At 39.1% G+C, this 111,639-nt stretch overlaps 1 protein-coding gene across 11 annotated transcripts; it reads left to right on the top strand.

The window, feature by feature from the left end:
• Positions 1 to 22,849: 22,849 nt before the first annotated feature.
• ARHGAP12 (Rho GTPase activating protein 12) lies at positions 22,850 to 103,739 on the top strand. 11 transcript variants are annotated; one of them, XM_042801939.1, is made up of 20 exons: positions 22,850 to 22,994; positions 28,841 to 29,592; positions 46,787 to 46,834; positions 57,804 to 58,067; positions 65,145 to 65,285; positions 66,942 to 67,022; positions 74,466 to 74,591; positions 78,355 to 78,426; positions 81,208 to 81,269; positions 82,879 to 82,960; positions 84,930 to 85,052; positions 89,893 to 89,997; positions 90,296 to 90,394; positions 92,980 to 93,082; positions 94,078 to 94,194; positions 97,132 to 97,230; positions 99,364 to 99,441; positions 100,288 to 100,422; positions 100,706 to 100,808; positions 101,239 to 103,739. In XM_042801939.1, the coding sequence occupies exons 2-20, from the start codon at positions 28,924 to 28,926 to the stop codon at positions 101,411 to 101,413; spliced, it is 2,682 nt and encodes an 893-aa protein (XP_042657873.1). In that variant the 5' UTR covers positions 22,850 to 22,994; positions 28,841 to 28,923; the 3' UTR covers positions 101,414 to 103,739. The 11 variants fall into 11 exon arrangements, with proteins under 11 accessions (XP_042657873.1, XP_042657872.1, XP_032838516.1 ...); XM_042801938.1 differs by having other exon boundaries at positions 94,075 to 94,194; XM_032982625.2 differs by lacking the exon at positions 46,787 to 46,834 and having other exon boundaries at positions 94,075 to 94,194.
• The last annotated feature ends 7,900 nt before the right edge of the window (positions 103,740 to 111,639 follow it).

Here is a 111,639-nt window from a genome sequence, read left to right as displayed (position 1 = left end):
TCTCAGGGGCAAGAGGCGCTACCGAAACGTGCCTAAGGGCTAAGGTGAAATGATATAGACTGAAATTAGAGCTTTCTATTGGTGCACTCTGATGCCTAAAGTCCCCTGTAAGGTCGGCACCATCAAGTTGTTCTTATCAGAGATTTTCTCAGGTATGTCTACTCAGGTACAGGTCACTTCTGAACCAGAGGACCTGCAGGTAACCTGGCTTGTGTTGCGGGATGGCTCCTCCCTCTGCTTCCAGCTCCGCTGTTTGGCTCTGAGAGCATTCGGAGCAGTGTTTTTTCATCCTGCCTAATAGTGGCATCCTGCTAGCACTTGAAAATAGTGATGCTGGGACAGGCAAATGAAGCAGTGGGTGGATGCTGTTGCCTCCCTTGCTTTCCCTTGGGGCTTTCCAACAAGGCAAGTGGAGAACCGCCCTCAGCCTCCAGCCAGAGCAGAAAGTCAGATCCAGCTGTGGCTGCTTGCCTTTTTCAGGTCTGCAAGAAACTACATATGGATATAGACAGTATTTCTAAAAAATTTCTAGAGATTCAATCCTTGACATCATCTTTTCAGGAGCTGAAAAAAACAGCCCTTTGGAAGTGCTGGAAAGCACAGCCCTGAGAAAACTGCAAAGGGTGAAGGGCGGGCTCTTTCCCTGGGGCCCCACGCTGCTCCCGAGTTAGGGGCTGGAAACAGTTCTCATCATCTCCCTGGTTGATCATTAATACAAAATGCTTTGGTGGCCTTGATGTGTTCCCCCAGTTGGCTTTTGCATTCCCTAAGTCCCAATCTCAGTGTGGGAGGTCTTCCTGGGGTGTGCAGGGCTGAGGTTCTTGGCAGCACCCCACAAAGGGCCTATATTAGTATTAGTATTAGTATATTATTATTATTATTGAAATCAAGCTCATGGCTGGAGAACAAGCTGTCCAGTGGCTCTGCTGCTCTAAATATCACCTATTTGACCCTCACTTCTGTGCAGTCCTCCTCCCCACAGCCCTACCAGCAATGCAGTACCAGGCTTTCCCCGCAGATGCCCTTTCCACCCAAGAAACCCCATAGATCAACCTCTTCATCCTGCTCAAAAACCAGGGTGGGTTGGGGTTTATTTTGCAATGCCTTTCTTGGGTTGTGTTAAATCTCCACGCATCCCAGCGAATGGCTGTGGCTGGATGTAAGTGGCTGCACTTACGCCTGGCCACAGCCCTGACATTTTTATCCTGTGCAGATGATGCAGCCGCTCAAGCGTGTTAATCCCAGCGCCAGGTCACTGAGCGGGAACAAGGCGAGGATTGTTCCTCTGGAGCCTGGGGGAAAGTGGGAATGCAAGGCATGAGGAGGAGAGAGGAAAGACGCGCTGCTCCATCCCAGACAGCAGCAAAGGGTGAATTGTGTCTCCGTTTCACTCTGTGTAATACCAAGGGCTCGTTGCTGGAAGAGATGCTGAGACCTTGTTGCTGCTGAACAAAAGGGTGAGTTGGCGCAGGTTGGTGCTGACTTGGTAAAACATGTTTCCCCTTCGCTGCATCCACAGAGCACCCCGGGAAAGGAGATAACCATCAGGAAAATATGTAGCTGTGGTGCTGCCAGGGATTTGACACAGCAAAATACTTCTGCTGTTATTGGTTTCTGCTGCTTGAAGCACACCTCCCTGGCAGGGCAGGTCCCTCGCTGCTTTAATGTTTAGAAATTCTGGGAGACGAGGTGGTGGCTACGATGTCAGTGGGCAGGTCCAGTCTGCTGTGTGGTTAAGGATGAGTTCCGTGATGCTTTACTTCGAGTTCAGCCAGTCAAGTGCATCACTGTGAGAGTTTGCAATTTTGTATGGTTAGAGCAGAAATGGAAGAGTAAAGTACATCCATAAGAGTAGACAAAATCAGTGTGCCTGGAGAGAATTTCAAAGACAAAATGGTTCATATGGTTTGGGGAAAGTCAAGGGGACTTCTTCAGAGAAGTGGATGTTATGTTAGGCTGGAAAGGAATAAAGGTGTGTAGAGCTTTTATTTACTCAATTTCATTTCTTCCCCTGCTCCTACATTTCCCAAATACTATCCCAGAACAAGCCTTTCACCTTAAGCAAATATTTTACTGGATTACCATATTTTAGAGGCTCTAACAGAGCAGAACTGGAAGAGTTTGCCTGGTGCTGCTACTAGCAATGGACAGCATCATTGGCAGGATCATCAACAGAAATGTTAGTGTCCACCGGGAAGTTTTGGACCCATACAGGCCTCAGATATTTTAGAAAAGATTAACGAGACCACCTTTTATTTTAATTCCTGTTGCATCTTTACAGCAGTGCAGATTACACACCATCGCACACAGCTAAGAGAAGCTTCAGACAACACCATAACCCAACATTTAGGTGTGCTCACAGCAACCTGCCCTGACCCTCTAAGTATCTAGTTCTGTTATCTCCTGCTTTTCCACACCTTCAGTCATTGAAGTCCCTACACGGTTGTCACCTCCTAGGCCACCACAGCCAGGGAAAGGGGAAATGCCCCCAGATTAGGAAGTCTTGGTGGCAGGAAATGTGCTGCAGGGAATGTTTCAGTATTTGGTATTAAATAATTATAGGATCAAGGATGGGAAAGTGCTTTTCTAACTCTGCTGATGAATGGTGACCTCTAGGCCAGAGACTCATCCTGACTTGACCCAATAAATATTTATGGACTCTGTACAAAAAAGGGAGAGCTTCCACAGGTGGAGCTGAGAGGGCAGTGAGAGTTTGTAACTGCCCTTGGGCGGAGGTAGGGGCTGGACCAGGGTTTCCCACATCTTGGCTGACTATTTTAACCACTAAACGAGGGGGTGAAAGTAGCAGCAATGAAAACCAAATGCAGCACCTAAATGAACTAAAACAGAAAGTCATAATTCATATATAGGTCTACAGAGAGGGTTCCCTACTCCCACTTCTAATATACCTTCAAAGAGCTGAAAAATCTCCCCCTTTTTTAAAAGATGGGATTAGAAAGAATATTTGCAAAGAAGTGTTTAAGCCCTCATGGGAAGCAGGGCTGGGCTCTACCCTCCCTGATAGCTATTCCAGCAGCTGCCTGGGGCTCGCTGCACTCACTGCACTGGCTTTTTATCTTGTGGGTAGGTACGTACCTCTTCTGTGTCCCCTGTGTAATTGGGATATTATGAATGCTAGCTAAAAAGTTAAATATCACAGGGTGCTACTGCAGCCTAAATCATCCCTGTGACTCTAGTCCGTGTATGTAGCTAGGCGTGTGTGATGATTGTAGCAGGATTGTTGTCTAGGCTTGGAGCCTGAAAATGCCAGACAGATAGAGAAGGAGAGTAGGGCAATGCATTTAGCTGAAGAGTTAGGTTTATCTTCTGTATAAATTACTGATATGATCATTTGTATTTGACTCAGTCAGCGTTCATTTAATACACATGCATTAACAAATGCTCATTAAAGTCAGATAGAAGCTGACTGCTGTCTAATATGCCAAATACCTCAGGCTACTCACAGCAATACACAATGTATGCAGTATTTATTCAGGTGTGTGTGTATATATATATATATACACATATGTGTGAATGTATGCATGTATATGCACATTTGGATTTCTTATTCCTCGAAACAGTTATATTCTGCTGGCCCTCTGATACAGAGACAGCTCTCTGGTTGAAATGACCTAATTCAATTTACACTGGGAGTGTGGGGTTAGGCAGGGCCGCTCTCTGCTGTGCGGGCAGCCCCGACCCACGCAGCCTGAACTCAGCGGCAGCCCCACCAGTGCCTGGGGAGGCTGTGGCCAGAGTTCTACCCGCTCCAGGGAGCAGAGCAGCCACAGGCGAGCATCCCTCCGGCCGGCGGGAGGGGAGCAGCTACCCTGCCCCTGCAGGGCATTAGCTGCATACACCAACTCAGGGCAGATTGGGCCTGGTGCCAAGTGTCAGCAAAGCTCGCTTTTTATTTAATACGTCCGCTTCCAAAGCAGAGCCTGAGTTGGCAATGGTCCTGTGTTGTGGGCTCCCTGCTGTGAGCTTGCTGCCCACTCCACAGAGCGCAGCGAGCATTCGCTAAGGAGCACACGGTGCCCTGAAAATGCAGCATGTCATGCTAATGCTGTGGCTGGTCGTGCCCCCGTTGCTGGCAGCCGCAACGTGGCTGCTCAGGCCAGGGCAGACCAAGGGGGCAGCGGGCAATTCCGGCACCTCACTGGCAAGTGGCATCGGTGGCCACTGCCACTTCTGTGCTGGGGGGATGGTGGTAGGAAGCTCCTGGCTGCCACCTCTCTTTCTGCACAAGCATCCCCAGAGCATCAGTAAAGTGGAAGATCTCATCCTGTACTCTGATTTACTTGGAAAAAGATAGGTCGCTAAATACTGACTCACTCTGCAATGAGACTGATACTTTCCAAACAGCTGCAGATCTCTCCTACCCTCTGAAATATTCTTGTGGGGGAGTGACGTGGAATATGTTCCCCTCTAAAATATTATTTTCATTTGATGTGTGTGCTAATGCATGTGCAATACTGTTACTGAGATTACCCTAGACTGTCACATGTTGGAAACTCTGTACAGTTTGTTTCTATAATGGCACTTCTTACTGCTAAACTTCTTAAACTATTTTTTAAAAATAAAAAGTAAACAAATATTGGGAAAGTCTTGCTTGAGTCAGGAAAAACAGGTCCTGGGAGGAAAAGCATTTGTATTAATCTTATTTTATGAAACACTTCACAGAGGTTAGACTTCTGTTTAAAGATTGCACATGGGGATACAGAATGTTTTTCCGAAAGTCTCATAGTATGTTAGTAGCAGAAGTAGAATATCTATTATTAATTAGACATTAAATAATGTTATTAACTGAGATGTTGATGGAAGGGATGGAGTGGTAGGACTGTGTTCAAACTAAAGCACCTTACTCTTTGCCTGCCTCTTAAACTGCTCTGAAACAGATTTACGCAACATCTTGCTTCTGCCTGTATGATTCAGCGGTGCTAGCCGAGCTGTGTCCCGGCCCTCCCTACCGCCCCTTGTAAAGGAGGGCAAACCTTTGCCCACAGGAAAGGGAATATTGAAATTAAAAAAAAACAACCCCCAAACATCAGGAAAGGGCATTGTGCTTTGAAGGGAGCCAGCCTACTCACCCGCTCCCTGGTGACTCACGTCCTTGGTGGCTGTGAGCAGCAGCCACGGCATGAACCTGAATCAGGATGTTGATGGATGCCACGGGCAGCCATGGGCATGTTTAGACTAAACGGGATGTTCGGGTCTCGGCTGCGGCACACACGCCGTTCCCGTCATAAAACAGGCGCAGACGCTTGGGGACACTTTGTTTGCTTTGCAGGCACATTCTGAGCACTCCTGGCCCTTCGCGACAGCGTCCGAAGCGTCACCCGTGCGAGAGCCATAACAGGACTTGCTCGCTGTTCGGTAGCTCCAGCGGCGCGGGAGGCGGCGTTGGGGAGAAGGTGTTCGGCAGGGAGGAGCCCCTGGCACCCGGGTGCTACAAGGAGGGTGACTCAGCCGAGCGTGCTGCCGGCCCCGAGGCGCCCGGCCACCACCGAGCTGCCCCGGGGCCAGCGTGGGCGCGCGTCGGCCGCCACGCTCCTTCCTGGAAGGAGTCTCTGCCACCGTTCCTCTCTAAAAATGATGAAATTAGCTTCTTCGGAGCAGTATTATTCATAGCCACGTTTCATTAGATAAACCTCCAAGCTGGCTGTGATGCCAAGAAAGGTGCGAGGTTAACAAGTCAGGGCATCCAAATCTGCTCATCCTACTTGATGAAAGCATGTATGGGTTTCAGTCTCACACCATGACATGGGGATGTAACTCCAGCTGGCCCTCAGCCTTTTGCTGGTGCTACCTGTCTAAGATTCATTGCAATTTTACACTTCTTGAATGACTGGCTTGGATAGAGCAAATCTTTGATGTATGTATTCCTACCAACCCTGTGTGTGTGAACAGGAGGAAGTGTAGAAGCACTCGTCAGGACAACAGTAATTAGTTGCAACTTCTGAATTGAAATGTGCAATTAATGCTGTGTCACATACTGAGTATCAGTCATGCAATGAGGGGGTTGTGATGGCAATTAGGAATTCCAGAGTTTTAGGGCAATTGCTGTGCCAAAAATCCTGCTCAGCTTGTACAAATTGTCCTGAGCAGTATTAATCCATTGTGCAGCATTAGGCAGGAGAACTGTTTGCATCTCATAGCAACTCTCTTGCAACCTGATCTCTAAAAGAGATGTCAGTTCCTCTGTCCTGGAGCACATCTCTGCATGATAAAGCAACCCTGAGCCCAGCTGAGAGCCAGCTCTTTCCCTGCAGAAAAACAATCTGCCCACTTCCTCCTTCGCGAGCTTTTGCCCTTTCACAAAGAGTGGGGAGTGGATGTGCAACAGGCAGCCCAGGGCTCCAACCCACCGGCCCACAGAAGAGCAGGGGCACAGTGATGGCAGTGCCTGAGCAGCACTTCCCTCCACCGCATTCACAATCAGGTTATGTGAGTGTTGCTCACACAAGGCTGACGGTGACTGTCTCTCCCTGACGGCACCTGGGAAGAGACGTCCTCACCTGTCCTACAAACGTGGAGCGTGGAGAGCCCTACCGGTCCTGTGCTCTGCTGTGCTGGAGGGGCTCAATGCCTGAGAGCTTCACAAAATCGGGTTTTCTTGCTCTCGGAGGCAAACATGCCAGTTTTACAAATATCAGCAGCCCTTACCTGCCACCTACCAGTTTGGGGAACAGATCTCAGACTTGCCCATGCCATCAGAGATGTGTGGACAAAATGGATCTGTGCCTGCCTCAGTGCCTGCGGCTCAGCAATACTGAAACCACTGGTTTATGTAGCTTGTCCGTGGGCATCCTACCATCATTGTTACACATCCAAAAAAACCTGTCCTGCATCTGAGCCACCTTTGCTATGGCTAAACTCATGAGTCACCTGCCAATGACATTTGCCGTTGCAAAAGACATCCTGAAGGACAGCTCTGCCTGTCAGATGCCACCTTGTTTGTCCCCTAGTCCCATCAAAGGCTTCCAGCATCACAGAGACACTGCCAAAAATGTTTGGTTTAGGAACCCAGCCTGGGATTTCTCAGTGTTTGGGTCTTCTCAGTCACAGTGAATGTTGGGGCATTTTCCTGGTCACCTCCTTCAGGGAAAGGCTGGACTATCCGCCAATTGAACAATGGGGGGACAAATAATTGGTGTCCCCACTGAAGCTGAAATTTCAAATCACACCAGTTTTAATGTACTAAAGCATGTAGTAAAAGAGGGAGCTGGGGGCCGGTGCAGTCAGTGCAGGGCCCTGTGTCTGTCAGAGGGAGGAGAGGGAGGGGGACGGTGAGCTCCCCAGTTTCCCCATTAGCATCACTCCTGCTCGCTCTTTTTGATTTTCAATAAAGCAAACTTGTCTTTTCACCAAATGCTTCCTGACTCTATACCCCAAACTCTTCATGTTTGTTACTGTTTTTCCCAAAGCGTTTTGAACTAAATGCTGCTTTCAAACCTGTCCCCAAGCCCTGCTGCTACTGCTGGATCAGCTTTTTTAACCTTCTACCCCTTAATGGTCCTCTTAAAGTATTTATTGCTCCCACTTTGAGTAATGGGAGATTAATTTAATTCTGCATCTTTTTCACCTTGTAATTATTATTAAGCCTCTGAATCCTGATGCAGTATTATCAAGCAGCTTCTACCAGTTGCTGCAGCAGTAGGGCTGGATCCACAGGCCATGGATTTCTTTCATTTTGTGGAAGTCTTAAAAGACTCAGGAATAACCAAGGATTTTCACTGCAGACTTTCCACAGGTCACTAAACTGATGACTGCACTAAATTGACCACCCTTATTCTTAACAGGGAGGCAGCTCCATTCCAGCATTATGAACTGGTTTGAGAAAATTACTGATTTTTTTCAGTTCAGCAGCTGAACCAAAAGAAACAAAAATCAGAGTGAGCAGTGTGCAAAATTTGCAAATGTTTCTTTTAGGTTAAAAAAGCTATGTCTGTATAAACCATCCCATCTGACCCAAAGCAAAACATTTTCTTTCCATGCATTTATAAAAACAAAAATAAGGAGAGTCTTCATATGCAGATCTGTTGCTACATACCCAAATTTAACCCTCACCAGTAGTACCTCACACAGCACGTGGAAAAGATGGCAAAATAAGGGAAATTTAAACTGGCATCTGCCATTTAGGGTCAGTGGAGACTGTCCTGAAGTGAGCTGGCCTAGAGGGGTTGGGGACAGCCATATATTTGAAGGTCAAATGCCTTGGGAGAAACAATTGTTCCTCTGGCTCTTTTCCTCCCCCTCAGCAGGTTTCCAGGAAATCATGTAAATAAAAGCCTTTGTAAGGAGAAAGGAGGGATGGTCACAGAGACAAGCTGGAGAGGATGATGCCAGCCAGCACCACACTGACAAGTCCTCCCTCAGAAAGCAGCTGTGCCCCCTTTGTGCTGGGTGAATGACAAGGCTCTGCCAGGATGTCACGCTGACCTAAAACATTGCCTCTGTGTCCAGTTGACCAATAAATCATGTCTTGTTCAGGGATGCTCTCCGGAATAGCTGAGTAATCGCTGCTTGTTGGCTAAACACTCCCTAATGGGTGAGATTTCATTTGGAGTAGATGTGAGTTTCTGATGCCTAAGGGTGAGTGTTTTTCAGTGGCACAAAGTGGAAGAGTCTCCAAGTGAGAGGGACCAAGAGCATCCTGCAGCATCCCCCCTCTGTAGTGAGGAGAATTGTCACCAACAGCTCATCATTGTGTTAGGGTTTTTTTGTGATCTGTTGGTTTGGTGGTTTTTTTTTTCTTATAAATATCTATTTTGGTCAAATCTGAGAACAGTTTGGGGATGACTGAATTACTTTTGGGGGAGAATTTGCAATTCCTTCTTAGAAACTGCTGAGGTCTACCAGTTAATTACTATTAGCAGCTCTGAGGATCCTTTGGGCAGGTGGAGACCATGCAGAAGAGACAGAAGTGAGACAAAATATTTTCCAAGCAAAGATATAATTAGGGATTAGAGAGGCTGATCCTACTGCATAGTATAATTAGGAGATTATGGCGTGGCATTGGCCTGGATTAGACTTGACAGAAAAATCCCTACCCTGATATATAAAACCTTTCAGGTTTTGAAATGGAAACCCATAAACAAAAGGTCTTCACTGTCTTAAACCTGTGTCCTACATCAGTGTTGTGCTGCTAAGGCTTGCATGTTGAGGAGTGAATGGAAACTTGTGTGGTCTCCTGGGTTAGAGGTAGAGAAAACCCTGACAGGAGATGACCACCAGCTCCGTCTCCCACTTCCCCTTCCCTGCAGGGAAACCGGTCCCAGCTGTGCCTCCTCTGGTGTCCCCAGCCTTCTCTGGCCAAGCTGGTCTCTGAGTCCCTCCTCGGCATTGGCAGCATGGGGCAGTGGTCTTAAGGACCTCCTGCTCTGGCTTCCGGGCAGGTCCCTGCTGGGACCTGCCAGAGGGATTGGGAAGAGACTTGGAGTGCACCCACCAACCCTCTCCAGCCCTCCCCCCAGCCCTGGGCCTCGTATGGGAGGACAAAACCACTTCCTTATGTGGTAGGCGAGTCCAAGGAAGGCATCCCTGTGGGCTGGTGAGCAGGGCGAGAAGGAGAAACCCATCTGCACACAGCCTCAGTACTGCAGAGTTCTGCATCAGCCAAACCAGCCCCTAAATCAAATGAACACAAATAAAATTGTGAGAATTGGCTACACGGATTACATTCCCTTACCTCCTACCCTAAAGCATTTCTAAAATCAGTAACTCCAAAAAAATCATACCTCTAAATGGACAACCAGCAGGATAGGCTTGCTGTACTCTTGGTACATTAGTTGATTAATTCTTACTAAAAGTCAATAAAACACTCCAGTGAAGCATCCCCCAAATCAAGCAGTAAGACCAACGCTGCCATTCAACCACAGTATTTTTTGTGGTGCCCAGAGCCATAGATTCCTGAGGAGAAGGGGAGAGTGGTGAAGCATAGTGCCCTCCCGCAGCTCCGAACACTTTGCTGTGGGTTTCTTTGTTGTGGACTGCAGTTGCAGCAGCAAGGCTGCCCAGTTCCCACAGCATCTTCTCTCCCCATAGCACTTTTTTTGGTTTATCTAGTATTAATTCTTCAGCACAGAAGACACCTTTTTACTGTGTTCTATTTATTACTTGTTCATGGCAGTATAGACTATAAATGCAAACAGCCCTGAGTACTTCACTTCCCTTATTAAATACTCTCCAGTACACAGGTGAATAGTAAAACAATAGTCTGCATCTTATGTCCAATTAACAAGACTAAATCCATGGATGAAATGAATGTGACAAAATCCTGGTGTGAGAAGGACCTGCAGCCTCTGCAGATCCATTTTGTGTTTCTCTTTCTGATGCTCAAAAATCAATGTATAATAAAAGTTTCAACAGCATTCACATGTAAGTGCCAGATAATAAGAGATCTTGACCAAATCAAAGGTTTCTTTTACTTTGGGCATCACTGATTTTAACAAGGTCATTTGTCTTTCTCTTGCCATGCAATCACAAAATGAAAAATTGCAGAATTTACAGAAAATAGAGAGTCATCAGCACATCATCTTGTCAGACCATGATTTGTCTGGAGACGAATGACTGTCAGATTTCCTCAGCCTAGGAAACTAATCTGAACACTGTCTGTGGTCTAGTGATTTTGTTAAACATTCCAGCACTCACACCAAGACAAATATTCAGGATACTAAAATGAAGATATATAAACATATGATTTTAATTAAAAATTATTCCAGTGTAAGTGCTTGGATTCTCAGATCCATCCTCTTTTAAGGTATTATTTTGAATTACCTTGCAATTTTATCTATAATATGAACTAAATCTTTGTGATACACCATAAGCTTGTCTGGTAAGTATAATTGTGTCCCCTCTACATTGTCTTTTCCTTGGTCAAGATTGTTACCCCCTCGAGCACCTTACTTAGCCTTTTGCTATCTGACAAGCCAATTAAAAAGTTATTTGAAGTTGTAAGTAAAGAAGTAAAAGAAGATTTAGAACTATAATAAGTAATCTGTATACTTCTATAAAAGCATGTATCTGGGGGATATTAAATGACTGCAATGTAGTCAGGAATAAAAGTAACAGCAAATTGGAGCTGTCATTTCATCTCCCATTAGGACATTAATTAATTTTCCTTTGACAGTGATAGCAGTTGAGCTTCAACGTAACAACACATGATACAAAAGCATAAAGGCTTCTTTTAGAAGTGCATATTGATAATCATCTGTCTGGGATCCTGCAAAGTACCGTAGAATTTTTTTTGCCCACATTTGGCCCAGCAGGACCATTAGGTGATTTGTCAGAGACCACAGGAAGGCTCAGGAGCTCCTGAAATTGGAGTGCATCCCTATTTCCAGAGTGTTTTATTGGATTTGGAAGATGTTGAAGATCTTACTGTTCCTAAAATACCTGCTTGCCTAGGGGAATTTTAAATGTGAGTCTTCTCACTTGTGTTTGGGATTAATTAACCTTTGGGAGAAAAAAAGTCTTCTTGTATATCTAACAGAATGACTTGAAAAGGTCTGTATTTAAAAGAAAGCCTACCAACAGTTCTGCATAATGATCCTGTAGCCACTGCACTGTGATTGCTTTGGGGTTCACCCAGAGCCCCGGGGGTAACCTGTTCCCTCAACACCCCCAAAGGTGCTGCTTGTGCTGCAGCGAGCCCCAGTTTACAGCTCAGCCACCCAATTTAAGGGGCCTGACTTTACTTCCAGGAACTGGGATGAGTTGCTCTGGCAGTCCACCCTGGTTTTCCAGCAGATGGCAATAACCCATAACGGGTGAGCGGGAGGAGGTGGAGGGGGCGGGGGGCCTGCAGGCCGGTGGGGCAGGAGCCTCCCCAGCAGCCCTGCCAAATCCCGGCGGTGGGGAAAGAGAGGGAAAGCAGGGAAGAGAGAGCAAGCCAATGAATAATAGATTACTAAAATCTAGCCATCTAGAAAGTGCATACACAGGAGAGGGGAAGAGTGCATAATTCATCTATAATTGCTCGGGGGAGTGATTTTAAATAGAGAGACAGGTTGCACATCCCCTTTGTTTCTTTTTTAGGTTTTCCAGCGGTGGAAACGTGGTTTTGTTCACCCATCTTGGCCTTAGGGCTCAAAGGTGACCCAGCTACCGTCCTGCCATCTGTCAGGTGATGCGGCTGGTCACACACAGGATGCCAAGGTGTGACTGAAGCATGACCTAAAAATGACCGTTGCCTGTAATACTGCAGGCAAAAAGTGGTGAGCGTAGAGGATGCACCTTTAAAAAGACAGGGACAAAATCCTGGTACTATCTTGGCAATGGCTATTTCATAGCTCCTGAAAATACTCTGGAGGAATTTCTATCTTGGGATTCACCGTTAGTCATCCTGCTCACTTTGCAAACCATCAGATTTATGTGATGTTGGCTTTTGTCACAGCAAACGAAAACCTGTTTAACTTTCCTGTGTTTCTCCAGAATAAACAAGGGAACAGGAGAGAACAACACAGGTTGGCTAACCTGGAGTCTATAAAGGATGTTTCCTTAGGAATCGACCATGTTTGTGTCTAGAAGTGATGATTACATGTGATAATCTTACACTCTGCATTTGTCAAGATTAAATGCCTCAGAATTCTCATTAGCATTGCAGAAAGCAAATTAAATATAGACCCATGCTCTCAGCTCAGATGTCTGTTTGTGCCATCATCCCATCTCTGAAAGTTGAAAAAATCAGCCTCTTCTGGAGCAAATGAGGCAACATGCCCTCGTTTCCTATTCACTGGGGGGAGGTACAAAAGGCTGGTCTATGCTGTAAAACCTGAGCATTTATAACCATGGCTGTTCCATGGCTACCTGCGTAAAGCTCCTTTTGTTTTCTCATCTTGCTGCACTCTTGGCCTCAGTGAAAGACTTTGGCAACAAGTTCAACGTTCTAGTTTGTGTGAAAACCTTTCTCAGTTTCTACTTTGTAACATTTCAATATAACTGAATGTTCCCTTCTTTTTTCTTTTCTTTTGATGAACAAGCACACTTTAGAAACTTTTGATCTGCTTTCTCCTTACCATGATGTTATATTTTTTCTTATAGTGTTTTCTTGTACTGGTCTCTTCCAAAGATAAATCTTTTCAATCTCTCAAAAATAGGCATAATAAAGTGGGAAGAATAGGTATTGCCCACTCATAAAACATGCTGAAAAATACTCAGCTACTCTTATAAGAAAAGGCAGTTATTCTATTTTTATGTATCCCTTGCCCTCTTCCAAGAAGCAAATTAAAAGGGCCAAGGAAGATAACTGTTTTGGATGAGTATGTGATTGTGATCCTAATGATAATGTAATTGCAAGAGCAATAGTTGAAGACCTATATCTGTTAAAAATTAGTAACTGTTTATTACTTACCCACCACTGTATCAGTGGATCTGTCTTAACTTCTGCTGGCATGACAGCTTCTCAGCCTCCACAGCAACAAGCTGTTTCATGCTTATTGTTGAACTATTGTGTGTTTGGCACCTAATAAGACACTCAGTTTGTGGCATACATGCAGTATGTGGTCCAGGTTACCAGCTCTGCATTTATTTTACTATTCTGTTATGATGAAGCTGATGCAGGGAGGTGAGCATTGGCATATCTTTCAGTGCCAGATGGACTGGCACAGAGAACTGCAGTTTGAGAGACTTACTCAGAAGTTAACTGTCTTGTGCTTTATTTTCTGACCAAGAGACATGATGCCTACAGATGCTGTGTTTCTTTTAATGATGACTTGTGATTAATAATGCACTAAAACATTTCCATTAAACAAGAGTAGGAATGGATGGTATATTTCCCAGTGAATAGTAATATCACAACAAATACGGTCTCATTCATTCAAAAACTTCATAGATTTGATCTGAATTCATTTGAATGATGCTGCCTAGGGAGAGCAAAGAAAAAGCAATGTCACCGTATTCCCATCACGGAGCTGGGGGAGGGGGCTGCCTCTCTTTGAACATTCACTTTCAGAATGAAAGATGCAGGTTCAATGTCTGCTTGAGGGGATTTAAACCCCCTCCACCACCTCTTTCTTAGTCCTTCATTGCTAACTGCCACACCATTAAATATTCTGGGGTGCTTGCAATCCTGTTGCTGCTGTTCCACTTAACATTAATAATTAAATCTTCACAGGCAGAGGGACTGAGCTTCAGATATCTTCCATCCTCGAGGAGTGCTCCAGGCTGAGAAGCATTCATGTCCTTTGTTGAAATGACTGCTCATATATTTTCTACACATCAGAACTGTGCCAGCCAGAGGGACTGAAGGTGGCCCACTTTAGAGTGACTGTCTCATGGCTGGGATGCTAATCTGGGAGAGAAGTTAAGCATGATTTTAAATCCAGTTTCTGCTTCATTTGAACTAAACTACAAGGTCTTTGTTTTGCTATAGGAACTCCCACATTTAAATTTGTTTTGACCCAAGTCAGGGCCTGTTTTTAATTTGGTTATCCACCTCGCTTTTTTTGTCTCGGTAGGAAGCCTGAGAACTCTCCCTCCCTTTTCATTAATTGCAAACATAGTGATAACAAAACTCTGAGCCAGTGAACACCTCTCACTTGGCTTTGGAGTTTATTCATCCCTAAGGAATAGCTATTATTTCGTAATTGGAAGCACCTTCTAGGTACTCTTTTATCAGTAGTCTAATAGATACTTACAGCTCTGCTACTACTTCCTTGTGAACCTGACTTGGTGTTAACAGCTTTTATCTTGGCTCAGCTGTTTGGAACAGCTCTGGGGCTCCTCCCTTCCAGGACATAGTTTCATCCTGACCGAAACCAGCATCCTACACAGCGTCACTCTGTCGTTAGGGCAGACAGGTGCTGCACCATGTTTCTTCCCACTCTGCAGGAAGAGATCATGACCTGTTATGTAAAACAGCAGATGGAGCATACGTATTATGTACTGCTAAAGTCATGACCTAGTATGCACAAGGCTTCTAGACTTTCTAATTAGGGACTAAGCTAATTAGAACTGGCTAAAATATCCAGATATTGGACATGTTTTTACTTCATGGGCTTCAAAAGAAATATAAACCTCTACCCCTTCCAAAAATGTTTATATTTGCCATCAACATTTTCACTAAAATGTTTAGCATTTATTAAATTGAAACCTGACTTTTCAAATGAAGTCCGTGATTACATGAATCAATGGTTTTGATGAAAAGAGAGTTTGGAGATTGGCTTAATGACAGTGATATAGGTAAGAAGTTTTCATGGGTGCTTTAGGGAGTGTCAGCACAGTGAGTGGCTGAGCCTGGGGAAAAGGCATTAGACAAGAGCTATGGTGAAGAGGTGCAATACAGTGTCACAGCTAACATGGTCTTTCTTTTCCCCCTTTCTTTATCATGGAGCAATTGTGAAGTCAAGCTATGATCTACCCAAAACATTCCAAGGGATCCTTCATATCAGATTGGGGTGTGAACCTATGCTGGTCCAGCCAAAATACTACAGATTTCCATTCTTTCTATTGACAAATCAATTTTACTATTTAAAAAACACATACAAATAACAAAGACTCAGCCAATCCATTTTTATGAGTTTCTCCCACAGTTTGCTCTCTAGTGAAAAACCTGAATGACTCATTTCTGGCTAGAAGCAGCTGAGACAACAGAACTAACGGCAGCATTGACTGTGTCACCTAAAACAGTATTGCTAGGCCAGCCTTAGAGCAGTGAAATACTTTGTAAGGGTTTATTTTCCTTTTTCGATGGAAAACAATTGGGCAAACAGAAAGAGCAAGGAATACCAGGAGAGAAACTTCCAGGAAAGCAAATAGAAGACAAAATGTTGACTTGGATTCCTGAAGATATCTCTATTTGAAGAAGGAGCGACTGGATTGGAAAGAGTTTGGTCCCTGAACTCTGGTGACTCCTTGGGAATGGCTATGATATGCCAAAATTACTAAGAACTCTGAGCCAGCACATAGTTTCCTTCATACCAGCCCACTCAGGGACTTGAAATAACTTTTTTGTCATAAACAAAACACAGAACTGAAAGAAAGAAACAGCATGTCAAAGAAATGTCATAACCTACCTGACTTTCTGCAGTAGCTATTGGCACAGGTTTTCTCTTTTATGGAGCAGAATTAAATAGAGAAGAGTTGGTGCAGGGGCTATAATGGAACACAGGAACCATAGAGTGCCATAGAGAATTCAGAGACCTTCACATCCTTCTTCCTTTGACAAAAGCAATCAAGTCATATCTTTTCTCTAAATAAACCTAACAGCATCTTGACATGAGTTAAGATTTTTCCTGATTCCAGTGCTCTCTCTGAAGCCATTCAAAACCCCCACCCTCCTGATGGCAAGCAGCTTTAGGGAAAAAAAAAAAAAAAAAAAAAAAAAAAAAAAGCCAATTTGCATCCATTTTGCTTAGAGGGAAAAGCTTGTGTAGGTGTTCTCCCTGACATATTGATAGAGAGGAATCAAAATCCCTCTTCACCTTTGTTGTATTCAACTAAATACAAGAGTATGGAAATAGTTAGGGACCTTGCAGAAGATGGAGTGCACTGTTCACATTTCAAATAGTCTCTTCCATGCTGAGTGATAAAAAAAAGTATTTTTCACCTTTGCTACTACTGGCCATTCTTGTCCTTTTCTATTATGGATAGAAATCACGTCCTGATTTCCAACTCACATCTAGTAACAGCTCAAATAGGAGAGCCACCCTGCATATACAGTCTTTCATGCAGCAGCAGCTTGCCCAGTCACAGACAGCTCTGGACAGCTCTGTCCCTGTGCTAGTAAATAAAACAGGCTAAGTCTGTCCTCTGGCTCTGGTGAACTGGCAGCATCCATCAGCTGAACCCTTTCCCTTTCAGGACCAGAGTGGATGCATCCAAAGTGCCTAATGGGAACAGTCTCTGGTCCATGCTGATTCTCAAACTGCTTGAACACGGAGAGATTCAGTTCGGCTAAAACCATGTGCCAAAACCATGCCAGGGAGCATGCTACAACTTAATATGGTGGGTGGCCCTGTTTGTTTACCAGCACAGCCATAGCCTTAGACTGTAATTTGCAACAATATTTACTGAGTTGAATATCACAGTTATCAGATGAAATATTTTTCTGAATCACTGGGATGCAGAGAGTGAAACCTCTTCCATCAGGATTGCTCTCTAGATCTGTTTTCTTCCAGACCAACACCATGGTGACCAAGTAACATCTTTAAGGTCAAATATTATGCTTATAGAACAAAAGATTTCAGAGAAAAACTGAAATATAATACATGCATGTCTTCTGAGGATAGGTAGGATTAAATTCATGTCAGGCAGCTGAAAATCAAAATTCAAAGTCATTCATTTTTTTCCTCATTAATTTGTCTAATTCTTTTTGTATATGAGAACTTCTTGCATTAACCAATTCCAGTAGCAATGGACTCTCAACAGACTCTAGAGTGCAACTGTTGTGATCACATACAGGTGCCTACTTTAAAATTAGATTAATTATTCTCCAGATTCCTTTCACTGTAGCAAATACAACTCCACTGATTCTCAAGGGAGATTAGACATTACCTTTGATGTAGATACAAACTAATAGACACCCAAAAAACATGGGCAGGATGAACCTCTCCCCTGACTTGTAGCTATGCCTGTTAAGCTGAGATGAATCCCATCCGGTCTATCAATTTCTGCTGTTCCTCAGAAATAACATTCAGTATAAACTAGGCCATCTCATAAAACCTCACTTTGGCTGTCCACTGGGAACTCTGTTCGACCTTGAGAAGCCTCAGTGGTTGCGTGGGATTAGCAACGTGCAGTGTGAGTTTGAACTTCCAGTTTCAGAGTGCCCGGAAGCGAGCTGGCTGCTCACTGAGCCACACCGGGCCCTCGCGCTGGAGCAAATTCTGAACTTGTATGATCTGTGGAACCAGAAACTCCCTCATGTATCTTCCTGAAGCCTGAATTTTGTGCAGTATGATAAAATGATCTTCAGTATGAATAAAACATTCAACATGCAAGGTTTTATTTAATTATTTTTGCATAGCTATGACATATCTTTGTATTTATTTAAATTCTGCTTATCAGTGGTTCATAAACACAATTCCTTCCTTTACATTAGACAAAAAATAGGTTACTTTTAGAAATTAAAGACACTGGTGCAGGACTCTCAATTCTCCAAGGTATAAATGGACATTTACATTGTGCTTTTTTTAATATCAATACCTTTCATTATAGGTTTATCCCAGGAAAGAGATTTTATTATTTAAAGGATTAATTGTGCTTTTTGTATGTTTTGCCTGTTAGTTCAAATCATGGCTAGCTCAAGTCATGACTAGTTGTGCAGAGCTGACTAAGATTTAGCTTAGGCAAAGGCCTTAAGTCAAAGTAGCGCAAAGAAATGTCGTCCTTCACCCATTGTCTGCTTTAGCAATTCTATCAGAACATTATTCAATACCTTTCTCCACTTCTAATTCTGTGCTGTGACTCAGAGGTATATTTTCATGCTCAGCATAGAAGTGATACAGTTTGGAATACTATGTTCAAGCAGAGAAAAGCAATAAACAGTTTAACTTCACAGATAGGGAGTGAGCCTGGTCTTGGCAAGAGCAGAGTTAAAGGATCAGTTTGACCAAAACAAATCTCACTTTGTTCTTTAGTAATGCTGACAATCAGATAAAAATTGTTCTTTACTTGCAAACTGAGACTGCTAATGCAAACAATAGGCACATTTGAATGTTTGTCACGGCTTCCATTAGATGATCTCAGAGAGAGATACAAATACTAAACACCACAATGACCATGTGGCAAACGAACAGAGCAATGTAAAAAAATGATGCATTGACCACAGTCCATTCTGGCTAATACTATTTACAAAAATAATCTGTTGGCAAGATGGAAAAATCTTACAAATTCCTCCCCTATTTTTCACAGTAAAACAAATTATCTTCTCTGAACTGTGGATAAAAGTTCCTCCTTAAGGCAGACAACATTCCTTTGTAGTGTCATGGTGAAAGAAGTTCTTTGCTGAATGTTTGAGAAATCTGGGTTCCTTCTTCTATATTCTTTACTTTTTTTGTTCCTTTTTATATAAACAAAAATGGCTCATCTGTTAGTTGAGTCAGGAGATGGGGAGTAAATTGACAAGTTCATGCAAATAGCCCACAGTATCTGCACTTTGTTAAAAAGTGTTTTTATAGTAGTGAGAAAGAACAGAAAGAAAGAATTGATTGTATGTGTATGTGTAGGTAGCAAAAGTATTTTTATAGAGGTGAGAGGCTAGAAGCTGTCAAAAAACTGAGAGTAGGAGCAGAGTAGACAACAGATGCTCCAGGTAATGTGCTTTTTATATTAGGCAAGTTGAACCATTTTAGAAAATACACTTCTAACTAGTATTTTAAGTAAAATAACAATATTTTTGGTTTATATTAGAACTGTTTATTTAATTAAGTGCATTTCTTTGTCTAAATTCAGAATGGTTTCTCTAGGGCATATCACTACTGAGGTTATAAGACCAAACACAGAGAAAAAGGCTCTGCAAAAAAAAGGAGTGTAAACCCAAGGAAACAACAAAATGAGTAAGGTGGATATTTGCAGTATCTGCTTGTTAGATGTGAGAAAGCTTTTTGTATTTGCCTTCTCAGTCATTTCTGAAAGAACAAATCAACGTAGTTCATGATGAGATTAGTCTGTTTGGTAAGCAGGGGTGGCAAACAATGAATAAACAACCCGGATTTAATACCAATCACGTTTTAAGCAGCGTATTTCTGTTGGTTACCTAACATTAGTCCTGGCATTATGAGTAACAGGACAACAACATCCAATCTCGGATACTCATTTCAAATTAATTAAAACATGACATGCATCTAGAATTACTGTGACTGAGGCATAGAATAGTGGACAGCTGAACTTGTAGAGATTTTAAATAGAGGACTTGGAAGAAAAAAAATAGCAAAAAAGTAAAATGTGAATTTGTGCTTCAAATTTAATAGGCTCAGATTTTTATGCACATGACCCTGGTATTTCAGAACTTTGAACCTAAAGAGAAAAAACATCCTTTCTATGTTTAATTCAAATACCAGAAATGGATTTTTTCTGAGACTGAATTTTCAGAACTATGAAACTCGTTTTCTATGGATTTGTGTTTTATGATAGATACTAAGTGTTGGATCAACTTTTCTTTTCTAGTGGCATTTCTAAATGTCACTTTCTTGTGCGGCTTCTCCTGCACCTCTGTATGGCTGCCTGCTTTCACAAAACTTCTGAGATCTTAGTTACCTCTGAGACAACTCCCTTTTGGCAAACATAGTTAAATTTGGACAAAGGTTTTGAAAGTTTGGCATAAGAGGACAGACAGACACAGTTCAAACACTGACTTTGCATAACTTTACAAAGACAGAGAATGATTATCTTTGTGTATGAGTTATGATAGAAAACATTCAGAAGTCAATAGATACATGAATTAAGAGTCCTGTAGGTTCTGCCATAGCTCAAATATATTATATAAAGCAATTGTAGTTGGCAATTCTTTCAATATGTGATTCATTAGGTCACTACATGTACTGGATCTTTCCACCTAACATATATATATAGTCCTATCTGAAGTGTCAGTATGACAGCCATCCTACATTTCCAGGAAAAAAAAGTCACAGTGAGTAAAGGCTGCAAACTCTAGCTCTTTCTACTCCAGTGAAATGAGAGAAATCCTTCATAAACAGAATATGTAACAGATGCTAAAACTGGAACTTGGGCTGGACAGTTCATTTGTAATGTGGAATCTTTCACGACTGCACGTGGGCAGGGACTCAAAATTCCATATCTTCTGGCACCTTTGGCTCTATTATGCATGTTGATATTATGTAGGACCATTGGTCTAACACTGACTCAGCTGGAAGAGTGCCTCAGTCTGAATCACTAATGCCGTATCCTGCAGCATTCTAGTGGAGCATGGCAGTAAGGAAGGGTAATTACAGTGTGGTTACTATGACTGATTTTTGAGATACTTTTATGGTAAAATACAGTCAGCTGGCTCAGAAATACTCAAATGTCCTGAGTATATAATTTTCTACCACAAAACTGGGCATACAGATAGAATTTTATTAGACAAAAAACACCCAACTGAACATCATACCCTGAATTACTCCCTATCTTTTTCACATATATTTACAAAACAGTAAGTATGAATACAAAACTACTGTCCTTTTACGTATTTCTTTCATCTTTTGATGATAAATAATGGACATTTATATACAAGATGTTCTTTCCCTTACAATACAAATACTAGTCTCTAGTCTGTTTTTCCAGAGTCTGTGAGTAACTGCTGAACGAGTAGGAACGACAGTAGTATCAGCCTTCTAACATCAACAGAATTTTAATAATAATGTTTTGAGGACAGACAGCCCAAAGTCAAACGATCCTTGGTGTCAAGGGGACATTTTCACAAGTATTCAGGCTGACACACAGAAGCCCAGCTTTGAGATATTTGCAGTGTTTACTACTTGTCTTGCAGGTTGTCACATACCACCTGATAGGACACATCAAGGAAATACCGATATTGGAAATACCATTCAATACGAAAATGTGCCCACATGTTCAGTTATACCTATTGATGCTATTTTTATCTTTTTCTCAGAGAGAGTCTCTGGTTTTCTTTCTCTTGTTTGCACTCCTCAGGTTTATTCCCATTGCCTTTCTTTCCCTTGAGCAAACCTGTACTTCTCACCTCTTGAGGATTTTACTGTCTCCTTCTTTCTTCCCTGTGTTAAAATAATCAAAGAAAAAGTTAGGGCCAACATTAGTCTTGATTAGATTAATAGAGCACAGACAGTTTATACATGTCAGTGTCATTGTTTCAGGATGTTTGTGGATTCATTCAGATACCACTGTATCAGTTACAGTTGGTCCATGGTTTCAAGGTTATCTTTGCAACTACGAGGACTAGTTACCATTTTTTTAAAGATAAAGATTGCTTACAATTTGAAAATGCTGTGAAGGCCACATAAACATTCCCAAACTGGATGTTAGACAACTTTTACTAATAAGAGATACCAAGCAAGTTAACTCAGAATAACAGGACTATTTGTTCTTTCCTTTTGGTCAGACCATTTTAAAATTGTGGTTTCTTCAGTTATCCACTATTAAACACTCTGACAGACTCCTGGTTGCAGTGAGAAAGGGGTGTGGGTTTTGTTTTCCATTTTCCTTATTACTGACAGAAAGGCCTTGATATTTTACATTTACATGTGAATTAGAAAATGATCTTATCACTGTGGCAGTCACACTGGGTTACTTTAGCAGACTATAACAAAGACGCACAGCAGAACGGATGGACTAACCAGTACGCTCACCACTTTCAAATTACGAGAAACACCCTCTTTGGGGGCCAGGACCCGCAGTATTTGTCAGGCTGCAGCCCCTCGAGCGTTTCTTTCGGTGAACCAGCCCCTCGCCCCGGGCGGGCGCTGCCGAGCGCTGCCCCCTCCGCCCGCCCGCCCGGGCTGCGGCCAGGCCGCGCCGCAGGGGGGGGGGGTGCCGGGGCTCAGCCCCTCGGCCCCGCCGGCTGCTGCGAGCGGCTCCGCGGACCCCCGCGGCAAACCCTCCCGCCCCCCCGGCTCTCCCCGCCGCAGCCCCGCTCACCGCCGGGCGCAAGGCCCGCGGGCGGGCGGGGCTCGGCGCGCCCCGCAGCAGGCCCGAGGCTCAGCCCCGGGCGCGTCGCCCACCGAGACCCCGGCCCAGCGCCGCACGCCCCGCCTCGGCCGCTCCTCGGGGCGCAACCCGAGCGCCGCAGCCGCGCGGGCGGAGCGGGACCGGGCCGGAGCGGAGCGGCGGGAACCGGGGCGCGCGGCGGAACCACCCCCCCCTCCCCACTTCGTCACACTGCCCCCACCCGCGCCCGGCCCCGCCCCGCGCGCCCCGCCCCCGGCACGTGACGGGGGGCGGTGACGCCGCCGGTGCCCCGTAGCTGACACTCGGCGCGGGCGCGGGCGGGCGGAGGGGTCGCGGCCAGCGGAGCTGGGGAGCGGCCGCAACCGGAGCGGGGCCCGGGCCCGGGCCCGGCCGCGCCGCCGGGGCAGGTGAGGGGCCGCGCCGCTTGGCCCGGCGGGGTGAGGCGGAGGGAGGAGCTGCCGGGACAATCGGGCAGGACAGGGCAGGGCAGGGTAGGTGGCCCTGCGGAGGGCACGGCTGCGCTCGGGCCGACTCACGGCGGCCGCCCCAGTGCCGCCCTCCCTCAACCGGGGCGCCGCCGGGGAGCGCCTCCCGTGCCTGGCGGCCGGCGGGGGGTCTGGGCGGCGCCGCCCCCCCGCGGTGCCCCCGGCAGCTGCGGCGGCTTCGTTCTCCGGGCGCCGCCGGGAGCGGCGGGCTGGCGGCGTCGGGCGGCAGCGGCGCACCTGGGCGCTGCCGGTGGGCCCGCGGTGCCGGCGTGGCGCGGAGCCCGGGCAGGGCCGCCCGCCCCGCCGGCTGCGAGCGCCGCTCACCTGCTGGGGCCGCGGCCGGCGGGAAACAAAGGGAGGCGGCGGGCAGCGGCGCCTCGGCGGCCTCTCCCGGGCGCCCCCGCCGACCCGGGCCGGGGGGGTTCAACGCCCCTGTATGAACCTGAGTGCGGCAACTCCGGGTGGTTGGGCTGGGGCGGGCCGATGCGGGTTTGCTGCGCTATTTATTGCTCGTCGTTGGAGTCAACAACTTAATAAAAGCCCGCAACGAGGTGCGAGTGGGCTGGTGATGCACTGTAAGCTCGTTAAGGTGAGGGGTGCTCCAGCGTGGCTTGAAAAGTTGTCCTGACAGTTGTTTAAAATGCATGGCTTATTCAGTGCTCTGAGTCACAGGCAATTATTAAATGGTTACTTATTATGCCTTTAATTCTCAAGGACGTGTGAGCTCTGGGAAGCTAGTTTACTTGGAAGTGGTGCTTGTTTTTTAACCTATGTTAGTAATCTCTGAGGAAACAGCCAACGATTGTTTTCATAAGCCTTATAAATTGTCTGTGACTTGTCTATATCTGTTGTTTGCGTTTGCATCTTTCCATCTATTTTCATACAGCTTTCACGTGCTCTGTAGATGCACGCTTTGCAGATGGTGGTTTTTACAGGCACCGCTGAGGGCTAGTCTCTGTATGAAAACATTAGCTGAGGAGTTAGTTGTGCTGGATAAAGAGTGGTGCCCCGTGGGAAGAAAGGGGTGAATAGGGGTGTATTCTGACAAGATTGTTGTGGGACCAGTCTCCCAAGCAGTGTTTGTGCAGTACAGCTTGAACCCCTGAGAAAAATGCCCAGGGAGAAGCAGAAGCGTAGAATCTAGTGAGCTGTAGCCAGGGTATCTCATCTGGCCTGAACTGATAAGAATTTATCCTAATTTAGCTTCAGTAATTGAGTTTATTTCTGTATCAGCACTGTAGAAGGGTTTATTTCAGTAGTGAGTGAAGTTTGATGCTGAAAATGGAAAAAGATTATACAAGTCAGCTGCTGCTACTTTGTAGGACACCATGAACAAGGTCACACAAAGAATTTTAAGGTGATTGGTTAATATCCTCGGTGGCATTTTTAATAATTTATCATCTGTTTGTATTATAAACTAAGTAACAATTCCATAGACCTGGTGAGGAAGGTTTTTTCCAAGAGGAAGGTAAAAGAAATAGAAATAAAGTATTTTTAGTATATCTCAAGTCTCAATTACCTGGTTTTGGAAGATTGGAAGAAAATACCCTGTGGTATGAAATACCTATTGTGTACCTTCTGATGTTTATGGTGGGGTTGGTGTTTTGTGTGTGTGTGTGTGGTTTTTTTTTTAATCTTGAGTTCTAGGATAATGCTGAAGTTAGGGGTGATCATATCTAATATGATACATGATTGTATTCTACACATATCCTATGATCGTACTTACGATGCTAGGTCTGCATGTGTTAGGATCATGCTGCTTTCAAGACTGTTTACGTGTGCTTTAAGATGAATTTACTGGGCATTAGGGTTAGGGTTCTGCAGTTAAGATGGGGTGCTGTAAGGAGGTGACTGGTGTTTTGCTAGGATTTAAGTTGCCCTAGGAGAGGCTTACCTCTGAGCAAACCTAAAGCTCTCCAAAGCCCACCTGTCGAAGGTAGGCTTTAGAAAAGCACTCCTTTTCTGTGGATGTACATAAAATCTAGCTAGAGACAAATGTTTGCATGCAAACCTCCTGATGCTACGGTTGCATGCTCCCCCCGGGCCGTGGCTGTGGAGGGGTGCTGGCGGCCCCGGGTGGAGCTGGGCTCTGCAAACACCGAGGGTTGCCAGCGTTCCTCAGCTGAGTAAGAGGTGGGAACGGTTCCCATCGGAAATCGGAGCCCGAGGAGATCTATGTGCGCGTATTGAGTCAAAGAGCCTCTTGGCGCTTGCTTCCCGAGGGCTGGGCGGCCGTGACTGTAATCACGCGTGTCCTCTCTCTCAGGACAACGTGCCTGCTCTGCGGAACCGTGGGCTGGGGACCACATTAAATTAGTTACCCCCTAGCAATCGGGATTTTCTTCACCATAAGACGACTGTGGCCTGAGTCTGTTTTTTGGTATTCCTGAATAAGGGTTTTTTTAGGTCTTTGTTGTCAGTGGGGCCATTTGTTGTTACTACTCTCTTAATCAGGTATTGTGACTTTAAGGTGTTAAAGTTTACAGCTGCCCTCTGTGGGAGTAAGTAATTTTTCACACATATCTTCTAATTAGGGTTCTCCAACCTTCTTTACCAAAGTGGGTGCCATCCAGCATTACAGGTAATGGTAAAGAAAAAAAAATACAATGAGATTACAAGGTCTGATCTGCTGTATCGCTTCAGTTGTTGACTGGTAGTACAATGAAATTAGTACTCCAGATGTCAGTATTGTGCATTCACATCTGAATTATTTTAAGCCCCTTACAGTGGAGGTTTGGCCAAGCCTTTGATGGCTCTTTAACGTGAGATCTATAAGACAGATACATGGACGCTTGAAAAGTCATTACAATTAGCTGTCTCCTGGGCTGTGCATATAGGTACAGGCAGTCTACCTTCTGTGGCACAACAGCTGCATTAAAAAAAATACAGAATAAACTTTAATGCATTTGGATCTATGAAATCAAGGTCATGGTAGTTGTTTGCAGACCTACAGGGTTAATGTTGATATTTGTTAAACTTATTGAGAAAGATTTCCTGCCTACACCATAGCAAGTACCTCTTGCTTTTCTCTGTTGAGACGGAGAATTAGAGCCTTGCTTGATCCCGATTATGTGATCTGTTTATAAAAGTGTTTTAGTGTTCTGGCCAAATGCAGAACAAAGCCCATCTCTTTTTGATCATATGTTCAACATTATCAAATGTTTGCTATTGACTTGATAATTTTGCAGCTTAGATGAAAGAACAAAAAATTATGATGCTTGTTTTTTATTTTTTATTTTGGAAAAGGATGTGGCTGTAAAACTGACTTCAAAAGTGGATAGAGCTATTTTTGTAGCTACTGTATTTTATTAAACTTTTATTTCTTAAAATTCTGTGTTTTTTTAAGCATAAAATGCAGCTTATTGAACCTATCTGTCTTGAAAAAAATGTTAAGCGTTCTCAATAAATAGTTATATGAAATTGGCAAAAGAGAAATGAAAAATCCAAGCTTTTAAACACTTGGTAGCATTGTGGGAAACCATAGGCCTATGTTCTCTTCTTGGTTTCTTAGTGGAGAAGGAAAAACAGTGTGAATGGATCCTTGTCCTACATTTCAACCTCCAAGGTAACTTGGAAGCACTTGCATTTTTTCTGGTATATGACCTTGAAGCCGTGAAAGCGGTTGGTAGCAACTTTGAAGAAGTGTTGCAAGGAGTCAGATTTAATAACAAGGAAAACATAACATTTGTAAGGCAGAGCTTCCAAAACTAGGAAGAGAGTGGGAATGGTTGCAATTTGTTTGTGCTTACCTTCTGCTACAGTTGCTAAATAACTGCAGAGCTGCATTTAAAAATATCTATTTATGAAGAACAGCAGGTAAGCAGGTTGTTTTCTGTGAGGCTGTAAATAGATTATAATGCTGTGAATTTCAGTGTACCATTTTATGGTAGAGAGAGTAAACACCAGAATCCTAGCATTCTTTCCTCCTCCTTTGTGTTTCTGCTGTCAGCTTTGTTGAATGTGGTACCATCATTCCTTATGCCAAGTCCTCAATAAAATTGTAAGTCTGATCTTGTATGATTCCTTTTGGAGTCTTGTAAACAGTAGTAGCTTTCAAGCTACCTATAGGAAATGCTTTCAGGAAGTAAAAGATGGAAAGTAGGAGAGAGAAAGACAGTTTAAAGATGAGTACTTCTGTCTTGGTATTATACTTTAGCTTTTTAGCTGATTCTTTTTCTACTGAGTTACGTGGGAAATACATATTTTTTTTCAAGGCTCAGACCAAATAGCAGAAATGATGAAAGAGAACTTAAAGAGCTGTTAGAGGTTTCTGTTTCAGCTCTCCCCAGAAGTCCTTTTTTGTTGTTGTTTCTGTCCTTAGTCCCATTTAGGGTATCAGAGTTCACTCTGTGTTTCTGTGCCTGCATGGAGCTGCATTAGTTCCACTCTGTGAGGGTAAGCACTACAAATCCCATCGCGAAGTCTTAACTTGCAGAGTTGCAAGTTTCTACATAATTTTTCTAATTCATGAAACATGTATTTTGAAAAAAGATTTATTTATTAATCTTTAAGATCAAATGTGGCAGCACTTTACTTGAATTCTCCTACATTCTGTTTGAATGCTAGAGATCCTTCCCTTTACTTACATGCTTTGATTTTCAAGATGAAGAAGTCATATCTCTTATGTTAATTTACTATGTTGTGCTCAGTGTCAGTTGGCAAGACTGATGCTTATCCACTTACGAATTATGACATTGATGCTACATGATTAAATAGAGATAACTTGTAGTTCATGGGTGTGGATACAGTGGTGGTTGTCCGGATTATAAGTTGCTGAAAGTCCTTTTTAAAATTTTCATGTATTATCCTTTCATTTCTTATCCATTTTTTTTTGTTTTGGTTCATAGTCCTATTTAATTATTGATGTTTTTTGTTTATGTTTTCCATTTTAGCCCTTAAACTTTTGGTTAGATCAAGTTTTCTCAAAGGTAAATACAACAAAGTTCTCTTAAGAGCAAAGTAAATATTCAGAATTTAAACCACTGAAACCACTATCTTGGAGACTTTGAATACTTTAATACTGCCATGGTTATAGATGAAATTCTGTGTTGCAATTATACTAGCAATTTAAAGAAATAAAAAAAAAGTGATTATACCACCTGTTCTATAGACAACAGGTAGATGCAGAAGCAACATGATTTGCAGCCTCAGAGAATGTGGGTCACATAGCTCCCTGGTTATCCCTCCTCTAGTTTGGTGAAGGTTAGCAGGCTCTATAGGGCATGCAGCACATACTGGTCAAGGATTGCCCACCTGTGCTCAGCCTGATTGGGGTTGTAGTGCTGGAGGAAGATTTAAAGAATTTTGTAAGGAATATTGAGCACTCTGAAGGGACTCCTGAATAGAAAGAGGACTCAAAATAAGAAAATAATCAAACTATTCAGAGAGAAGATTATTAAAACCAGTGCAGTAATGCAGTTCCATGAACAAATTAACTGTGTATAAGGAAGAGACTGACTCAGACTTGTTGCCCCACCAAGCCCCTGATGATCAATCAACATTATTTAGGAATAGAAACAAAAGGCTTAATCAACCACTTGATAGCAGGAGGCTTGTGTGAATCGGAGAGTGAAATTGGTGACTAAGTTGTTCTACTGACTTTCTGTTGTATCACTGAGAAGGGTATCTGAACACCTTGCATTTTTCCATCAGTCTGAGGTTGACAAATTGAATAGGCAGAGTTACTTTTGAAGTGATTTTCCTCTGAAGTGCTCTTAAACAATTACTTTATTACATATATATATGTGTGTGTGTTTTTTTTCTTACAGCTCTGATTAACAGGAAAATAAGACTTCTGAAACAGAATGTGGCTTATCTGTTGCCTGAAAAGGTGAAATCTTTTCAAGTAGAAATGGCTGATAAAGGTGGGAAGATCATTCCAGGACAGTTGTACATTGAAGTGGAATATGACTATGAGTATGAAGCCAAGGACAAAAAAATTGTGATTAAGCAAGGGGAGAAATACATCTTGGTGAAAAAGACTAATGATGATTGGTGGCAAGTCAAAAGAGATGAAAATTCCAAACCCTTTTATGTGCCAGCACAGTATGTGAAGGAAATACCACGAAAAGCACTGATGCCACCTGTTAAGCAGGCAAGCATGCTGCCAAATAATGCTTTGAAGTTGACACATGGATTACAGAGATCAACAGAAAATGTGAATAAGTCACCAGAGCTTTCTAGTTTTGGAAAATCTTCTCCAGTTCAAGTGTCTTGCTTAGTTCGAGATGCCAATCAAAATCTAGGAGTGAACAATAGCCCCGGACAAACTCTTGGTTTGAGTCTGGACCTTACCCAAAACAATGGAAAACTCAACAATGAGTTGCAATCTCCCAAGGTTTCCAATCAATATAGAACTGTCTCCATGGGTCATTTCCCATGTCCAGAGTTCTTGGAAATAGAGAAGACCAGTTTTTTGCATGAACAATCTTGTGATTCAGCAGGAGAAGGCTCAGAAAAAATTCACCAAGATTCGGAGTCTGGAGATGAACTCAGTAGTAGCTCCACAGAACAAGTGCAGGTAAGCTAAAAAATCATCCCTGTATATTTGTCTGTGTTATGTTTTTTTCTTCTGTTTACTTATTGCCATAATTGCTTGCTACTGTTTTGAGATTTATTCCTAATAATTTCACATTGCTTAAGTAAAAATGTCTTATCTCAGCATGAACTGGTTATTGAAGTCTAAACAGTTGATGTATATAGCATTATTCCTTGCAGAAATACTTTGCTTTGGGGATTAATTCCATTGACATTATCCTGTGATTGAATGTTAGAGATGCTTTTGTTCTTTCTTTATTAAGATTGTTTTGAGATGACACTGAATTTGGGTTATACTTTCTTCCTGAGGAAGGGAGCCTACTGCAGTAACTCCTCACTTCTTGTCTTGTTGAAATAATAGTGCTAATTACTGTCAGCTTTTCCAGAGTATGTGTATAGATAGCATAAGAGCTGTAAGTTGATGTATTAGTGGGTTTAATAGTTTTAAAATGGTACACTTAAGATTTATATGGGGTTTAATTTATTGCTTGATTATTTTATTTGTGAACTCTTGTAATGAGTCAGCCTTGCCAATTCTGCTTCTTGCAACTTTACTCTGGATTAAAACTCAAAACATGTGAGTTTGTTAATTAGTATGGAAGAATCTCAGGAATGATGTACTCCCACTTCAGGCTAAAACTAAGCATTGATGGCCTTTTTCCTTAGTAAAGTGGTTTCTCTCACTTTTTATTTCTTTTTAACAGGCCTCCCCCACCCCCAACAAAAGATTAGCACTCTGATTTAGATAATCAGGTCACTTTTGGTACTGGTAAACAAGTTTATTAGTCTATTGTAATCCAGGTTTTTTCTTGAACCAGTGATGTATGTGTACATACACATAATTATGTATGTGTGTGTATATATATATATAATTCCCACTCCTGTCTGTCCCCCCCATCCTTCTGTACGGAGATGTTAAATTATTTTAAAATTCTAAGGTTAAAAGCTCTCTAGTCATGAACGTTCTTACTCTGTAAACTGTTGTTGCTTGGGTACAAACTGATAGTTATAGTTAATCCCATTTACCAGCATTCAGAGCACCACAGGAGCTCACTCAAGTGTGGTATTCAAATAAAAGTTGATGCTGACTTTAGAAATAAATATCTTACCGTGGAGTGCAGTGAATTTGCACTTTGCTAGTAAGACACAATTAAGACAAAGCTGCTTGGTTAATTGGTGAGTGTGGGAAGATCTTAAAGATACAAGATTGTTTGGGTGATTTAGTCTTGAACTGTATTGAAATACTCAGTAGTTTTTCAACATCCTACTCTGTTCTTGGCTTCATTCTTGAAGTTCAGAATTTCTCTAGCTATGTGACTTCATGTGTTTAATATTAGTATCCTTTATGACAATTTTATTTTAACTTCCCCCCAGCAAATAAGGAATAAATATGATTAATGAATTTAATTTCTTTTTTTTTAAGTAATTTCTCACTTATGCAATGTGAAGATCGATAAGTTTTTCTTGCACTTTCTTTACAGCAGTGTCCTAGCTCACTGTAGTTTATATGAACCACTTAGAACTTGGAAGGATAAAATAATTATTAGGTATTTATTTTAGAAATGTATGTGGTAGCCCATCTACTGCCATAGTAATTGATTCCTTAGTATTTTCATAATTTGTTTGGAAATGTTTAGAAACTATATCCTACTTTAAATAGTTTACCACACTAAAGTTCATATTGTATATTAAGACAGTTCCTTCGACTGTGTTGACTATAGTTTGATGCATTTCCTTCTCTAAAGTAGATGAAATTCATGTTACATGGGTGTCTTGTCAAACAATAAGTAGTATATGGCCTGCTGCTTGGTTTCCAATAAGCTTTGTGACTGATGTAGTGATATTTAGCCTTTTCACCTTTCTTCCCCTCCCTGCCCCCCAAATATACTTAATGCTACAACGTATTTAAGGTTGGACTTGAGTGGGACAGCTATGCACAGATTTGTAGACTTCACTGGGTTATGGAAGGACTGGAGATGGGAGTTCTCAGTGCTTAAAAACTAAAAATCCTAAAAAAGCTACATTTTAGCTGTGAAAAAAAGCATGGCAGTTTCTAACTGATGTTACTGAAGAACTTGCCATTATTGCAGTCTTGGGTGACAAGAATGCAGATGCTCACTGTGCCTTGCAGTTGTCTTATTTTAAAAATGTGAAGTAACTTAATCCCACGGTGCACAATCACAAGCTCTTTAAATACAATGAGAATGTTTGACATTTGATAGCCACAGGGATTAAAGCAATAGTAGCACTGATGTCACTGTTAGCTCAGTCTAGATATTCAGAGTGCCAGCCTTCTCACTGGAACAGCCTCGCGTTATTTTAGAAATCTTTCAATAATGAGCATTGTTAAATAGAAATCAGCTGTGCAGAAATTAATGTCTCAGAAAGCTGTTTTTATTGCTCTTAGTCTGTAGTGAGAACATCAAGTTCCCGGCTTTTACACACAAAAGCGATTTCACTTCACAAAGCTGGCTGTGGTGTTCTCTACTCTGCCTGCTGGGGAGTTCAGTTTTGTACAGTCTGCATTATAATAAACTCTAAACTACAGGTGTTTTCTCTTAAATTTGTAAGATTAGAAACTAGAATGACCTTAATAATAATTTGTGTAGGTGATTTTTTTGGGGGGATTGAGGTGATAATATTCAGCCCTAGCCCAACCTTCAGTGTGTTTTCAGTATCCTGAGTACAAATGTATGTATGAGATGCAGAGGAATGCTTCTGTTATGAGATTCTTCTAAGAGGTGGTTACATTATTTTCTGAAGATTATCCTCCTTCTCCTTTCCAGTAATGAGCTGCAGGTTCTGCAGCTTCATAGTCTTGAGCTCACAGGCTTGCTGGCTGTGGAAATACTTGAAGATCCAGAGTCTCCAAAGTACAGCATAAAGGAAGAATTTTGTAACAGCTGAAATATATGAAATGAAGGATGGAGGTAACAGTGTGAGCAGAACTTGCTGATGAAAATTGAAGCAAATGATCTGGTCACGAGAAAGATCAGGACTGGGTAGTGAATATTCTTGATGTTTTGTACAGAGAATTTTGAACTATTGAGTACAACTGCATAAAGCATTGTAAGAATCAGATGTGAGTTTATGGACTTGAACTGTAGGAAGGCTGGAGGTACTTTGATGAAGTAGGGCTTGAGAGGAAACAAGCTACAATTTAACCACATATAAATCTCTGGTGGAGACTGTAACTGCAGGTAGAATTGGAATGAAATGAAATGGTGCAGGAGTGCACAGCTGGGCGTAAGAATCACTGATATGGTGGTGGTGCTTGAAGCAATGAGAATCAATGAAATTCAATAAAATTTTAGGAAAATTGTCAGGTGTGATGTCCTGATCCCACAGGAAGGGCAGAAGATACTCCTTAGAGAGGCCAGGGATGGGGGGGAAAGAAAAATTTTGAAAGAGGAGAATTCTGTAGCAGAAGACAGACAATACTTGAAAGAAGAAGGGAGGTCCCAGCAGTATGCAGTAGAATCCTGAGTAATTGTTTTGAACAAAAACACCCCCTGCGTGTTTAAGCATGACTAAACAGGAAAGAAAAGTTGAAGCCGAAGTGGAAGATGTTAAAAGTGGTCTTGAAAAAGGAGCTTTGGGCAGTGTCTGCAGGTAAAATCTACTAACAAGTTTTGAAAGAGAAGGTATGCAGGTGGGGAAAGAGTTGGGTAAATTCGGAGATTATGTCAAGAATGGTTGGGTGTTATGCCTATGAAGATGATACTTTTGGATAAAATTGTTACAGACAGGAAATAAAATCTACTTTCAGCAACGCTAATGCATAACCTATGTGAAATAACTTTGAGTTACCTCCTCTTCTGTTATAGGAGACATAGGATATATTTAAGAGTAAAATACATGCACTGTCTTAATGTTACTTTTTATGCTTATTAAAAGTTACTGGTAGCTGCAGGCAGGTTTTAATCATTATAAATATAGACAGTGACCTATTTGCAAAGATTGTTCCATCTTTCATCCTCTTTAGTAATTGACTATTGCATAAACTGTGAAGCACTAAAGGGGATTATCACTAGGGTGGTTGTTTTGCTTTGATTAATTCTGAATAGTAAAGATCTTGCAAAAAGATCTTTCTGTATTACCTCTGCAATTTCTATGGGACTTCTGTAACTTTTTTTTTTAATTGAGAAAACAAATTTTTTTGTGCTTCGATAGAAAATGTGAGAGCACGTCTTCTGGAGATCTTGGTATTCTTGACTGTGTCACTTAGTTGAAAGACTGAAGGCAAATCATTAGACTGACTTGTTGGTCAAACATTAAGCCTCTAAAATAAATGGCTATTACTGGTTTTGTAGGGCCCAGAATTTACTTCTAAGATATTTCATGCTATTTTTGTCATTTATTTGCATGAGGAATAAATAATTTGACAGTACGAAGGAAGCATGCTGTATAAAAGAGTTTTTTTCTTAATGAAACTGAGCATGTTTGCAGATTCATGGTGGCATGTGTAATGTAATATTTTGAATTATGTTTTAAGTATCGTCTTTTTAATCTAACTCCTTAAAATCAGCATTTGTTATTCTAATGATGTTAAATGCTGAAATATGCCCAATGTAATGAGGTAAAGAATAACTTTCAATGACAAGGAACAAAACACTTTGTAATTTAAGGAATTTTGTAAAACAAAGCAAACTTTTTTTTGTAATTCCAGTAACTGCTGCTGGTACTTTGTAAGCTTTAAATGTTTTCTGAGTTACATCAGTAACTCTGAATGGTGCCTGTCCATAACCTTTAAGGAATACTTTTCCTGGCTTTTTTTTTTTTTTTTTTTCCCCTCCTATTTAGTGACAACAGGTCTGGATAGTTTCACTTTACAGTGGTGCTGTTTGATCAGCTCTGCCTCAGTATTTTTAATATGTAAGTCAGTTAGCAGGTAGTTGTACCTCTCAGTACGAGTGAGTAATTCTGGATTTGGGTGCCCTAGACAGAAGGTGCTGTGTCCCACTAACACTGCCTACAGCCTGCATACTGTTCTGAACTTCCCTGCTGCAAATCAGATTGACCTTCTTTAAAAAAAAGAACCAAAACCCACAAATATTATCTTTGTGAGGCAGTTGTTGAAAAATCATAGCCTGGGAGACAAGCGGGTTTTGACTGGCTTGTAGTAATACCTGTGTCTGAATGCTCAGCTGAGTGAGCTACAGATCTACTTGGTACATGCAGTTTTGTGTTGTGCTTTCAGAACTGAAACAAACGTCTAGAGCACTGTTAAAATTGTGCAAGTGCCAATACAGTATTCTGACTTTTCACCCTATTTACCTTAATTTCGTGCAGAAAATGGTAAAGTGGAACTTCGAAGCCATCAAAATACACTAATAAACCTGTGCCTTTCATCCTGGTAGAAGTACTTACTAGCTCAAATGAGGCTCAGGCTGGAGTGCTTAAGGAGTAACAGTCATAACATGGAATTGATTTTCTGCCTGCTGCACCCCCCCCCCCCCCCCCCCCCCCGAAAAGTGTAATTTCAAGTGTGCAGTATGAGTTTACATGCCTAGGTGCCTGCTGTCCCACCTGCCTTTTCATTTAAAGTAGTGCAAAATACCACCCTCAGCAGGGGTGATGGCAGAATCTTTATGGATGATGGAGTAAATGCTCAAACAGAAGAGCAGTCCTAGGAAAAGGAATGGGTGTTTTGTCTGACTGCTGCCTAAACTGAAAGCAGCTGGAGATACTGGGGACTTGCTTGTTCTCTGTTGGCAGTGCTTCTGTCATTTTTAAGTCGGGAACCTGTAGATATAGAACAAACTTATATTGCTTTGTAATAAACAAAAGCCCATTTGAGAATATTTGACCATATCTTGTTCTTGCATGTAACTCTGAATGTAAACAATTGCATTTGGTATGTCTGCACCTAGTTACTGTCTAGGCAGTTGTTTAATATTGCAGTGTTTGCCTATGGAATAAACATGCTGTTATTTTGTAGAATTCCAAAGAAAGTATTATTTGTTTCACAGCAGTTTGACAAAACGGTAGGGAACATATGACTCGGTAGAATAAATTGCAGAATGCTTTTTTCTCTTTTTTTTTTTGACAGTTCTCTCTGGAATAGTAGACATTTGTGCTTAAAAGAGGAAAGCAAAATCTATGTTTATCTAGTACCTAAACAGCTGAATATGTGTCTGACGTGCCTTGCAATATGTTTGATTTAAAAGCGTTAGTGAGAAATGGGGTTTGCCCTTATGTGGGATTATTTTCTATTGCTAAAGAACCATATTTTTGGGATAAAACAACCTTTCAGGATAGTAAGAATTGAAGATTTTCTAAAGACTTTTATGATGGTGAGTAATTGGGCAACTTAGTGTTAGATTACATTTATCAATGTTTAATTTAGTCTATTTTAGGATGGCTTCTGAGCTAGTTCTTGGTAAAGACAGTAAGTTTTTAGTAGGTTGTTCTATGAAAGTGCTAGGTTAATGCAGAAGAACAATCAAACAAGCATGTCAGTAGTAGGAAATGGAGCAAAACAAAACCACGGAATTCTAATTACATGGTATTTCTGTATTTTAAATAGTGTACAGTTGATGGCCTCTCATCTTGAAAAGGAGATAATATTGCTGAAAATAGCACAGAAGAGGTGAAAAGTATGAGCAGAGACATGGAATAATTTCTCTGTGAGGGCTTTGCAAAAACCTTACATGCTGGTGGACACACATTAGTATTGCATACAGAGGACTCCTGATCTTTAAGTTGATATTGTTGATATTGATGCTGAAATGGCTGAGAAATTGTTGAGAAGTAAAGCAACCATAATTTTGATAATTTTTTTCCCCCCCTTCTTTCAACAGGTTTTATCTGCTTGTCCTGTCTTTTGTAAACTCTTTTGATAGACTTTGAGCTTGTGTAGAGTGATGCTCTGAATAGTAAAGTAAGTGTTTGGAGTCTATATTTCAGCTAATTTTAGTTCTCATCAGATAAAACATTTTTGTAAATGAAAGCTAAAAGTTGGAGCTGTCTGAATGAATTGAGCTTACTGCTTATGTTGGGTTTTGATGTTACATTATCTGGCTTCAACTTCTGTTTGTAGTCAAATTCACGGTTAGAACATACTGGTTCCTATCTTACAGCCGAAATTACATATAACATTTTGAATTTAATTAACATAGTTTTAATTGTCCCCCTTTTTTAATAGTTTGCCTGAGGCTTCTGGATCATCTTCAGATCATCCAGTTAAATTAAGTAGCTCCCTTGCATTCTGTTTAAGTGCAGTGCTGAAGAGCAGAATTTTATGTATGTTTTCGGGTGGTGTCTAGCATATGCAGTTGCCATCTTTCTGTTGCCTTCATGGATTTTATCATTCAGTTGAATCACTTTGCTGTTCTAGTCACCACCTGGCTTTGCAAATATTTATTGCCAGTGCATTACTGAGATGGAGTGGTGCTGCCTTAAGTGGTATTGTGATCAAGTATGTCAATAGCCCATACATACTCCTTAATTGCAACTCAATCATAAATCATCTAGTGTGAAGTCTGCAAATCTGACAGACTGGAGGATACACTTGCCTTTTTAGTCATTGATGTGATGGGACTTATGCAACAAATGTGCTAATGTAAAGAAATATTCTAATAAAACCAAAAATACTGTAAGCAAACTTTCTGGACTCTCAACTAGTTGTTCAACGTATCAAATAGTATTGTATACGCATTTTTTTCTAGAGAGCTTGATAGATTGCCAGGATGTTGTTTAGAAATGATTCATGCTACAACAGAAATTTTATGCTGTGTTGCACATAACCATTGTTCTTTAAGGATTTAGAAGAAGCTTTATCCTGTGTTAAAGTGTTGTAACACTAAATATAAAGTTCTTGAGTGACTTTGATTTGACTGCTTTTCCTGTTGAAATTGAATAAAGGTGCTTTTCCCCTCTGACCAGTGATCTGTCAACATGCTTGGCACTATCAATACAAATTCCTGGTTATCTGCATCCAATTCAAAGGGCTAATTGATGGCTGTCATGTGTAACTGTGGTGTGCTTCAGACACGGGGGTCTATATATGTGTGAATGTATGTATATTCTATATATATATAAAGATAAAATCAGGGGCCACTGTTCTGTTTCTTGATAGCACTTTGATCTTGATTTGTACCTCATATAGTGCAACTACCAGTTCTAAACTTCTTTGCAAAAACTTAATGAGATGTATTAATTGGTATTGTCCTTCTTTTAATCCTCCAAGTAAGTCCATTTGTCCTGGCTGTGACTTTGTCCTTATCCTGCCTCCCCTGTGCCCACTCTAACTTTCAATGGCATCTTCTTGCTACCCTAAGGCCCTGTAATTTTCATACCATAATGTATGTTATGCCTTAGTGCTTCTGCCCACAAGCTATGCCAGAGGACTTCACTGCTTCTTCCCAGTCGTGCTTTTCACAGCCAGGCTCCATGGCTGCCTTGCTTTGGATGGGGAGCTGGAGCCGGAGCTCCTGGAGAAGAGGCAGCTTGGCCCTGCCAGTGGCCCGGCTGTCACGCAGCGTTGTGCTTCCAGCCCTTTGCTCATCACACCACTTGCGCTTCTGCCTGTGGCAGGTCCCAGTCGGTCATCCACCGCAGCCTTCGCAGTAACCAGCTACAGCCTTCAGCTTTACTTGCTTTCCTTCCTCTTACTTTTGCCAGCCTGAAGGGTTCTGTTCTTCATGTGACTGCCTGAGAAGAGAGGGCATCTAGGGTGAAGGAAGTAAAACTTTGGAGATATTTTTTTTCTTGCTATTATTCCATGCTCTTCTCACAAGAAGAGACCTGTCTCAGTTCATTCTCTTCCCAAGTTTGAGAGCACTTGTTGCTATAGCAGCTTGTGCAATGTGATGCACCAAGGTGTAGATTTTCCTTTAAGTTTCTTTACTTTTCAGTTAACTGTATGTGTAAAAACTGTATTGCATCCCTTCTTGCTTTTTCTGAGTTCATAAGTTGCTGTTGTAACTACCAGTTGAGCAAAACTTGGATATATGCTTCTGCTAAAATTTTTTTTTTTGTCTGTTACAGAAAACCAGAAAAACCTAAATCCCAAGTGCTTTGCTAAAAATCTATCTCTAAACTCTTATTTTTCTTTCCCTGCTTTGTAAAGCTCTAAAGCCTCAGCAGATTTTGTCCATACTTACGGTCTGGTGATACCCCATACAGCATTTTTGAGGGCTGTAAGATTGTGCTTTCTAGCAGCTGCATGTCTTCGGCATGTTGTTTATTAAAACAAATAGAACATTGTGGGTTAAGATGTTACTGACAATTTATTTATTTGCAATTGATTTTCTGAGGAAAGTTTTTGACTGTAGCTTGAAGGGCTGTATGTAAATACTGTGTCCGTAGGTGGTCTCAGGAATTCCATACTCTTATCCTGCTTTCACTTAATCATCTCATAGTGCCTCCTTACTGTCTGTCCAGAAACTGCTGCTTTGCTTCACCATGTATTATGCTAAGCTGTGATTTGATCATTGAGGACCAGGCTTCTGTGTTGTTCTTGGTATAGTTGGATCTGAGCCTGAGTGCAGTCTCAGAATTGTTGTAAAGTAAATAAAATTTCACAAATACTAAATATTTTTATATCTTCTTCACTGTCATCTGGAAAAAAATTGCTGGCTTAATACGTAATTTTATTGAAGTAAACTGGTAGTTGCAGACTTACTTTATTTTAACATCTGTTGTAATGTTGAAACACAAAATTAAGTAACAAAAGTACACTTATGTACTCTGGATACTGAATTGCAGAAATAGCTGTTCTTAAAAGTGAAAGAAATTCTTGCTAGTGTAAGGAAAATAAAAGGGAAGAAAGGGTGCAGAAATACATGGCTGAGTGTTTCATGTTTTCTGCCCTGAAACTGGGTGCCAACAAACTGTCTGCAAGTAGAGAGAAACAGACTAAGAAATACAAAGGACAAATATGTCTTTTTAGTTGTTGTAGTGGGGGGAAAAAAGATGCAACCTGCTGGAAATTCCCATGAGATTGTTATTGCTTTGCTTAGTTTTGCTGTAAGCAGTACATATAGCCTATTGTGGAATATTTCTGTGATTTTGAGATTAGTCTTTAACAGTACAATTGTGTACTTGCTTTTAGCATTTAAAAAACCCCTCAAAAGTGATCTTAGAAAAACCTGACTTCTTGAAGTCAGGCATGGTGGCTTGGATGTATTTCTAAAAATATCTGTCCTTCTATTTGGTACACTTTTGCAAAATGGAATCACGATGTTAAAATTGGAGTAACTGTAGCCTATTATAGCTCAGTTAAAAGTTGAGCATTAAAAAGTATCTTAGAAGCATGGTGGCATAATTACAGGCTTCTGTGTGGTCTTAAACAGCTACTAAAGGAAATACTACTTTTGAAATAACTCTTACATAAATGTGCTGACTACTAACACTTATTTTGTTCATCCTGTTATGTATTTTAAGGCAGAATTTTAAACTGTTATTTTAACTTCAACTGTTCTAGGCCTGTCTTGTCTGGCATGAGTCTTGGCTTTCTAAGTTATCCTTCATTATGAGAAAAAGATGTTATGCATGATGTAATAGTAGATGTTCTTTGTATTTAAGTCATTAAAATATGAGTTTGAGGGCCTTCAAGCAGCTCTAAAAATTTGAAAGTTTTGATTGTGTGCTGAAGCATATATATTGTGGAGGCAGCATCTTCTGAATTTAGAAGGACTGCTGGCGTTTTGTCTTAATTCTTCATATCTCTCCCCCCTCCAATATAAATGATGGATGCTAATATATGTGGAATTTCTATGATTTATTTGGAGACTTTAACATGCAAACTAAACGGCTCAGTAGGTATGTTTACTGGAGGTGGCAATACAAAAACAGCCAGCTTCTGGTCTTGTTAAGAGCCCCACCTGTAAAGGGAATATAACTTTAAAATGCTTTTCCAGTGGAGCTGTGAACTTCATTTCCCTAAGTGCCAAAATCAGAAGTATTTTTCATGGTCAGAGGGGTTTTAAGCACAAAACAGATCTAAAACATTGGAAAAAGAAGAAATGTATTTGTTTTACTGCCACACTTTTTTTCCCTCTTCTGTTTTTTGCCTTGAAGTTTGTTTGCTTCAAGTAGGCTGGTGAATGTCCCATTCCAAGGTACTGGGAGACAGTAAGGATGTCAGAGAAATGCAGTATCCTAAAACACTAAAGACTCATTTGAAAGTTAAATTGCAGTCTCTGCTCTGAGTTGTTGTACAGTGACTTTGTCTTGCACATTGTACAAAATCTTACTGTCTGTCATGGAACCCACTAATTATATTCAGTGTTACACAGTAAAAATGTGAGAGAATACTGGGTCTGAATGTAAATTTACTAAAGGAAAGTCCAGTACAGGAACTGGTGGTTCTTAAAGATGGGACAGCCTCATCTGTTCACTATTAGTTGAAACCTGCCAGATGAAAATGAGTTTTGATGTTAAAATAATGAAGTTGTAGATAATCTATTTTAATAATGAACTAAGTGGGAGCTTAACATCTAATTTTAATGTAACCATTTAAAAGATTACCTGTTAGTTGAAATTATGTTTATGTATGCAAAAAATTATGAATAGTGTGTGAAAATGGCTTTTGTATCATCTATAAGCTTCAGTGTGATGCTTGAGGGAAGGTTTATGTGGAGAAAGAAGCCTACAGACACAAGCTATCAAAAACATCAAAAAGCTTTTTGTTCCAAATCCTTTCCAAGTTGGAGGATCTTTCCATATTAATTTATTATGCTAAGCATTTCAATAAAGGCATGCTTCATGACAAGAGTGACTTTTCTTTCTTTTTAATTGATGCTTGTAACTTCTGACTGCTGCTAGACCCGTTCTGTTACGGTATGCCAGTTTGGCCAAAAGCTCTGTACTGCCCTGGTGAAAGGTAGCATATAAAACTTCAGTTTCTGCTCAGTATAGATGATTCTATATGCTAAAGTGTAAAGTATGCATATGTGTTCCTAACAGTTTAGCATCTTCCTGTGACTCTTGTCCTTCATTTCTCTGAGAGGAAGGATGGCTGCAGGGCTCATGGTACCTTGAGGCTTTGTTGTAGGTTTTGTGTTGATTGCTGTACTGTCACCATGCCAAATTGTTTGACCATCATCTAATCTCCCATTTCAATGGCAATCTAAAAAGCACAGCTGTTAATACTTCCAGTAAGTGTTATTCAGATATAGCTAATCACCCTATATATTCAGTTGTTGCTCTTGTGAAGACAAAAGCATTTGGAGTAATGTTAGCCTAAAGCCTATTTAGGTATTTAAGGTTTCTCAATAAGCTTTATTTTTTAATATAGCTGTTGTACTAGATATGACTAAACAGCTAAGTCTTAACAGTCATGAAGCAGAGTAAGCTTTATTTATTGACAGCAGTGTTGCAGGAAGCTCACCAGGCAGCTGGTTGATCAGCTCGCAGCACTGTTACTTTACTGACCCTTGTGGGACCTGGGACCTGGCGTGCCTACAATGTGTTTTTAGAAAAGCTCAGTGGGAATGTGTCTAGAAAACAACATAAAAATCAATGGCAAAATATTCTTGTGAAAACTCGTATACAGTAATTTTAAATACACTGAAAACCTTGTTCTTCTCTCTGCTTTATTCATGGCAAACTATTGTTCTTCTAGAAATAATAAGGCTTTAAATGCTGGTAGTTTGTGATACTCTGCATTTGTTTGATGATTTAGCTAAAGCAACAGACATCTAAAGGTGCATCATTTACTGGTGACCATAGTAGAAAAATAACATACCCTTTAGCCTAGTATATATTTTTCTTGGAGACTCCTAGAAAGTTCAGCTTCCATTCAGCCGTTGTTTTCTGCAGCTGTACAGCTGCTTTCTGTCAGCTTTCAAGAAAAACTTTGTGCTGAGCTTTGCTATATACCTTAGCGTAGATATTTTTAATGCATAGATGTCTTTAAAAGCTTTTTTTTTTTTTTTTTCCAATAGCTTGGCAGATAGTGCTGCAATACTTTATTATACTTGTAGTTTCAATGAGAATGTTCTCTAAAGGCTGGTGGCTCCAGCTGATCCACTGAATGCTGAGCACAGATTTATAATTCAGTGGCGTGGGGGAGGGCCACATTTGCCATAGTGAACGGCAGGGCACCACTTACTGCATGTTGCTTAATCAGCATGAAACTATTAGCAAAATTCTTGCCACCTCAGCTATAATATACTACTAATAGTTTGGGGTGGTGGGTTTTGTGTTTTTTTGTTTTTTTTTTTTTTTTTTTTAATTGTATAGGATAGTCAGAAAAAGCCTGGAATGTTTTAGTAATTTTAAGTAATATAACATTCCTCTCAATGAAGTTTGACAGCATTTTCTAAACTCCCTCATGCTGTATAACAAGAGTACCAGAAATGCATTCCTGTGTACTAGGTGCTGGTAATTTATTTGTGTCTTTTCCTAGTTAAAGTTTTCTTACATGAAAGCTTTTGACATAATTTTGAACTCTAATGTATTATATAAGAGATTACAGGCAACAAAAGCATCTGTATAATTAGTACATTTTAACCCATGCTCTTGATTTTGTCAAAGTTTTATATTTGTCAGAAGACTTTGTAGATCTTCAGTCAAAAGAAAAACCCCAAAACTTTTGTGAGCTTTCTGTTGATTTTTTTTTTTTGTTTGTTTGTTTTTAAATTACCTCCCACCCCCAGCATTTTAGAATGTGCTTTGTAATCTGGGGTATGCAATGCACAGGGAGTGCAGTGTGGCCTCTTTTACTGAGACCATCAGCAGGAAGTTTCAGAGAACTCTCAGGGATTTGGATATCTGAATCTGACTTTTTCTTTTCTGCCTGTTGTTTTAGAGGCAGTATTCATTTATATTTTTTCTTAACGGCAGTTTAACTTCATTTTCCTGATAAATCGGAATGGATCTCTGATACTTAGGGATTGGGACGAGTTTCATTTTTAGTTGTCAGCAGTGAAAAATGGTGTTGCATGGCAGAAATCCAATTCAATTATGTCAGTTTATTTTACTACTTTTAATAATTTGTGAATGAGAATTTGTGTCTTAAATCATGGGGGAAGTGGGAAGGGTCACTGTGTTTTGCTACTTCCCATTTTGCTACTGGACAGACTGCACGGGCAGTCTGTGTGGTGGGCAGGGACGTGGCGAAGAATGTAGGTTCTTATTTTTATTGCAGGGCCTGGTTCACTCTATGGCTGCGTTCACTTGTTTCTCTCTTCCACCTGAGTGTCTTATCTTGCTCCTGGAGCCATACTTTGAGAGAGGTTTTTACAGTCTTAATCCAGCAGTGCTGTTCATAGTCAGAATGGCTGTAATTTGATGTAGAACCGTGCATGGGAAGAACAGATGCCATCTTTATGATCAGTGCATCTTTAGCAGACCCTGTCCAGATTGATCCAACTGTGGCAGCAGGCCTTTGGGGATGGAGCGTTTACCTGAAATATCAAAATACTTGATTTCCATCCTCCTTTATTTCTGGCAGGCTATACCTTCTTGTTTCAGCTTGTCATAAGAGGTCTTTCATCCTATGAAAACTTTGTTTGAGAAGGACCTGCAAACAAGCAGGGGGATTCCTGTTAAACATTTAACTATGATTAGTTGTTGATACTTGTCTGAAGGAATGAAACCAGCACAGAAAGCCAGAATACGATTTTTTGATTTTTTTTTTTTGTTGCGATTTTTACTTTTGTGTCCTGTTACTTACACAGTTGACTTTTCCAGCACACACAGCATTTTATGTTGAACAGATAGTTCCAAGACTTTAAGTGACAAGTTTCAATCTAGGATGTCAAGTGTTAGGTAGTGGCCTAATTTTTTTTCCTTTCTTTTTCAGTTACCAAAGTAGTCAAAGGTATCAGTGATAATTGTTGTGACTGTAGTCTGATTTATACTGAGAGTTGTAGAAAGAGTTAAGTGGAATAGAGGAAATATTTCTGTCAACCATGTTAATTATCAGTCCAATCTGTAAATGTTTTCATCTCAACATACCCCCCTAAAATAGGTACTTAAAAAAAATAAAATATCCTGAACTATGTTATGGGGAACTTGGCTGACATCTTGTGCTGTTTTACCTTCCTTTGTTTTAGTTTCATATCAGTGTACAGCTGGAAGTACTAAAATGGAACCATTTTCTATTAAGTAGATCTGAGGAGTCAGAAAATAAAAAATATATTTTAAATTGATTATTGAAAGCTTGAAGAGATGCTAATTCTCAAAGCACCTAATTTCTTATTTAAAATTGGGTAGCTTTTCTATGGAACGGACCTGTAACCTCTTGATTCTCATGGACCTTGACCACTAATCCATATGGCTGTCTATTCTACTGTAGTCATGCTAGCCTGGCAGAGGGTATGCTTTCAGTGTTTTGTGTTTTTCCTTTGTCATAACTTTTAGTTGAACCTTAAAGTTTAATTTTTTTTTTTAACAGGAATTGCTCAGTAGCTCATGTAGGATATAAGGGACCATTAGAACCTGTTCTGACACCTCTTTTGTAATGCATACCGGGGAACATAATACAGTAATTATCTGTGCGAAACCTGTAGCTGTTACGTTTAAGGAAGACTGTTGGAAGAGGGTAGATACTCAGATTTAGTTTTGGCTTTTGAGAGTGGATGGCTGTACCAAGCTTCTGGGGATAGGCTTAGTCCAGTGTTGAGGAACTCATTTGTTGTTCTTTGAATATTCTGGCACACACTTTAAAAAAAAAAAAAAAAAGGGTAGGTTTCTAGGCCATGTGACACTGCCTTAGTTCCTGCACTGATTATTTGAGATATGATAGACATCCTATAGGCTGTATGCACTGATGCTATCTTGTGGTTCTGAATTACTGTAGCATGCAATTCAGATTCTTTTTTTTTTTTTTTTTTTAATCCTAATGGCCACATTGAAATTTTGAGCTGCAAAAATTACAACTAACTGCTTCTGAACAGATAAATACTGAAGTTTAGATTGCACTGCAGTTACTCAGAAGCTTAAAAAAACCAAGTAAAAGCCCCAGAGCCCCAGTTCGCTTAAATTGCATTTTGTAATACAAAATAGCAAGCTTGTTTCATCATTTGCTTATTTGCAACTTCTCTGGGAAGACAAGTGACTTGAAGTTTCCTGTCAGTGCTGCAGCTGTGAAAGCGAACCAGGGGGAAGTAGCCACAGGTCTCACTAAAACTGTCCTTCATTAAACATGTGGGGTTTGCCATCTAAATTGTAACATTTTTTTAGTATTTTTTATTTCCAAGTTGTACCTGAGAATTGACTTACTGGTTCAATTTAAGAGCTGTGAAGTGATAATTGTGTCAAAGAAGAATAATTGAAGCATAAGCATTTTCAGTTGTCCAGTCCATTTTGAGATATTGTTTCAGGTGACTTAAATTATGTGCTGGAAAGCTTTTTAGTATAGAGATGATTTCATTGCCTTTGTGACTGTCTCTGAACACAGCAGTGGGTTTGTCCTTTGTTGAACGTACCTGCTCTGGAAAAGTCTGTATTAATCTCACAAAATATAGTGTTGTATATATTTTCCTGTCTGATTTGTTTTGCATTTTACTAATTTTTTGGATTAACCACCTCGGTGAACAGGACAGAAACCACTATGGGGGTTGATGTGACTGAGTGAATGGGGGCATCTCCTTATTTTTCTGAAATCTGAGAAGCTCGATTCTCCAAAACTCACCTCTTGGATCTCTGGGAACGTCTGAAATTGGAAGCATAACTAAGCCCCGTGGAAACTTCTTGCTTTATCTATGTCAGTTGTGTTACAGGTTGAAAAAAATTGTTCTCAGCTTTTTTTTTTTTTGAGTTGGGAAGTGGGAAATGCTGCCTTTCCTTACTGGTATGTTTCTGAATGTTTTATAACTCTTCTGGGTTGTAACTTATTTTAAGTATTGATATACCCAGGAGGTTTGCAGAGATACAGCATCTTTTCTTGCTTAAATTAAGATATTCCCACCATACTTGACCCAGGTTTTTCCACTAAAAATTAATACTATTAATGTTGGCTTTTTTAATTTTGCAAGAGTGACTATAAGTACTCTGAACAATATACTGTTCCTATTTTTCTTAAAGAAAAATAGAATAAAAATTGCTAGACATAGCAATCCAGCATAGCTAAGATTATATGTTAGCCATTTGCCTCACTACACTTCCCATTCCCTCTCATTTGATGACAACTGTGGCAAAAGTAACCCTTTTCTTTCTAGTTAAGTAAGGTAATATACTAGATGCAGAGTGATGGGCGGCTTTTTTTGTGCTTGTCCACACAGACTGGCAGAAGACCTTCAGCATTGCCAGAGCTGGTGAATGCCTTACTGGTAAGTGGGCAGCTCACGCCCTAGTCTGTACAACGGCCAAGTTCCCAAAGTGCTTATTTTGCAGTTACCTTGGTTTACCTGTTGCCCGAGATAGTCATAAGGAGTAAAGCATAGCAAGTTTTATCTTCTGGGTGCAGCAGCCATCAGTATAATACCCTTTTTCCTGTGGCTGGAAGGGTTTGGGTGGCTGTGAGGAAAATGTTTTATTTTATGTTGCATATATAAAGTATTGCATTTGTTACATTTTATGTTAAAATATTTTCTGAAAATACTAACAAAAACACTTTATTCAGAGATATTTTTTTTTGTCTCCAAGCGGAGGACTTCAGCTAGTGAGAAAAGTTGTATTTCTTCACTCCTGTCATTCATACTACTACTGTGATCTGTACTCTGAAGTGACAGGAAGAGTTGTCCTTATTCCGCTTAAAAATCTTTGTTATTTTGTGTCTGAACTACTTGAGGTACTTCTTTCTTCCTTTGGCATGAGGCCTTTTATACTTAAGGTATGTTCTTTAATGCTCTGATCACTATGGTACTATATTGCTTGTTCTTACAGGCTGTTGATTTTTTTCTTTTTAATGACAAAGCAAGGACTGAAGCCCAGCATTCCAGTTGTGCATACTTGTATAATAAAACAGCTTCTTATTGTACATTTTTAATAGCTTGCTCCATTTGTTTCTAACCTTAGAATTGAATGTGCTGCTATTCAAGATGAGGGTTACAAATTTGTGAAGCTATATAAAACCATGTGAGTGATTAAAAATAGGGAACAGCATGGTTCTTTCTCACTGCACAGGGACAGAAGCAAGAATACCAAGTGCTATTGAAAATTGTTCACTAACCTGCACTTAAATCTTCAAGGAAAGTTCCCTATTTTCCTGATCAGGTTGTTGCAAGGTTTCATTCCTTGTACCTTGCTTCACTCCATATATAAATAACTTTTTTTTTTAATTTAGCCATTTCCCCTCCCCTCCCCGCCAGAAACAGACAACTCTTTACTTAATATTGTCTCTATAACTGATTCTGTTTTAGTGGTTTGAAGATAATTCCTTCTCCCAGACACCTTTGGGGTTTAATGATGCAGCTGAACCTCCTTAAGAGCTAACAGGTTCTGAAAGAGAAGGTCCTGTGCTCCTGGTTCCTAACTCAGAGACTTCAAAGACATCTCTGACCTTGCAGTGACTTGCAAACACCTAGAGGGTGTAAATGTGGGGTGATTGTGTTTGCTTTTGTTTTTAAAGTTTCAATGGGCTTAATTTACTGCCATTCTAGCTTCTTCCATCAGCTTGCTTCAGGGTCACATCAGCATCACAGGGGCAGAGGGGAAAGGAGATGGGCTTGCTCCACTTGGTAGCAGGTGGCCAGTAGACCAGCTTCACTATGTCTTAAAACTATTAGTAGTCTTCTATTCTCTGAAATAAATTTGTGTTTTTTCTTGTTTTCTAAACATTGAGTTGTTGGCTGAGTCCTTTGAACTGTGTGCTTTATTAATTTGGTGACATGAACTGAATTAGCAAAAGCATTTGCTGAACTTTTGGTAGAAGCAGAAGTGTCAGTGTGGCTTCTGCCTTTCTGCACAGAGGAAATTCTTTGTTTGTGTGCATGGGGAGTTAGGGTAACTAACTCATTTCAGTTGGCAAATTACTTTTCTCTTGATTACCTTTCTGTTAAGATGAGCAAACCAGTTTTTCCAAAAGGAAAAAAGCAAAAGGATTTTTTTTTTTCCAATAGTAGACATTCTGATGTGTTAAAAAGGATAGCTGTTAAAAAATTTGACTGTAATTACAAGTACAGAAACATCAGAACTTTGTGTGCACAGACTTAAGAACAATTACGAGATTTGTATTTCCCTAACCTAGGTCTGTTTTGTGTTAAGAGTATGAATAAATTACTTGACGAACATGTTTTGTCATAGTTTTTCTAGACTTTAGGTGTATGATTTGCTTTTTGGTTTGTAGGGGTATAGAGCTAGCATGCCAATATGTAAAATGTGGTTCTTCAAATAATGTATTTTGAAATTATATAGCTAGTCAGGATCCCTACAACATACTTTTCAGGTGTTGCTCTTAGTTTATAAATTGGGCAATATTGAAACTTGTTTCTCAGGTTTTAATATAATGTTTATGGAAGTTAATGTAAATAGCTACATTGGCTGTTTTCTGAAGGGGTTGCCTGTTTATTCCCAACTGGGACATTCTAGTCAAGGCAACTGCCCACTGGAGATTTGGGCATATGAGTAGTGCAGTACCTTGGGAATAGTTGTTGCAAGTAATAAAAAGGAAAGCTCTGAGAAGCAGGTATGGAGGGTAGCAGTTGCCTATTAAACTGAGTGAAGTACAGCTGCCTGGGTGTTCAGGAAAGGATAGAGCCTACCAATTACGTGACATAATATTGCTGTTAATACATTAGTAATGCAAGCCAACAGATATTATTCTAGTATCTGATTTCACAGTATATCATGGTTACTTCCTAAGTGTTAGCTGTGCTATTCACTGGGGCTTGCTGCCTTAGTTTATTCCTGTAACATATTTCCAGTATACCAGTAAGTGTGTTGATATGTTAGCATTATGCATACTATCTGAATACTGGTGATCTGCAGCTGCATGTTCTTAAAAACTTATAAGCATTGCAGTTCATAGCTCAAGAAGATATGAAGATATTTTGAAATTATTCTAACACCTAACAAAGACATACTAGCATAACAAATGCTTGCAGAATTTGCTGCCACAAGCAACATTTAGTGAAGCAGAGTTTCACACAAGTGAAATCTGCTTTTACAGCAGAGTAAAAGGACAACAGCTGTAAATTGTGTGGGAGTTCTGCATTTTCTTGTCAAGTGTTTGGAATTAAATACCCTTTCTGACAGAACACAGATTTGATGACTGCTGTGTTTTAGAGCTGTCTCTTGCAAATTGTTCTTTTCTCTATTTTTTAGAAAAAAAATATTTGTAAAGTGATCCTTTAACATATATATATATTTAAAATTCTTAATGACTCTGTTTTTTTTCCTTCTCTTTCAAATAGTAGAATACTACAGTTTTTGTTCTATTGAGTCATGGGTTTTTGGTGACTTGCATGGTGGTAGTTAGATCTCATTCTGTTTGATTAAATAGTACTCAGGCTATCTTTTAGGCTTTTGAGCTTTCCCAGTAATACAACTTCAGTAACTGTAGTAACTTTGGAATTTTATCAGAGGTGTTTACTTTCCCATCTGCATTTTCCATGGGTACCTGGCTTTACGCTGCCTTGTATAAGCACTGGACCCTCAAAAGTACACTTAAATGCTACAGGATCTGTACCTTTGAAGAGGCAAAGTGTAGAAAATATTGCTATTCAGTTAAACAGACTTAAACTAATGTAAACTTTTTCTTGCCTTTAAGCTATTATGACTTTAACATCATTTTAACCCCCTCTTCCCCCCCCCCCCCCCCCCCCTCCACCCCCCGTTATATTTCATAGGAGCTAACTTTTTAGATGTGCTATGGTACTGTAATAGTGACAGCATAGAAGTGTTCCATGAAGATGTTAATAATCTGTCTTAAAAAATACTTTGACCTCTCTGAGGCATGTGAGATGTACAGCTATACATTGTCAATTAAAACAGTAAATGGCTTGTTAAGTGAGAGCTTTCTGGTACTCCTGAAACTTTAAGAGATTATACTGCTGTGACATTTATAAAACAACTAAAGAATTTGTGCTCTTGTGATACTGCCCTCCTGAAAAGCAGTAGCTGTTGGCATATTACTGGACAGTTTTCCACTGGAGACAGAAAGTTACTCTTTTTAGGTGTTTTATTAGTGTACTTAGTTTTTATAGAAAATAATCCTTGAGAGACATAACAAATGATTCCCAACAGCTTTATTCTTCACAAATCTTCATTCAGGCATGTACTGCAGGTTCCCCAGAGGTCAAGGACTGACAGCAGTTAAACCGAAATGCAGAATAAACTTCGTATTTCTATTAGTATTGTTGAAACATCCTTATTACAGAACCAACTTGATACCACTTCCATGAAGGTGGAGGAAAAATAAACGTGTAATTTTACTACTGCATGGCATGTCCAGGTGGTTCAAGATGCTGGCTGAATTTTTGGAATAGGTTGCAGGTACTACATTATGTCTGTTGACAATATCAGTGTTTCATATGGTGAAGTGGACAGGGTGAAAAAGGAGTGAAGGAAATTTACTGGCAGACTTTTTTCAACATTGTTAAATTAGGCCACTCCTAATTGGGGTAGGGTTGCTGTGTAAGCATGTATGAAGTAGTGTTTCATATGGTATTTAAATTTTCTACTACAGGAAAAGTAGCTTTGTCTATATCCTTGGACAAAAGCTTTTTTTATGGAAGGAAGAAGCTAGATTGTGCAAGTGGCAAAGTACAAGTATGGTAAACACTGTCATCTTTGTGCATGTTTTACAAAGGATCCCATTGTAAGATCTTATTTCCGTTTTTAAAAATATTTGACATCACTACTGCAATCCTTTGATCAACTATATACTTTCTTTTATTGCTATAAACTTCTGAGTTCATATGTAATAGTTTTGCTCACCGAGATGGTCATGAGCACTACAGAAATGTGAATAGGAAATCTGTAGATTGTACAGGAAAAATAGGTTTTCCACCAATTTTCTTTGATCAGTCACTTACGATGGATGATCTGTGAGTGTTGGCTTTGCTACTTGGAGACACAGCCAAGGGCTCCCCTCTGTAGCAGGCCACTGTGTACTGGAGAGCCTGCCTGCTGCATCTGCTTTCCACTTCTGTTCGTAGGTGCTTGTGAATGTGTCAGAAGCAGCCACCTCTTGGCTTTCCGTGCTACCAGATTTTTGTGGTACAATTTAATGAATCATTGTCTTGATGAGTATCTTTGGGCTACTGAGAAAAGGGATTTAGTATTTAGCTTTAGAGGCTTTTTGCTACACTTCTAGATTATTTTCTTTTTTAATTGATAAGGCATTAAAATATCACCATATAAAGATTTATATTTTCATCAACTGTGGGAATTTTTTTTGATGTGTAATGGGAGAACTAAAGCAGAAGGGAATTTGAATGGCTGAAATAACATGAATGCATTCTTGCAGAACACTGTCCTACATACTGAGACTCTTTGTTTCATAATCTAGTTTCATAAACTTAAATATTAATAGATGTATTTACATTAAAATGAATTGTATGTAAATAACTCCAGAAATAGAAGAAAGTAACATCTCAGCCTGTAATTTAGTGTAAATAAAATGCAAAATTGACCAAAAGATAGAATTAGCAAAAACAAATCAGATACTTAATTTTACTGTTTTCAATCTGATGGAAAGTTATTGGCTAGCTATTAAAAAAAAAATTACTTTGAGTGTATCTGCTTGATTTTTAAATGGGACACTTTAAATATTTAACTGTTAAATGGCTTTTACTAGGCAAATATATTTGAATGATTTGTACAAGATGATTTTTATTCTGCATTGCTTTACAATGTCACTTTTTCTTACCACTTTATAATGGCAAATCAACGGAACATGAGAACTTCAATCCAGTTTGAATAATATTTGCACTATTGTAGCTTGTCTGAAATTTATACACAACTATTAACAAGCTTATAATACTTACTGTCATCTTTTTATGTGTTCCTTAAACATAGAGTGAACTATCCAGTTAAGGTTGGAGGTTAGTGCATAAAAAATGGTTTAGGGTTCCCATTTCAGTTTGGTTTGTTAAATTAGTTTGCTATCTTCACCTCTGAGGTAGTAGAGGACATGCTGAAAGATCTCATCTCCCTCACTGATTTTTAGGTATTACAGTAAGTTTTAAATGTGCTTGAATATGTTAAAATGAAAGTAAGGTCCAGAACATGTTTGTAAAAACATAAGCCAAGAGCAGAAAGAGGAAGGAGGAGATGAGCTAATAATTCCAGCTGAAACTGTCACTTCATGAAAATGAAACTAGAGTTTTTGAGGGTTTCTTGTTTGGTTGGGCGTTTTTTTGTTGTTGTTTTTTTTGTTTAATATCATTCCTGTTGAATAAAGCTGGTACTGAAGTCCCAGGCCTTCCTAAAAGGACAGTGGCAATTCCTTGGCAAGAAGCTTGGTTGTTGAGGGAACTGGGATGCTTTGTTCCCTGTCTCAGGATGTGTCTGTTCTCCTTTCTCTTCGGCTTGCTGCTGTGAAGAGCCGGTATTCCCTTGTTTTCTTTCAGTGTAATAATGTTCTTTCACATGAGTATGGACAATCTGTTGCTTGTAACTTCATAAAGAGTATTAAGATGACATTTGCTTATTAATTTTTTTTCCATTTTTAGTAGTTAGTTTCGGTAATTCAAATGCTGCTGCTGAAATGGAAGCTTTTTATTTCTAGTTCATACCACTGAGAAAAGCTGCAAATAGGGGCACAACAACTAAAGCAATTTATTTGTAAAGGAGGGAAAATAGTGTGGTAGGTCATGTTTTGCAGGCTAGCATTGCAGTCGTTTTAAGCAGTTCTTATGTTCCGGAAGTTTTTGTCTTAGATTAAGTGCTGTAAGAGGAAAAAGGTAATTGCCAGTTTCAAGGGAACTTTGTTTTCTGTCTTTTAATTGCTGTCATCCTCGATGCAGTATGTTCTCATTGCATGAAAATAAACCAAAAGCATTTTTAGGTGGTGGATAGGGAAGAGATCTGTAGTTGTTGTTTCTCCCAGAAATGCAGTCTTACCCTGTTAGAGTGCACTGAATCTTTTTTTTCTTTAATTTTGCTTTGATTTTGAACACTTAAATACCACCACCTGAAAAAAGCCATTTGTATAATGTAACATTAAAATTTAAGGTGTTCTCTAAGAAGCTGAAATGCATTTTGGTAATGAAAAGTATAGTAAGTTTGATTTTCTTTGCATTGAGTGCAAGTGTTCTGAGGCCTGATAGCATATCTGCAGCCTTTGTTGAAAATGTTGACTGTTCATTCATGAATGATTAACAGGTTGTTTCATTAAAAGGCACATATCTGCTTCCTACTGTGTTAGTATAAAATCTGTCTTCTGAAAAAGCTGTGTGTACAGTTCCTATTTGAAGAATGTTGTGTGTTGATCCTGGAAACTGTCCAGCCTTCATAAAACTCTTTCCTTATCAATTTGCAAGGATTTAGTGCTAGCAGACTTTTTTGTGAGACTGAACTTAAATATGGCAGATTTCTAAAAATATTAAAATACAGAGCATTAGTGAGCTCAGGGAGAGGTCCTTATGTTCATAAAGTTGTCATAGTGTTTAACAGGTTGTACAATTTTCATTCAAGTTGTAGCATCATAGAACTATTTCTGCTTTGTAATTTTTCTTTATCACTTTTCTAGCAAGAGTCCTTCACTGTTCTTAGTGGGAGAAGGCAACGTGAAAAAGTCTGAAATCCGTATCAAAGAGCAAATGAATGTTGAAATGTTTTGAGTATAAGGCATTTTGTGTGTGCATGCATGGGCATGCTGAAGGACGTGTTCTTGTGATTCTGATAGTGAGAAGACAAGGAGTCTCTTGGTAGATTTAATTCCATGTTTATAAGCACTCAGAAGTTGTTACTACAAAAATGAAGCTCAGGGAGTGAACTTCTAGGTGGAAGTCCTCACATACATACAGAGCTACTTAGTGTTTAGCATAAATTTAAGTTTTCTTTAACTATATATGTCTGGTTTTGGGAAGACAGCTATGGAAGTGGTCAAACTATTTTTTCCTATGTAATGTTCTATCTATTCAGATTTATACATTAGTAATGAGTAGTGGGTTTGGTAAATTGAAAGTTAAATTAATATGCTTTTTGACTTGAAACTGTTAAAGGTTTTTGCAGAATGATGTCTTGAACTTAAAACAGTCATCTGAAGTGAAGCTGCAAGGTGGTGCAGGCCTGGGAGCTCTACAGAGGCATCTAGTGGGACCTGCCTCTCAGCAGGGTTCTCCTTCCTAAGCTGAGGTGGGGAGAGCATTGACCATCCTGCCAACGCTGAATGTAGGAAGTACACTGAAGTTAATTTCAGGAAACTTTGAGCTTTCTAAAAGCTGTTTTTCTCATCAATAAATGAGTAATTCTTCACCAAATTAGCCTTGGTGAGGTTGGGTGGTGTTGAACTGAGCATTATTGTAGACAAAACAACATACCTCATTGCGTGGCTTGAGGTATGAGGAAGTATTGTATGCTATGTGGTTATTTAAAATAGTTCCTGATAAGAAAGTTGTATCCCTGAAAGACATACTTATGAGCTAAGCTGTGTGTTGTAGTTAGACTAATGGCTTTGCAGTTTTTATGCTTTGCTGAAAGCAGTAACTTACAGGTGCCTTTTAAAAATCTTGCAATTCTCCCCCAAAAATCTCTCAGAAGAGAGCAACAGGGAGTGAAAATGGCTGGAGGCTTGGTTAGCAGGACAGTTAGATGTCTTGTTTGTTGTTCAGGACAAAAGTTCTGGCTTTCCCTTGAAAACCAGAAATAGGTATATTGAGTTTGGAAATACTAAGCATTCAGAAGAAAACCCCTCATTGTGCTTTCATATCATGTTAGTTTTAAACTTAACTAGTGTGCTGCCTGAGTTATGTGGCAGTATGTTGGTTGTGGGCTTTCAGTATTGGCTTAGCACATATATACATGAACTGCAGTTTCACCTGGAGTAGTTCTGTTTATAATACCAAAATCATTGAAGACCTCAGTGTGAAGCCTCTGAGCCATATTCCTATGTGTTGCTTGAGAAATTGTACTAAAAACTGTATCAAGTGTTCTGTGTCATAGGCTTTCTATTTGTTTAATACACAGAACTGTTCTTTTAATAATGGCACTTCATTGTCTGAATAAAAATGAAAAAGCAACTGGCAAATGCAGGCCACACAGCAAAGCCTTTTAACTGTCTCGTGTGGAAGAGCAATTTTAGGACATGAGTGTTGTGCAAGCCACCGGCCTCCTGACACAGCACCAGGGTGCTTGGTGGTGCTGCTTTTGCCACTTCCTTGAAATAGAGGAAGAACCTGAAGGTTTGTGCATTGCCCAGTGCAGGTGTAAGTTGCTGCTTCAAATGACAAGCCTGTTGGTTTAATGGCAGGACAATTTATGTGGAAAATGCAGCTCTGCAGGCCGATTGAGAAATGAATGCAGAAACTTCGCTCTTGAAAGAGGAGACCTTGAGGTTACAGCATCCTGGGGAGTCCGGGATTCATCCCTGAAGGCAGTGGGGTGATGCTTCATTCATAGTAGTGTTCTTTATGTGGTTAGTGCTCTCAAGAGCACCTCTACCAAAGGCAGCTGTTTTACCCACCCACAAAGAAAAAAAAAAAAAAAACAAAAAACCCCAAAACTGACCAACCAAAAAAAGGGGGAGGGAGGGAGGAAAGAAGTGGGGGGCACACATGAGATGTGGATAGTAGAAAAAGTCTTTTACTGTTCATCAAAGTTTTTTTCCTTTTAATTAGGTAGAGAAGGATACTAATTAGTTTTGGCTCTCTGATTTTGCCAGCACTGCAGGTTTTTTCTTATCTTCCCCCACTTGTGGTTTGCCTTAAACATACTGTTCTTGGTAAATCTAGTAAACTATGTTTTCTCTTTTAAAGGTGCACAAAACAAGTCCATGCCTGTTTTAATCTCACTAAGTTCCTCTCTAGCTGTTTCCCCTTTTGGTTGTGGATATTGCCCATATTTGGTTCTAGATATGGTACAATCAGTTTATATCTGATTGTGTGGTATGATATGCTGTGTTGCCTGAGCAAACCCCGATAATTTATGATTAGATGTGGTCTAGATTAGCAGTTTATGATTTTAATATTTAAAAGTACATTATAAAAGATCTTTTATGTAATGCAGTATGTTATTTTTTCCTGTGAAAGATGCAACAAGAGGCACAAGGACTTGCCTGCAGCAAAGCTTCTGAATTAAACCAATCAGGGGGAAGGGATAGTATAAATTATACAGTTACTTCCTTGAGGTTACCTAAATAATGTGCCCTAAAATAGAGATGGCAGTGCATTACCAGGAATCTATTATATTTGTTTTAATAACAAGCTGCTTTCACAATCTCATAATCACAGCTTTTGTGAAAACACATGCTCTTGTATTCTGCAGGGTATCTTACATACTTGTATTACACTTCAAAAATGGAACATCTGAAAGCATTTTTCTCTCCTGAATGCTTTAGTGGCTTATATGAAAGTGCTCATGGTTTCCGAGAGTGTCGTGGACTTTTAACCATGCTTTCTCCTGGCCTTCATGTTAACAAACTATTTATTAATGAGAAACTGTCATTAGTGTCTTGTTTTCGTGTAGGTATTTGTTGTGCTACTTGTATTCCTGTATATGAATAAAATGTATATCCACTTAATTTCTAGAAGAGAGTGGTAATCTGAACACTTGGTGATACTGCCTGTAATATTTTTAAATAAGCATCTGTTTGAAAAGGCATACAGGTAAACTGTCCAGTTGTTTTCCAGAGTTTCTTAGTCACGTCATTGTGCTCATCTTTCCAGCTGAACTGTCTGGTTAGATCTTGCTGAGAAGATAAAAGTGCTGCTTTTGCATTCACCATCATCTGTGTTAGCAGTGAGGGGGAAAGGTTGGGGAGCCATTTTTGCCTAACAAGTGGCATCTCAGAAATGCTATGTTTTGTCTTGAACAAGATGACATTATTTACAGTTCCTGAGCAATACTTGAACTGTAAAGCTTAAGTTTTTCAATAAGGCAGGCATATAATTATTTTGATGATGATTCCAGTCTATTTCAAATCCACTATAAGACATAATTATCAGCTGTCATCTGGAGAAATGCTGAAAAAATGTTTCAGTATTAAATAAGAACAGGTTGTGATATCTACCTTGTAGTTAACGATCTAATGTTTTCACGCCTCAGCATTTTGTGTCTGTCCTTTGTGCTTTTGTACTTAACAACAAAAAAGGGAGTTTGTTGGTTTGTTTCACTACTGTAATATATTCTGATTTGTAAGGGACCATTCTAAAATTCATTTGCTCTTTAACAATGCATTTCTTCTCTCAATAGCCAACTACTCCACCAAGCCAAGGGAGGCCTGATTCACCAGTTTATGCTAATTTACAAGAACTGAAAATATCTCAGTCTGCACTTCCGCCACTACCTACAAGTGCTCCAGTCCAAATAAATGGGGAATGGGAAACCCATAAAGATACAACAGGACGCTGTTATTACTACAACAGAGGATCACAGGAACGAACCTGGAAACCTCCACGGTGGGCCCGAGACGCAAGCATTAATAAAGGGGATTCTCACAGCCATGCAGATCATGAGGTAGTTCCTTCTGAGATCACAAGCAGTAACGCATGTGAATGCTGTTTTGCCATGGAATTTGGTATTGCTGAGTTTCGAGGTGTCAAGGAGTAGCTTCATTTGTCTTTCTGGTCTTGTCTTGTGTCTTCGTATGAAGTAGTAAACAATGTAGTTGTTCAGTCACTTTTGTGTATAGTAATGTGTACGTGAACTATGTACGAGAGTAGTAAGTTGTAAAAATGCCGTACAGTCTCTCATCAGGTCTTGCAGCTTTTTGTTTAAAGCTAAAGGAAAATTAAGGTATTTTGAAACTAATAGGACAATAAATGATAATAGAGTAAGACAACCATTGTAACTTCTCTGACATGGAGTACACTCTCTTCTCCAGTGTATTTGACACATTTTTGGCAGAGAAGTGGGGGGAAAAGGAGTGTTACAGTGTTTCTAGAAGCAGGATTTATGAGGATGTATTGAAAAAGGTAAGGGGAATTATATTATTTTTATTAATATCAGTTAAATACACAGTAAAACAAAGGCAGGGGATATACAGGTGTTTGCTACTGCTTGGTTAATGCTATCTCAGTGAATTTAAATGAGATGTTTTTCTGATAGAGGAAAATATTTTTGTAGAGAGAAATTAAAATGGATTTAGAGATTAAGATGGATGTAGAGAACTCTAGAGTTCTGGCGTCAAAACCAGACTTAATGGAGTTCCACAGCACTTTCTACCCACATCAGAAATACTGACATAATTGAAGCTTTTATCAAATTAAAATATATTTATTTTTATTTTAGTTTTTAGGTTTATACATACTATTAATAATTCAAAATATTATATGATGCTTTAAAAAAGTTTATTTTTTTTAAAAAAAGGGGCATATGTGACTGTTCAAACTCAGATTTTAATTCATGAGTTCTTAAAGAGGTGGAATAATCATAGCAAATAGAAAACCAAGCTTAGCTGGATAACTTATTGCAGCATTTTATTTAATCATTTGCTTAGGAGATTTGCTTTTACACACTCGTCAGTGATTTCTGCCTTGGATAGCCCTAGAACAAACTAGGAAAAAGAGCAGTTAAAGGAGCAATATTTTATTATCTAACTGTGTTAACTTTGAGAAAATCCTTTATTCTGTGAATGATATCCTAGAGAACAGAAGATGGAAACATTAAAATTACTGTGCTAGAAGCTTTACCTAGCCAAGTGTCTACATCCAAGGGTAGCAAATGCTGATGGGGGGGAGGAAATCCACCCCTGCTGTTGGCAATTATCTGTAGGAACTTTTGACTAGATTTACATTCAGGCCGTAAACGTATTCTTTAGAGGTATCAGTGGATTTTTTCATTATGCAAACTTTTTGCTTTTGTGAAAGCTTTGCCGCTAGACCTTGCTTAAGAGAGTTGAAGCTTACCATGAAATTATTTATGTTAAAAGATGATTTGGGCTAATATTTGAGGTGCAGATGTAATCTGTGCAGCCAGTTGCTAGGGAGAGCCAGACAGTGGTGTGTATTTATCTGAACTGCAGTGGTGCAGATAAAGCAAAGGAATAATTGAGAGATGGATATTCCTATTTAAATACGCTTAAAACAGTGCTCTTGTGTTCAAACAAGTTAATCGCTTTCCAGATTGAAAGAAAGCAAACATTTATCAAGAAATCTTGTACATATTTCACTTTTTAGAACCTTTTCAAATATGTATCATTTAGGTGGATTTCCTTTTGAGCCTATTGCAATGTTTAGTTTTAAAATGTAATTGTGAGCTGCTCAAAAAAATTTTAGATTGCTGGAAGCGCTGCTGTAGAAATCTACCTATGGGTTGGTAGTGCCAGAAACAGAAGAGAAAGGGAAAAGGGACCCTTTCTTTGCCTTTGGCAGTGACCTTCATAGCAGCTGTGACTGGCAAACATTTAAACAGCCAAAGAGCGAAAGGTTGTGGATGTTGTTTCGCTGGACTTTACTAAAGCCTTTGATACTGTTTCCCACCTCGTTCTCCTGGAGACAATGGCTGCTCATGGCTTGGATGGGCATACTCTTTGCTGGGTAGAAAACTGGCTGGATGGCTGAGCCCAAAGGGTGATAGTAAATGGAGTTCTATCAAGTTGGCAGCTGGTCACAAGTGGTGTTCCTCAGGGCTCAGTATTGGGGCCAGTTCTGTTTAATGTCTTCGACCAATGTCTTTTATCAATGCTCTGGGTGTGGGGATTGAGTGCACGCTCAGTAAGTTTGCAGATGACACCAAATTGGGTGGGAGTATTGATGTGCTTGAGGGTAGAAGGGCTCTACAGAGGGATCTGGGCAGACTGGATCGATGGGCTGAGGCCAATTGTACGAAGTTCAACAAGGCCAAGTGCCGGGCCCTGCACTTGGGTCACAACAACCCCAAGCAATGCTACAGGCTTGGGGAAGAGTGGCTGGAAAGCTGCCCGGCGGAAAAGGACCTAGGGGTGGGTGTTGGTCTACAGTGGGCTGAATATGAGCCAGCAGTGTGCCCAGGTGGCCAAGAAGGCCAATGGCATCCTGGCTTCTCTCAGAACTAGTGTGGCCGGCAGGATTAGGGAAGTGATCGTTCCCCTGTACTCAGCACTGGTGAGGCTGCACCTTGAATACTGTGTTCAGTTTTGGGCCCCTCACTACAAGGACATTGAGGTGCTGGAGTGTGTCCAAAGAAGAGCAACAAAGCTGGTATAGGGTCTAGAGCACAAGTCCTGCGAGGCGTGGCAGAGGGAGCTGGGGGTGTTTAGTTTCAAGAAGGCTGGCAGGAGACCTTATCATTCTCTATACCTATTCAAGAGGAGGTTGTAACGAAGTGGGTGTAGGTCTCTTCTCCTAAGTAACAAGTGATAGGACAAGAGGAAATAGCCTAAAGTTGTGCCAGGGGAGGTTTAGATTGGATGTTAGGAAAAATGTCTTCACCGAAAGGGTTGTCAGGCATTGGAACAGGCTGCCCAGGGAAGTGGTTGAGTCAGCATCCCTGGAGGTATTTAAAAGACATGTAGATGTGGCACTTAGGGACATGGTGTAGTGGTGGATTTGACAGTGCTAAGTTAAGTTGGACTCGATCTTAAAAGTCTTTTCCAACCTAAATGACTCTGTGAAACTTTCTTGCCACAGGCTAGTGGCAGCATCAGGTAAACTGGCGAAATGTTTGTGACTGGCTTTGGTATCTCTGACAGTGGTCTGTTAATTTGTTACTGGCTGTGCTTTTGCTGGATAAGACCCTTTTTGGTCTGGACAAGGTGATTGCTTTTTTTTGAGTAGTAACTCTCCTTGTAGTAAGTATATCTGGTTTTCTGTTGTTATCATTCTTCCTTTCATGGAAAGACAATAACTTTCTCCCTTCCCATCTGCCAGTGATCCTTCTGACTCTTACTCATACTTCTGTACCATGACTTCACCACATGGTTGCATGTTCAGAAAGCTTGATTTTTTAAATTATTTTTTTTTTTATTCCCTGTAACTTATTTCAGCTTGATTCTTCTCTTTATTTGTGATGCTTGAGGTATCATGGATGGGCCTTGGGACAGTTCTATATATCATATTTTCAGTCTTTAAGACCGATGGATGATTCATGTTTTGATTAATTTTCAACTAGACACAAGTTTATATTTCCAGTAGCACAAGTTCCTGAAGTAATTTGTGTTCACTCTGACCGGGTTATCAAAGTTTGAGTCTAGGGAGATATATTGCAAGGTCATGTCAATCCACTTTCCAGCAGTCATATGTTGATTTTGAAGCTGCCTTTCCCCCCCCCACCCCCTCCTTTTCTGTTCTGCATTTGGAAGCATACTTCACACTCCACTGTTCATCTTCACCTTTTTGTTTATGACCTCTGAATAATAAAACAAAAATGCTCAAAGGTTGAGGTCTGAGCCTAAGCGACACTAAAATATAGGACATCCCAAATTTTGTCTGATTATGAAGACTTAGAGCAAATATGTCTTAATAATATTAGTAAAACCAGATTTAATTTATTATAATGAGGTTAATTTGGCTTTTACACACTAGTCTGAGTTATGCTCATTCTCTTTACATTCAGTAATAGAAGGGCATATGCAGGAAGGTTAAATACTAGTTGTATCTGCTGATTTATCCTCAGAGGAGCTTGTATCGTATTAGGTAGCAAAATGGCAAGGTGACGTAAAAATGATAACTTTAAATGTTCATTTGTTCTAATATAGTTGTAATATATTAGAATGTGAAATAGCTTATAGTTTGGTCTTAGAACTTTGTAATTAGCAAAATGAATTTGATTGGATAATTAAGAAGGGGCAAAATTGTACCTAATTTGTCAAAGAAGTTGGTAACAGCTATGGCACAAGAAACTGCCATAACCTAAAACTGTTATATTTGAATGGGGTGGGGGAAGCATTGAAGTCCTATTGACAAGGCATCTAGGAAAGTTTATCAAGATTTTTGGAATTAAAGATAAAATTTATCAGAAGTAGTGACTTGTTAATGTATTGGAGGAAGGAGTGCTTAGCAGTAACTGGGAGAAATTTGTCATATTGTAAAGCAATTTAATTAAGGTGGACTGTAAAAGGATTGAGATGTCATCATATCAGAGAAAGGCAAACCTCTAATACCTAGCAAAGAGACCATAATGTGAAGTAGAGGCCAACAAACCAACAAGCTGCAGAAAAGCAACATAATTCTATTTAAATTGAAAAACTACACTTAAAACGTGTGGCCAAGGTGCAGTTTTGTTCCCTCTGTTTTGCTTCAAAATAAACAAAGGGTAATAAAGGGATGCTAACTTCTTTAGTCAGTATTTTTTTATTATTATTTTGATTTTTAGAAGTAGTGGTAACTTTCAAAACTAGTCTGGTTAAATGATAGACAAGAGACCATAACTGTTCATTTTTTTATTAAATGTATGGTGATGAACTGGTCTCTGCCCTCAAGAACTTTCCATGTAAATGGTAAAAAGCCAAGGGAGAGGAGACAGTAGAAGTGATGATGTGGGCGACCTTTTCTGTTAATTCTGTTTAGTGTCAGAGCAAAGTTATGACAAGGTGTAAGGTTGGACAGCTGTCTGCTTAAGATGGCTTTATTTAAATGTGGACTAGTATAATTGGGGGATGAGACTCTAAGAAAAAGCATGGATGATAGTATAGGCAGTTAATACTGAAAAAGTGTTGAAAGTTCAATTGAAAGGTGCTGAATGTGGTTTGGCCAGTGTTCTCTAGTCCCTGTTGGTGCAGCTTTTAGCAGTTGTTTCTACTAGCTGAGGGACAAGGGAATGCCTTGCCTTGGTAAACTTTGTAAAAACTGGTGAATTTTGTTTAAGTTTAGGTCTGCAAAGGTCCCTAAGATTAGTTAAGCCTTGAAGCATCAAGGCTGTTATTAGGCATCTTACAGATAGACACATTAACAGTCATTCTCACGGAACAAAAGTGGTTTTCCTAGGAAAGCTTTAATTTTTTAAGTCTTCATTTAGTTTTACATGTGTGCAGTGTTTCCTCAGTATCAGGAGTTGCTTGGAAGAGGCAAATACAAATGCATTACATTATTAGGTAATAATTGCTGTTAATGGTAGACTCTGGACATTTCTATTATTACTACTTTGAACATATGCCAATGAATTTAACATTATATTTTAATGGTTAAATATTAAGTTAAATACGTGTGACGTAATATATCTTATCTTCTAAAGCAGTAATTCATATGGGGCCAATAGCACTCTTACCAACTCTTCAGTCTTACTTCTTGAAGTGCAAAAACGGAATTGAAGATTTTTTTTTTTTTTTTTTTTTTCCCCAAGTGGTTAGAAATTTAACACTTTAGAATTTCATATTACCCCATGTGCAAGAGAGGTGGCACTGTTTAATCCGTAGTTTACATGCTCACATTCTGTAGGCTGTAGAGGACGCTTACATTTGTTCATGTTATTTTATTAATGACCTGAAAATTTCCCATGAGTTTTGCTGTGCTTGGTAAGCTGGCTCGTGTCAGCATAGGGAGTTTGTGTCACACAAGTGGTAAGGTATTCAGAAGGTAACACCAAAAGCCTGTGTAATGATCATTTGGAAATGTCACTAAACACATAGTCTAAAACCACTGACTTTTAAAACTGGTGAGTTTCTGATAACTGGATATTTTTGGGGAAGATTTAAGTTTTTCAGGAGGGGGTTTTTTAGTTTAAAATTGAAATTCTGTCTTTCTCCAGCTTTCTAGTTTTCTTCCAAACCCTTGTACTTGTGTTACTGAACCTTAGCCAATATTTAACTCTCGTGATTTCTTAAATAGCAGGATGTGTTCCCTCTTTAGTGTTATGCCTCCTACTAGCCAGGGATCCAAGATAGTGTGAAAGGGAATCTACACTGAATTCCTCAGGAGACTGTGACATAGAGATATTGTGGGAGATAAATACATGGAGATTTATTTATTTAATGCATGGATGGGTGCTTTTTTCTACTTTACATGTCAAACTTGTTCTTTATGTTATAATTTACTTCTACCTTCAGGAAATAATCTTACAGTTTGGCTAGCTGTGTGAGGTAGAAAGCCTTGCTTTTGGGTTGCTCATTGTCACACTTACCAGAGTTGGAAGGAGTTAGGATGCATTGCACAAGTACTGTAAAGTGCTGGGACCTACAAAGGTGCAAATGGAGTTTAAAGTTGTCCTTAATGATTATTGTGTTTCCAGATACTATTTGGAAAGGGAAGAAAAGGATTTAGGAATGAAGTTTGGGATGTTGCTAGAAAACCAAGTTAGCCGATCTCCCAAGTTTTTTGAGACAATGCAGATTACTAAAGCTAACTCTCTCCATCATTCAGTAATGTAAAGTTGTAGGAATAAAATTTGGAGCAGCAAAACCATCAGAGTTTAAATTTCAGTAGCTGAAATCTATAGCAGAATTTAAAAAAAAATTGTATCAGTATATATAACCAGTTCTGAAAATACTTTGAATTGCCTAGCAATTATCAAATATTTCTGTACTGTAAAAATGTATCTCTTATTCTCTGATGTGGGATATAAGAATGTGAACTCCCTGAATTTATTACTATTCTCTTTCTAGTCAAATAATCTTTGATCTTTCAGATTTTAAAGCGCTTTCATTCTCAAAACTCCTTGTGTGTTTCTGACTACTTGTAGCATCTTTCATCAGAAGAAAACGACCACAGTTCTTGTTACAGCCAGTCAGATAGTCAGTATGGTTCTCCTCCAAAGGGTTGGTCAGAAGAGTTGGATGAACATGGTCAAACCTTATATACCAATGACTATACTAATGAAAAGGTACTTTTTCCTTCTTCTCATCATGTGTTCTAAATCTTTTCCACTAATTCACTGTTAGAAATGCAGATTTCTTTTCTAGAAGTGAAAAGAATACCTCAGCTGTACCTCCATTTGTTTTTTAAATATGCATGAAACTTTAGCAACTGATCTGCGTTTTTTTTTTTTTCCCTTATGTATGTTCTTTACTATTTAGGCAAAGCTTTCTTATTTCCAGTTGGGTATCAGATTGTATTAAATGAACATACTATGTATAATTTTTTAAAAAATTTCTGCCCTCCCCCATCCTTTTGTTTTCACTTCAGGAATGAACTTTACCAATATAACATTTTTCTTACTGTCATTTAAGAGCTGTTCTTGTCTATATAGGCATTCCATTTAGGATGGTGTCAAACTGAAAATATTGCTGCTTTATCGGTTTCATCATTTACTTTACTTGAGATTTTCAGTACTGCTTTCAGATGTAGCCAAACTTTTAAATTAAACTACAGCCATATCAGCAGATTTATGTTCTATTCTGATTACCTATTTGCTACTGACAACTTCCTGTGATTCTGGGCAGTCGTAAAAATTTCCCCCATGTAGTATTAATGACTAGGATGAATGAGGATTAGTATTTGTTTATATTTGTAAAGCAATCCATTTTCCTAATTATTCACTAAAGTTGCCTTTTTTTTTAACTTCAGAAAACGTTCATTGAATCAGTAGTTTATCTTATTATAGCACCATCTCTTCTCTGGTTGATGTATGCAAGTTGTGGTGTTTTTTTTGTTGTGGTGTTCTTTTTTTTTTTTTTTTTAAAGTAGTTTTAAAATAATTGAGTTCTATGTCAGTTTGGGAATTTTATCCTGCTATTCTATTTCTGCTAACCATCTGTAGAGCACATACCTATGTTTTGGGAAATATAACAACTTTTTTTTAAATTGCACTGGGATTGATAGGAAAGAGGGTTTCCTATCACAGTTTGTCAGAAGGCAATCTTGTGAAACCTGCTTCACCCAAGAGCCTTGCTGTGAGTGTAAATGTGCATATTTTTGTATGGTCTCCTTGTAGACTTGCTCATTACAATTATTTCCTTTCTGTATAACTGGTCACAGTTGGCATAGTTTTAGCTCTTTGATTGTGGGAGTTGCTTATAGAGGTTACAAAAATTATATCATCTTGATGATTTATTTAGGAACTGTATCTCATGTTCCTGTTGGTGTTTTAAAAATTGAGTTGTTCAACAAGTGCAGTTGTATCTTAAATTATCAGCAGTTTCTGGTTGAGCTTCTTGTAATTCTGTAATTTTATGTATAAAATCCTTAGACAGATCTGCTGCAAAGATTGTGCCTCCTTGGACTGACACCATAGTGTTGGCAAGAGTGAGATATCCCATCTTTGGAAATATATGTGTATCACAATCTCTTGTGTGTTATTGGAGGAATATTTTCTGAGGAGTTAGAGAAGGAAAAAATATCAGTGAACACAGTTCGGAAAGCTGAAAACTGTGTTGCTCTCATTGTTAATTAACCTTGGTTAGTTAATGGAGGTTGTGCACTATACACTGAAGCGGATGGCACTTTATTATAAATTAATTTAAATCCCAAGTATCAGAGATTTACTGTGTTATGACTGTCACTCAGATTACATTTTCTATCATGACATTTCTTTCTACAGTGGATAAAACACGCAGATGAACAAGGCAGACCATATTACTACAGTGCTGATGGTTCCCGATCAGAATGGGAGCTACCAAAGGTGAGTGATCTAAAACAGAAACTTTGACAACTTAGGCTTTTCTCTTCCTCCTCAATAAATGTTCTATGGGGCCTTTAATGGGAGTTATTCACAACAAGAGGACTTGGATATCGCACTTGGTTATTTCTTGCATTTTTGTGGAATTCCTGATTGTGAAGAGAGAAAAAAGGATTTGAAAAAATGGATGTATGCGACTATTCAGATGTCAAAGATGATCTTGTATCTTTGCTGAACTGAGCTTTTCATGTAAGGCTGCAGAACAGTATCTGTGATTTTGCTGTGATAAAGAAAACCTCTACAGGAAAGAAGAACATTTTTTTTTTTACTACAAAATGTTCGTGAGAAAATGTAGTCTATTTTTAGTATTGTCCAAAATGCTTATACAGACAAGTGTTGAAAACCAAAAGTTTCAGCAGTGTTTTGTGGTATCTTTGAGAATGATACAGTTTCACCAGAAGTGTGTTCTTGTATTTATTATTTTTGGAATGAAAATGAGAAGCTGTTGGAAAGCTACAGAGCTAGGGACACTTGGTAGTCTGAGGATGTACCTAATACTCTTTAATTCTCATTTTAATTTTGAAAGACTATAGGACATTTGTCATAATGATGCAGTTGTATGTGTCTTTCCTGCTACTACATCATTTGTTCAATTCTATGTAGTAAGGTGACCATTAAAAAAAAATTTCACACAATTGTATGCGTAAGTATATGAAAGAGCATGCTCCTCAATTATTGTTCCACCAGTCCAGAAATTGGTGACCTAAGTCACTTCCTCTTAGAAGGGAGCAACCTTAATAGATAATGGTTTAATAATATTTGTGAGTAAATATTTACATTGAAATTTATGAATGAAGCTATATACTAGGCTGTTTTGTTCTGTCAGTAAAAGAATTTGTATCTGAGTCACTGAATAGTTAAGTTAGCTTTGTGGATTTTCCTATGCTGGTCTGATGTGTTAGATAACTTAAATCTTGTAACATACATAAACCTACTATAATCTGTAACTACTAGTTTTAAAAGCTACTTAGCCATTGATTAGCTATTAGATTAATTAAAAGTCTGGAAATCTTCTAGACTAGATTTTACCAGAAGCAGTTGTCAGTTCAGTATGTATAATTTAAATTAATTTTGGGGAATAATGTCTGGGGTACTTAATTCTATGACCTGCAATGCAGAAAGTTCTGACTGTGAGGAAGTTGCTTTCCACTAAGATTGACTGGGTTTGGATTTGAACTAAACAGGAAATTATGTTTGGCTTTAAACCACATAAATAAGTCACAAAAATAATCCAGAACTGTTACCTTAGGCATATTAGCATAAAAGGTTGGGGTCTAGTATTGATGTGTTAATGAGCCATTTGGGCATTATTTAATTCAATTCCTTCTTGAAACTAGCAAATCTTGGGTGGCAGCAAATATGTTAACAGAAGTAAATGAGCAATTGACTCGTGAATTCATGATCCAAGAGCCTAAGGATTTCTAGAAATACATAGCTTTTAACTTTAAATGCTGTGGAATAGATTAAATATTTCAGCAAAAGATTTAGCTAGTTTATGTGACTATATATCTGTAGAACATACAGCAGAGATGTTACACTTGTAATTGAAGCATGATTGAAGATTAGTCTCTTGAAAATCTTACTGAAGCTGGTTCCAAAAGTGCTTAAGAATGAATGAAATGGAGAGACAATGCAGACTGCATAACTGCTTTGAAGAAAAATAATCTATATTGAAAACTCTCATGAGTGACGAGAGAAAACAATAGAAAGACTTCAGCATTGTAATTCTTGCTTAAATGAAGATTAAGTTACTAGGGAAGTAACCCTATTCTTGGCCAGTTTTTCCCCAGTGTATTTAGTTCAAATATTGCCTTCCAAAATTTGTTGTGAAATGAATTGATGGGATAGTGGTGTTAAACCAGAAAAATAAGAGAATCCTTTTGTTACATGGTTCTTTATAATATGTACTTCATTAGAACTAAAAATCATATGGAGATTTCTGGAGATAGCACAGTAGCTGAGTTTAATACTATAACATTAAAAGTCTTGACTGTTAAAGCATTAACTGTAAATGTGAACCCGCTTGGGAATAACACTTCCAGTATTCTTGTACATGTGTTAAAAATTGTGAGGGTATATGATGGGGAGGGGGGGGTAGCTACAAAACAAATTACTTTAGACAGTCTCATAGAAAGCCTTCCAGTCATGTATATTTAAATAACATCTAGGAATAGCTGAATGCCTCTGGCTAAAGATGACATCTGAGATAGAGTAGATTAGACAACTGCTGAAAAGGCTATTAAGGCTCATGATGAGTGTGACCCAGCTTTTTGCAGTGGAAGAGAACAACATACCAAATTATTCTTTAAAATGGGTAATAATCTTTAACCACTAAGTTTTCTTCTATGCCTGTGCATTCTGCTGCATTTGGTTGATGGTTCTTGCCAATTATTTTGGGGGGGGGGGTGGGGTGGTGGTGGTAGGAGAACAACAAAAACCAACCAACCAACCAAAAAAAACAAACCAGCAAATAAAAGTTCACTCCTGCATAGGTCACTCTGATAAAATGTTTATTTTCTGTGTAGTGAAAGAACAGTATCTACATTGTGTTGAGAGGCTATAACCCTATTCTAGAAACACAGTTTTCTAATACAATTTTTATAATTTAAGCAAATGTGTGTTGGCATTCATATCTACTGTAAGTCAGTGCACTATCATTAGCAATAACAAAATCATCTTCACATTCTTGTTGCAAAATTTGGGATTGGTTGGTGAAAGTTGAGACGTTTTCAGCTGATGTGATGATCTAGATGGCTTTTAAGGACAAAAGTGCAAGTGGTATGACAAACCTGAGATAAGTATGAGAAGGCAGTCAGACTATTTATTTTTTTTTTTCCTTCTCTGTAATGTGTATATCTGTACTCAGGAGGCCTGGTCTGGTCTTCTTTGTTTGTCTTGGTGCGTGGTAGTTCCCACTCTACCTTCTCTCTTATCAAATAAGATGGAGAGGGGGTGTATGTGTGAAGGGAGGGGGGAAGTGCTCACCGCTTGTGCTTGGGCAAGCATCAGGACCTGTGGCAATCAGTCCTGACTTGGAGTTCTTCAGGGATAGCTGTCTTAGTGATCCTGAAGGTTAGAAGGTGAAGCAGTGGATGTCCAAGGCGGTGAAGTGAACAGAGGGGATTATTCAGAGGTGTCTTTCAGTCACTTTTACATTTGAAATAGAGCTGTTTGTCCCAGTGGTCTCCCTGTTCTGTGTAGATTCTGTTCCTTCAGCATGGCTGATGTCTTAACTGCTTCCACCCAGATGCCCTATGGCAGAGAATGAGGAATCTTCTTTCCCTAGAGAAAGAAAGAGAATGAAGTCTTTGAAAACTTTTTTATTTATGTAGGCTTAAGAAAAATGTGTTATTGATTCAGTTAAGAAAAGCAAAAGCTGTAACATGGGTGTTATGTCTATCGCAGCACCAAAAAAGTTTATTTAAAGCCAATGACAGTAGTAACACTACAGAGTGGTTTTATTTTGAGGCAACATATAAATAAATAAATAAATCGTTGATTTCAGATAGTCTATTGGGATAACTGCAAACAACATGGTAGAGCATATAAGGTACTAAAGGGTACTAGGATATCAGAATATTTTCAAATACTGCTGTTTTGCTCTCTGATTGCAGGAAGGGAGAGTAAAATGCATAACTTTGTGAATTTACTAACTTTAACTGTCTGTTGCTTCCTACTCTTTTCTTCTTTCACCCGCCCGGTTTCCTTTCATCTGTCTGAGGATGTTGTTAATGCAAACCAAGGGAAATATTTTTTTTTGTTGTTTTTTTGAAGCCGACAGATCTGTGTCGGTTGCCTCCATAAGAATGTGGACAGCTGCTACAAATAACTCAGGGGTGTTACATTTATTTCAGTTACAATTAGGCTAGGACAGAGTGAGCCATGCCATGTATCAGGTTAAAATTAAATATAAATCATTCTGACAGTTGAGAGGGTTAGAAAATTTTACACCGAGACAAAGAAAGCTTTTAAGTAGCTGGTGAAGACACTGTGCGAATTCAGTAATTAAAATAACCCTGTGTGGCAAAAATTTACACCACTGGTGTCCTTACTCTTATGCCAAGAGCTGTTTTAACAAGAAGCCTGTGTTACTTGGTGCATGCGGTCAGATTATGAACATCTTGCTCATGGCCTCCCTTCCTGATAGGAACAAACAGAGTTGATGTGCTGGAGGGGTTAATGTAATGGGACAAATTTGAGTTTCTGGAGGATTTTCAGGCAGCAGTAGTGTGTATATTTGGAGTTGTGTGCTACATTATCAAAAGTCTTAGAATTCAGAAAATAACACTGCATCCTAAGAAGATGCTATTAAGGCACATAGTGTATCAGAGATCGTCCTATCAGGCAGTGTGTAGTCTTGAATGAGTCAATTTTATTGCAATGTATGGCCCTTGCCTGATCTGTCTTAAGGATTGTACCAAGGTGTAGGCATGGAAAGCCTGCTTAGTTATGTAAAGATAAGATTTTTTTGAGGGCTGGAGAGCCCAACCTAGTTGCTTTTTGTTGCTGATAAACACTGAGAAATACTGTTGTAAGTGCCTCTAGGAGAGACATCAGTTCTGCAGGTCTTATAGAGTGTCAATAAATGAATCTGACCTGAAACTGTTCTGCAAGGCTTTTTGAACTAAGAAGGTTAGGTAGATGTAGACCAAAGAGTAGCAGGGGTGGTGTCATCTGACGTGGCCAGGCTACTAGCTCTGGCTGTTTCTCTCTAGCCAGTGGACCCTCTCTGATCTAGTAGATGGCTAGTTCAGTGTGATAATGCAGTCTGAAACAGTATCTGTATCTCACTGTGATTCTCTTTTGGAGATCACAGATTAATCCATTTATTTTAAAATTGGAGGTTTGTCTCGAGCCCAGAAATACGTAAGTTTTTTCTTTTTTTCCCCCTTAGTAGTGTGTTCTGCTACCTGTAACGAGTAAAACAAAAAACCCCAACCCATAACCACCTGAGCAAAAAATCATAAAATGGTTTGGGTTGGAAGGGTCATCTAGTTCCAACCCCCAAGTGTTTACTTGACGCTTTTATTGTGAGGAAATGGGACAGAAAGGTCAAATGTTTACTTTAAAGGCTTGTCAGTTTACTAACAGTGTTTGTATCACCAATGCAAATTATTTAAGCTGGTAAAATGCATATAGCTCAGTGTTCCTGAGTTGTTAACAGTGCTTTGTTAATGAGCTCCATATACTGTTGCTTTGCTTTCTTATTAAATGTGTTATAAAACTAGAATTTCCTATTACTTTGCATGTCCTTTCTCCTTCAGGACGTGGTTGTCTGTTAGAGATCAAAGGCACCTTTTAAGTATAGATCACCTGTATTTAGGCATGTGCCTGTATCCGAACTCTTAACATAGACTTAAATTAAAGATAAATTACTTTTAAAATAAGTCTTTGACTGTTTAAATTTAATTTCCTTGAGTTACTCAAATGGAAAATGCATGAAGGATTTCCAGAAATAATATTCACCAGTGTCACTGAAGTGTAAATCTCTTGCTATGAAACAGAACAATTTATTTCAGAAAGAAATACATTTGAGTTGCCCATTTAAATGTGTTATAACTGCTGCAAGGACCGCTGTTTGTGACAACCTTCTGTGATTTAGACATGATTCTGCTGAAAAGTGTTTAGATTTCATTTGTAATACAGACAGGCAATTCTGCTGCATGTTGCTTAGCTTGCTGCCACAGTTTTGAGTTGTAGGAGCATCTGCAGAATGGATGTTTCCATAACAAGAATGTAAACAGCGTTAGATTCCTTGCAGCATGAATGATGGTTCAGCTTTTGATTTAACAAGGGGACAAACTGAGAGTTGCTTAAACCTCACCACTTAGGAAGCAGTTGTCATGTGAGTGTAAATGTTCTGAACCCAGTACAAAGTCAGTGCAATCTCAGAACTGACTTCCTGCCGTGATAACCAGTACATTTCTGTCTATACACAAGCTACCAAATTTTATTCTCAGTACTGCAAGATCTATTCACCTGGGAGCATTTTTCTACTCTTGTGCATATTGAAATAATGTAACGCAACATTCAAGTTATTCACCTTTTAAGCATCTACTGACTTACTGGAGCATTAAGTGGGTTCACAGTAAAATACAAAGATAACACAAGTGTAGTGTCTGCCATGGCAGTAGTAATGCTGGTTCTTTATTTGGGCAATAAATGTAACTGTGTTATGTAATTTAGCATTCATGTTATTTAGGTTAAATGTTGCCATGCTCTGTTGATATGTGTAGGTATAGGTTGTTCTGTCTTTGGAGACCTGAGGCTCCAAGCTTGCAGTAGGAATCAGTGGCAAAACTGTAGAATTCAGTCTGCTTGCAAAGATAACTGCTTTAGCCTTTTTAAATAAAAAGGGCACTTGACTTTCATTTGTTACTTCTTACCCAGTGGATTTTGGTCCTTTACCTGACTCTGCAAATGCTGCCTTACATTTCTCTGTACAGATTTTAGTCTTCTAATACTGAATAGAAAGAATGAGATTTTTACTGAAGTAAAAAACCCATAAACTGATGTCTCGTCTGTATTTTCAGTATTAAACTTTGTTTGAAATACTTTTATAATTCTTTATAATGCTGCCTCAGTTGGTGGTGATGATTTAAAAGGGAAATGCTACTAATAAATAAAATAAGATGCAATGGTGAGATCTAACTAAATTCTGGGTCCATCTCATGACCTTCATGTTTTCTCAGCCTATACATCTTTGGATGCTCTGGAGATATTAGAAAACCTATGTTATGATAAATCCACTCTCTTCCTGGCTGTTACAGCTCTGCTGAGTCTTAAAATTATTTTTTGCTAAATATTTATTTTCTGTGCTTATGTACATTCCACACTAGCAAATCCTTTGATTAGTAATTTGATGTGATTTTTCTGAAAAAGCAAGTCCTCATTCTCATGTCTCCTCTCCTAGGCATCTCAAACCTTTGAGTCAAGAATTCTGTTCAGGCAATCAACTCTCAATCTAAATACCTTACTGCAGGATAATAGGGTTTTCCTTTTCATACACAAGAGCTGGCCAGGTGGTGTAGTACTGTCAGTTCAATATGAAGAGTGAATGTTTAAATCTTGTATTTATTCTAATTCCTTGGTGGTTCTCAATATGCTGGTCGATTGCAAACTGTTGTTGCAAGCAGTAAACTGTTGCACAAGAAATCAAACATCTATCTGCCAATGAGAGTATTATCCCAACAGGACAGTCTTAGTTATTGCCTCAGAGAGGACTACAGCAGAAAGGACAGTTCTGCTAAAACCAAGGCTATTTCCACACCCTTGGGTGACATCAGGAATCTGAAAGTTTGCACTGTTAAGGTGAATGAGTGGTTTGTGCAAGTCTTGTTTGCATGAATTAGATTCTACTCATAGTTTGATTTCTCTCTTCTTTAGTATAATGCTTCACCACAGCAGCAGAGAGATATAATAAAGAGTAGGAGTCTGGACAGGCGACTACAAGAACCAATAGTTTTAACAAAATGGAGGCACAGCACAATTGTGTTGGACACCAACGATAAGGTAGGAGCAAGTTAAACAGCATGCTGGAATACCGTTTCTGATGTGCAAAATATTTAATCTAACAGAAATGAGTATGCATGGATTTCTGAGATCTCATTTTTCTTACATTCTTTTGTATCACTGTGTATAACATTAGAGAAATCAAAGGCTGTTTTATAACTTTACTGCTGTTACTTTGTGAGTAGTAGCTCTTTTCTTGTTATCCTTGAAGTATTTTAACTAGTGTTAGTTCAGGATTTGGTGTGTACATCTATTTTACTTATAATTAGGAATCTTCCAATTCAGTTTAGGCTACGGAGTGTAAATTTTGAATTCAAGAATTATGGATGTGGGTGAGGTTGTCATGTAAGGTATAGTGATGTTTCACACTTGAATGTTTTAATTGTAGGAAACACCAAGTAGGAATACACTTAAAAGATTACAGATGAATAATTGAAATATTCGTAGAATTGCAATAAAAATTGTGTTTGCTAAAGTAAAAACTATGCCTTAAAGATGTAAATAGTAGTATTATACAGTGGATTTATCGCTTTAATGCCTGTTCCATTGATCTCCACTGTAATAAAGAGGAAAAGCTGTGTGTGGTTACAGTGGGGTTGTAGTATTGCTATTGAAGGACAGAGGACAGTATTGGAAGTGCTGAAATGCTTGGCTTTGATACTGTCTGGAGCTGAGCTGGGTGTTTAGTCTGAAAAGAGCTATGGGACAGTAACAACAAAAGCTGTTTTCTGCCTGTTCTTAGGGCATGTTCTTGATAGTCTGTTTTGGGTTGCACAGTAACAGATGCTGTGTAAGCCAACAAGGAGACAGAGCTTCTCCCTTGCTCTCCCTCTGTCTCTGTGGTTTCTTGGGACATTTGTTCTGCCCCCGTGGGGGAGGAACTGAAGTGGGTGTTGTAGGGTGGTGACTTGCTGGTTTCGATAACTTTGTAGCAGTCCATCCCAAGATTCTTGGAAACTGAAATACTTTGCTAAAATCTTAGCACAGACTACTTGTAATGAGATACCAGGAAATAACATTGTAAGCTCCCTTTTTCTATAGATACAGGGAAAAAATAAATGAATGTAGATCTGGGAGTATGGAGAAAAGCCTGTAAGTGGGCCTGTGTAATCTCAGATGTCAAAGACAAAATTAAATGTACAAAACACAGTAGTTGTAATGACAGTGGATCTGCTGCCCAGAATGTTACTTGCTCAACCTGTTGTTTCTGGTACGTTGTTATGGCCAGCAACTAAGCACCATGCAGCTGCTTGCTCATTCCTCCCTGCCCCTGCCGTGGGATGGGGCAAATCGGTGGAAAAAAGTAAAAGTGGTGGGTTGAAATAAAAACAGTTTAATAACTGAAATAAACTAAAATCTAGTAATAGTAGTAATGAAACGAAGATAACAAAAAGAGAGAGAAATAAATCCAAGAAAAAACAAGTGGTGCACAATGCAGTTGCTCAGGGGCTGGCTGGGTGGCGATTGGCCCCCAGCCAGTCTTCCCCCTGGTTTATTATACTCTTTCTTGCTTGAAATGGAGTATAGGAGAGTTGGGCTGTCATGAGCTGATTTAGTTCCTCAGAATAGGATTTATGGGATTTTATCTTACGCTTTTGGGATGTCAGTTTAGAATATATCATACGTGGTGCTGAGGAGGCAGTGGGCTGTGCTTGACTGGAGACTGCACCTGTACACATTAGTTTAGCTCGAGCAATTCTGAAGTTCCTCTACTGCTCCTTTACCCTCCCTACTCTGCTTTACACATTCATTTTCACTGAGTGTGTTGTGGCACTGTGTGAGACAGCCTGGATGGAGTCCTGATAAATCAAAGCTGAGTGGATACTTCTAGCCTCATGTGCAGTTTACACTGAACAGGCACGAACAATTCTGTTGGACAGTTTTGGCCTCGCTTTTAAAGGAAGACATATCATTTTATATTTTGGCTTAAGATTTACTTCTGTTTTGGAATGACGTTTATGTAGTACTGCACTGAACGAAGAAGCTCTTGTAAAACATTGAATAAGTGGGGGTGTTTACTTTTCTTCAAAACCTAGTGTTCAAATACCAAGACCCTAAACCTAGTGAAACAAAGGTGTAAGTGTACAAATGCCTCATATATAGCTTCTTTTGGTTATTACATGAGCCACACTTGTAAAGCCTAAGACAGTTGCTTAAACTTCCTCTAACAGCTTTAAAACATGGAGGCAGCATGCATTTTTTTAATGATAAGGAGACTGTATAGTTTCGTATAAAACACAATGTTAATGCTTTGGGAAAATAAAAAGTGTGTAGACGAGCAGCAGACTAGTTGTTCTGTGGAAAGATTAAATCTCTTTAATGCATTGGCGCACCTGTTTTATTACCATTGTGCCGGAAGGCACACTGTTATATATTCTGCTTTAAATTAGTATGTGGAAAGGGACTAGATCATGACCACAAATACTGGATTTCTTGTTCCAGAGTTGCTTAGTGTATGAAAGCTATCTCAAATTCAGAATTAAATACAAAGAACAACTTGTATTTGTCTGGATAGGCACATCAACCCCAAGTTAGCTTTTTTAACAGACTCCTAAGGGAAGCTATTTTCTTTTTATTTTCCTGGAAAAACAACACAACTCTATGCTATGAAAACAGGCCAGTGAAAAGAGTGCTCGAAAGTGAAAGTATGGGTTGCCATGGCAGATGAAAATTTGATGATATCAAATGTCCTTGTTAACTGTTTATTGGATGTGGCACATATTTGTATATAGCCACCAGCTAAACAAGTTGGTAAGCAGAGGAGAAAATACCTTCCTGGGGGTAACAATGTTGATTTCCTTTATTTGAACTTTTTTTTTCTCCTTACAGACATCTGAAAATATGGAACATTTAGGCTGTTCTCTGTCATTATGCTACTATAAGAAATAATGGGCCAGTTCTCTAGGTAGATTTCCAAGTGAATTTTGAAGCACGGGTGTGCAGTGTGTTATGTAATGCGGAAAAGCAAACTGAATTTAGGAGAGCTATCGAGAGAATTAAAAAGAGGAAGGGGGAGGAATGTGTTAATAGTTTCATAGAACAAGTGACGTTTTTTTCATCTGAGTTCTTTACCAGATTTTCAAGTGGTATATTTGTGCAAAGCAATCATTACTTTAGAGGAAACACACATGCCTTCTTTGTTCCAGATGGGCAATTTTTCTAGTTTTTGGAGATTTACTACTTTCTTTTGATCTGTAGTTAACGTCTAGTTTAAAACAAAAACCCGAATCTCTAGAAATTCAGTGCTTGATTGTAAAGAAATTAATGCTCATGACTCACAAAAATTAATAGCACTGGTATATGCTTTTTTACATGTATAACGATTTATTGTACTAATCTTATTTACTAACCACAGAGACCTAATCTGTTCTTTAAAGTCTTAGTATTTATTATATGGTATACTGTAATAAGTTAGTATTATAAATGTGCTTCATAATTTGATAGCAATGTCATACAAAAAATTGGCCCCTTGTTAAGGATGAAGGCTTTGTTCTAAGCAGATACAGTGTGTATTAACATTTTATTCAAGTGGATATTTGCTAATTAACCCAGATTGAATGTTGTCTGTAAATCTTGTAAAAACACTGTTTATTAATCAGGTTTATAATATAATTATCTGAGAATATCATGAATGCTTAAAAAGTAGTACTTTTTTTTGGTAATGTGTGATTATGTATGCAAAGAGAAAGAGAAAGTATCTTTAGGGTTTAAAAAAAAAACTGCAAGAAAGATAATAACTTACATTGCCTGTTGAATTTTACAGGAATCATCAAGTGCTTCTAAGGCCAGTTTTCCTGAAAATGAGTCGTCTTCTTCCCCAAAGCATCAAGCCACAGTCAGTATGCAAAGTGTTTAAATAGACAAGTAGATGACGTAGAAACTGGGCTATTCATGATTAGAGAATTGAGGGTTAGCCTGCTTGTTATTGAGAAAAATAATGGAATAACACTATTTGAAGGCTTTATACTTTAAAAGGAATGTATTGCATCCAACTGCTTTCAGAAAAAAAAGTGAATGTCTTTTGGTTTAAATACAGCTTGTTGATAGGCAATTAAGTTAAAAATGCACTGTGGAATAAAGTAGGGTCAAATTATGTAGAAGTAGGCTTACTTTTTCCAACAGTCATGTCTTCTCACCTAGCAACTTGGAAGGTACAAGCAGAAACAAACTCCCCCACTCCACAGAATCTCTCACTGTCAGTAGCAGTAATAGTTTGTAGTATTTGATATCCTTATTTTTCCCTAGTGTTTTGGCCTTCTTGAAAAGACCTAGAGGGCTGGCATTAAACAGTACTTTTTTGGTTTAGTAAAATAACTACTAGTAGGAAAACTTAAGCTTGTTAATATGAATGCTTAACAGATTTTTTGCTTCAGTTTGTTTTAAATGCCATCATTGCTTTTTAAACAGTGAGAAATAATTAAAAAAAAAGTTTTAATGACTTTAAAATTTTGAAACTATGACAGTAGCATTAAAATGTGTGCCTTGGTCAATTCTTGCAGCCCCTTAGTAGGTAGCTTAGGGCATTAAAGGCACAATTTTTCCTGTTTCATTTAAGAATGAAACTTACTCTGCATACAGAGGAATGATTCTCTGGTTTATTCAAGCTAATCCATTCTTACAACTCTTCGAATAGTTTTCCACAATAAAATTATATGCTTGCTTAATAAACAACATTTCTTTACACAAAAGCAATTATTGCTGCATGTATTCTAATGTCTTTAAATATGGTTCAGACCTTGAATTATTAAAATTGTATTTTTGTAGAACAACTCACTACTGTTCTAGAGAATACAAAACAAGGATCTGTATTTTCTTTAGCTGATCCCTGGAATTTAAATATTTCAAAGAAAGCTGGTGAATTTTTGTATATTTTGATCCTGAACTTGCTTCCTACTTCCTTTTCCCTGATTACATTAATTTTCCCATTACTACCCCCTAGTGTTGCTGCTAAGTAGGGCATTATGATACTTTTGAATAAGAATTCTTCGGAGCATTCCCACTGTTTCCACCATGAGTAATTTATAAAAAACAATTTATTTGAGAAAGGGGTATGGTGGCTCAGTCATTGTGAAAGATGGTGACAGGTAATTCCACTTAATAAAGCCAAAAGTTTGTTAGAAGGGTGCAATGCACAGGACTTAGTGGTGGTCTGTATGGATCACAAATTAAGTGATCTAAAGAATGGGCTAATCTTTTAATATATTGGGGGGAGGAGGATGGAAGAGGGTTAGGGAAGTGACTAATTTCTTCTATTGAAAATAGCAGTTTTGGAAAATAATGTATATAACACTGGCTTGGCAAGGCATTCCCAATGGACATACTAGATTGAGTAAGAGTAGCAGTTACCACTGGACTGAAATAACATCTGAACCACCATCTAAACACTATCATCCCTGAAAACATGTATTTTTTTATATTTTACGTGCCGTGCTTGAAACATAGGTAAATTTTTTGAGGCTCATGAACATCAGAGCTATGTCTTTAAGAGTCTTGTCATAATAGTCCAGCAAAAATTTCTCTTTGATACTGTATTCTGCAGTTACGTTCCTCTTAAATTTGAGATTGAGGAAAATACTGAAGAGAATGTATCTTCTGTTTTCATTGGATCTAGAACCGAGGACATTTTTGTTATGATAAAACTAATTTGGATCCTTTCCCTAGTTAACTGTTTCAACTAATAGCTTAGTTCTTAATTTGGGAACTGTTACAAGCTGTTACTGAAAACAAATTGATTAAAAAAATAAATTAACATTCCTTTAGCACTGTTCACTGGTAGGACAAGATTGAGGTAACATGAGAAAATGATAGAATTTGTTAACTCATCTTGAGAGTCAAAATGGTGTAAATCATTGGTTTTCCTTTTTATTCTAGAATATATTTTTCAAACGTTCCTTTATGTTTTATTATTTTTGCACAGAAACTAGAAATACTCCAAATATTTTTGAAACTTGAAAATACCCTTCTTGTTCAGCAGTGTTCTTATTCCACCACTCACTTACTGATCTCCAAATTTGTAAGGAGGCATACCAATAGAAATTCTTTTCATTAACAAGACATAACTAAGTAGTTTAAAATTCCGGTATTTTGCTTGGAGACAGGAAAAAAATAGGTCATCAAAGAAATGCTTCACTCATCTGTTTTTATTAACTTTTTAAATTAACATTTTTATGTATTTCAACTATGTTTTATTTAAAATATGCCATTATATTAAAGTAACTTGGAAGTATTTTGTCAGTGAATTGAGGCTGTTTGTCGGTCATCTCCTTTTTTAGTAAAGGACAAATGTGCTATTACACAAACCATTATAAATTTATGTTTAAAGATTGCCCTGTCTAGTACCAGAAATGATTTAGTTTGGTTTGTCTAAAGAACCTAGGCCTTAAAGAGGGAAAGATTTTTATCCTCTGAATGGTAATGAGTACTGTTCCAGAGGAGTTACGATTCTGCTGATCTCTGCATATTTAAATATACTTAAGACAGTTTCTTGAAGTTATAACATGGGCAAGGATGGCTTGTTGCCAGAAATTTATTTTTTGGGGGGATTGAATTCAATGCCCTGATGGCAATAGAAGCAGATTTTCTTTTATATTCGCTATGTTTTACTCTTATTTTACAGGGTCAAGAGAAGTACGGGTTATTGAATGTGACAAAAATTACAGAAAATGGGAAGAAAGTTCGGTAAGTCTTGGACTTCTAGAAGTACACATGCATAAGAGTTTGTGTAAGGTATTTGACTTTTATATTAGAGCAGCATACGGGGTTTTACAATTTCTTATTTTTTGTCTCAGTTTGTCTTAGAGGTTTTCCTGTAGGACACAATTTCCTTATCCCAAAGTATGTGTCTCCCCCAGTGAGCTAAAGATCATGGATTTCAGAGAGCCAGAGGTTCATGTATGCCAGGGCAGTGATTTCATGAAGTTGTACTGATGAAAGACACCTTTTTGAAATGGGATCAATTTGTTTATTTAAGAGAAAATCTGCATAGGTGTTAGCCTGTGTTGTTCCTTGAGTAGAATCGGTGTAAGAGGGGCTTTCAGATTTTCGATTGATCTGCTTTAGTGTCCAAGGAGTATATAGCACGTACTCCCTCATTCTTCCTTTACTATGCTTGTGAAGAGTTTGAATCAGAACATATTGCTCAGTGTTGATCTCCCTGCAGGTGATGAATGACCTCGTTTCTAACTTCCTTTATCTGCCTCACAGGCAGGCATTTACGTTATAAACCGTAATGGATAATCAAGTAATGCCGTCTAACTTACATTTATGGTGTTTTGCAAAGAGTCAGTATTAAATACCGCATAAGTGTGGCACATCCTTAGGTTTAATTTAAATTTACTTTTTACTTTTTTAACTTTTCTTTTTTAAATTAATCTTTTAGGTCTAATACTATGTTGTATCTAGTTCAGTGTTTCCCAGACTTTTGATGTATGAAGCATGATTTTCCTGAGGATTAAATAGTCTGCACCCAGTTGATATTCCAGAGCCACCTTGACCTAGTCCAGTGCAGCTGGGCAGCACATCTGACCCCCAGTTAGGTTCCTGAGAGCTTGGTAGGGAAGTGTGGACAGTGGCTCATGTAAGCTGGTACTGGTGCAGTATACTCTTACCATTTATGTTGCATCTTTTGGAATCATTGATCTGGATTACTGCACTGCTGTACAGAAAGATGCGCCATGGCTATCCTGTCAGTTTGAGAGCCGTTGAATAATAATTCATGCTTGGGCAATGGGAATAGATTGTCAGGGCTTGTCAAGACTTTTTTTCTTATTTTAAACCCCAGGAGAACAGGTACTCGGGTATAAAAGCAAATAGTCAGACAGCTGGAACAATTCATTTGTTCTTTTTCTGATTTTTTTTTTAGATGTGTAGCAAATATTTAATTGCCAATGTAATGACTATTATATAAAAGGGATACTTGCATCCCAGTTAGAGGTGGTTGATCACTTTCAGAATTATGCAGTGCTTTGGCATAATGTGCTAAATACATAGTAGACTGAGCATTCCCGATTAGCCCCTTTGAAATTATAATTGTACAGTGTTTTTCCTGGTGAACTGCTTCCACTACTAATTAGCTTTGTTTGATTTAGACTTTGATGGTCAGGCTGGGACTGCTAACATATGTTCCCTTCCACAAATATGATAGCAATTAGCACTTACCGATGGCACTAATGACCATATATATGGTTAAGTATATTAACATACAGGTCAGCTGGGCAACAGTGATTGACAGTTGAAATATCTACTTTCTAAGTCAATTTATCTTATGCTTGTTTACAAATATTTACAGAAAGAATTGGATGTCATCATGGGCAGTATTACAAGGCTCATCACTGCTGTTCACTAAAACCCAAGGAAGTGGAACTGGCTGGGTAAGCTTGGGAACAACCCCCTCCCCCCATTTAATCATATAAACCACAGTAAATTAAAGATTTCTAATTTGTAGGGCTTAAATACCAATATAAATGCATAATTTAGGAAAAGTAAGTGTGTGTAAATTAGCAGGAAAATAGTTTAATGTAACAATTATGATGTAGAATGTGAAGGAAACCAGTTGTATTTTCTTATATTTCAGAAACATTTTTTCATTTGATAAGTAAGAAACTCATGAAGAGGTATTCAAGCGCCCTGTAAGCTTGAAGTTTTTGCTGTAGGCCATATATTTTTGTGTTCCTTGCTACTGTGTTTGTCTAAACAGTTTGTTTGTTTTACCATGCGTATTTTTTTGTAAACTCCATGTAACTTTGAATGTGATACGTGTAATAAAGAAAACAGTCTGACGCTTGGCTTGTTGTGTTGGACTATTTGAAGAATGTAATTTTATTGTCTTACGTAGTCTTTGCCTTGCTGGATTCCATATTTTGTTTTATATCTGCACAGTGTATGACAAGTATTTGTATCTTATTTTGATGTCTGATGAAGACTCAAAGGGAAACATCACACTGAAGGTGGTGATTATTCAATTTTTACATCATGTCTTGTTTAATAGCACTGTAATTAAATTGGCTATATTTATCCAGCTGCATTCCAACATTGATAGGTATAGAAATGGTTCTTTATCTACCACTTACCTAGTTTTGGAGGTCTGACATTAAACTGTGTGAATCTGCTGTAGTAACTAACGAGAGGTCAGATTCAGTATTCATTATTCCAGTGTATGTGTTACCTTTCTGTGCTTTGCTGACCTTTCTACTTGGCTCACTTTCTCCTGCTGTGCTTCTTTTTGGGTAGTGAATTGGTATTGACAATTCTTTTCTAAAGCATTGAGTTAATTTCAGAGCTGTAAAGATCATTTTTTGCCCTTCTGTTGCTGTAGAAGGGGTGGTTGGGAAAGAATGGGTGAGGATGGATAAAAACATTTGGGGTAGAAGAGAATGGAAAGAGTAAAGTTGGGCAAGATAGTCAAGCAGAAGGAAAAGAGAAGGGAAGGAAAAAGAATAAAGACATGAGATAATACGGTAAACTACGTTGTCTGGTAGGAAGTGGACTTGGTGACTTTGCAGTTTACTTTTATAACTAAGGATCAAAAAAGTACTTTATAAATATTCATGTTTGGAAAGTAAAACATTTCACCTGAATAACTAATCATGTTCCAAAAACTTGATTACAGCTATCAATACTCTTAATCCAAATGTAGCTGTAGATCAAAAACTTTAACTATATGTTGATATTGTTAAAACACACAGTGCTAAACTAAGATATTATTTATGAATGTATGATATTGTTATGAATGAATGTGGGCCCAAATCAGTTATCCATAAAAGAGAATAATTATTGCTTATTGCTTAGAGATACTAGTGTAAGATGTGTTACACCTTCCAAAACCAGTAATTTGGCGTGTGGAGGGGAAAAAGGCATAAATTATTTTGATAATTTAGGTGGAGAAAAAGTATCATAATCACAATATTTCTGTGCAACACTCTCAGCTATGTGTACTGTCAAGTATTGGAGCTGGGTCAGAAAACTAAATATCAACAGTATGACCAGAAAAAAGTGAAGCTGGAAATATTAAGGGAGAATCTCTTTCAGGGACTTTGCGTTGTATACCTACATACTTGCAGTTGGCTTTGTAAATATGTAGTTAAATATTCAACACACGCTTTTTGCCCTCTGTGTAAGAAACTTTTTTGGGGGTGTTAAAAATTTCACCTCCCCTCTTGAACTTTGATCTGTGTCAGTATTTTAATAAGGTGAAGTCAAACTTTAAGAATTTGATGTAAGAGTTACATTTCTTCATCTTATGAGAAGAATATTTGCCTAGTGATTCATATAACCATATATTTTTTTGTGTGTGTGCACTGTTTTGTGACTTCATCACTTCTCTTCCTTTTTCTCATCAAGTCATTTTGCCAGGGGGGCTCAATTCCTGAGCTCTTGCTCTCGCTGCTTTCTTCTTGGAAAAATGCTCTCAGTCGTCGACCTGCTGTCACCTATGTAAACTCTGACCAAGTTTCAGCTATCACTGTATGTGTTCTTGTTGCATGCCTCTTGTCAGTGTAAGGCTATTTGTCACTAATCTTGAAAGTAAATTTGAATCTTTTCCAAGGTTTCAGTTTTGTCACTTCATGTAACACTGTGTGTATCCTGTTTGCCGTTTTCTGAAAGTCACCCAAAGTGTGAATTAACAGAAGTATATTGCAATAATCCTGTAATAGTTCTAATGGAACAAAGTAGAAAGAGCATCTGGTTCATCAGTGCCAGATTTATAATATTGAAATTTGCCTATTATTTGAACCACTAGTGTCTTGACTAATGAACAGCATGATATGGTCATTTTTTTAACGGATATTTTATGTCTAATTCTTTCTAACACAACTAATTTAGGATGTTTCTAAGATGCCTATGATACCTTTGATACAACGATGTACATGTTAGTTAATTCTAGATATAATTGGAATGCTTAAAAATGTAAATGTTATGCATAAAAAGCTGAAAGGAAAAGAGCTCAAGGATGTTCTGGCTATGTGCCACGTGCGGAAAGCTGATGTAAATTTGTAGGATTCTTTAAATATAACTTAAACATCTGTAGTTATTGATGTTTTGCAGTGTAGATGCCAAGCATAGAAATGCCGTTTATCAGAAACTGATAAAATGTTGGCAGTTAATATGGTGGGTTGTTGCTCAAGGTGGATGAGGAGGAATTTAGATAATGATAATAGTGTTAAAAGAAACAAACAGGCTTAACTGGTTGTATAATTAGTTTTTAATATTGCTTTCTCAGCATTCTTTTCAGAATCAAACTAAAGCTTTCATGGAGGAAATCATAAGCTGAAGACATTAAAAGCACTGTTTCAATAATTTGATTTCTTGAGGATTTTAAAATGTTGGTGATATTTGAAAATATTTTGGTATCTTGTCTTGTATTTCCTGAAGAGTGGAGAGAGAACTAGATGTTTTGAGTTTAGTTAAGATTCCTGAGACTTGTAGAATGACTGGTTTTGATAATCAGTACCAGAATTTTTTTTTTTTTTTCCTGTAGGGGTGAGTTAGGCTTATTCGATTAATCTTGTGTTAAAAACGATGCAACTGCCTTTTCTTTGTCTGTCAGATTCATTGCTATGTATCTGGAAGCTTGGAACAGATAATTTGTACACAGTTTGGTATCCTTTAAAATGCTACTTTCTATAAGGAAATCTGGATTTTTTTTTTTAATGTCTTCTCACAGAAATTTAAATATTGAACTGTTGAAAGAAGTTGTCTCTCAACTTTTGGTGTGAGTTGTAATAGCTTTTCCCAAATTTGAGTGATGGGTCTTCATAAAGCACAGCAAATGGTGACTGCTTAGAAGGATTCATTGGTCAACCGTTTGTAATAGGAGCATTTCCTTAGTGTCAAGTACACTGATGGGAAACCAAAAGCGGGTAAACTCAAACATCAAGAAAATAAATGCCCTTCAAGGTTCATCTGGGCAAACTCTTGTTTACTGTTATACCACTGTGTTTATAGCCAAGGATGCTATATGTACATTACTACAGTTCATCAATATTGCACAGCTGATTATACAGGAGTTCAGATGATTATCATAAAAACTGTTTGGAATGCAAATACTCCTATCAGAGTCTGGTTTCAAAAAACTTCCATTGTTTTGCGACGACAATAGAGTATTTCTTTTGTTGTTAAAACTGTAAGTTCTGAACCTCCCCTACCAGCTGCAAAGGAGCTTCTGTCTCCTCAGCTCTATTTCTGCAGTCCATCTATGGGTGAGGGGAAGACTTGGAATTAAAATGTTCTACCCAACTCTAATTAGAAACTGAATTACGAGAATGACAGTTGTCATTTGTATATCCAAAGTCTTCCCATAAATAACATCCAGTTCTCTTTCCAAAGAATGCTGGAATATTTCACTTAATACAGACTATATGGCTTGCCTTGTGGAGGCTTCTAGGACTTGGAGAAAACTCCTGAAAAGACAGAAAAGGCCTATTCATTGATGTCAACATGCGTCTTCAAGGCAGTCATTAATCTACACAGCATCTACTATGTTTAAAGCAAAAAAAAAAAACCCCAAAACTCTCTTCTTTCCAAAAAGTAGAAGTTATCTCTGCCATATAACTAACATAAGCACATCCCATGACTATGTTTTTTTTCTAGAAAAAGCTGTCAGAAGTGACTCTGGGATAGTGTCATATCTAGGACAGCTGGCAGCACTATGCATAGACCTCTTCTACTTTGTCTCATACTGCTGCCCTTCCCAAACTTCCCTGACAGCTCATAAGAGAAATCTAGTAAGAATAAGGTGTCTGCTCAGTAAGAGCTCAATTTATCCTGACTAGTGCTGACTTGGTAATGCACTCTGTTTTGAGAAAGCCGACTTTGTCTAGGTGGCAGCACATGCTAACAGGAAAGGTTTTATTTTTACTGCTCGCAGCAAAACCTGCTTACTTCAGGAGGGTTTGGTTGCCTTTAGCTAACCTTTGTGTGCAGAGCATCTGAGCAGCCCTGTATAGGACTTGCTCCTGGAAGTTTTCAAGGAGGGAAATAGCTGCTGGCATCTTGTTTTCATATACCCAGGAGCAGAAAAGAAGCTTGACAGGAAAGCTTGTAGGAGAGCCTGCATGCTAAACTTAAAATTTACTTAAATAAAGAAATTAAGTTTGTGATGAGTATATAATATATTGGTATATCAGAGGAGCTTTACAGAGAGGCTGGATTATTTGCATGGGTTTACCCATCCTTGGATCTCATGAAGCAGTTTGGGCACTGCTTGTGTGAAGGAGCAGGAGAAGACTTTTTTTCTTCCCCTCTGAGAAATTTAGCTTCTAGGTTTTGTCTTTTCTGTGCTTCTGAAATGCTGAAGTCAGGCCAAAAAGGTGGGTAAAGTGCAAAGGTGTTTGAGGTTGTGCTGTGATCTGTCAGATGGGGAATTCAGCAAGCTAATGTATTGGAGGGCTTTACTTCTGGAGAAGATGGCAGTTACTATTACATTTTTTCTTTTGTTCTTGTTTGTTGATTTTACCTGTAGCAGGTCATCTCCACTACTTCTCAGCATCATCTGGGCAGTCTTTTTAATGAATATCTCCCCCCAGATATGCAAAGGACTTTGGCACTAGTCTCCTCCTCTTTCCAGTGCTAAACTCTAAGTTGATTATTTTTCTGCTGCCCTCTGCCCCCTCCCTCACCCCCCCCCAACACACAGCAAGATTGATCTAGACTGTCAGGAGGTGTGCGGCTTGGGCACTTCGGTTGTATGTGAAACAGTTATGTGAATCTCTTGTAAACAGGCAGCTGCTGCATAGCTGCCCACAACTGCAAGAGCTGTAATGGCCCAGAGATTGTTCATGCTCCTGTGGACTCCACTGGTGAGCTGGGCCTCTCACAGAAATGCTACTATAATTAATAAGAAATGTTCTTGGATGAGGTATCTGTGAATTCAGTTAGAAAGCAGAAGCGTTTGTTGGTGTTTTATTGTTGTTATTTTGTTTTGTTTCTTCTCAAGTGCTGGTTGGCATTAGGTAAATTAGAAATATTCTCCTGTTCTGGTATTTCATGAGTAAAATAAAGAAGTTAAGTTGCTACTTATTAACTATTCAATACTTAATTGCTCTTAGGTTTCAAGGTGGGGAGATTTTCCAGTGGTAAACAGCCTTTCTAAAACACAATTAGCATTAATTAAGATCCATGCTGGGAATTTAATCAGAAGCAGCAGATTAGCTCTGTTTTCTGAACTGTGTTTTCTTCTCTTGGATATGGCTGTTGTTGTACAGGCTGAAAACTTGTGTTTGCAGCAAGGAGATTGTCCCCAGGCTTATGTCCCCCAGCGCTGTCACACGAGCAGCATTTGCACATCAGACTTTTTAAAGAAGTAGAAAAAAAGCTTTCTGATGAATCAGATGCTACAAGCTTCCCCTAGAAATACAGCATTAGATTTCTGTGCTATAACCAAGTGACTTACAGCTTTCCCTGTTCTGTGTTTTATTTCTTTTACTCACATTAGCGCTTTTTGTTTGCATGGGTCACTGAATTGATTTCCTTGAGGAATGATATAGCAAAGCTACGTAGAGTAGGTAGAAACTCTAATAAAAGTACTTTATTTTTAAAAAATGGTGATACCTCATATAAATGTAAAAGTAGTAGGTAGAAATAGCTCCCTGATGTTTTCCTCCAGACTGTTTGGAGTGTTATTTGTGGGTTAAATGCTTTTTTTATCACTTCAGTTACTAGCTGTTTGTTCAGTAGCTAGGCAGTGAAATTGAGTTCTGTATACTTGCTAGAATATGCTCTAGTACTGCAGTAGAAACGCTGTAGAAAAATATAAAATAATGTGAAAAGCATTGTTGGAAATACATATCTTATGAAAATGTAAAAACTGCAAGTGCTCTTTCAGAGCAGGAAAGATGTGATTCCTGTCTAGTAAAACTACTATTTCTGGTTTGATTTTTGGTTTTATATACAGCCGTTGACTAACTGACAGAATGAGGGTTTTTTGTTAAGTTACTTATTAACAAGTTTTGATTAAAGCATGGGACAAAAATCAAGCTACAATCAAATGCCGGAATTGAATTCTACCATTTCTGATAGGAAAAAGCTCTACTGGAATCTGGTTGGCATTTAAAGTTATAGAATTTTAAGGCCTTTAAGCTGAGCAGCTTTTAATAGGCATGCTTTAAAGGTTGTTTTGTGTCAGGTTTTGCTTTGGTTTTTGTTTTCCTGGTATGGTGCCTGTTGATTTGTGGCAAAGTACTGTATTTGGGTTAAGTTGTATAGACTGTAAATAACATACGTTATATCCAGAGGGTTGCAGGACTGTGTACCTATTAGTTTTCCTTTGTTTTTAAGTTTGTCATGATTGTTCCTTTTTTTCCAGAAGTTTGGTGTCAATCAGTCTAAGCCAGAATTTACAGTGGATCTTAAAGGGGCATTGATTGACTGGGCCTCAAAGGACAAATCCAGCAAAAAGAACGTTATTGAGGTGAAGTATTTTTATTTAAATGCAGAATTATATGTATTTTAATGACTTAATAAATTTTCTCTAAACTTAAAAACTTTGAGTTTACTACATTTCTTCCTACTCAAATGTAGACATATCTTAGTACCTAGAAATGTCCATTTTTAAATATGTCTGTATGGGATATGCTTTTAAATTTTAAGCTGACTGTTATTTACTGTTTTGACTGGTATGCCAGGGAGAAGTTTAATTTAGGAAATTTCACTTTTGAATTCTAGTATGTTTATCAATTCTGATGATACCTGCTTTTATTTCTTTAAAGCTAAAAACCCGCCAAGGAACAGAACTCTTAATTCAATCCGATAATGACAGCTTTATTAATGAATGGTACAAAGTTCTTAACTACACCATCAACAATCAGGTATGTGTTTAAATCACGAAGGCTCTATTTTCAAGGTAGTGTTATTTAGTAAAATAATTCATGTAAAGATTCTCTGTGTTTCACATACATCTTAATTTCTTGATTTTCTTGAGTGTGAGCAGGAGGTTAAGGATATGGCAGTTCCTGGTGGTGACAAGTGAAATATAATTAATAGTGGCAAAGGAAGAAGGGTGGTCCCCTGGATTAAGAACGAGGAGATGCATGCTGACCTCCAACTCAGAAATGAGCTTCCTTCTGTGGCCAAATACTTGTTCTGTCTTAGTGATCTGAAAGGTTCTGATAGAGAGGGAGTAAAGGAGGGAGAATGGCCAAGGGAGTGCTTCATGGCATACATTAGTCAGCATTTGATACTGCTATTCACTTAAGGCTGCACAAAAGTGCAAATTAAAAGCCCTAGCAAAATACTGTATTATCTCTTATCAGAGAGCATAATGCCAATTATTTAATCAACAGAAAAGCGAGCAAGCATTTGCTCTTGATATTGCCAAACAAGATTATCATCTTTGAATTCAGAAGTGGTTGGAGATATTTCAGAAAATATTCCTCTCATATCAAGTTGACTTAATGTGCATTCTTAATTTTTATAGTTACAGGCCTGGTTGCTGCTCATAAGTTGCATTTATATTGCTTTCAATGTCAGTCAGTGGCCTTAATTTCTCTTGGCTCTAACAGTGTTTACCACATATGGATGTTTGCAACCCAAATACAGCAGGCTAATATGAATGGTTTAGTTTCTTTCCGAGTGCTCATGGTTTAGGGTCCTAATATTCTGCTCTCTCCTGGTATGAAAATATCATGACCCTTAATAACCAGGCAAGGCAGTCACTCAGCGATACCCTTCTCCTGTCTGCCCTGTGTCCTGCTACTATGGCCACTTCTTCCCTGCTTAAATATAAATGAAGATGGAAAGGCTGAGATATACTGAGATGAGAGTGAGGTATTACATGCTAGGTTGAGGAAGTGAATGGTGGAATAGGAAGACTTTATCAGCAATATGGAGAAATGGTGATGTATTACTGCTGGGAGATAGTAGCCAAGAGACCTCAGTTTACAAGGCAAGATTTCAAAAAGTACATTATTAGACTACCTGATTATTAGTACATTATTAGACTACCTGAGCACTGAAGCTTTTGGTACAAAAAGCCATCAGATCTGAAGCAAACTTTTAATTTTTTGAACTTCATGGTAGTAGTAGCCATGAATCTCTTTCCCAGGACGAGAGGGGCTAGTTCTAGTGTGATGAGATCTTCCTCAAAAGAAGGTACAGATTAGATTCTGGTCTCTTTGCTCCTTCATATGCTGTACAATAGCTACTTGTGAAGGATGTGGCTGCTCTTTTTTACATACAGAAATTTTCAAGTGATTAAACTAGACTTGTTCCATAATACAAACTAAATTCCAGGTAATTTTTTTTCCAAAGCAGTTGATGGTTTCAAAATTATCAGTCCTAAAAAGCTTTGAGGCCTCTTGAAGAGAGCACTGTCCAAGTTGTCTTGGTGACAGAGGGATCCTTAGTGGGGATGTTAATTGGGCAGTTGAATATATTCATCTTTGATATGTAAAAAGGCTATCCAAAGCTTTTGAAAAGCAGCAAGGAATAAGGGTGTTTAAAGCTAACATCTACTCTTCAACTTAAAGTGGATATAGTCGATAAAGTCCTGCTTCTGCTCATTCAGTGACCTAGGGTATGTAACCTTGCCTTATTTTTAAAATGTCCTTCCTTGTAACAAAAGACAGCGCACAGCCAGATTTTTGTAACTGCACAGAAGTCAAGTTCACACTGGTAAATGTGAAGAAAGAAATGTGTGGTTTTGGAAGAGAGTATGTAGCACTGAGACCAGAGGAAGTTTCTCTTCCTATTTTCTGGTATGTTTGGAGTCATGCGTGTAGCATAGGTGTGAGGCTGCAGGTGGGCAGTTTAACAGACCTCCGCCAGTATCTGCCTCCACTCTACATGATCTACATTTTCACTTGACTGTGTTTAATGAGAATATGATGAGAGCAATAACACATGGCAAGAATTTTAGGTGCTGGTATATTTACTTTTTCAGAGTGAATTCTGTGTATGTTTTGACAATGGTGAAATTTTCCAACTGGTAGTTCTATTTTTTTATTAAGAAAACTATAATTCTAGAGATAAGAATAGGGTAAATGCTCTATAAATGTTTTTTAGACTATCAATCAGGTGCTTCTGTAGCAGACTGTGAAATAGCTGATGCTTGTCTACTGGATTTAAAAAAAACCCCACCAACATTTCTATTGTTTATCAGTTGATGTAATGAAGTGTTACCATGAAAGGCTGCTTGTACTTTGTCCTGCATCCAGAAAAACTTTCTGTATTGGGGTCTCATGATCAAATAGTGTTTGTCAAAGTGATTCACTCTGCTAGTAAGAATGGTATAATCTCTAAATATATTTTTATTGTCTAGAGTTCGGGAAAGAACTAAATGAGTGTCTTTATAGGGGGAAAAATGTATACTGTATATCTTCTGGAAATGTGTTTATTAATGCTATATTCTATGAACTGGCAAACTGATCACTGTGAATCTTCTTAAATCTAATAGGTAATAGAGTCTGATGAAACATTAGAAGATGAAATACCAGATTCCCCTGGGGTGGAAAAACAAGACAAAGAGAAAGAGAATAAAGACTCCAAGAAACTTCGCTGTGAGTTGAAAATTTTCCATTAATTGATTGTAGCAATGCTAGTTTTCATTTTTTGCATCTACAGTATTATGTGTAAATAGAGGAGAATTCAAAAGGGCAGCTAGAAGTGAAATTACAAAAGACTGTTTCCAGACTTCAGTATACTTCATTCTACATTTTGGTGCCAGTCAGTAGATTTTCTTCTGTGTTTTATTAATAAAAATTTAGACAAAATTACCAAATGTCTTTAGCATGTGCTGTATGAGACATGAAAAATAGGAGAAAATAAGCAGTAGTGTAATAGATAATTTTCAAGGTGTTGTCAAATGCACAGAAATAATTGTTTGTTTTCTTTCACTTTTATAAATTGCTTTGAATAAGAATTCTTTTGTCCTTTTGCATATTCAAAACTGATTAGAGTTGTTTTACATGGTTTTTGTTTGTGGGACAGCATCTGTAAATATTTGCACTATTAACTTAAACTGCAATTTTACTAAGTTACTAATGTTGTTACATTGGCTCATGTAGAGAAAATAAGCATTTTTAATTCCACCTTCAGAATTTTAGAGCTAAATTTCTTCTAGCCACAGAAATTTCTTCCTATGCACAGAAATATATTAATCAGGCAGACTATTTTATGTCTTCTACTTCTGCATCTTATATGTAATTTGAAGAAAGTATTTCTTTCAAAATATTTAACTTGATGAAAGGCAGGACTATATTTTTTAAATTCCACATCAATTCCATATGTAAGCTACCATTTAGTTTCACAGGCAACGCTTAGTTTTACAAGGTTTTTGTGACAGGGTTGTCCCTTGGTGGTTTGAAAAATGGATTCTATTTACAAGGAGTTCCAAGAAATTAAGGAAAAAAAATGTAGATTCATTGCAAATTTGAATAGTTTTTTCGATGTGTGTTTGAGCTCAGTATCTTTTTTAAAATGTTGGTTCCTTGACAGATAAATGCAGTGTTGGTTCTGTGGATATTCATGTTAAATGCATTTCTCTTTTCAGCAGTGAAAGCACCTAGCAATATAGATTCCACAGATCAGAAAAAGACCAAAACAAAGCTCAAGAAGTTTCTTACACGGCGCCCTACATTACAAGCTGTCCGTGAAAAAGGCTACATTAAGGGTAAATGAACCTTTTTAACAAAGGAAATAATTTGAAAAGCTGAATTTAGTGGTTCATGTGTAAAATGGGGTTTAAATGGTCTGGTTTTATAGTAAAACATGTATATACAGCTGGTTTAACAAAAGTCTTTGATGTATAGTGGAACTGGGGATTGATTGTCATTCTTCTGAGCACTGCTACGAGCCACTAAACTTCATGGAGAAGGTCCTCTCCTTCAACTCTTTTTACTGGCAAAACGGCAGTGAAAATTGGAGGCTCAGCAGCCTGTTTGGACTTGGAGTGATTCTTAGCTAGAGAGTCCATTTGATCTGCTGTTCTGAGCTGGAAACTTCAGACAGCTGATAATCATTTGTGCATACAAGGGAGAGAAACATCCTTTGGGTACAAAGCTGAATGCATGTGCTCGTCTGTTTCACAAGGGTGTTTTAGTGTGAGTGGAACCAGACAGTCATGCACCATCTCATAAGAAATTAAAATACTTAGGCAAACCAGGATGAAGCTAAAGGAATCTTAACTTAAACACCTTTTTACCTAACCTTTTTTGAATGTATACATTTTTTTTTTCATTTTCATGAACAATGAGTCTTTCAGATACTCTTGAATCAGACTTATGAAAGAAATTATTTCCATTTGTCACACCTCTAGAAGCTTTGAGAGAACAGTATTTGCACAGGTTTAAGTTAATGTGTTTGTGTAAATTATTGACTTGGTACTCACTGTAAATCTTTATTTATATATTTGTATGCTTTAGCAGGACTTGTAGGTGGTGGTCTACTAGGGTCAAAATAGCATATGGGTAGGCAAATACCAGACCAAATCCTACTGTGATTTGCCTAACTACATACTTTAACAGATGTGCTTCTGTTGCATGTGGCATTTGATATATTTGTGTATCTGCAAATATAATTTCACTGTAAATTATGGAAGTTTTATTTGGGATAAGGAGGTATTATTCCCAGACTTTGACGTTTTGCTCTGCTCTACAGTTTAGTATTCATGTCATGGCTCAGTGACGTAATTTCTGACATTAGCAACAGTGAACGCTAAGCCACGTTTAATTTGTACATTGCGTGCTGTTGACTGGATTTTTAATAAAGACATTAAGAAATTAAGAGTTTGTTTTTATTTAAAAGCATGGTGTAAATCTTAAAAGTTTGATCTGCACTGTACAGTTTTACATTTACTGTATGAATTAAAAATACAGAAGTCTTTACTTAAAAGCCCATTGTACTTTTGCGGCTGCTACAGAACAAGCTTAGTAAATGGAAAACTTGGCAAGCCCAGTATGAGCAGAAAAAGTATAAAATCTGGAAAAACAAAACAAAACCAAAAACAAAAAAAAAAAGCCAACAACACTTGAAACAGGATGCACTAAGCAGAGAAGTAACTGTGTTAAAGTTTTGTTACATGGAAAAATAAAATTACAAAAGTTACTTTAAAATGAGAAAAAAAAATTATTCCTGTATATGTGTTAATTATTAAAGGCAGAGGCAATTGTAGCAAATCAGTTTGTTACATGATAGTATTTTCTTGTGCTACCTAATCTGCATTGCTTTACCTGCTTACAGCTGCATGCTAGCCTGGCTTCCTACTGTGTGGGCTTTCACAATCCCTTGCTACTGATTCTGCTTGTACAGCTGGCTGTGTGAGTAGCAGCAGCAGGACTGAGGTGTTTTGGGTCACCGGCCTCTTGTGCATACAGCACTAATACCACTATATGCCTGTTTTTACACTGTATAATTGGTTTGGTGTGCAGTTTGGATTTCCAAAGGCAGCAGTCAGATGCAAGTGTTGTTAATGAAGCTGCTTAAATTACTAAACATGAAAAATGGGCTAGATACTATGCATGATGCAAAGGCAAGAGCAGTTTCTCTCTTGCATAAGCTCTGAAGTAAGATCTACTAGAAACTGAGAACACAGCCACTTACCTTAATTAACAGCTAAAAATAATAATAATAATAAAAAGAAACGAAACTCTAAAACTTTCTTCCCTTTAAGAGTGTGGGCTTTGCTTCTCTGTCTCGAGACCCTGTTTCAATCTCATGCAACTGAACAGGGGAGGCCATCTATTATTTGGGCATCTTTGATGAAAACAATAGAAATGGGTCTGAGAGATTTTGGTGATAACATAATCTGAACAAGAGGAATTAACATGTTGCTGAAATAAACTGAGACGTTGCAAGAATCTGTTTTCTGCCCAAGCCAATTTTCATTTTTGCTCTAGTTTGATACAATCCCTCTCATTTGTGTAGTTCTGAAAGCAAGACTCAAAATTACTTTTGTCCATAAATATATGTGTTTGAATTCCAACCTTGCAGCCAGGTTGCCTATGCATAGTCATACTTGCTCTGTGATGTAAAAGTCTTGACATTTACAAATCCATGTCAGAACTTAAAAGTGTTAGAAGTTAAAGACTCTACATTAAAGTAAATTAGTTATATAATACTGGGTTAAACAGTAGATGCAATGAAAGATGAAATTTTACAGATTTTTTCCCCCAAAATAATGCCATTTTTTTTCCCCAAGCAATGCCACTTTGGTTAAAGTTTATTATCTCTGTTCAGATTTTTAACAAAGATAACAGTAAATGTATTTTGAACTCAGAACAGAAATGGAGTGTAACAGGACAATTGAATCCATTAAATTTCTGGCTATATGACTTACAAGTATCTCCTGATGGATTAAAATTATTTCAGTATCAAAATTTCCTTATTCAGAGACTCACATTTGTGTAACTTCTGACGCTCTTTCTTACTGGGAGCTTTTTCTTGCTGGAAGCTGCTAAGAGCTCTTTTCAAAACTTTCCTATTTTCACTCTAATACTGTGACAATTGTATCCAGTAGTCTTTGCCCTTTGTAGAGGTTTGTTTTAACCTGAACTAGTTCTGTCACTTGAGTCCTGTTCCACTGTAAATCAGTCTCTTTACTTGGTTCCAGATCAAGTGTTTGGTTCCAATCTCACCAGCTTGTGTCAAAGAGAAAACAGCACGGTGCCAAAGTTCGTGAAGCTGTGCATTGAGCATGTTGAGGAACATGGTATGGTTGCAATTTTTTGTTTCCAAATCTCTCTTGCTCACCACACTATCTGATTTTGAACATTTTAATCCTTAAAATGCTGTAGATTTATCTGGGGAAAACAATCTGAAACTTGTATTTGTAGTTAGCAATGAGTTTTCAAGAGTGGGGAGTCAGGTGGGATCCAAAATGGGGAGAGGGGAGGAAATCTTATGTCTGAGAAATATATATGCTTCAGTATATTACAAACAGAGGATAAGGCAGGACAGCCTCCTGGCGGCAAGGCTCTAAGGAAAGAGGGATTACAGGAAGTAATAGAAGAGCTCAGCCCATCAAGGTTTTTTTTCAGATGAAAAGAGAGAGACCGCCAATACACAACTATTCATTTTTGGAAAGTTTATGCATAAGAACAATCATTTATATGAAAACTTCCTTGAAACAAACTTTTAGGTAAAAGTGGTGTTCCTGCTCTGTATATACGTTGACTGCCAGAAGATGTGCCTATTGGTTTGATGCCCTTCAGCCAGTTACACCGGATTGCTGTGTGAAGTCTTATGCAATTCTGGAGACTATCAGTGTCCACGTATTGACTCATTTTTTTTCTGCTTTTGTTGAAAATAAGTGTCTCCTACCTAATAACTGAGAAAATGATATGTTTGAAAGCTACATGTGACATTCTGGGTTGTCTGATATAAAGAACATCCTCACATTTTTGTTGAAATTATGCTGGTTGTGACTCCTGCTTTGCCTGTAGTCTGTGCTAGTTTTCTTTCTTGTTTCTTGCTGTTCTCATTGTCCTATCTCTTGGAAAAGATGACTGAGAGGGGATTATGGAATCTCCATAATCATCATTCAGATATATACCAGTCTGTTAATCTAAGAACATTCTCTTGAGAATCAGGGTAAGTGTTACAGGGGAATGCTACATGTGAATTTTAAGGCATCTTTCATGGGAACTTCATTTAGGAATTTGTTGCAGCCTGTGGTCCTCTTTCTCAATGCTGCTATTTTATGGCCTGGGAGGGGAAAAATAACTGCTTTATACCAGTTCAACAAACTGCAACCTTCCTTGTAACAGCAGGCTTTAATTCTGTTTGTGATCTACAGTTTATGAGAAAGGGGTTATTTTGCTTTGTTATTTTTTTTTCTTTTTTTTCTTTTTTTTTTTTATTTTAAAGACAGGACTGCAGTGAAGATAGTGGTGAAGTTTTCCTTTTTTAAATGCCTGAGGGGAAGCTGACAGAAATGAACAGCTTTTTTTCCCCACTTCTCCAACTCTTCTTCCTACTGCCAGTACACTTCAAATCAGTTATTTCTGTAAAGGAATGACTAGTGGCTTATGGGGAAAAGGGATATGTCAGATGGTGCTGGTAACTGTGCTGTGTTACATCAGACAACTCCTTGAGGAGCTACAGGGACTTGCAGGTATTCTAGCAACACTCACCCTCTCAGTGGCATTGACTCACATGCTGCATTCAGTGGCACTTCAATTAAATTCTTTACCTCCTAATCACTTCTGAGTAACTGCAGTAGCAACCACAGAGACCGTTTTCATCTTTTCTGGCTGAGTGTGCAATACTGTAAAGGGAAGGGCTACCCTTTTTAGTTTTGTAGGCTCTTGGGTAGTGATGAGTGTATGCATGTACATCATTCCTTCTCCATGCAAACCTGGTCACTTGACAACTTTGAGATGCTCTCTATGCATGACTTGATCTGATTTTTTTCTTAACCGTACATTAAAAAAATTGAACATCCACAAAATACTTGATTCTTGCATGTTGGACTCTTAGATATTCCCTGCCTACCACCACCAAGAACATCTTAAATGAGATGCCCTAGATTCATTGGGGGAAACTTTGAGCTGTTGCCTCATTACTGCTGTTTTGCTATGTAGGAAGTTTTAGAGATTACTTTAAGCTTGACACTACCAAACTCTGTCAGCAAACTAAACCTCCTCTGATATGTCCTACCCATCAAAAAATTTAGGGTTTTTTTCTGTTGTTGTTTTGGTTTTGCTGAACTAAGTTTTCTTTGTTACAAGGTGGGTTTCTTTTGTTTTTATTTTTACTGAGTAGACCTCTAAAGAAGCAGCCTAATGATTTCAGAATTCATAAATGTGTAAGGTATTAAAATGGATTTATCCCTTTGTTTTAGGATTAGATGTTGATGGCTTATACCGAGTTAGTGGCAATCTTGCAGTGATACAGAAGCTAAGATTTGCAGTCAATCATGGTAAGATTTTCAGCTGTGTTACAACTGTGTATATTTTCAGATTGTTGAAGTTTAGAAGGCTCAAGAAAAAGAATTTCTTAACGTATAACTGCAGTCTTTCATGAGAAATTACTGTCATCCTCAAAGTAAAATTAATTCAAGATAGCAGAATTTAGTATGTAATACACAACACTTGAAAAATGTAGCATCGTGGACGTTTGGTCATATATGGAGCATAGGGGCATTGCTAAAACATAATTCTAAAGAAAGATGGTAATAGAATTTGAGGCCGGGGAATTATTTCAAGCAAAATAACTTAATTTATGGAAAACCAGTAAACATATTAAGCTTCCACTAGCATTAAAATTATAAGGTAATGCTTTTTAGTGAGATTTGCAACTGCCTTTTAGTATGGGGGTGCTTTACTCCCCTTTGCCATGCTCTGTGTATAAAACCCTTTAATGTGGCTGTACCTTAGTGTTTTGTTCAGTGGGAATTGATAGGCAGCTTGCAGCTATGAAGAGGACAGTAGCCCATCTACAATCTGATCTCTCATTTCCTGATTGACAGGATCTAACAGTAAATTTTGTTATGTCAGCGGCTCCTATTCCCCTCTCAAAGGTGCCCTTGGTGTAGTGGAGCTGCATGTAGTGCAGTAGGCAGAGTTTGCCATCTCTCTCTAGTGGCTGAGTTTTTGTGTCCCCTTTTACACTGCTGCAGCTCTGTATCCCAGCAGAGAAGGGCTGAAGCAAAGTAAGTCTTTACTGCTTTAAAAGCAATAAATACAGAAGAGTAGTTAAGTTTATTAAAAAAAAAAAAAGGTTTTCATAGTTAAATTAACATTAATTATTCATTTTTCTCTCTCAGATGAAAAACTAGACTTGAATGACAGTAAATGGGAGGATATACATGTCGTCACAGGAGCTCTAAAGATGTTTTTCAGAGAATTGCCAGAGCCGCTGTTCACTTATAATCACTTCAACGACTTTGTCAATGCAATTAGTAAGTCTGGAAAACATGCATGTGCATTTTGTGTAAGTTATGCTCAATATGTACAATTAATTTAATTATTTTGGACAGTAAAAAGAATGCTTTGGCTGTGAATGTCTGCAGGACTTACCTGAACTAGCCTGTCAGTAATGGAGGCTCTGGCCACGAGATGGCAGTGTTTTATCTCGTATTGGTACAGCAGAATGTTGGCATTTATTCTCAGCCTGTTAGATTTTATGCTAAAGTTTTAAACAGAAATACCGAATTTTTGTTTCTACGCCTCATCTTTTTGCAGAACAAGAACCAAGGCAGCGTGTCCATGCTGTTAAAGATTTAATCAAACAGTTGCCAAAACCAAATCAAGACACTATGCAGGTACTCTTTAGACACCTGAAGAGGTAAGTAGCAGATAGGAGGAAAGGCTTTGTATTGCTGGTCCTCCCTTAAAGCTAAATAATAGAATTAAAAGTACTAGGTGATTGTTTCCACTGCATTTTTCTTGCCTGTATTGGACTTGATGAAAACCATATATCAGTCTGTATTTATACAGGCTTGCAGAGCACCAAACGGACTTTAGATAGAATGTGTCATAGCTGTGATATTTACTGGCAAGTCCTTATGTTTGAGGGATTTTGAAAGGGTCAGGAATAGCATTTCAAAACAAAACTTTTCTGTAGAGAGGGGAATCACAGCAGCTGTATTTCTTAATAACAAGACTACACAAATAAATACTGTGAATAGTCATTTGCTTTGGACTCTGTCTTTTTCCTGTCATCCTAGTACTGTAACACTAAGTCTCTATTTGTGTATTTTTGTTTTCTCTTTCAGAGTTGTAGAAAACGGAGAAAAGAACCGAATGACCTATCAAAGTGTAGCAATAGTTTTTGGTCCAACCTTATTAAAACCAGAGAAAGAGACTGGTAACATAGCAGTCCACACAGTATACCAGAATCAGATTGTAGAATTAATTCTACTGGAATTGAATTCCATCTTTGGACGCTGACATTTTTCTTGGATTAGAAACTGGAAGTGATGGGTTGGCAGCAGTACTCCATCAGAAGGAGAATCTCTTGCTGTACATGATAGATTATGTCTGTGGACCAAGCAGCAACTTATTTTTTGCACTTTTGGGGAGAGGAGAAATGTTTGACCACTTCAATGCGAATTAAAGACAACACTTTGGATTTCTTTGAAAAGTTCAATGTAAAAAGTGAATTGAAAAGTTTATAGTTTGCCTTTTTTAAAGTAGCATTGGAAAAATATAATATAGGTTCATACACTGGATTTCTTGGAGAGTAAAGCTATTAATCTCAAACTGGGTAATCTGGAATTTAATCTTAAAATTCTTCCACTTGATAGGGATAAGTCCTACCGACAGACATGGAAAAATTCAGTGGAGTTATATCTTAAGCTTGTGTATCACAACCTACTCAGATCTGTATGACACTTTTCCAAGGGGTTTCTGCATGCAGTGACTGTCTTAAACTTGTGCTAACAGTTTGGTTTAGTTATTCAGATCTAATTTCTCACTTGATACCTGTTGTCCTTTCTTCTTTCCCTGCCCCCTCCTTTTTCTCTTTTTCTTTTCTTTCCTTCCTTTTTTTCCCCAGAAACCTTTCTGAAACTTCTTAGTTGCTTTATAGAACAGCACACTATTTCAAACACTGAACTTGTAAGAATATCCAGCAATGGATATTTGTCTTGTGGCATAATAGAAATAATATTTAATAAACATGTTAATTTTTTCAGGGTATTTCCTGAGCTAAGTTTTGTGTTATACTGATTTAAGGGTAAAATCCTAAATAAATACCAACTGTAACACTGTATTGAGTTCTTGGTATAATGCTGTGGTAGTGGAAGTTGCTTGATGTAAATACAAGCTGTTCTTTTGATTCTTGTATATAATTTGGTTTCTGTATAGTTCAAGAACACTTTAGTCACATTTCTAATCATGGATAGATGAGCTACAGTAGCATAATGTTTCCAGTGGATGTCTGAGTTTCAGCAGAGAAAGAGGTTATAGGGAGGGAGGGGGGACCTAACTGTGTGCACTTTTAGATGTTAATTACATTTGCGGGCAAATAACTAATGCAAATGGTACTGGAGAAATACTGAGTGTGCTTGCTAAATTGTTAATGCACTACAAGAGGAGCCTTTTAGGTTATTTAATATGTACAGGATACATTAGAAAAATGTATTATGAATTCTAACAGCTACAATAGTGAAACTCATGTTTTGATAGATAGATGTTTGATGGAATCCATGATGCTAAATTTAAGATTTTCTTTTTACATTAATGTAGAATAATTTGTAAAATTGGTTTTGAAAGATTTTGTTACAGGGAAGCATGGTCTGCTGAAGATTTTTTTAAATGTATTTTTCTAGACTAACTGCTGTATCTGACATATTTGTTATGTCTAACCTGAATAAAAAAAAAACGTTAGCTAGTTCTTTTAAGAGTTTGCTGTTCCCACTTCAGACAATGTGAACCCCCTTTAAAGAGTAAGACCAATGTATCCATGCTAAGTGGTAGGATACTGCTTGTGTCAAAGAGTTGTCATACTGGATTAAAAGATGAATGCTTACTTTATAACCTGACAATTTTAGGAATTTCCCAGTCGATTTCTTTAACAACTTAAATTCTAACATAAGGTTCAGAGAGTGCGGAAGGAATTTATGGATATAAATGCACGGTCTTTAAAACATATCCCAACTTTCTTGGAACCTATTATACAGAAAACAGATACATTGGGGAAATAATTGTATTTCACCTTTGATTTGTTGTATAGCTTTCACAACAGTTTTGGCTTACAGCAATGGGGATGTGTGGTGAAGTACTGAGGTGTAATCAGATAAATGGTACGAGAATTTCATGAGCATAGGGCTTGCCTGAAAAAATCTTTGGAGATAAAAGAGAAGATGAGTTACCTTGTGGCTTTCTCACTGTCGTCTTGTGGTAATGGTGAAGTCTTGTGGTTTGTTGCAAAGCAAACCTGGGTGAGAAGTGTGAAAGCTCCATCTCTCTTGTGTTGTCAGACTCCTGGTAGACTGTCAAACCAGAGCAGTGCCAAGTGGCAGGTGTGCCCCAAGCTACTAGAAAATATGAACAAAGTTGAAATCTGTTGCTGTCGATTATTCAAATCCCAACTTCAACCGTAAAATAAAAAAGAATTCTCACCACTAAATTAGAGGGCTTATCCACAGGTCACCTTTTCTGTACAAGTGTTATGTTTTTCAAAGAAAGTCTGTCTTTTTAAAACAACTTGATAATGAGGATGTCACGCCTTTCCTTGTATTCCCCCAAAATAAAGCATTTTGTTATTACAATATATAGTATTTTGTGCAGTGAAGTTGTCATATGTTTTAATGTTCCCATTTTTACTTGGGGGAGGGGAGAATGTTCTTTTTTAATTGAAAGAAATGTAGCTAAACACTCAATATTCAGGAAGAGGAGACCATCCAAGTTGAGGGTATGCTTGTTGTGACCAACTTGAAACCTTATGACAGCACGTTGGGTTTCTTGACTACTTGAAATACCTTGTATTGTTCCTGCAGTTAGCTTTAATTTTAAAAGATCAAAACCAGATTTTTGCACAAACACAGCAGGGGAAAACTTACTTGTATAAGGTGAAACATAATTAAATTTATATATTACTCAGTTTGGGCTTTAAATCAGATTTTGTTCTGTTTTAAAACCAGTTTCAAGTCTGAATATAAACTCTTTTGCAGCCCTAACTACTCGGATACTGGAGGTCTGATATTATGTATTGGTGCCAGCTGAAAGTTTCTTCCAGTACTAGAGCTGTGTTCAGCTCTGTAGCTCAGCTACGCAGTGTTTGTACCAAGCAACTCTCAGACATGCTTGATCTATACCAGTTACAGGCTTCTTCACTTTAAAGCTGGAGAGAGACATGGATACAAGAAAGACGGCAAATATACACATTTAATGTAAACTAATTCTCTTAAATAAGAATTGCATGTAAATAAACTTTCCTGCATGTAAGTGGATAGATCACACTTACTGCCCAGGCCCAGACTTTCTTCCCCATCTTCACAGAAAACCATGATAAATCCCTTTTGTACTGAACCCATTGTAACCTGGCAAGTGCGTCCTTGCTGGCAGTGTTGAGAAGGGAGTTTGTAGGTAACACAGTATCAGTTTATTCCTAGGTGAAGCCCTGACATTTTCCCCTCAAAGGGAACAGCTTTATTTAGCCCCAAAGTAATGATATTTTCAGAATCAATTGGTTAATTCATAAGCGATAATGTAAACCGAGCACAGTGGGACATTCTGCTGGGCGAAGGGGGAGGTACAGCATGTCTAATGAGGCCGCCTGCAACCGCTGGGGAGAGCAGAGCTCCTCTGAAGAATCTTAATTAGCTTCCACAATTGCAAAGTTTTGTGGGCAAGCAGCTGGTAGGACTGGATCAGACCTTTACAAAAGTAGCCCTATGTGATTGTGGGACTTAAATGAACACTTCCCCCCTGCCCCCCCCCCCCCCCCCCCCCCCCCAAGCATTCTTGTAAACAGAGCACTTGTAAAACAAGATCACACTGTGTAACAAACCAACATGAAAGACATCGAGGCAACTTGGCCTCTTGGTCCTTTTTATTGCCTTGAGAATTAAATGGCAGCTCTAATATTAGAGTTTCCTACAAATTCCCCAAATAGATTTAAGTTTAAGGTACTTAGCTGCTACTTTCTTTCAAAAGAAGAAATCTCTGTTGCATTCAGCAAACTCAGAACTGCGAAGTGGAACAAGCAGGGATAGCATCAGGTTTATTTCTCACCGAACATCATCTTGCAGCTTATTGCACTAAAATGTAGTTGGCTAGGGAAGGGGAGAGCAGATCTGTAGTCTGGGAATAAGTAAATGCAAAACAGTGAAGGCAACCAGACAAAGCAGGTGTGATGGACAAGCAAGATATTAAACAAACAGTCATTTAGAAAATCTTCATGAATCCAGGCCAGAGACCTGGGAGAATGCCAGGCTGCCAAGAGTGTAGGTTGGTTGGGGTTTTGATTTTTTTTTTTTTTTCTCTTTTTCTATTTCATAAAATACAGATGAAGGCCTGGCTATATTTTGTAAGGGTAAACTGCTCTTAAACAGGTGGAGTTCAAGTGCTATTGCAAAATGTCAGTGCCCATCTTTCTCCAGACTTTTCCAGAGTGGCTTCTATGTGTCAGCTCCTCACTGATGTGCTTGTGTCCAGGTTCACTTGATGCAAACATCTGAGTTCTAATGGGAGTCAAAAGCTATGTTCCTTCAACATAATCATGAATGTACAACCAGCATCTGTGTGATACAAAAATAAACTTGTTCTCAGTTTGGCAGCATTATTCTGGTGGCACCGTGTGCTCCATTCAAGACCTGAACCTTGTAGCACCAGATCCTGAAGAGTACAGGTAGCCCTGTTTTACAATTTCAGCACACCAGAAGAAAGAAATGTATGAAGCTGAGAAGTGGGAGTAAGCAGAAAAAAAACAGGACCCCAACCTAAACTATCTTCACAACTGGTTTAGATTTGCGTGTATAGTACAAATCTACTCAGAATAGTTTGTTAATTTATAGTGTGAAAGAAACAGTTGTCCTCTAAAAAAATAAATACCATAATAAAAGCTGTAATTTTTTACATCAGGCGCTGGAAGATAAATGTTAAACATTGGTCAGCTTGTCTAGTTCCTCATGCGCTGCAGCCAAATGGCTGGAATCAAACCGCAGGCGGTGCGGTACCTGGGCACTGATGTGCCAGTGTTCTCTGCCTTTTCTTTACCAGGAGGGTGATGATGAGCTGGTGGTGGTTTGTTGGCTTTCTGCGTGTGAGTGTCCTGACTCACTGCATGTTCCAGTAAAAGGAGGTATCCATTTAGAAACAGAACCGAATCCCACCTTTTTCCAAGGAAAACTTTCCTATCACACTGGGCTGGGCAGCGCTTTGTGGGCAGGCACTTCTGCTTGCTCAGCGCTGCCACCAAGCCCGCCTGCCTGCCACAGGGATGCTCTGCCCCGGGACTGAGTGAGTGCAAGTTCTGTGGGTGCTGGTCTCGGTAAGGCCCCTGCCAACAACACACATGATCAGCTCAACTTCATAGCTTGCTTCTGTGGAGAAAAATGGAGACATGGTTGTGCAAGAGGTAGAGCCTCTCCTCTGGCACTCCCTTAAAGCATTATATACAGTGAAGGATGCAACTGTATTTCTTGCTATGAAATACCTGTTTTATAGCTGAAGTGCTGTTCTTGCCACTATACTAGTTCTGCTCTAAGTTTTCTCTTTGAAGTTTTAAATATAAGACTTTTCCTACGAATCTTTCCTTTTCCTGCATCTACCCACCTGCTATTCCTGCTTCACTGAAAGTCAATCTGACTTGGACTGTTTGCTTCCTTATTTGTACAACAGCCTGGAGCCCGGGGGATGGAATGTGCTGTGCTGTGCTCTGCCCAGAGCGCTGCTTGGCCTGCGGAGGCTGAGGGATGGGCCGCTCAGCCATAGACACTTCATTAAAAAGCAGTCATCAGTGTTAATGCTAAATGGTAATGTAAATTTAAAAATAATAATAATTTTTAAAGGACAAATAAAAAGCACAGGCTAGAAAAATGAAAAAATGCTCCTTTCCGGGTAATAGTTAAGGCAGGCTGTGTGCTGCTCCCCTGCTTCCCAGAATGCCTGTTCTTCTCCTGTATTGCAGAAATGTACATATGCTAAGCAATTAGGTATTATATTTGGATATTTGGCATGAGACCGAGGGAAAGCAATGTAATTCCATGCAACCATTGAATCACCATCCATATTCCTTGTGTAGGCTGAACTGTGAGCCACCTGTCAAGAGGACTGACAATCTTCAGGTTTGTATTAAACCACTGTGGCTATAGGCCAGGATCATACTTATCCCTTTCTTTTGCCTGAGCTTCCCAGACTGCCCCATTCAAATGAAAATAGCTAACTTTCTGTCCACCTTTCCTGTTCATGGAGTAGAGCAGCTCTGTGCAGCAAGCCAAGTGCTCAGGGTGTCCATGGGTACAGCTTCTTCCCTGGTATATACACAATTTAGTTAAGAGGAGGAGAAGACAGTTTATTATAAACATTGAACAGTGGGCAGCATCATTAGCTCTTAAAAATCATAACTAAATCCCCAGGTGTTTGTCCTAATGCATTCTGGGCTTTCTTTGCATCCCTGGGATAAAAAGAAAGCCTGAGCACTTGAGGGCAGGATGCAGTGCAATGAAATGTTGAGTGCCACTGTTGTTGGCAAGTCAAACTCCATTTTGCCAGCATCAGTCTCTTAGCACAGTGATGCGGGTGCTAAGAAGTGAGCCAGAGGTGGGGACTAGTGCCTTTCCTTCCTTCCTGCTGCCTTTGTAATTTGCTAGGTCATGAGCTAAGGCTTGTGGCATGTTGCAGGCCAGACAGCACGATTATAATGGTCCTCTCTGGTTTTAAAGAATCTATGAATGAAGTTGGCATGTAGCCCTCCATTTAGCCATTGGCTTCCTTGTTCCTACTTGGCCATTCATGTGCTATATCAAATGAAAGCAATTCTCCTGGCCAAAGCTTCTTCCCCATTACTCTCCCAAAGTAACACTGCTCAACTGAGCAAACCTGTCTCATCACCCACGGCAACACTCACAGCCCTGCTGGGGACTGGGATGGCTGTGGTGGTGGTACCAGGTACTGTCACTGTCACACTAGTGACCATGAGTTCAATAAAGTCCTGTTAAAGTTACTCTTTCTTTATTGCAGCCTGAAATATAAGAGTTGGGTGGTTGCAGGCTGAAAGGGGCAATGCTTCGTCCCTTTAAACGCTTTGCACCAGATACAAAGAAATCCCCAAAGCCATGAGCTTCTGTCAGGTGGTGTAAATGCTCACTCTGCCACCGTGCAGCAGAGCCAGGCACAAATGAGCCCCAGAAGCTCCCACTGGCACGATCCTGCCATGCAACCTGGCACCCAGCTCCGCGGACTCTCCCCCAGCCCAGCAAAGGAAGCATCTCTGGGAAAAAACAGGCAAAGTGTGCTAGCAGGCAGCCCACCAGAGTGCCCGGTGGTCCTGCCCGTCCCTGCCCAGACACAGCCAGCATGTGGCTCTCCCCAGCTGTAGGCAAGGGCACCCATGGCAACTGCAGACAGAAGCCAGGGCTGGGACATAGAGAGCTGTGTTTTTCCTGGGCCCAGCAGCAGTTTGGGCTGCTCTTTGAAGATCTCCACTGATGGAGAGGGTAGAGTCTCCCAGACAGTCTTATCTAGCATATAATTCTCATCCCACTCAGACACTCTTTCTTTTTGCACATCTAAATAGCTCTTGCTGTAGCTGACTTTCATCTTTTTCCTTACTCTGTCCTTATCCATTGCTTTTATCCCATTCTGCAATGTATATGCTGAGCTATTTTTTCCCTGCATCTCTACTCACGCAATAGCAGTCCATGAAACTATAAAAGGTTACTGTGTCTCACTTCTCCCTTCTCTAGACTAAGCAAACTCAATCCTCCTAATCTTTCTTTGGATGTCACACAGCCAGCTGGTTCAAGCATGGGACAGGGAAGTGTGATTTCACATTCCTCTCAAAGAAATGCCTTCAGCACTCACCTATTAAACAAAAATAAATTGCAGAATATTCTTCACTTCCCTGTCACCTTTTGATACCCACTCTCCAGACCATCCCCAGCCTTTGCTTTATGGGCTTGTCCAACCCCGCTGATGTGTCCTGGAAACTCCCATCGTGGGCTGAAACAGAAGTTCTGGTCTGGGTCTCCCTGAATCCATCCCTGAATCCCTGATTTCCAGCCACTTCTGTGACTGGAGACCTTACAACCCCTGGAGCTATGCAGCAATCAAGGCACGTTTTGCTTCCTGAAGCAATTAGCCAGCACTTAGGCACCTATGCCCGGGTTTTAGATATAGCAGAGAGGCTCAAGGGCAAGTGCTGTAGCTACCAAGCCTGAGCACTTGATGGAGGTTGGTGCCTGCCCTGGTAGTATTTTGGGGGAGAAAAGTGTGCAAATCAGTCTGCTTGACATCTGTAGGAACATGTCCTTGGAAGAAGCAAAAGCTCAGACTAAGAACTGATATATCAAAGTGCTCCAAAATTTACACATCTATTCAAAAGTGTTGGCAAGGAAAACTGGTATTAATTAAGTAACAGGGAGGAAAGTGAAAACCATCACAGGCAGCTGCACTAGGATTGTGCAATTGAGATGTTGTCCTGGGTTTGACTGAGTGGCGGGGTTTTTTGGTAGCAGGGGAGGGGGGTCCCCTGTGAGAAGCTTCTCGAAGCTCCCCCAGCTCCACGTCAGCTCCACTTCTGTTTGGAAACTGAGCCAATCAGCTGCGCCTCTGCAATAACATATTTAAGAAGGGACGTGGTGATGGGCAGTGGGACTTGTGAGGAGGAGTTGCTGCAGCTGTATGAACACCAAGGTCAGTGGAGGAATGGAAGAAGAAAGGAGGGGGGAGGTGTGCCGGAGCAGAGACCCCCCTGTATCCTGTGGGGAGACGGCAGGGCGGCCCCCCCCTGCCACCCATGAAGATCTACGGTGGAGCAGACATTGATTTATGGCCTCTGCTTTTCACCTGGATGATCAAGGTGCTGTGCCTGAAGAAGGCCAGGGTCGTGTGGGAAAAGGTAGCCCCGCTGCTGTAATTCAGCGCTGGGAGGATTGCAGCTTGCGGGGGAGTCCCACACCGGAGCGGCTCGGGAAGGGCTGCAGCCGTGGGAGGGAATCCAGCTGGAGAAAGTTTGTGGAGGACTGTCTCCTGTGAGAGGGGGACCACAATGGAACAGGGGGGAAAGTTCCAGAAGCTCTCCCCACTGAAGATGGAAGAAGCGGCAGCACTGACTGCACCCCCCATTCCCTGCCCCTGCACCACTGGGGGGAGGAGGTAGAGATATCGGGAGCAGAGCTGAGCCCGAGAAGAAGGGAGGGGTGGGGGGAAGGTGTTCTCAAGATGTGGCAATGCTTCTCACTGTCCTACTCTGTTATGTGTTGTTAGTGTCTGTAATAAATGTATGTTCTTTTTTAATTCCCCTAACAAGTCTGCCTTTTGCTTGTGCCCATAAAGGGTGATTTTTCCCCATCCCAGTCCTATCTTGAACCCCAAACCTGGCTCTCTGCCCCTTCTTATTGCCGGAAGAGAAGGGGGAGAGAGTGGCTGTGTGATGGTTGTCTGCCAATCAGGCTCAAACCATGACAGATGTTTACTCTTATTCCTTTCCAGAATGACAGGTTCGAGTGATATCAACACCTGAGTAACTTTGACTCTTGCTGACTGTGCAATCAAAAGCTTTGCTGAAGCACCAGAGACCAGATCACTGACAAGAAAGCGCTGCTCTGAGGGCCGGGCTGTGAGCGAGGGCGATGTAACCTGAAGCAGCCCTAGCAAGCTGCCTCCCTGGCTGTCATCAGGGCACTGTGAAGGGACTGCACCAAGACCCAAAATACAGAGTTTGGAGAGGGAAGAGGAAGAATCTCTTTCAGAAGCTGTCACCAAAAGCAGCAGCCCCAGCACAACCTGCTGCTGTCTCCCTAGAGCGCACTGCAAAGCCTCACAAACATCCTGGATAGGGCCAATGCCACAAACTGGGGCAGACCCCAGGGTTCCCCTCCCCTGCTTGCTCCTCGTACCACATCCCTCTGTGGCTCCCGTGGTGACTTTGTGGTACCCACTGCAGCTGCCACCTTTTCCTGCCCTAACTTGGAGTTTCTGAGAGTCGGGTTGTCTGGGCAAGAGCTGCCCACCAGCTGCGCACCAGGGAGACAAGGAAAAGTTGGAATTACATTTCTACTCATCACATGAAAGCCTGCACTTGAAGGACAGTGCTGTTAGCAACATTGTGTTAGCTGGAAGAGGTTTTTGGAGATAGAAACACTGAAAACATTTAGGTTGATTATAATTTTCAAGACAAAGCTTGTTGTGACAACGAATTATTTAACTTGGAGAGGTTCTCAACATCTTATAATTATGTACAAAAATATCCAGACTCTGAACACTAAGAACCAAGATTAAAGAAAACATAAGATACCAGCAGATTTGACACAGTCTAGCAGAATTGTCTGACAAATTAAAAGTATGTACCTCTGTATTACTGTTTCACCTGATCTGGTGATCAGCACTAACCTGCATCACTGGGAAGAACATGGCAAAGCCTGAATTTCTTTTTGTTTCCAGGCACCCATGAAAAGGCTGCACACTACTCAACAGCTGCTATTTAAACCCTGAAAATAAAATATTGT

Source organism: Tyto alba, unplaced genomic scaffold, assembly GCF_018691265.1.
Source record: "Tyto alba isolate M040663 unplaced genomic scaffold, T.alba_DEE_v4.0 Super-Scaffold_38, whole genome shotgun sequence".
Taxonomy (NCBI): domain Eukaryota; kingdom Metazoa; phylum Chordata; class Aves; order Strigiformes; family Tytonidae; genus Tyto; species Tyto alba.
The sequence above is the reverse complement of the archived record's forward strand: the minus strand, read 5'-3'. Positions and strand labels throughout refer to the sequence as shown.

Coding starts and splice junctions, on each gene's coding strand:
- ARHGAP12 (XM_042801938.1), top strand. CDS start 28,924: ATGGCTGATAAAGGTGGGAAGATCATTCCAGGACAGTTGTACATTGAA. Junction 85,053..89,892: donor ACCAAGTTTCAGCTATCACT/GTATGTGTTCTT, acceptor CTTTTTTTCCAG/AAGTTTGGTGTCAATCAGTC. Junction 99,442..100,287: donor AAGATTTGCAGTCAATCATG/GTAAGATTTTCA, acceptor TTTCTCTCTCAG/ATGAAAAACTAGACTTGAAT.